Consider the following 144,179-nt stretch of genomic DNA (forward strand, 5'->3'; position numbering starts at 1 on the left):
GCCACGCTCGCTTTCTGTACCAGCAATTTAGAAAGGGCCGCTCCTGATTACAGTCTTCTGAACACCTCCAGCCAAGCACGTATAGAATCCTGAACAACCATCTCCTGAATATAGACCTGCCGAGCAACCCTTTGGTGCTAAACAAGAAGGAGAAGACTATAGTAAACCTCAGGGTTAATGTATTACAAATGAACTGTTTAGCAATGATACGTAAACCAATATAAATGACACTAAAGCTAATAAAGAGGGACTTAAAGGTCTCCAGTAATGAGGTTACCCAGTATTATATTAGCTATTCTATCTTCCTTGAACCAGTATCTATAACCATGTTGGGCATGCTAGCAATTGTTGATGATCTTCTAAGGTAGAAAAAGATTTGCAATAGTATCAATAACATCTATTTATCTTATCTAAGAATCAGCCATCATATCTCCAGGTATCGGTTGAAGTTTCCACATTTATCACTGATAAGCTGTTGGTGTGATTGAATTATATGGGATTAATCCTGACAGGCAATTACTCTTCTTTAATTCTCATATCTCAGCTTCTAAAGACTTAACTTTTTTCTTACTGTATTATCACTGTGCAAGCTTCACAATATTGAAAACATATTCTGAGAAATTACTAAGGATCAACACATAGATAATCTGCTTATACTGTGGCTCTTATTGATAAAACAGCTTAAATGAACCCAATTTGGATGTGTGTTTGTAAACAAATTGTACACAGATACAATGTGGTAAATTAGCCCAAGATAAAAAATGAAATTCTGTGAATAGAGAAATACATGTAGCTTGTGTTGTTTTGTCAAAATGCACTGCACATTTCTTGTTGAAAGGAGCATTTACTGATTCTGAAATGTGCACAGTAGGCGTTAGTGTGCGTAGATAAAGTTTATGGTGTCGTCTTTTTACGTAAACGTTAATTCGTTGGTTGTTTGGCACATTATGTATTTTTTTTTTTTACAAGATATGGAATAAAAGTTGTTAACAAAATAAAACTTGAAATCTACAGTTCAACCGGTCTTACAGTAGTGGTCCATCTTTTGTTTGCACTTTGGGTGACTTCTGGCTCTTTACAGTAATGTTACTCACCCAAAGTGCTGCTGAAACACAGTCCATTGTACAGAACTAATATAAAAAAAAAAAGAGTGAAACTTCCATGACAATAGATACTGTTGCCAGGGCATACCGATACAAAAGCATACAAACATATTCATTCTCAAGAGCATGTCCTGAAATGCTTCATTGTTACAGAATTAAAGCACTTAATGTGCATTAGAGTCCTGGAAAGTGAAATTCCAGGATTATGCCTGATATCCAAAGACTATCTGTATACAATACAAATGCATTAGAAATAGAGAGTATAAAATATAGTTCATATGGTACACCTCGATTCTGTAAAAAAGTTACCACTGAATATTTGCTATGTATGTCCTTTATATCCTTAATTTATTTACCTCTTTATTAGTTTCATCTTTGCCAGACAACAACAATAAATGCTTGTTTTTCTACATTTTAGTCAATTTGTTGACAATCTTAAACAAAACAAGTGAGGCTTATATCTGTTAGGAAAAAAAACTAAATTACCTAAGTGTGAGGACATTCGTATATCCTCCTGTTTCAATTAAAGAGCTTGCTAAGGAAAATAAGATCCATTGTATTGTATACAGGGGGATCTTGGAAAGCACTCATAATCGCAGAATTCAACACAGACACCTTTCTTTTTACAGAGACTTGTGTGTATTAAGATGGGTAGGTACACTGCAAGCTATAGGGTGTGCATGAAAATTGATCCTGCACCCCATATCATATCGAATTTTATTGAGATCAAATTCAGGATGTCATGGGGTATAGAGATAAGTGCATGTTTTCACAGCAAAATCAAGAATTATCTATAAAATATTATAAGAAGATATTGAGTATATGATGTTTAGTGAACCGAATAGGAAAATGTGATCCTTAATCTCTTATGAGGGTATTTCCTACAGAAAATAAAATTTTATAAGTTCATGCAGACATGTAATCTCTGCTGGCTTTTTACCAGTATACGCCACTAAGAGGCTTTGTTATATTTCATATCTCTTGACCCTTTTTACCTGCAAGAAAGTATCTTGTGCTAATAAAGTATGCACTGATCACCTTCGTTCATATCTGTAAATGCTTTCACAATTAATCTTTTTTACACAGGTCAAATGATACAGGAATTTTACATTTGAAGTAGATGGAGAACAGAACCCACCAAAAACGACATCTCCCAGAATACCAGGTCTTCAGTTACTAGGCAACAGTACACTGTGAAAAATTCTCCCTCCCTATATATATATATATATATATATATATATATATATATATATATATATATATATATATATATATATAGTTGTTAGGAACTTGTTACCTTTACAGCCAGTCAGAGTAAGAATAAATAAAATTTGAAAGCTACTTGGAGTCATTGTCAGTGCTGACGACATTTGGTTGAACCATGAACACTCGCTTGAGAAACAAACGAAACTGGACCCATGACTTGTACCAACTGCAGTAAGAAAGGTGCCTATAATAGTAAACTAAACAGCTGTGAGATTGTAAGCTATTCCATGGTGTTGTACATTTTAACAAGTTGACTGAGATGATAAAGAATCTTGTGTAGAACACACACACACACACACACACACACACACACACACACACACACACACACACACACACACACACACATTTGTAAGAAACCCAAGAGCTATATGTGGTGTTTGTATTAATGCTTATGAATGTATGCGCTGAAAAGGGATTATTAATAAAACCTCTGATGAACCAGGAAGAGTTTGGTGTGTAGATTGAGTATAATTTAGAACTCGTGGGTTCTGTTCATATTTGTGTACAACTGTACTTCACATATTCCATTCAAAATGATATGCTTTCATTAAGCTGGTAGAAAGGTAAATGTTTATGAATTTATGTAGTTTCTTTTCAAACTTTCTCCTTTAGGAAACATACGACAGCATGTTACTGTGTGACGGTTTAACGGTTTATGAAGAGCACATTTTCTCTATTGCTTGCAAATAAGTAAATTCGTTAAAAAAAGTTGTGTATTATGAAAAAAATATGACTTACAAATGCTATTTGAAAAGTAATAAAAAACAGATGAATGTGTTGTGTTGTCTTGGAAAACTGCATTGCTGGAATGTGCCTGCAGAGTTTGAAAACTATTTGTTTAATGTCTCACAGGTTTCTAGTGAGCATTGATAATACTGAATTACTGGAGATGAAACAGGACTTGTAGTCATGATATTTAAAAATTTGCATTACATTAAGTTTCATATGGAAGAGCTAATGTCAGTTAATGTGATTAACAAATAAAACTAGTTTTTAATAAGCTAATAAATAAATTTATTTTCAATAAAGAAATAAATAAATCAAACACTGTTAATTTTTTAATGTTCATCCATACATACATAGCTAATGTTTATATATATATATATATATATATATATATATATATATATATATATATATATATATATATATACTGTACAGTATTAATAGTGTTCATTGTTAAAAGGGTTCTAGATTATAAATCACTTTACCCTTAAAGTAAGTTACAAAGACGGTTTTCCTTCTACACTTTTCTTATCATTAGGGTCATTAACCTTTATGGGAATGGTTTATTTAATGAGGCAGGAGACCAGTGATCCCTGGAGACTAGAGGGGTTTAATATCATTACAAAAAACAACAAAGGAGTCTATTGTATGCCCAGCATTGCAATACATTATCATGAACATAGCGGATTAATTTGAAAACCCTAAAGCGATGGGGGTGAACATGGACAAAAACAGTATAATTCAGACTTTACTTCAGGAAGAATTTAGCAAGTGCTTTAGCTATATGATATAATGGGATCCATTCAATTGACTGTGCCATGATTCACAGGATTGAATGATTCTAAATATATTCTTATGTGGTTTAAATTTTGCAGGTCAATTTTAATCAGTAAAAAATCTGTTGCATTTTCCAAAATTATTATGGCAGATATCCTTTGGAAGTTCTTTTGATTTACCGTCAGCTGTGAATAGCAGGCCATACATATATAGGCCATACAGTATACTATCAAAGCAGCTTCAATCAAACTACCAAGAACCTACAAGTCTGGTGATAGGCAATCTAAAGCATTGAGAGTCCACATTCAGATTTTCTTGAAAATTAAAAAAAAAAAAAATCAACAACATTTGACCTTCACCAAAACGCAAAATACTGGCTTCACAAGCTTTAAAAGGTAGAAAGGAAGGAGGGGAGGGGTTCATGAGACTATTAGGCAAAGGTTAGTGGGATTCATGAATAACTATTAATGATTCTTCCGTTGCTGTAGAGAGAATAGCTCTGGGGGAAATCAACTAGCTTTATAAAAATGGCTTTTAAACATTTGTGAGTACTTCACCTAACAAGTTACTGTAACTGTTGTATACTTCTGTTTTAATATGTGCTGAATTGACAGTGTTGACCTTCAAGATATACCAAATCAATATCTAGAGCAAAATATGTAGTCACTTTTTTACATATGAGTTCAAATAAAACAATTATCTGAATTAAAATGCCAGCACCTGAGAATACAACCATGGGATTCTGACAATAAATGTTTTTATTTATATGGTAATTATTTACATCTACATATTCTGACAAACTTGTAGCATGTTTTAAATGAACCCCCTTAAAAATGGATTGCAATGCAGAGACAGGGGGGAAAAAAAGCTATATTGACTTGATTAAAGCTAAAAGATCAGCACCATATGGAGTATTCAGCTCAACACAGCTTTGTGATAACTTTGCGTCTGAAACATATTAATAGGTTCCAAAGAGAAAATTACTTCCAGATGATACTGTTTATTTCTAGTCCAATGTGATAGGAACCAGCTAAGACATGATGACATTTTCTCTAAAAAATACAGACTCAACTGGGTACAGAAATTTAGGATTACAACATTAAAATAACCAGTCCCAGTTTAAATCTTATTAACAAATTCAATAGCTAAATGTTATTTGCTCATGAATACTGTTTTTCTTTGAAATGAGTAATAATTTAAAAATATATATATAGTAAGGTATTATTTTGCAATGGCAGCTTCAGCCAATAGACACTGGAGTTTTTCAAAACTAACACTATTTACCGTATGTATGCAGCACACAGAAAAATGACATCTCAATTTTCTTATACAAGACTTTGCTGACAAAGCTGCGTAAAATGAGGCCAGGATATTTGGGATTAGGGGACAATGTGTGTGTGATATAAAAATAACGATGCTATTTTTGCAACTGTTGTCGAGATAAAGGAAAGAGGAAACAATTCTGTTTGAAGGGATTATAATGAAGAAGTACTTAAAATTTTTAAAGTTGATGCACAGTTTACACCTGTTTGAGAATAAAAACAACGTTGTTCACATCATGCCATTTTAATTAATACCCAAGAATTTCACAAAAGCAGGGATTGGTCTAACCTTAAAAAGACATGCAGACATGCATATTCCTTTTTACCAAACATCCTGTATGAATGTGGGCTCTTAATAACCTTTTCATTGTTAAGAAATTGAAACTTTCTAAAAATGATAAATTGTTTTAATGTATCGTGTTACATTTCCTGTTGCATTGCCTGTTGCAGTACAACAAAATTATATTCTTAAAAATATAGAAAATTTGAAGGAATACATTTCCTGAAAACACATGTCAGATTAACTTCCTTAGCAAAATACCAAGATCCATTTGCATTGCTTAAACCCATGCTACTTTTTATCAATATGGCCCTGGGAAACTTTAGTAACCCTGCCCTTTGTGTTGTAGCTCTTAAACATATATGCCAGACAAAATCTTTCTGGTATGTAAGTTCAGAGGTTGTTCCTGTCCATGCTTAAAGGTCCTGTTAGGAAAATACTATTGCGAAAACTGATACCCTGGTGTCTTAGAATACAATGTACTTTATTCTTTCCAGTTTGCTCACAGGCCGAGATCACACATGTAGGTTCATTCAGTGGCCTTGCAAGCACATTTCACTTTGAAAATGGAGCCCTTTAGCTACCTTTGGTATCATGTGCTCATATTTAAGAACACTGTTGAAGGCAAAGAAAATTCACTTCTTTCCGAGGTGGAACTAGCCAGAGGGCCGTTTCTCGATAATGATAGTTCTTGGTGTTTGAAGATGATTCTTATGATTCACTTCAGCTGCTTTCGATTGATCTTCTCATGCATTTCCCAAATGGTGGTCTGATTTGCACATGTGACTAAGGCAGTTTTTAAACACATATAATTGGTCTAAACGATTGTTTGAACAGTCCAAAGCACCTTTGACCATTGTTCCATAGTCCAATTTCTGTGCTCGTGTGCATATTTTAGCCTTTTAGTCTTGTTCCCCTTTCTTAACAGAGGTATTCTTACTGCAACACAACCTTTAAGTCCTGATTTCAAGAGTGACCTTTGTACTGTTGATTTTGATGGACAATGACACTTGTGCCTTCGGTCAGTTCTGTTGTCAATTCAAAGTATGTCTTCTTTCTATTCCTTAAGGATATTAACTATTGCTCATCCTTGTTAGACAGCTTTTTGGGTCTTCCAGTCTTGGGTTTGTCAATTACAGATGATGTTTCTCTGTACTTATTGATTATGCTTCAGATACCACACCTTGAAAATAGAGTGATGCAAGCTATTTCACTCAATGTTTTTCCTTCTTTATGTAAGTCAAGGTTGTTATAATAGTAGAAAACACTAGTGGAAGATTTGAGTAAATTGTTGATGCTCATAATGCATCAGAGTAAAAAAATGCAACATGTCTAAGACTTTTACACAGCAGTGTATATATTAAGAATAAAAGTTATAAAATATTATATTTTTAAAGGGTAAATACCTCCATGAACATTTCACGATTACCTCAGACCACTCGTGAACTCAAGTAGATGTTCAAGAGCTACTGGATTTACAATGATGTTCGGGAAGGCTGCAGTTTCAAAACGTTCATCTTACGACATTGGCTTGGTTCAAGGAGCTTTTCGGGAAACGGCCCCCCCTGGCTAGCAGGATGGTCAAGATTGTGGGCTAAACTTTGTCCAAAAAAAAAAAAGATTAACCAAGTGGTTCCACCAACCATGGAAAAGTTTAGCAAAGCTATGTTAACTTCTGTAGATTTCATTCTTCGCAGCTGGCTTCTCACCTCAAAGGGAAGTGGGTAGCCAGTTCCCTCAAACGAAAAAAGTGACCTGGCACAACTTAAGTAGGACTTTGGGGGTGGTCTGTGGCAAATGGCTTTGCTTTAAATAGCACATGATTGTACAGTTAGATTGGCAGTGTAGTGTGTGCTTGCATGCAATTATAATGGGGGAAAGCAGGAGAAAATATATATCATGAAAAGCAAACACATCGTTTGTTGACAGGCACTGAGACAGGAGAGTTACTGTGTCCCCATTGTTGTGGCAATGAATATGTTGAAAGATTTAAAAAAAAAAAAAAAAAAATTAAAACAAAACTGTTCTGGTTACATTGGATTTTCAAATTTCATCAGTAAGAGTATTATGGAATTAATTATGGAACAGAATTCAAATGTAAAATGCAGACTTGCTACCCAAGGTTATGAGTGACAGAAATATTATTATAATATTGCTTCATTAAAAACATAATAATGTATGCTTTATTAAATAATAATATAGCCTAAAAGCAGTTGGTTTGGTTATTGTCTTTGCAGCATATCATTTTTTTTTTTCAATAAGTGACATATTCAGTGATCTTCTGTACAAATTAAGTCATGATTAAAACACAAGCAGACATGATGATTTGGGATTGACGTGGAATACAAATGCCCTCTTTCCTCTGGGGATGTGGGATAAAACATTCACTTGAGAGGAAACCTCTGAAGGTCCCAGCCATGTGTCTTCATGATCTAGCGGTTTTAAAGATAAAATGGGGTTGTACTGTATATGAAGACTGTGATCAAAATCTTAATTTCAATTCTGCATAGAAAAAAAAGAAAAACTTTTAATTATTTCTTTTAAACTGAGGTATTGCCTGCAAGTTCTAAAAACACAAGGCAACATCACAAGTCAGTGTTATTTGAATGTGTAAGTAGTGCATGCTTAATTAGAAAACCTTAAATGTGTTTTAAATGTGCACTCAATTTACTTAAACAGACCATAACCTTCTTTCCCCATGTCTATTATATGAAATCTGGCATGTAATGAATCAATTTGTTTGGTACTCTGTGGGAATGTTTATCCGATACTAAGCATTTTGCATTGAGATTGCATTCTCTATATTTGTTATTTCCATGTCTCCTGTACTGTGAAAGGTATGTGGTGAAATAAGTTTTTTTTTCGTTGTTGTTTAACTTGTTTGTTTTCATTAGACCATTTCTTCACAACTGCTAACAGTTTTGCTGCACAGCTGCAGTTCATGAATGGATGCAAATTCCATACTGCTTCTTCTTCCTGTTGTATTATCCCAGGCAACTTTGCAATGTTTTTAATGTTTATTTGCACAGTACACTGTTATCAACCTACTGCGTTTCATTGCTTGTGTCCAAAATACTTAGTCAGATGTTATTTCAATTTATTTATGTTCCCTCTTTCTTAACTTTGGTGATATCAGACACTATGAGAAGGCAAAACCCCATGAGTAAGACTTTGTACCATGTATAAATACTGTAGATTTAAACTGTATATGTAAATGCATCTTTATACTTGGTACTGCCGCCATTTTACATGTTGTATATAAATGAGCTCCTGCTGTAATTGAGGTGTCACGTTCATACACAAAGGTACCTATTCATCAAAGTGCTGTACTCTGTCGTGTATAAAATGTACCATTTTGGGAATGGAAAATAAAAGTGGCATTGTTACAAAACTAACGAGGAAACTTTAAAGTTTGTTTCCTTCTAGATTTGTAACATTACGTTCACAAAAATGGTGCAAATTGCCACCTGGAATAAGAAGCTTTCAGATATGAAGTAAATGTAAGCTTTGCCACAGCAGTTCAATTGTGCAGACCAAAGTACTGTAGATAACAGATTATATTTCAGTTTTTCAAATTGTGTAGTGACATGCTGAAGCATGATTTCAGGTAACCCTCTTAACTTGCATGTTTAAGCTTAGTCAACATGATTGTATATTAATCTTCTAGGTACATACACAAATAAAGACTTTAATCCCATCTTGTGGGTTTCCTATATTGTAATGTGTTACAATATTTCATTCACAATATTGTGACTGTTTAAATCACAAATAAAAAGTAAAATTATCATTTAACAATCAACATGGTTACTACTATAGTAGGTAATAGGATAGACCTATTACTTATATTAACATTTTAAAAAGCTAAAATGTTTTTTTGTGTTTTTTTGTGTTGTTCTTGTAAACTATTGGATTAGCCTCTTGAATGTTATCAATATTCAAAAAAGATAACATTAAATGTTGACTATGAGGGAACATCATTGGCCTTCTTGGTCTCACAAGTCCCTGACACTTGAAGCGCAATAAAAGGAGTATCAAGACTAGTCTGTTGCAATCATTGAAATCAATATTCTCAGTATGCTGTGTGCTTTAGCTGGTGACAACCTCTGGGTCATTGTGTATGCACATGTTGTCACTTCTTCCTAGAGAACATTACTAAATTGATATAATTCTTAAAGGGCTTAAGCTTTTAGGCCTTATATGCCTTGCTTAAAGTGTACGTTTGAGAGGAGTATTTAATTTTTAATCAATAGAATTCCTTCGCTAGTAACTCTTCCTATGCAGATTATAATCTTTTTGCTTAGACTACCAAGAAACCCAATAAAGGATTGCATCTCTACATTCAATCAGATGGAGCTTGATGTATCCACTAACACATTATGCACATAACGTCTCAGTTTTGTTCTTTCTTACTACCTATGCCAAACAGATGTGCTTGAAATATTATATGATTTTATATCTGCTTGATTAACAACTTCCAATGTTGTCAGCTAACCAAATTAGATTGCATAAGCACTCATATTCTGCACACATGTATTTTCATTTTAAAACATGATAACTGGTACTACATTAGGTTATAGAAAGTTCTTAGCTTCCATGCCTTCCATTTCCTCTCAGCAGTGTATTCTGGGTCAAAACATTTTTCTGGCTGAAAGCATGTCAATCAATAGGGGAAGTAGCTGGTTGGTTAATGACAGGATAGCTGTTGAAGAGGAGGGGACATTTTCAAGGAAGTGCAACACAAACTGAAAGTATGGTTTGCAAACAGATATTTCTCTAACATATTGTAGTACCAGTTACCATGTATTAAAATAACAATACATGTTTGCACTGCATATTTGAGACCTGCAGTATATTACGAATACAACTGAACAGATATGATTTATGAGATTATTTTGTTAGCTAGAAACACTGTTTCAATGAGCAATGCTTGTATTGGTATTATTTTTAAACCCAGTTTCTCAAGAGACAGAATTTGAAAAGTTCATGTCATTGCGTGTTAATGTCGATGATCTAGATCAAGCCTGAGCAAAATATTTTGACAAATGGGTCACACTTCAAGATGCTGCATAATTATTCTGAAGATTGTATGATGGGGAAAAAGAATCATCTTTTCGTTTAAAAATGTAATTGTGTTGACATATGCAGTGTACAGGGGATAGCCAAAAGCTGTGAAGGGTTTTTCATTTTTTGTCATAGTTGCACATTGTTTGGCTTATACACAACTACAGATAAATAGACTTAGACAACTCACTGGTCTCAAGGATAAAACAAAGACAAGCTTTATGTGTTTCAAATAATGCATTGTTGTAGTGTGTTTGTCCTTTTAAGGCAATGATTCACTGCTTCGCTGCTTTTTCCCCCCCATACAAACCCAAGAAAAACAAGTAATTGGGTAGTTTACCTCATTGGTTTTGTTCTGACGAGCGGTTCATGCAGCTGCAGGCTCTTATAGTCCCTGGGAGGAACATGTTGCTTAGAAAAGCAGGAACCATACCTGAGGTGAGACACAGTGTGAAGTTTGTAACCAGTCCTGACGGACTAGCACTGGCACCAACTTAAATGTACATTCATTCTGGGAATAGACAAAGACACAGTGAAGCTGTCTTCAAATGCCAGTCACTGTATTAAAGTTTCTGCATGTGCATATGATTTACGGCATCACAAGATAAACCTGTATATTTCTGTATTATATCTAAGAAAATAATATATAGAACTGCATTTAGATGCAGTAACTAAAGTCAGTTCGTTGTATTGATTTTATTTACAATTATCAGACTAGAATAGCCCTTATGAGATTCACATTTTCAGAGGGTTTACTAGGGCACCAGCAGTAACATGCATACTTTGCATCAACATATTATACATTCAACAGAACATTCAGTACAGTACATGATATGCTTTCAAAATGAATACATATTTAAAAGTCCCTGCTGATCTTTCAGGAATAGGAAAGTAGAATTCAAACCTTTTAAAGCATTCCAATTTTTGTTAGTAAATGCTGAAAAAAAAGTTTGACCTTGCAATTTGTCTTATAAAAATAAAAACACAGCGCTAGAATGCTGGTTCAAAGAAAAGCCTTGATGATTTGTCTCTGTGGACTTTAAAATAGCTTCCTGGACTGGACTGTATTACAATGTTCAAAGAGTGGGTGTGCTTGGTCATTTGTGGTATCTTTCTGTTATGCTGAGGTTGTAATTGGGCGTTCTAGTTCTTATAAGAAGCTCTTTTTGTACATTAGCTGGAAGGTACTCTCTGGACTGTCAGCACTGTCCTTACAGTGCTGCTTGTCACCTCCTTTCATTTGCTAGGTCTGTTCTCAATTCACTCTTACCTATCATCTAGCACATCTCCCATCAACCTTAACATTTATCATTGCTTTGTCCATCATGACAAGTTGAAAAACCCTTTAGGGACTATCCTAAAAAAAACCTATCCAAATACAAGGATCCCTGCCTGTCCAGATCTTTTCAATGCATGTGATTTATTGTTTTCCTGCTCTATTGTTTTCATATTTTTTATTTGGTATTAAAATATAACACAATGAACATTATTTTAACCTGAGACGAATGAGATATCGAGCAGGTAAATCAGGCATGGTTATTCACATTTACAGGGTGCAAATAATCGAGAATACAATATCTGACTTCATTACAAAATTAACAATCAGATCTATTTTAATTATATACCTATAACCTGAAAAATACCTTTATACCTGTAAAATTGGAAATCCGTGTTGCATCATTCACTTATTTTTAGGGGTAATCCCAGGATAACCATGGAAAGTTGGGTGATGCAATCTAGTGATTCACCAGACCAGTGCTGAAAAATCCCCCTGTCGAGTATAGGTTGATCAAATTGACCTTAAGTAGCAGGGTTCCGAAAAATATAACATTATATATCCCCACATGTTACTACAACTGTTTATAAAACGCACCGGTAATTTTGATTGTTAACATCCTGACAACATTTTACACTTATAACTTTAAAGTCTGTTTCAAAACTGTTTTTAAAATGGCTGCTTTGGTGCACTGGGGTTTGAGATCTGTCCTCTAAGTCACGCCAGGAAGAACGATAAAAAAAAAAAAAATTAAAAAGTGCTCTGGCTTTTCAGTTCTGTACCACATCATGGATAGTTATTGCTGTGTTACCTAATTGATAATGAGGGCAATAATCCTTATACTATCTTTAAGTGATTTTAATAAACTGGTCAATAAATCAGCCTTTGGAATCACCAGTGGGTCTAAGGAGTTAAATGTGTTTTGAATCCTTTACCTCTAGAATTGTTTCTTTGTCTATAATTCCAGTGTATCCTAGGACTCATCTGTTTCAGAGTCTGCATAGTGGAACTAATGCATGCCATCGTTAATCTGAACAAAATGTGGTTTGGTTGCTGCCAAAGTTTCATAGATTGATTCAATTGTGTCATTGATTGCTTAAACCATTTCATTTTTTACAGGATAACAGCATTTTAAAGACATACAAAATTTATATATATATATATATATCTATATATAATATATATATATATATATATATATATATATATTATATATATATATTTTTTAATATAAAGTAATAAACTTTATTTGAATTTAAGAAGTGTCTGAAAATAAGACTTTAGGGTAGGTGCACTAAGATGAGGCAGTCACTGTGCAAACATACCACAATTTCCATTTTCAGCACTGGTCTGGTAAATCACTGGATTGCATCACCCAACTATATATATAACTAAAGGCAGTTTAATCCCATCAGATTCTGTACTGGGGCCACCACCTTCACTCCTAAAAAGCTTTTAATAATCATAAAGAAGCCCCTCGCTAAACCAAACATGTTTGTCCGACTTAAGGAGATGTCCAGTTTAAAAACAACAGGATAAAATCGCACACACATACATCTATAGTGCTCAATGCATTTTAAATGTAAATCATTGCACTGAAATAACACTAATGTGTTATTATTATGTAAAACTTTGAATCTGTACAGTAAGCCTATACTGTACAGTAGTAAAATCAAAGGAATACCTAGCACACTTTCTTTTTACTTTAGCCTACTGGTAACACAAAATAAACAATGCTGCTGCCCTGTACACATGTACAATGTGAATAAAAGATTATTTTAAATTGAAACTAAATGATTTTGGCGTTTTGTTTAATTTGGCCTACTTAGCAGCTCAGACAATTGACACAAAATACATCATGATCCTATACAGATGCTCAGAATGAGTTGGAGGGGTTAGTTGCACATGTGTGCAGTCTATTGCTCCCAACACATTGGGGAAACTAGAAATGCCATAGAATTTTGTTTTCAAGGCTTGTAAGTACATCCTGCCTTTCGTTAAAATGAGTTACTTGGGTGTTATCCTCAAAAATGCATTGAGCACAAGTGGCAGTGCAGGAGAAAAAGTGGACTATGAAATGCCAGCAACAATTGTGACTGTTTAAAAGATGCTTTCAAAAGCTCTTAACAAATTGATGCAATTGTAAGTGTCGCAATTATCAGAAGCTTTAGTACCTCTCATTATAATATTTGAGAACCCTCATTTGCACTCCACCCCCTTTTTGCGAATTTATGCAGGAATGCCCATAATTACATATTCATCTAAGCTTGAACCGCAAACAAAAACTGCTGGCGCAAAGCATTTACTAAAAAGTCACGAATAGTATTGAGCTTGTTTAGTACATTTCACCCAAGGCATCCGACTCATTTGCAACTATTGCAACAGGCGCAACACTTTAGTACATCTACCCCTAAATGTTTTTAAAAGCTGTACAATACCTTTTGGACTGCATTTAAGACCTCTGGACTAAATTTAAGACATTCTGAATTAAGCCTATAATTAGAATCTACAATGCTCTATGCTGATACACATTTACTGTACTTCAACTTTTCTGGGTCATTCATGTCTCAAAGGATTACATGAGTTATAGACTCTGATACAGTATATAGCACTTGTTTAAGGTAAACAAAATACATGTTTATATGTTGAAATGAATTTATACAGTGTTCATAAGTATTGACAACTATTAATGTCAATATTACTCCCCTGAATGGCATGTAATAACTGTAGATTTTGGCTAAAAGGTTTATTACTGGGGCTGAGGGATAGAAACTCACAGTTCTTTGTCCAGAGCCCAGACAAATAAGTTATTAAACCAACTAAGCATTATTAGACTATTGAAAAGAAGGCAGTTTAAATTAATTAAGAGCTAAGAGTGTCAGAAGATATCACCAAGAAGCAGGTCTGTGATAGCAAGCTGTCTTGAGGTCATGGAAAATGTCAATAAAGATACGGTTACTGGTGCCTGTGATTAGGATTATATTAAATGTATTGTTAAATTGTATTTTTAACTGATGGTAAAGTGATTGGTTGAGTACCTGAAACCACATTGGAAGGACATTCTCATTCCTTTTTACTGTTCTCTTCTGGTCCACTTTGTGCGTGCAAAAACTAAAATGCTAAGATGCTTTTATTTTTGTTTCAGGTTATATAAGATATCCCAGAATCATTTTATGCAATTGTCCTTTCGATTTATAATAATCAAAGGTATTTTAAAGAAGTAGTTCATTGTATTATTGTTATTAATTTTTATTTCTGTATGCCTGGCATTCAGTCAAGTTGCTGAGTCCTTAGGCCATTATGTATTAATTAGTATAGTGTCAATGGTTTCTGCTGTCATACTAATACAGGTTTGTTATATCACATGGCTTTATCCCTGTGGAATTTTATTTGTATAAGAGCTGCATCAAGTATTTCAATCCTGGCCTCTCAATCTGTTCATTACCATTGCATTATTTCAATAATATTAAAAGCACATTTAAGAATACTCACATGAACTACTTTATTTCATTGAACTTTTTGTAGCGCTCGTCTACTGACTGTGGTGTGGCTGAGTACACATTAAAACCCAATGAGGTGCTTATTTGAAACATAAATAAACACCTATTGACAAAATCTGATTGACATCTACAACAGAAAAGTAGAGGGGAAAGGGCAACCTTGGTCACTCAGCTGCTGTGGAGAAAAAAAACAAAGTTATCGAGTTTAAGGAAGCTATCCATAAGGAGTTGTTTTCCCTGTATAATTTCTGCATCCTACTATTGTTCATGTTACCCTGTGGCCATAGTCCTTCAATGTGACTATATCACACTGATTTGACTGAACTGGATGACACTGTAACTACAATGTATTTATTTTTTACACAACCAACTGCATTTGTTAACCTCTTCTTGATGAGTTGTGAAGTCCTGTTGACTCTTTTAAAAAATATACTGCTCCTTGTCTGATCCTCCCCTGCTCAGTTACAGAGAAGGGGTATACTGGTAGCTCAAGCATTTGCCCAGGCATGCCTGCCACCACTCCTAAGATCCAGCACTTATTTCTTTCAGAGCCACGATGCTGATTAGGAAACTGAACAACGTTTAAAAATGGCAAATGTCCTAGAAGACAATGATCAGCCTCATATACAGCAATATATACACGGTCATTATTTCTAGTTAATTAGCTTATGCTGTCAGTAAAACCTTGAGCAAAGTAACAATTCTTTAGACTAAAGTATATTGTTTAACATACCATCAAGATTCCATGTAGTTTTTGGAATTATACCACTTGAAAATAACTAATAATGAATTGTATCTACAAGGTTAGCCTCACTGTGTGAATATATTGTTTAGGTCTATATAACATCTGTAATGAAAACAATGTTTGCAGATATCAGGTGACCTCGAAGTTTAAACAGACAGTTGCGTACATTTATCTCACTCATTTTCATTTACAGTTGTTGTCACATGCTTATGGCCTTGTTCCCTAGAGAATGTGGAATTGTGAAACAGTTCCAAGATTCCAGTCTTTGATTCTAGCAAAAGTTTATGTAAAATGTAGAGGGAAAAAAAGTCTATGAAAACCTATCTTCAACTACTTCAAAAACCCACTTGTTTTTTTCTTGAGAAATATGTTTGCAAGGACACTTTGCTTCATAAAAAAAAAAGCATCCTGTTGCTACATGTACAATTCTAAGTCATTTCAAGGGGGCTAATAATGAATACTCTACTTATACTTAAACATTGAAATTCTAAACTTTTGTTTTATCTTTCATTGTCCCACTAGTACTGCAATTGTTGGCCTTGCCATGGGTATGACAAAAACAATGGAAATGTTATACAACAGTGGTACCATTCTAAGAGCTCTTAACATTGTTTCCAAGACACTTTGTATTGTATATGCTTGTGTTGTTGTTGTTGTTGCTTGGAACAAGAAGAGTTACATCTGTATTTGAAGCAATAAATAAATAAACAAACATTCAGGGTTTTGATAACTGAATTCAGCTTTACCGTAGTCACACTTCAAAATTGCTATCGCCTTTTTTTATTTGTCCTACCTTCCGAAGCAAGGCCAAATGATAATATTTTTTTTTTTTTGGTTTGATTTACATTCTAGTTAAACTTTACCCACTGCTAACAACATGTTTATTAACCTCAAAAAATATTTAATCCAACTGTATTTTAAGAGAAATGCCACAAAAAAAAAAAAAACAACTTTAGGGGCTGTATGAAAACTGACTAAGTTAGCGTTGTAGAGAACTGAAGGCTGGCAAAAAAGACTTATGTAAAGTGAGCATCAAAAGAAACTTATCACTATTATAACATTTATTTAAAAAAAAAATAAGGTATCTAAATGATGGACATTGATGAAATGTTTTGGTTTCTTTTCAATCACTCGATGATCCATCCTTGACCATGACACTCTTGAGTGATTATGACTGAAGCATATGCACTTAATCACCTAACTAGTATGACAGTTGATTGGACACTGGATATGGAGTGATTTCAGCTGTTGAATTGCAAGCTTGAATAAAACCAATAAAGAAGATCACATAAAAAAATAAATAAATATGCCACGTCTGTCAAGAGAGCAGCACTAGGGCAGTGTACTATGACTCATAGTCTTGGGTGCTCACAGCCAGCAATTTCAAACCTGGCGAGACGCCACGAACTGGGAGATCAAAAGTCACAAAATCTGCCCAAGATCATCAGATCATTTTGCAGCATCTTCATGATGTTAATCAGTGCAATAAAAAGTCACTGCACCTGCTCTAAAACAGAGTTTGTCATTTTTCAATCACATCTAGTGAATTTTATCCCTATATTAATAATAAGTTTCTTTTGATGCTCAAATATAAGTGATATGTCCTACTGGTAATTAGGAGAGCAGACACTGTTGGCAAGATCAGTTACATGACAATATGTACATGGTTTATTTTTTTTGTTTTGTTTTTTTACAGCATTTATTTTTACCAGCATCAAAAAAGTACAGGGTCACATTCCTCAGGATAAAACAGTTACCACATGACATTGTCAAGACCCTAGAATCTCATGGTGGTGGCACTGTGTCCAATACCTAAAAACAGAATAGCAGTGTTTATTCATATCAAACAAGAAGATTCAATACCTCTTAATAACATTCAATTAGACATAAACGAACATGTTACTTGACACAAGATTTCTCTCAGAAGTATAGTATTTAGTAGAATCTAATTATAGCTTGATCTTGTTAAACCAGTCAGAGATAGATGAACAGTTTCTTTCAATCCCTTACTATGTATGGAAAAAAAGTAATGATAACAAGTTCAATCATGCACAGTCACACGTTTAATATGATACATTGTTAGATGTAAAAGCTATGTGGTGTACTGCATTTATATGAGAGACCCATAAAACTCATGTGTCAAGAAATGTCACTAGGCATGTATAAACCTCAAATGGACATCAGACCGTTTACAAAAAAAAAAGTTATTCAAGAGCTATAGGCATTTATATCCATATAATTTTGTACAGTAGCACTATAATTCATTTTAAGTATCAATAACAAAATATACATGGATATTACATGGAGAAATAAAGCAGTTCCAGTTATTGGTAGGCAGAATTTATGTTCTAATGTCACTGTTCTCTGGGCTAAACAATAAAACATTTGCTACAGTAAAGTATTTAGTTTTTTATAGAAAGCATTTAAGAGTGCACATTGTAGGCTTGGCATCTGTAAGATCGCTAATGCCCCCCACCCCCCCAAAAAAACAGGCTGGCCAGTTTCAGCAAAGGAAGATCTTGTTGCATGTATGATAGGAGCTAATGGAGTGGAAGGCCCTCTGGGAAAACACGCCTGGTCTTTGGTTATACCTAGATGCCTTCAGCAACAGTCCAGTAGGTATTGCATAAATGTCTGGATTAGCCCTTATCAGGTAATCTTCATTTTCCTGCCTCATGTCAACTCAGTCTTTTCTACGTTATGCAACACATAGGTGACTTTTGTCTACAGCAGCACATCTTCCATCTGACAAGAAAAAAAATAAATAAATCTTTTAGAAACAATTGCAGCTCCAAAAATGTTTCTCTTTTTAGAGGAGTTTAACTTGTTTAAAGGTGTAAGGTGTACCGGTTGTTATATTTCCTTGCTTACTTGGATTTAAAGTAAGTACACCTTTCTGTTAAATTTATGAATATGCTGCAATCTCTAATTTCAGTCTAAAAAAAAAAAAAAAAAGCTTTCAAATATACAGTATTCTCTGCAAGTATTGGAATTGAAAAGTTGTTCTTCTTCAGAAGTTCCTAAAGAAACGAACGAGTCCTAGTAGAATATTAACTACTTCGGTAGTTCTTCAAGTCTCATGAATGGCAAACAAAACAATTAATAATGTAGGTGTCTTGCATTGGATCATGGGTGCTCATTCTTATAGGCTTTCCTAGAACCCAGATGGTACTCTCAATGAACAGGTTGTGCATCAAAGTGGACTTTTTGCCCCATGTTTATTTCACAGGCAGAAAAAATAAGCCAATCAAATGCAACCATGAGTTTTGGCAAACAGCCAATCTAAAGCGTTTGTGCACTGAGGTAACTTCAAGTGTACTTCTGTTCCTCTGTTCAGCTGGCTTAGCAGGACATTAATTTAGAGACTTTGGTGCAGTCCTCCTGCTATATCTAGAATGTGACCAAAAAAAGTTAAAGCTAATTTAACAACTAAAATACAATACTGAATAAAATGTGGTAATGAGTTGTTTTCAGAAAGTTCTGCCACCAATGCATTTAAATAAAATCCCAGTTCACAACAGTGCCATTGTCCATATTTTGAGTTTGAGTCATACTCAGCATTCATCCAAGCTAACAAGACTTCAGGGTGAAGATCAGTTTAGATTTGAATCTCAAACCCCACTTCATAGCCGGTTATAATTGTGCATATGCAAACTATTCCATCCCCCTAGCCAGTGATGCGCACTAGGTCTTATTTTGAAGAGTTAACATGTGGATTGAATTGTTGAGGCATAACATCACATGGAATTTGATTTCACTGGGAACAGATAATATATCAAGTATGTTTTCCTTCTGTAACAGAATTTAAAGTCTGCACAAAGATGGATTCTGTTCACAAAGGACAGTTAAGCTTTGAATATGCGTACCATTCTTGCTCTTCACCAAACGCAACTGGTGTGCCCTTTGAAATGGCCTTTAATCATTTACAATTCAAATGCTTTTATGACTGTAATACTGCCTGGGGAGAAGGAAAATGGTTAAAATCCCTATATTAAATGGAGGTGCATTTTTCAATTAAATCGCCTTGTGTTATAAAGGATTCCCAGTGAGCTGCAGCAACACAAAGATGGGAGAATATTTAAAATGCAAGATACATTGCTTTAAAAGGCGTGTAAAAAAAAAAAAAAAAAAAAAAAAAAAAAAAAAAGTAGTACAATTCCCAGATTTCTTGTAGGCAACTCACTACAAAATATTTCATAAAGGTTGTCAAAGCAAATTTGTCTCATGTGAAGAAGAATTCACTCCCCAGTTCTCATTTGTTTTTTTTTTGTTTGTTTTATAAAGTAACGTTTTTTTGTATTGTTCCCATGGGAACTGAACCCAACCTTGCTTGTTATTTTTACAGTTTAATAGCACTATGCAAACCCAGCTAATCTAGTGCTTATTATAATTAGTTTACAGTCAAAGCATTTAACTTTGTAGTGAGGAATTTAAGCACTTGTTCAGCAATATTAAATGTGCTGTAGTGAGCCACTGAGTCTTGGTAACACAACTAGTATTTTGACCTTATGAAACATTAACTGTGGTCAAACAAACAGACAACCAATATAAAAAAATATAGTCCATTAATCAAAACAGCTTACTATGAGTAGAAAGCCTAATGTATAGGTCTACCATCTCAGACACAAGGAATGGTTGTTCGTTCTAGGTTGGCCGTTTTATACAGAAACCCTGAATGTTCCCCAAGTTTGTTTTAGTGAACCATTCATTTTGCAGAACAGTTAGCATGCCCAGTAGAGACAGAAATTACTATAAATTTAAATGTGTTTTGAGGTCCTCTACCGTAACCCATTGCACACAACAGCCATGAGATCACTTGGAGTCTTGACTGGATCTGAACCATTCGCTAAACAAATACCTAATTTCCTAATGCCATTACATTTTGTAAATTGCAACCCTTTTTAAGAATGTTTCAATTGCTTGTTTAGGACAGCAATCACACCCTCTGTTTTAATCAGTTGAGAAACCCTTTTGTGAAAGGTTGCCAGATTGTGAAATTAATTCCAATTCACGGTGTATCTGGGGATTAACATTCATGTATTTTAAGGATTAGGGAAAAACTTGAGATTGTCCCAGAAGGGATGTGCAAATCTAATATGTTGTATGAATTTCTTTTTTTCAGACTACATTGTCATGTATGGTTAACTTTTATGTCAATCCGTAGCCCTTTTTTCAGTCCACCGGTAGATGGTTATATTAAACCACTTGACCAACATTGAATTTAGAAAATTATTTTTGAATTAAAGATAAATGCAGAATGTGTAATAATAAAATATACAGTAGTACCAGCAATAATAAGAAACATTCAAATAACAAAAAAATCCTTTTTAGATGTACAACAGCCCATGTTGGGACTGGATGATTCTCTATGACAAATCAGTAAGAAGTTTAAAAAAGCAAAAACATGACTGGATCTTTCTGCACATGTTCCTTGAATAAGGTAATATCAATAATGAAGCATATGACTGAATTGAATGCACCGTGTTACACATAATATGATAATTTTATTAATGGCAATATTGTTTGTGGCCAGTTGCCCATCTTTTGTAAGCTAAGTCAAATAATATGTGATATGTATTCAGCCTTTTCAGAATATTTTGAAGCCCGCAATTGAAAATTTAAATACAATATCAAACTTAACTAATTTTTGTAAACTTTTGTAAAGTGGCATATGACTGACAGTGCGAACCTAACAACACATACAATGGAGTAATTAATGGAGTAATTATCAAACAAGCAAGCAAAAAAACAAAACACTTTAAATGACATTCCCGGCTTAAATCCATGCATGAACTGCAATGTACCAGGACACCACTCAAGGGACCTTTGTAGTTGTTGTTGGCTTTCGTTATATAAATGCAAATGAAGCCAAGGCCATGGATGACTGCAGGAACCAGAACACAGCACATTGGGAAAGATGGAATTTAGCGTACTTTATCTTATTGAAGCCTGTTTATTTCAGAATTCTGTTGTAAACTGAATTAGCTTTATTATATATTTGTCAATGAGAAACATGCATGTATTATTTTTTTTTTTTTTTGCAGACTATTCAAATCCATTAGCTTTTGTTTGAATTCCAAAAATATATTTGATTCAATTTGAGAAATATAGGTTGGTAAGGCCCACATGATAAGCAAACATGTGTTTTCAACATCATTATTAGAAGACAATGGTCTTCTAAAGTAATTACCTATAACAACTACAATGAACAGCATAAGGCATATGGAAACAGCAATTTCCATATCGGCAGATGTCTGGGATTTGCTTATAGACATGCAAATGTATTAATTGTGTATATGTTATTAAAGTGCATCTAATTGATGTTTGACAAACACCTATGAACGTGTGTAAAATGTGCAGTGTAAAACCTCTCAATGATAATGACCTTGACATTTCTAAATAATTCCTGTTGATAGATTACATGCTAGCGATATTAGTCCAGAGATGATAGACAAAGAGAAGGAGATGTGATACCTTTTATTGGACTAAATACCTGTCCTACTTTCATCTGCAGAAGAGGCCTTTGATGTCTTGAAAGCTTGTGATTCATTTTTTGTTTAGTTAGTCCAATAAAAGGTATCACATCTCTTTGTAAATAATAGATGAAATTTTACCATAGTTTAGTCGGGTGTTGTGGATACTTGTGTTTGATATACAACAAATATACTTTCTAATCAAGAAAATAAAAACAAACATATTTATAACACATACATATGATGTACAAAGACGTATTCCATATTGTATCTTGATTGACTATACATCGCTTAAATGTTTTATAATGCTGATTTTTTTTTTTTTTTTTTTTTAATTAAATTTCAAAACATGGTTTAAAAGACATACTGCACAAACTCGAAAACACGCCCTTCTCTTGTGGTAATTACGGTAGAGAATTCCTCCAGCGCTTTTTTCGAGGAAGTCTCGGGCAATTAGTTCAGTCCGTAAAGAGCTGCAGTCAGTCACTCGGTCTGGGAACTTCCAATGACAAGCGAGAAGAAGCAACTGTTCCTTGCGTGATCCCTAGGAATTACTGCTTAATTTAGGAGTTGCTTAAACATGGGATTTGAGCTGGATCGTTTTAATGGGGATGTGGACCCTGATTTCAAATGCAACTTGTGCAATCAAGTTTTGGAGGATCCACTTGCAACTCCGTGTGGTCACGTCTTCTGCGCTGGCTGTGTTTTACCATGGGTTGTCCAGCAAAGCAGCTGCCCCGTAAAGTGCCAAATGATTTCTACGAAGGAACTGAACCACGTTCTCCCTCTGAAAAACCTGATTCTGAAGCTGGACATCAAGTGTGACAACCACGCCAGGGGCTGCGAGAAAGTGGTGAAGTTGCAGCATTTAGCAGAGCACACAGAGATGTGTGACTATTCGCCAGCCAAATGCAGGAATAAGGGATGCAACGAAGTCCTCAATTTAAAAGACATGGATGCCCATATGAGAGAAACGTGTGATTATAGACCTGTTGGGATTTGTGAGAAAGGATGTGGTTTGGTCTTAATCTACAAAGAGCAGACATTAGATAATCACTGTTGTTTTAAAGCTTTGAAGGCTCATAATAGCGCTTTGCAGGGTAAAGTGGTAGGTTTGGATAAGGAGTTTAAGAAACAGTGTCTGAAATCCAGTAAACGGGAGAAATCTCTTCTCGCTCAGCTCTCATCTGTTCAAAATGAGCTCCAAGTGACAGCTCTGAAATACCAAAAGAAATTCACAGAGTACAGCGCAAGGATCGACTCTCTGACTAAAAGCCTGGCTCCTCCATGCAAGGTAACCAAGCCAGTTTGTAACAGCAGAGCTGTGCAGCATTTTGTCACAGTGGAATTTAGATAGTTTGTCTGCAATAATACTAGCATTATAAAGTCGCATACTTGTGTTTTTAGAGAGCACACGTTCTATTAGTATTTTGTACCAGTTTTTCTCACTTTGACTAAAGCATCGCATAGACACAGCCTCTGCGGTTTATTGTATTAAACGTTATTAGTTAGCTTAAGTCAGTGGAAACTGGAACCTCTGAAAGGCGTTTTCAGAAAAAAAAAAAAGATGACCAAAGAGATCCGAGTTTAACAAGAGACAATTTCTTGCGCCAGACTGAAATGCTCCTCTGGTTAAAGACGGGCTCATTTAAATGTTACTTAATTTAACGTCATTTTCACCTTTTTATTATTTGGAAAGGACTGTTAGTAACTAAGTGAGCGGTCAGAGGTTTTGTACTTTCTCCCCTCTTGCCTGGAGACATGTCTGTCAGCTGCGGTTTTTGCCAGCTGGCACTTTCTGGGGGAGGGGCAAATATTAATTGCTGTCTGCGTTCAGGGTTTATTTTATAGAGCAACTTGGCCAACGTCACTTACCAAAATTAGTCATTTTTCTCCACTTTTTTCGACTCTAGTTCTTTGGCTTGCAAATCAACCTTTTTTTTTTAATTAAAGTGATTGCGTCGTTTCAGGGACATTACGAAACACTAAATAATTTTAATCAGATGTGGTCAAGTCTGCTTTAAAAATGATCAACTTCCACGGTACACCACTGTATGCTAACAGCTCAATACAGTTTTTCCGAATGGTTTTTGAATCAAGGAAGGTTTCTGATTATAGTTGTTTACTGGAGGTTATTATCTCTTATAATGTTTTCTTGTATTTTATCAAAGGTACAGTAATGCCATAAAGTACAGAACAGTGGAGTTAATTGGTACAAATAGTATTTAGACTGGATTTTAAATACAGTGTATATAACTGCGTTGTGGCTGTAACTTGCAAGCACTAGTATAACATTCTAAACCAGTCCATCGCTTTAATTTGTTGTTTTACTGTGTTTTTTTTATAATAGCATAATGTATTTTACAGACATGCCTATGTTGAGCCAAACGATTACAATTACATTTTAAATGAACGTGTTTGCTCTCCTTTTATGGAAGATAACCACCCAATCACCCCAACATTATTCCAGACACACCCACTGCATTGTGGTGGCATTGTAAAAGTGTGGGTGTGTGTGTGTGTCTATATATATATATATATATATATATATATATATATATATATATATATATATATATATATTTCAGGCAGGTGGTTGGTGTATGTTGCCCGTGTATGGACAGGAAGGATAACAAGGAACAGTCAGGCAATGAAAGATTAGAGTAAACACCTTGGAAAATCTTGGCTGACAATGAAAGATACTATCTGAGTGTTTCAAAATCCTTTTACAGTGGACTTGAGGTAAGGGTAATGTTTTCTTCTGGTAACTGTCAGTGTACATGACTAGGAAAAAAAAAAAAAAAAACATTATTTAAATATGGCAAAAGATTAAAACTGAAGAAAAATCATTCATGAGATTCAGGGTTAGCTCATGTTGCCATCTCAATCAGAGAATCACATAAACTCTCCATCTGTAGTCTGATTCTGGGGCTGTGATATCAATCAGTAAGTGTTTATTTTTAACCAAAAAAGTAGCAAATGCATTCATTGCGACATTGCTTTTGAGAATACCCTATATATAAAAAAAATGTTTCATGTTGCCATCAGAAATTTAAATATTTAAAATTAAATGAACTAAATACTTAAAAAATGGTTGGTTGCACTGATGATGTAATAGCAAAGGGGAGGCGGGGTTAAACTTGTCAGGGTCATTGATGATGAGGGGAGGGGGTCCAAAACTGGGCAAAACCTGAGAATGTAGGCTTATACTTGAATGCCTCATATTGTTACTGCGAATTGCCACAGATCTTTTATTTAACGTCATGTAGTAAAATAAGCTACAAAATTATCACAAAAGTCTACTGGAAGCCATAACAGTAGTACAGTATTTCATGTCAGAATGTCGCATTTTTCATTTTTTTTGTCAGTTTTTTCTTAAGTGTATGGAAAACTACAAAGCGGTATGAATTCAATATCTTAACGTAACATTATTCATCAGGTTTCATTGGACTTTATGAAGCAAAATGAGATAATTCTATAGGGTGATGCAAAACTTTGGGCCATAGCTGTATAATGGAGGTCTTTACCTCAGGTTTCAAACCTGTTGGTGATGCAATACAATCTTATTCTCTGAATTGCGTTTCTAGTGCAAGGAGTTGAAAGCCAAGGAAGGATTGTTCAGATTATCCATGAAAGTGAACTAAAAAAAAAAAAAAAACACACATTATGTGGATGATGTGATTATTTTACTGTATGAACATTATCACTTGGCTTTAGCGTCAATGAAAAGAAAGAGTGTAATAAATTGTAAGAGGCGTCAGTTAGAGGCTGTGATTATTCTGTAACAGAGCATCAATTTGTGTTAATATTTGTGCTGAGTGAGTCGCATACAAATTGAGTTACAAGTGTTTAGGAATGTTTCCAGATTTATTGTGACTGTAGCCATCTTTAGAAATATAATTTCTTCCAGCCAAAGCATGGTCTTTTGATGGACAACTTTCCTCTTTTTAAAAATGTCACTTTAAGGTAAATGAAGATAGGAAGATACTGCCAGGGCCCTCTACTAGCTGCAACTACTCCTGCAGTTTCTCACTGACATTAATCATTATCAATTTCAGAATCCTTTTCATTTGAACAGCTATGCTTCTCACATGTTTGGGATAAAGACTCACAGGTGTTCTCTTAGCCATTCTTTACCATATACATAGTTTTATGTTTTTTCAAGTAGAGATAGTCATCATTTTCTTTTCAGACTGGAACACAAAGAATGTTTGCCTTGATCGGCGTTCCACTGTAAAGGTTTCTCACCTGGTATCATAGTACATATTAACCAGTCTTCTTCTGATGACCTGGAATACAGGACATTCTTGAGAACAGTTTCTAAGCCTGAAGGCTCAAGTTGAAAGACAGGGTGATTTATTAAATGTTGAATCTGACACATTGGGCTGTTGAGTGGTGCAGCAAGAACAGTATACTCAGTTTAAACTTAATTGTGCCGGTGCCAATCTTTCCACGCACACTGCTGTGTTTCAGATTCCTCAAAATAGTAGTTTAAATGAGATCCATGTGTTACCTTTACAGTGTTGTGTTGCTTGATTTTAATAGTTATAACAGCAGAATATACATTATCATTTGGTTTATAGGGTGTTTTTGCCCTTTGAGCTTAGAGAACTAAGTTTGGACTTCTAAGTATTGAGGACACTGAAATACCTGGATTATCAACACGACCATTAGTCGAGACTGCAGGCATGCACCAGAACATGAATGCCACCAATGCCTGCTTTATATTTAGTTACTGTATCCCATGATTTGTAAAATTACAGCTGCAGTTATGTTCCTCTCAAAAATCTCGGCTCAGCACTTGTCATCCCTTCGTTGAGTGAAGTTTATGGCTGTTACATAAATATAGAATCTATGAAGTCAGTAATAGCAAGGGATACAGTATTTAACCTTGATGCAGCTGGTCATTTAGCAACTCTTTCACCAGGAAAATGTCTACTCTAGCTGCTGGTGCTTCCTGTAGATTAACATCACTTGATGTGTACTGTTTAAATTGAATCTGTTAACCTCCCCCTTTTCTTTGCTTGAAGCTCAAAGCAGTTAACTTGGTCACTGGAGATCGAATATTTCATGCACTGCCTAACAAGTTTAACGGTGTAGAGTTAAGACATAAAGCACCTGTTCTTTTTCTATCCATAGGGTGAAGAGACTAAAACCCTCAAAGCTGCCCTTCATCGTGATTCTGGATCTCTGGGATTTAATATTGTTGGTGGCAGACCGGTATGTTAGTTATAACCAAGTGTTACACTTGTACTGAAATTGTCATATCTATGTTTTTTGGAAAAAAACAAACAAAAAAAAACAGTATTATACCGCTGTTTATGAAAGGGACTGCTGGAGCAGACCCTTTCAATCACATTTTTCATGATTAAAAACCATTTTTACAGTTGACTGAATTGTTTTAAAACATGCTTTGATTGTAAATACAGACAGAATAAATACAGATGTTTTAGTTTTGATTTCATTTTTTAACACAACAAGTTACGCAAATTGTGTGAAGGCCAACTATTTGAATGGAACTTCATGTTGAAAACAAGTGTCATAAACTTGGCTCTATGCAAAACTTATCTAAAACAGTTCAGTTCTGAAAGAAAACCAAGCTGTGTCTTGTGTATTATATAAGTGAGACTATGTTAATATAGAGCTCTAGGGATATAAATACATTTGGGCTTATTTGAGAACATTTTATATTACTTTGCTATACAGTAACACAGTAGTAGGGAACCATATTTAAGAAACCATGCTATTTTTGTTCCATCGTATAAATGAAGTGCAAGTACTATATATGTTTTGCTGAGACATGCTTAGCAATGATAGATATGTAAGTAAATGCAGGAGTCCGTAAAGTAATAAAACTAGGCCATAGCTGCTATTGTATCAGGAACTTTTCTCTTTGCTTATAAATGACAGGCACAGTACAATAGCTATAATCAGTTATTAGTTTATAGAAGAATGAAGCCCAGGCAGTACAGTCTTTGCATTCTACTCGTCAGCACTGGATGCAGTGGGGCATATCCGTGTATTTAAGAGATGATGTTGTGACATTCCTAACTCACTGAAGGCTAAGTGTATTCATTGTAAACATCATGTTGAAAAAAAGAAAAAGAAGATGCAGACTTGTAAAGCATTATAGTTTCCGCTGTAGTCCATTCTAAGGTCCATGTTGAGTGTTTTTGCGGAATACAAAGCTTGTTAGCCTCCAGCAGGGTAGTGGGTGGTTATTCAACTGCTTTTCAATTTGACGAGAACGTCTTGTAGTTCGACTGAAAGACATATATCAAGTGTTCCTCTCACAGCTCAGATAATGTCCCCTCCAGTGGTTGTGTGTAACACATGCTGCTGCTAATTATTGTCTTCTGGTGCCATTCTTTAAGATGGGGATTCTTTAAGATTTTATGGAGGTTCTTTTTATACAGATTGTTATGATTTATCAAGGCGTCAATATTATATTTGCTTCCAGTGGATCTTCATGTCCAGCTTGAACTGATGTCTTAAACATCCTTTCACCATTCACTAATATGACACTATGAATGGTATTTCCTTGCAATATGGTCCCTACAAATGCCTACTGTTTGATAGTGTGTTTTTGTTGATGTCTTCCAATTAAGCTAAGCAGCTTTGCCTTGTAAAATGAAGCAGCCTGCAAGTCCTTGGACTCTAGTATATAACAGGAAACCAACAGCCAGACGCTTTCTTTAATTATTTTATTTTTCCAGTGTAAGTTCCCATAAGGTCAGAAGTAAACATTAAACATTTCCTAAGGAGGTGTGTTTGAACTACTGTTCATAGGTATCATTTTTGTACTCTTTTTTTTTTCTTTTCCTGCACTTTTAAAGGACAACCAAGATGGTTCTTTGAATGAAGGAATCTTTATATCCAAAATAGTGGAGAATGGGCCAGCTGACAAGGAAGGAGGACTGCAAATCCATGACAGGATTATGGAGGTATGTTAGGAGGTCCTTTGTGAACTCTTTCAATTACGGCTTTCTGTCTGGATATTTGTAAAGTAAAGTGACCTGGGGGGAGGCATGGCAGTGTGTGTTCTCCAGCCTATATATCAATCAATGTAGGCCTTCCTCGGCAACAGCAGAAGGCTTAGACCGACCTTCTTAGCTTTGGACATAGTAATTACTAAATATAGACTTCAAATTGTGTTCATTATCTACATGTTTTAGCTTTTTAAGACAGTGGGCTTCACTTGTCAGTCTTCTTATGACACCCACAACGCAATCACCATTGTAACAAGATAGCCCTTGCTGAAGAGCGCTTTTCTTTTCTTTCTTGTATTGTATATAACCTGACCGGATTACATTGAGAATAGTGTACCATTTTATTGTAAGCCACTTTTACAGAAATATTCCTCTCGTTTAACATTTTCATTTTTTTCTCTATGGATTATACCCTTCTAATTGTGTGTTCATGTGAAAAAGGTCATTTTTATCTTTTTGGAAATTTGATGAAAGCGATAGTAGTTAAGCTGCTTAAGCCTTTGCCCATTGTAATGCTTTTAATTGCCAATGGATGAATTCCCTGAGTAATCTCTGAAAGAATTTAGTGTCACAGAAACAGCTATAGACTGAACTGTTCTGGCCTAGTTCCCGTAACAAAAACTGGTGCATTTGAGTGTCAATAATTTAAACGGTAGCTATATTTAGGAGAGGTAATAGGAGGCTTTAATCCTGTTGTGCAATTGGATTGAATATAAGCCTCATAATAATACAGAACCACAAAACAGGCAGAAATTATCTTATATTTGGAAAATAAGTGTTTGATAGGTTGGAATCAGATTTTTTTTCTGGCACTTTTATGGGTACACATTATGTACAGTGAGGTTTACCCAATTAATCTAAACCATGACAGATTTAAATGCTGCCATCTTTTAAATTAGACTAACATGCACTGTTGGATGTTTGATTTTCAAAACCTTGAAGGTTTTATATGTTATTCAAATTGAGATGGTATTAATATCCACCGTTAGTTAGATCAATTGAATAGACCCCAATTCAACCATTAACAATAACAATGCCATTTATAATTGGTGTGACCTAAAGTTTAACTATAATGGTTATTCTAAAGTTTAACGGTAACACACTACACTTGTTGTCATTAATTGGGTAAATAAACCAAGCTTTCTCCTCTTGCCAGCTGAATAGACACCTTGGCTAGTGGTCTATTTAGTGGTACAAGAGGTTCTAAAGGAGGAGCATAGGGAATCATTTTTTTTAGTTGGTTTTTTTTTTTCTTTTTAAATAAAATTTAACTTAGGAAAGAAGCATGGATTTTGAAAAGCTCAGTTCAGGATATTGTACTTCATTGTACCAACAAAGCTGTCCCTATTTCTCACCCTTTTGAAAAGCACAAGGTTGCATTTTAAAATATTTGCTGGCTACTGTTTCTCCTTTGTGTAGTGTTACATTTGCACATTGGTTTGTGACTTGGTTTTTGAGCTAACTTTTGAATGGCAACCTGGTAAAAAAAATAAAATAAAAAATCAGTCATGATTTCAAAGAAAGCTGAAGAGTGTTTGTTGTTATTTTAGTTTATCATATGTTTACTGAAAAATACATTTTCTCTTTATTGATTTTTGCTTGAAATTTGTCCCACTTAAGCTGGTAAAAATACTGATTTATGCCAGGAAAACCCACAAATTTACGTTAAGCACATACATCTATGTATAGACATAGTGTGGCCTTTATTTGTCAGCAGAGATTAAAACATCTCTTTGGCAGTATTTGTAATAATAACGATTTTTTATATTTGCATTCAATATATGTGGGCAGTTAAACAACTTTCAAATCATGTGTTGTCTGTTAATAGACATTCACAAGTGTGTGTGACCTACCACCGTAAACACATCATGGTCTAAAGAGGCTACTTAAGAGTTATATCTGGTCAAAGCCTTTCATTTTTATTGGTTTTTTGCTTACATTACCGGTACCTTGTTTTTGGGCACACAGATGCAGTGTAGTTTCCTGTGCTAGTCTCAGTTGATTAGAAGCAGTCATATAATTTATAGAGGATTAAATAAATGATCTGGTGTCTGTGTGGACAATCAGCAATAGAGCATACCATCAGAACAATGTTGCAGTGTGTTAACTGAACCCCTTCTGATGAATATATTTTTAGAGCTGTGTTAATGATGGATAGTCAGCCTTCAAGGGCAACCAAAATTGACTAATGCTAATATGAAGTTATTTTAGAGTATTGTAATCAAAGGGGTAAATCGCTGATTACGACACAGAACAAAATGTTACAAAACAAGTACAGTTTGACACATTACAAAGGAGTACAGTGTGTTTGAACCTATTAATAACTTCCTGTATTATTTTTTTATTTATATAATAACATTTTTATTTCCTTAAAGAGTTACAGACTTTTCACCGGAGCAAATGCTAGTGAATTTAGCCCAGTGTTTTTTTGTTTTTTCTTTTAGAAATTTTATATTATAAAGGTTTTATTGTTCAGCACCTTCAAAAGTAGAATATTATTTGGCAGTGTGCCCAAACACCAGGGCTGGTCAGATCCTTGTGATTATTAGCATGTGATAATGAATAAACCTGAAGAGGCCTGGTTTCTTTTAGCCTTAAACAGTCACGAAATTACAGAATAAGCATCTATCATGATCACAGCTTGTAAACTGCTCTCATACTTTTTGGTTACTCTTATGAACTAAATTACATATTTGAGGAATTTGAAGGTGTATGCGTCATTTTTATTATTTATTGATAAAGATAATGAAAATCATGTGCAATTAAAAATGCGTGCGTGCGTGCGTGTATGTGTGTGTATATATATATATATATATATATATATATATATATATATATATATATATATATATATATATATATATACGTACGCACGCACGCACACACACACACACACACACACGCAGTAGACTCCCGTTGATCCGTGCAGATTGGGACCGTCTTGAGCCTGAATTAGTGAAAAACACAGATTAGACTAAATTGAGTTTACTGTTTGGGCAATCCTTACTCTTTTTTGAAAAATTGAAAAATACGATAATACAAATAAAATACTATGTATCAACTGTCAAAATATATACTGAACATAATCAGCCTTGTTAAGAGGCAGAGAGCTGGTCATTGATCTTGCTCTGAGTCTTTAATTGTCATAACTGCTCTTCAGATTCAGACTGCCAGGCTAAGAGAGTCTTAAGTCTGCTTTCTGCTCGCTTGTCACTGGTTTCAGTAAATGTAATACACTACTGTCCATTGGCTTGCATTATACTGTACTCAACTGAATTGATTTAAATTAAACGTGACTGTCCGCTTCCACACAGATCTGCTGATTTCTGCATTAATAAAGTGTGCAAAAACTCGCTTCCGCATGATTTCTACACTAATATATTTTGATAATGTACCGTGTTAAACTGCATGGATTATTATATTGAAACAGGGATTAACGGGAGTCTACTGTATATCTTTTTTTTTTTAAAGTACGTGATACAGTTTGCACTTTGCTACTGAATGTTTTAGTATTCATTTATTTCTGATTGATTGGGATTGAACAGAATTTCACGGTAAATTAATCTTTATAGGTAATGTGCTACTTAATTAATCTAATGTCCAACAAAAACTAACAACCTTAATAGCTTGTTGTTCTAAGCAGACGTTTTAAAATAAATATAGCCACAAAAAAATAAAAAAAATAAATAAATAAATAAATAAATAAATAAATAAAATAAAAATGGTGTTCCAGTGATTTCATGCTGAATTTGTAAATATACACTTGACTTTATGTGAACTGAAATGTCCTGTGAACATATTGTTGAAGTTTACAACTGAAATGTGTATTAAAAATGATGCTTTTTGATGATTATTAATATTCTTATATTATTATTATTATTATTATTATTATTGTTATTTATTATTATTATTATTATTATATAAAACATTTTTTTTCCAAAGCACAAAATCTTGCCCCAACAATACTGGCAATCAAGACAAGAAATAGCGTTTAGATGTTGACATACACCAGCAGAAGACTGATCAGGGCAGCTTACAGAAATAAGGGTTTAAACAACGCCTCATCAACTTTACCTGGTAACATAGATTTGGATGGATGTCAACCATTTGCACGCTGTGTTTGACTTATTTTCATCAATATAATGAGTTTCGTCATTATTGCCCTTGTCAGGTAGTTACTTACACAATGTGTAGCATGATAAAACATTATAACATTGTGTTCTTGGGAACAACATCTATACATCAAGGGAAAGAATCCAGACATAAGAGGTAACAGTTCATTCTGTTGAGAAGGGCTAATGGCTTCATATATTGCTAGTTTCCCCTGTACTAATATGTCTGATGAATAACATTCTTCTTTATTATCTATTATCTTTTAAGCCTTTAATGTCAGTGTTTAGCAATTGCTCTGCAGCTCAAACATCTCCTTGTTGCCATTGTGCTGTTCCAGATGGGGTGAATGCAATCAGACAGTTTAGTGCAAACAGTGACGTTAAGTGGATGAGAAGTTTGAATATACTCTGTCACCTTGTAAATCCCATAAACACAGTAATGACTAGTAAGATTGTCAAAAAAACGTGGCAGTAAAACCACAGAAAACAACTTAACTCCTTACAAAATCTTCAAGATAGTACCCACACTTTTTTATTCTTAGTCATATCTGAATTTACTGCTCCTACTTGAATCAACAGATTTTTTAACTAAGATGGCCCTTTTAAATTGGGGATTTGAGAGGAACCCAACATAGAAACGTACAAGTCTTGACATTTAAACAGCTTTATGATTTGAACTCCCCTTGCTACAAACTGGAAGTCAGGAGGCACTAGCATAAAGTGTAAAGCTTTAAAGTGTGAGGCCATTTTAAAGACTACAGTTTCACTTAAACTGATCTTATAACACAGGTGGAAATCCTGAAATAGATGGTTAACAGTCACATCCAGAAAGAGTGGACAAGGCTATTTTTGATATTAAGTGATATCTGTCATTCATTGCAGTTTCTAGTTTTCATTTCTAGTTTTATGTAAATAAACTATCGCGCATAGTAGTACGTATGGTTATCCAAGTTAATGATTCAGTTCTGTAGTGGAACACTGTAGCAGTGCATTATGGTCAAATAATACAAAACATGCTGTCAGCTGCTTGCTAACAAAACTATCTGGAGCCAATAAAGAAATTAGGAAAACCTTTACTCAGTGGTCTGGGTAATAAATATTTGGCATAAAAAATGTTTGGTTACCTGTCAAGCATCACTTTTAACGTTTCCTATTTTCCTGAGATATTTTAGTGACAATTCACCAGCAAGTTGTGATGCTAAATAGCAGACAAAAGACTTGAATGGGTGTTGATAAAAACATGAAGGGCTTTGTGTATGCATGTAGATGATCTTTAATTCCTTTTGAAGTTTGCATATTAGCATTCCACTGTCAGGGGTGGAGGACAGTTGTTTGGACAGTTTGTAAGGAAAACAAGGGGAAAACTACGCTGGTGTTTCAGTTTATAGATGGGTATATTTTGTCGTCACAGAAAGATCGACCAGCAATTCTTTAGGCTCAAGCTAGTTCTATTGTGTAAATTCAGTCCCTGATGTAACTCATGTGATTGTCTTAAAAGACATAAACCTGTAAAAATTTTCTTTCAGAAAATCTTAACCTACTCTTTAGATTTTAAAGAAATAAATTTGAATTTAGTACAGGTTGCTGTGTCATTGTGCAGGCTGTAAATAAAACAAGGCTATTCTTCACTGGAAATCTGGAGAAAAAAAACAATCTATTTGTGAACAAAAATAATGTATACCACTTGCTCCCTGTCAGACACTGATATCCAAGTAAAAACAAAAGCAATTAATGCAAATCTCCATTCTTGCACAGTTTGGGTTAGTAGATAGCTGGATCAGTATTTTAGTTAAGGAATTATACTTGAAAATAAAGCTACTTGTAAAAGAAAAATATATAATTTAACTGCCCATTATCATGTGCCAAATAAAGGGGTGTGCATATACAGCAAGTAACTTGTGAGATACATGTGTTGCTGCAAAACCAAATTATAAATAAAGTGGATTTACATTATTTGTTTTCTTTGAGTCCTGCTTATAACTAAAAGACTGTTACTGACACAATAATTTGGAAGAACTGAAACACCAATTAGTGTACCAGATATCCGAAGTTGTTTGGCATTTCGCAGATGAAACTGGCAATTATGAAGCATTTTATTCGATTTTAGCAGACTTAACATTCATCCTGAATGCCTGGCCCTTATTGGCGACCTGGTTAATGACAAAGTGTCTGATTTACATGCTTTCGTGTTGTCATAACAAAGTACTACCACTGTGGTGGTCCGCCCTCGTGGGTTCTGTCTCAGCTAATGCAATGCTAATTAAATCAGATTTACGTTCTAGGAAGCAATTCGTTTCTGGACGACCGTCAGCTCCTAAAAACAGAATATGCTGCTTTGTGATTTTAATGTAAACAACACTGACTCCAGCGGACAGCCAGGTCTTTGTTCGCAATTCACCACATGTGAAAAGTAAGGGCGTTTAACCTATGGTATCAACATTTTAAAGTCAGCATCTGTGTAGGTTTGAAGTATTTGAATGTTGCAGCCTGTATGCCCAACACAGTTCATTTGGTATGCTTACCTCGAGCAGAATTATCTTTGTTTGTCAAAAGAGCCCTAATTATGTCACCCCCTAATGAGCTGAAGCAAAGGCAGACACCAGGAACCGGTGTTGGGACAAATGCAGTGACTACAAACTTTATTATCCTGTTGGCTGCACAGATTATGCTGCCTTCTGATGTAAGGATAAAAACAATCTTCTTGTCACTATGTCATGCCAAAGAAACACACCTCAATAGGAAGTCCTGAATGTCAATGCTTAATTATGCAGTATAACTGAATAGTTTAGTTTATTCACTTTGTGTCTGCAGGGCCATCACAGGTACATCTCAATAGTGCCAGCACTAATAAGAACTTAAATGGTAATTGAGTGACTTACAGACCTCAGTTGTTTCAAACAGCCTTGTGCTTTCCCTTTGTCTGTCTGTGTTAAGGTTTGTAATGAATTATGACTATCAATTTGTGTGCATGTGCTAATGCTAGTTAATCATGGTACTGCGTAAACATTCACACTGAAGCAGATTTAAAATTAAAAAAAAAAAAAATAATTCTGTTGTACGTGGGATTACAGATACTGGGGTAATGCCCTTTCATTTTTAAAGGCCATTGTAACTGTTTCAATAAAAAAAAAAAAAAAAAAATCTAATTCTTTAGAATAAGAAGTTCTGGCAAAACATATTTTGCTGGTTGAAATTCTGAAGTTATACCTCTCTGCTACCCTATCTCTCTGGTGTAATAGTAAAACATTTGATATCTGAAAAAAATAAACATTCTGTTCCAGTCAAATATGTTGTTTGTTGGAATTATTCACAGTACAGTATTTTTAAAACCAAACTAAACATTTTTTTTTTTTTTAACCTTTTTGACACTTGCTTTGGTGAGCTTTTTACTCTGGCTGCTTGAAACTAAAGGGTGGTATATAGATGCAGAGTATACGTTATGGTAATTTGTGAAGAAACAGACATGAAGTACAGTATCCAGGAAAGGCAACAGTCTGATGTCATATTTTAGGATGTAAAATGTTTAGATTATAAAAAGAGCTGGTCATTTGGTGAAAATCTTTGCTGTTTCACATGTTGCCTTTTGGGGATAGGAAATGGAAAGTATTAGAAAGTAGGACCTGTCAACATATATCCAGATAAATGGGGTATTAGATTAAACTCAACATCATGCTGTCTGTGCGGCTCAACCTTAACCCAAAGCAGTCATCTCTTACTGGAGGGGCACGGTAGTTCACTTCCTATGCTGATTCTGTTAATGGCTTCAAGTGAACCAGGAACTGTACTGAATTGTAGAGTGTTATTATAAGGCTCCACCAACGTTCTCATCTCAGTCTCAATCTTACAGTGATGTCAGCTGACAACCTTCTGATCTCAGTTTGCATTCATTTGGCACCAGCCTCTTGACTGCTGGAAATCACAAAGAACTCACTAAGCGCAAAGTTTGTACATAAATAAAGTTTTATTATGATTACTATTTTCAAGCCAACATGCACAAGTGTAATGCTACAGTGGCTAATTTTAAATCTTTAATAGCACAGCTTGGACATGAGATTGTATCACCCAAAACACCCAATATTCTTCCATGTTGTCGAGTGGGGTACTATCAAAATGTACCCTTGTTTATATGAAGATATCGTTTGGTACCTCGGCATGTAACAAATATACTATGGTTTCAAGTCTTGTTTCATGTGGTGAGTCAATTAGGACATCTCTTTGTTCCAACATTGGTCAGACCTACATACAACAGTGGAGATGCCATAGCGAGAGAGAGACTGTGCACACAAGATCAGATTGTTTTATTTGTTTGAATACTTTTAGATGATTTATCAATGATTTATGGGCGTCATCCTGGCTGGTGAATACATCATGTAGACCCAAGGTACTGTCTGGCATCTTGTGTATGATGCCGCATTCTGCCTTAATCTTCCTCCCTTTTCGTACCATATCGACCGCTGCATGTGTTTGAATGCTCATGAGACAGTCAAACAATTCGCCCTGAGCCACAATAGCTTGAGCGGCAGTATTTTAATAGTACCCCGGTTGGCAGAGACCCAGTCTGCTGCTGCCAAACTAATATATATATTGTCCAAGCAATTTTCAGCTACAACTACAGCTTTTACAATCATGGTGTACAAACAGCTACTTGTCTGCAGTGGTGTGTGTGTGTGTGTGTGTGTGTGTGTGTGTGTGTGTGTGTGTGTGTGTGTGTGTGTGTGTGTGTGTGTGTGTGTGTGTGTGTGTGTGTGTGTGTGTGTGTGTGTGTGTGTGTGTGTGTGTGTGTGTGTGTGTGTGTGTGTACTTCATCACTTATACCACATTGATAGCAATAAGGCTAGCTGCTGATCAAGATCTGCATTAACAATCACAGATCAGTATTGTACAGCATGATTCTGGCAGCATGCAGAACAGGTCGCTATTAGTGTGTGTGGTGATGTTCCTTGACAAGATCTAAAATCAAGAAACAAGAATATATGCATTTCTGTTAACAGTACATTTTCGGATCAATGGGATGTGCCTACATGGTCAGAAGTAACTAGTTAGTAAGAATTGGGTTCATTTTTAAACTCATCCATCATTATTTATAATACTGTAAAGCCATAAATATTTGCAAGCCTTTTATAATGCGCTTTTCGTGCATGAAAAAAAACAAAACAAACTAAAAAAAACAGTAATTTTTGACACGAATACAGTGTATCAAAGTCAACAACCAAAAATATATTATTACTTTAAAAAAGAGGCGTTCAACAATCAATGCTGGTGCTATCTAAGTGTCAAAGTACTGTGTAACTACACTACAAAATGAGTTGAAAGCTGTTCATTTTTCATCATTAGAATCCTAATAAGATGTGTCTGCTTCATTATTTAAGAACATTTAACTATCCTTTCACTCACAAATAAAGTAGAAGCAATGTCTGGTGCAGTGTTTTATGATGCAAATGTGTGCAAATAGAAAACATTGTCCCTATAGCAGGGTTCATTGTCAACCTTGCTCCATTTTGCTATCTCTGATCGCTTAGCAAAATGTATTCAAATTCAAGACTAACTGTCATGTTTTACCTTTTACTGGATCCTTTCTGAAAAAGGAAAACAAAAGTGAGACCAGCTGTGGCTAACAAGCAAATTACATTTCTATCTGTCTCTCTATATTTGTTTATTAATTTGCAGATGTTTGGTCAATAAATATTCAGGATTATCATGAAGTGAAATATGCTTCCAATGGCAAAGATGCAGAGTATTATATTTATACAGGAAATCATGCCTTCATCTTATTTGTTTAATTAAGCCACGCTGTCAATGAAGCGATAAACCCCGCTGGAATTACTTGGCCTGTTGTCAAAAGCGAATGCAGAGAGCATCTTGCAGAGTTGTAAATGAAGGTCTTGGGAAAGGTCTTGACTGCTTTTTTTCCACCAGACCAAAAAATCAAACAGGGTCTTTTATATTCACATGGAATTGGTTGAGTTTGAACCTCAACCCTTCAGTATTGTCAATGAATCCATGAGGCCAGGGTGTTCAAGTTTAGACTAACAATCATATTAATGCTTTATTAATGATTATTAAAAAATGTGTCTTTTATATTTCTTTTTTTTTCCCATGTCCTGTAAATGAAGTATATTACGAACAGAGTAAAGGGAGGAAGTAAGAACAAGAGGTCTGTACAAGTTAGACACCACCTGCTGTGAAGGGGCAGTGTGTTAAGGTCAAAGTCACAATGTCAGGAAAGATGCTTTAACCCAAAGACAACTGTTTGGAAACTGCACAAGGGTGTTTGTTAATTACATGTGACACGACAGCATTTGAGATTTAAAATGAACTGCATCTGCAGCGTGTAATAGCATGTGTTAACATACAGGTGTCTTAATGTTTTGTTTTGTTTTTTACTGGCAACAGCAATCTGTTGTTTGTGTGGTAGCTTGGTGATAGATCCTAGCAGGTGATTGCAAAATCCCTTGTCAAATCAAAACAAGAATCGTTTTAATTGTGTTTGCATGGACTTGTCTGGTACTCGGTACATAATCTGCTTCAAAATGGATTTGTGATTTTTCTACAACCAACCCTCCCTAACCATTGTTAAACAATACCAGCATGATAGAAAAGTCAACCTAGATCTCTTACATTTGTTTAACTGTTTTGTTATGCCAATGGTAGCCTCCCTAGTACCATTACGCATTCATTAACTATCCTGAAGGTCTGATGAAGTCAGACATTAAGATTAAAATTAATAATATGGTTGTAAATGTATTATTTCCAAATAGTTGAAAGGCTTGGAGGTCTATGAGTAGGCTGTGAAACTGGGTGTGGAAATTAATTTGCACAAGTTCTTGAGTATACTAATCCCTCTGAATGGTTGAGCTAATTAAGACTAATGATAATTAATCTATGCTTGACATTTGTTTCAAGCAGGTAGTTCAAGTACCTCCATTTGTTATGGACACCTGCTTGGCTGAGCTATTAAAGGCTTCATCTTGGGAACAACTTTTGGGAATGATGTACATGTAACTATCAGTCAACTGCAAAAAATAGTAATGTTTGTACTGTGCTAGGCAGTACTGTAAATTGTCTTAAGTTTAGCATTTTTGTTCAGAAACAGGGGAATCTTAACCTGCCTTTTTGCTAAATATATGATCTATAAAGGAGTTTAGGACTGTACAGACTTTCTACCTGATGAAATAATAATAATAATAATAATAATAATAATAATAATAATAATAATAATAATAATAATAATAATAATAATAATAATAATAATAATAATAATAATATTTATTTTTATATAGCGCTTTTCATAGAGGACCACCATCACAAAGCGCTTTACCATGCCTACCAGTGGCATAACAAATCCAGTGATTTTTTTTTTTTTTGTAAAGGCAGCAAAATATGTGCCTTTTGATCTTTGTAATTGTATTTATTTAAATGGTTCATATCACACTGTTTTTTTTCTTGTTACTCAAGCCCCTCACCCACTGTGGCTGTATTTGAAAAGTAATTTCTCTGTGGTTGAACTAAACGTTACGCATGAGGAGCAAGGTCGACATTGGAAGAAACAGGAAAGGGCAAGGAGTGTGGAAAGTTTAGGGTGTGATCTAGCAGGCACTAATAGGCAAGCAGTTGGGAAGTGTGTGAGCTTTTCATGTAGATTCCACAGTCATAGTTATGGGTGTGTGCATAGTGCTCTATATTATGCTCTATATCAGTGGTTCTTAAATGGGCGGGGGCGGTGGCCCTTAAGGGTGGGGCGCAGACTATATCCTGGGTGGGGGGAGTTAGAAGGTTCACAAATTTTTTTTTAAATTGTTATTACAATGCACATCTTAACCTATACCGTATAATGAGACATTTTGGCGGATAATTTATTTTAACTACTGACATTTTTTATTGGATCTGCAATAATACTTCCACCAATCAGATACAGTGCTCATAGCAAATCCAACAAATTTAATACCAGCCAAAATGTCCAGTTATACAGTATATATTAACAAAGCAAATCTTACTGCTGACACCTCCATTCATGTTAAAGTATCACAGACAAGAGATATGGGGCGAGGTCCAAAACATTTTATAACCACTGCTTTATAGCTGTATTTTTTTTATTGTATTTCAATGTCTTGCTTAATAGTTTGTCTAGATGCCCGGTGGATGAAAGTCAAGGAGAGGCATGTGCAGTATGAGCTGATGAAACGAATCATCAAGTAGGAAAGTCAGGGTCTGAGATGAAACAGAACAGCCCAAAGTAGGTCATTTATCATGTGGTGAACAAGTGTCAGGCGCAAGAGAGGGGGTGTTTGGGGCTTTAGGTGTGGACTTCACATTTTGCCTGGTTTTGTTGACAAGGTAAGTGATCTGCTGCAAGGTCACTTTCACTCCAACATGTTTTATGTTGGATAACTCCCTATCACATTGTATGCCAGGATCCCAACTTTGGTCTGTCTGAACTCGTACTCAGCATGTGAAATAGATATCAGCTTTATCTCACCCTACATTGGTCCTGACTGCCTGTATATTTACAATGAAAAACTGAAACATTAATAAGACAAGAAATGAAACAAGAAATAAGCATTTTCCAAAGATGGGGAAAATGATAAGATTAAATTATTTCCGTTTATCCACTAATAAACAACTCAAAGTGAGACACAGCATCTCAATTAGACAACAATAATTCACAGCAGTGGTAGATTTACTTGATGGTACAAATGCTGGCAGGCCTTGATGTGTCATTATTATTAATCTTGTGCTCAGAGAGAGAGAGAGAGAGAGAGAGAGAAAGAGAGAGGCATGAACTGAGTCTCCTGTTAAATATCTCCCGCCAGGTGACCTACAGTATTATATCAGTCCACTAGCTGTTGTTTGAATGTGCTGACAATTTAGGGTGAGCTTTCAGACACCCATATTTTGTATGTGATGTTATTTAAATATACAATCTCGTCTCAGTAAAGTTTTGTAATGTATATTTTAAAATTAGCTTCTTTCAAATTCAACCTTGAGATATTAACACGAATTCATACTAATTACCTCAGTTATTTCAGTTAGGGTATGTTAGGGTAAGTCTCGTGCACTGACCAAGTTGTTCAACATCTGACTACTAAATTTGATCGTGTTCTGCCAAGAAATCGGATGCTTCAATTTTTTTTTTTCTACCTTGCAATTGTCCCATGGCGCTTCTTGGCTCAGTTCAGTAGTTTTTATCTGATGTTTTAAGTTCATGTTAGGACAATACGTCGCGCACATATCTGGCTGAAAACAATGGCTGAAAAAGATGTGACTTTTAATATTAAATACGTGAATCATTTCATCAGATGTTTCCTCAGTATTGGGAATTGCAATGTACCTTCCATAAGCCAAATATATGGAGCTATTACAAACTTCTCTTACAAAATGAGGACATCTTTCAAAAGTACTAAATCTAATCAAAATGGTTTGTAGAAATTACTGCCTGCCTATACAATAGATTAATGTGTCTCTTCAGCAAACTGTTAAAGTTGTTCAAATAGAAAAATATGCTCTTGTTTCTTGTTAAAATAAAAAAGACAGTTCCTGGAAATAAATTTTACTTCCTTTTGTCTTCCTTTTGTTAAAACTGATGTTTCCAAACCAGCTAATTACTTTAAAGCATCGCTCATCATACTTGAAATCTAACCTGGCTGAGAAGAAAGTGTTTTTTTTTTTTTTTTTTTTTTTTTTTTTTTTATGCGAGTTTGGAATTGATACACTTTAGATATCTATCCTGAGAACTCTATGGACCAATCGTAACAATAGGGTTAAACTTTGAACTGCAACCTTACCGAAGCACAATAAACTTGAATGTCTGTGTGTAGTGTTGAAGCAAAAAATTGATAGTAATGTTTTTCTTTTCATTAGGGGAGGAAGGTTTTACCTTTAGGGCTTTTGCTGCTACATGCAGCTGTTTGTTTACACACGAGATTGTGCAAGTCAGATAGGATCCTGTATTTCAATTTAGTTGGCTGAATGTGTAGATGTTGATTTTGTCATCAATAGCTGCAGTGCTTGCCTCAATTCAGCTGTTTATTGACTTTATTCTGGTTTTGTGTGGTAGCGCAAACTATAAAATGAAGCTGCCATCCATTTTTATATTTTGATACAACAGGGTGCAGTGTGTTTCATTTGGTAGACATTGGCAGACTGGTCTTGATCCATCACTGTGCTTGTCTTTAGACATGGCTTGCCAGACAATGAGAACTGGTTGTTTAACTTGGATTTAGCTCTGATGACGAATTCGCAAACGCCATGTTTATATCTCTGCACTTCCAGGAATCCTCTCCAGCCTCTTCACAATGTTCTAAGGGAAAAGAATAAACGCTGTATCTTGTGTTCTGTTGCTTTGACAGACCTGTACTCTGCAAACAAAGGAGTCATTTTTTTCCAGGTAAAATGAGCAACTCAGAAACCATCTGTCTGATGATATTAAAAATATACTGCCACAGTACTGTTTACCACTGTTGTGTAGTTGAAGTGATTTTAATCACTACTGAATTTTTTTTTTTTTTAAAGAAAACATGACAAAGCCTCCAGATGCCTTGTTAGATAGCTTAATCCCTCAAGCTTCAACTGTGTTTGACAAAGCTGGAACTAAATATAAGCAATCAAATCACATCAGCCAGTTACAGTGGGTTTGGTTAGGAAGGAAAGAAGCCAACTAGTGCTCCACCATGTAAACTTTTTTTTTTAAATATGACCTATGCCTGACACTGCGTGTAAAACATTTACAGTAACACTTGAACAAACGTTAAATATGACAAAAACATATCTCCAGTTGTAAAATATAGACCCTGGTAGCTTTGGTTTTTGAACAACATGTCCTAAAGATAGACTAATCAACTAATTTTGTTTATATTTAAACATGCCCTGGCAAAATGTTAAAAGAAGAAAAAAGGAGGATGTAGAGAAAAGAGATGACAGCTGTTTATAAGGTAATGAATAGACTTCTCGGTTGTTGCTATCAGAAATATGGAGGTCTATTTCTAAATGCTATACACTACCCTACTAAATCATATTGTAATATGTTATAACAATTGTAATTGTTTTTTTTTAGGCTTGCTAAAAAAGTTTGTTAAGGGTATGTTGAAAAAGAGACTTTCTGAATACCCTAGGAATGCTATTGTGAGTTTAAATGTAAAAATGATTAAATATTCACCCCTATTAACAATGTTCTAATTCATAGATTATTTATGTTTATTTATTTATTTTGAACATGGGTTAAATACAATTATATATTCACTAGACTTATTAACAAGCCAAGGAACGCTTTAATCACAAATCTATGTAATTTATCAAAACAAACTAAGCCCACTATCTCATTCATTAGTCTTAACTGAAAAGGTCAGCTCCTGTATTGCTTTTATTAGAAAGTGATGTAATCTTTAATATGTTCTGTTTTGCAAAATAATCTGTTTATGCTCAGTCTGGCAGTGGAACTGGAAAAACCCATCCGTGACACTCCACCCACCCGCACAGCCCTATTAGAATGTTCGGCTAAGCAGAATTATCTCATATAGCGACCCCGAGTACATCAGCCAGCTTCAACTAAGCACTTTTAACCATTGTAGCCATTCTTGCTATATGTACTTAGTTATGTTAAAGAAACATAAATTCTGTTTACATTATCTTTAACATGTTAATGGGTCATGGTGTTAAAACACATACAACTCAGTTCATAACTGCCTTTTCCTTTTTTTTTTATTAACTTCACATGTATTTCAGTGATAGCTGTCAGTTGTCTCCGGCTAAGAGAACACGCTTCGGGAAGCAAGCAAAGTGTTCTGTTAGCCAAAGTGTTCTTTAAGACGGAGTTGACCAACAAACACAATATGAATCAATAAATAAATAAATATGTATTATTTGTCATAACGCACATGCATCAACATGTGAAATGAATAGAATAGGCAAGAGAAATGCAATAGGCAAGCGTATGTTAATAAACTATTAATAAAGTAACATACAAACTAACGTTAATAAACTAAATTAACACAGCAACCCTACAACCGTTAAAAAGTGCAGCAGCAGCTCTAGATTAATTATGAATACCCGTACAGGAGCAATATTCAAGACATACACAAAATTATTTAACAGAATGGTGAGGCATCTCACCAGAACGGAAAACACAAAATTGCTCGGCACCCTTGTGTCTGATTCAGTTTTTTTTCAGGAGCTTGAACAATTTCCAGCTTTTTGTAGCAAGGAGAAACAGTAGCACACTTCTCAGTTTGTTTACATGTCATTTTCTAGTGATGAGGTGCACTCATGGAAATCAGACCAAAACGAGGTAATGATAAGACGGTGGTACTGGAAAGATTTAATAAACCAATCAGTGTGCCTCAGTACACTCTCGCAATGACAAGTCACGTTTAAAAAGATTGAATAAACCATTTGAATTTAAGTTTGATGATGATGAGTTATCAGGTTAGAAAATGTACTGTATCAGTTGTGAACGAATCTCTAGTGGTGCCAAAATAGTGTTCTTTTAAGCAAAGTGCCTGTTTCACCACATGGATGTTCTCTCAGGAGGTGTTCCTATAGGCGGAGACTACTGTACAAACATTTTATTTAAGAAATGTTTGTATAGTAGCCCAGAGTTTTTAGTCATGAACTCAGAGCCAGTTGTTTCTGATAGCAAGAGGAGGGAACCATTACTGTTTTGGATTTATATGAAACAGTAGCTCTAGGAGAGCAGACTTTAGACTCCAAATAATAAACACTGTCAGCTGTAGAAAATTGTTTTAGTTTTCATATTAGTTTTTTTTTTTTTTTTTCCTGCTATCTTGATGACATTACTTGTATCAGTTTCTGATTCCATCTAAGCTTGGTTGGGTCTTGATTAATGTGGTAGGCCTACTTCTTTGATGAGATTGAACTGTGGTTTTGCTACATATTATTGCTAACAAATTTCTTGCATGCAATACATGCCACATCAATACTAAACCCAATTAGTTGTTTTTGAGCTTTATATTGCTAAACATTAGAAAGATATGTATGAATTAATGAAACTGTTAAATGAGTCACATCTATCCATTTAAATTGGAACATTGTCTGTTGGTCAAATGATATTCGCAAATGAGTATTTTGATCATTATATGTGTCAATTTGAGAAATACTACATTAAATTTAGTATAGTAAAATGCTGAAATCAGAAAGAGTAAACCAATTTATTAGTAATCTATTACAACTGTAAACAGAGTCTGTAAGTGATAAAAAGCAACCCTGCTGTGAGTGACTCCATTGCCTGCTTCCTTTACTGTAGCTGTTTCTCCTGTTCCTGTTCTTGTGAAAATCTGCTCGAGTTTTCTTTCATGCCTGAGTAAAGCCCATGTCATAAAACAAAGTAGGCAAACTGATGATTTGCTAACTCAGTTAGTCCCTTACTTTTCTGCAGCTTTTTATGTTTCTTCGAAGTTCCCCCATTTCTTTAACAATTGATCCAAATGACTTAAATCTAATTGATTAACAAAGTGGTCTTAAATGCAAAAAGCATCTGCAACTAACAAATACGAAAGCACTAGAATACGGGTCCCTGTGTTTTGACCTCAACCTGAACAATGTCCACTTTAAAAGTGTAATGCTAATTTGACCCTGGTGGAAAAGGTTTAGCTGTTGCTTCAAAAATGTTCTTTCATGGTTATGGAATCCTAGCTTTTCTTTAATAAACAAGGCTGCAAAAACTATTTACAAGTCCTGACAAAGCTAAATTAATAGGAATTTAATCAACACTTTTTTGGTTACATAACACAGCACTGTGAGTGATGCATGGTTAGTTGTATTCAGGATACCAACTGGTTACTTAAGAAGGTTGAGGGTAGTGCAACTGTGTGTTCCACTACACTTAAAAGGAATACTGAATTTGAGAATAATACAGTCAGGCTATGTGTATAACATAACAAAAGACACATTTTGCTTTGCATTCATTTTATGTTTGGATAACCCAGAAGCACAAGCCTAATGGAAAAACCTTCAGTTTGTAAAATTGAGTTTTGTCTGCAGCTGCTTTACAGATATTGTCAGCTGCATACTAAAAGCTGTCTTTTAAGTCACTCATGTATTAACTGTGATCTGTTGAGTGGACTTATGAAGATATATTTTGACTTTTTAGTAGGTAAGTCCTTTGAGGTTGGAGGCTATGATAAAATAAACTACAACTTAGAAGTTTTGAAACTGACCCTGCATGCAAGGAAATGGCTTCTCAATATACATATCTAAGATGATATTGTTTTTACTATTTTTATGCTTAGTTTTAATTTAACTAAGTGCTGCAGCTTCTTTGGGATGTGATGTCAACCATTTACCTAATGTCAACCTGGATAATTACGTTCAAGGAGAAACCGATAACCTTTACATACCTCTAGGACTGAGTAAATTTAATTTTTAAATGCCCAGAATAAAATGTTGCCTCTCTTGTAGCACAGTAGAGTGAGGGGGGGACCCTGGTTAGTGTATGTTGTTTCCTGTCATTGCAATATATACCAGATTTTTTTTATATTGTAATTATTCTTCCGAGACAGGTGCCAAAAGAATTTCAACGTCTTACATCTTGCAGGCACTGATTCAGGCTGATTTACATGACCAAGCTTGAGCCTGTTTGGTTTTTAGCTTGGTACTAAGTTTGAAGTTTGTGTGCACCTCATGAAAAGAGACTTTGTTTAAAAATGAGAAAGAGAGGCTCCTTGGAAATATCACACGTACAGTCATAACTGGCTGAACGGTATTCATTGTTACTTGCTGTAAAAAAAAATAAAATAAAAAATACGGACTAAGAGAACAGGCATTTCTAAAACTGAGAACCTTATTTTGACCAGGTAGCTGATATCCAAATAATACAGTTTTTGCTGAAGTGTCTCTACAGCCCTCCGTTAAAGATGTGGCCTTCACCTTGTGTGGCAGATAATTGATCACTGATCCAGACATCTGGCACATCTTAGAATATGTCTTCTGAGACTAAATCTTATCTACTCTCAGAAGACAGAAAACAACCACTGACCTTTTTTTCTTCCTCAATACTGTGATAAATGTATAGGTTGTAAAGATGGTATGGAAGGATCTAGCCCTTTGTCTGTTAGCAATGCTGAGGCTCTCTACACTTCACTGTTAGTGTGCCTAAGCATTGTTCTGGGGGACAGTTCCTTGCTGTGCTTATTTAAGCATATCTTGCATAGTTCTGACCCCACTCTTATTTAAACCAACATTTTCCTTTGAGCAGAATGTGTGGTCAGTTGAGATAACTGTGACAGGCAGCCCAATTTAGAATTGAGACCCGAGACCCAAAAAATGCAGTTTACAGTAACTCAAAATTAGCTGAAGGAAATATTTCCAGAATCGAGTGACGACAAGCAGGCCTATTGTTTTTTATTTGGGCTGGTATATTCTGTTTTGAAATATAACAACATTGATATATGTAGTAGCCAGTTTACTGTGTGTGTGTTTTTTTTTTTTTTTTATCATTGTTATTGTACATTCAAAATCCTGTTTTTATTTAGGTACAGTTCTTTTAAAAAGGTTAGCTCCTGCAGTGTATCCATTTGCAATGGGCAAATTTCTGTCTTTTTAATGGCTTACTTTTTGTAGGAGGCACAGGGCTAAAAAAAAAAATAATAAAAAAAAAAGCTTTATTTAGCATGCATTATGACATCAACGACTGAACAGGTTCTCAACAAGATCTGTTGTTGAACGCTTTTCCTGGTTCTTGTGCTTCAAGCGTGCATTCTATTAGATTTACAAGACTGCGTTTTAATAATTGTAGTTAGGGATTTTTTCCATTTGACATGGTTGGTTTGTAATTGCAATACTTTACCTAAAGTGCAAAGACAATACCTAGGGTAAAAATATCCATAATAATTTGCACAGTTGAACTGAAATTACATGGGTTTTTTTTTGCTGTTGGTTTTGTTTCTTCAGTTGAAATTGAAACATCAACAGCAAACAAAGAGCAGGACTTTTATTAAGTAATCAGATGTACAGGAGGGGTAACCAGGAACAGTTATTTTTTTTAGATACCTTCCAAAATTGTCAAGGAACCTTGATTATCAGTAGACAACCTTAATGTTCTCAGACAGTGGCACAGTATGAAGTAAACTCTCTTTTGGATAAAGTTTAGTGCTTTTGAGAGGTGTTTTTTTTCAGCAGTGACAGAATGAAGCCTTATTTTGCCTAATTCATAAAGAAAGATCATTGCCTTTCTCTGGGCTTATGTACACGCGTCTTAGAGAAAGGCCTGTTGTGTGCTATTGCATTGGCAGCTGCAATACAGAGATAACCATGCTACAGTACCTTGCCAGCGCACCTCTAAGATGAGTCATTGATTCACTGGCGAGTCTTGAATAATTCAGTCTTCATGCTTATTCTGTTTAGAACCTTTTGTTGATTGGAGACTGTCAATGCGCTGAATCAAGTGGCGTTTTTTTGATGAGACTTCTATAAACCAGAGACATTACTATCTATTGAGTCAACCAAGTTAAACTCCCTGCTGTCTGACTTTTATAAGATCCTAAAATATAAGAGGTGAAAGTTAACATCTACTTTGGATTAACTTTTTGACATAATTATATTGTTATTTTGTGCTTAGTAAAAATGCTAAAAAACATAATTTTTGTTTTGCATTATCAAGAGAAATTGGAATAATCTTATCAAAACATGATGCATTATGGTATGGTTAAAAGTAACTGTAAAATACTGTGAGCACTTTTGTTTTATTGCTTTAAAAATAGAAATAATAGATCTTAAGGTATCTGCAGATGTGAATATTCCCTGAAGACTACACTTGAAAGTATCCTGCATGTAATCAATATCTTGCTATCCTGTCACCTGTGCAAAATATGATGCATTTTAAAAGACAAACATGCATTAACAAATAGCCATTGTTTTATTACACAGTACCAACACAAAATGAAAACTGAGTGTTTTATAGTTTGAGCAACCAAAAAAATATTCAAACTTTCGGGCTTGATATTACAGTTTTAACAATCTTAGTAGAAATTATGACTCATGTTACACATACATTAATACAAACAATGTCGTATTATATTGTAACAATGTATTTAGATAAAATCATATATAACGTAATGTCTGCTTTATACAAAAGAACCAATTCTGTCCTTCCACTAAAATATGTGGACATTGATATGATCCTCACAACCCTGCTCAGTCTCTGGCTTCTTGCCTGAATAGAATAGAACTGTGTTGGTCAGTTGAGTAACATACAGTCCTTGGTTTTAAGGATTTCCTTGAGCAGAGCCAGCTGGCATCTAAGGGTAAAAATACCTTTTCACTTGCCAACAGCAGTTCTGGTTTCTAAATCAACTAGTAAGAGCTACATAAATGATTTAGAGTTCTACGGTAAGCTTGTTAGTTTTCCTGTGGTAATCCTAAATCTTATTAGGCATCCCAGTCATCAAGTGATAAAGTTGTCATTTCTTTTCCAAGAACTCAGCCCACAGCAGTTTTCTGTGATTTTGAGATTGTTATTATATTGCAGCAAAGTCAGGAATTCAGTCTACCATCTTGCTACATGTTGACTTGTATATTATTGTAAATAATACTTTTTCACGGGTCTTCAATTTACTTTCTCCTTTTTAAAATAAGTTACCATCAAGCCTTCATAATTTGACCCTTTTGATGCTGAAATGGATACCCTTGGGTGTACTCTGTCTGTCTACATGCTGTTTTTGTTACTGTAATTCTGCTTCAATGCATAAAAACATCCACAATTACTGTTACCCTGAAGAGAAGTCTGCTTCAAAAGATCAGGAGGGTACCGGATCTCAAGGACTGTGTGCACCCCTGATAAATACGATCTATTCTTCAAGCAGATTATACATGAACTGTATGGCAGCAATATGTGTGTGTGTGTGTGTGTGTGTGTGTGTCTATATATATATATATATATATATATATATATATATATATATATATATATATATATATATACAGTGCTCCTTCGCTATAACGCGGGTCTTGGGGACACACAATATTATAACCGAAGAGCGTTATAAACGGGGGAGGCGATGGGGGGGGCACTTCAGGACTCATAACAACACACATCTGACTAAAATAAAAAATAAAATAACTTCTTCTCTATAATGCACATATAATGAAGCAAACATGTTACTTTCCATGAATTAACCATGCATAAAGCACCATGTAATCAACACTATATTTTTTACCAAAAAAAAGGTAGTATTCCAACTCATGGGTCATTTTAATTAGCAGTTTTTAAACTACAAATGGCTTGGCTAAACGGCAGTCGGGAGTTCAGTTTGAAACAACAGACAAGCAAACCAAATGCGAGAAGGAGAGTGGGTTGGGAGAAGGGAAGAGGGAATGGACTCGCCCCAGGTTCGCCTACCATATATTATGTTTATATTGTAGACTAAGATATATATTCGTACATGTAATTGTGAGTCATGATTAGTATGATATTAACTGTCAGCGATTTTCCCTGCTTGCTTTATCATGATTTTTCTATGCTTTCCTACACTTCGTTTTGCTTATATCATAGTTTTATAAAAGGTCGTATTAATTTTCTCTTTGAAGTCTTTTGTTATATACTGGTATATATTTTTGTTATAATGTCATTCATTCACATTCCTTCATGCCAAAAAGCAGGTGAAAGATTCTAAACTATCTGATTCCACCCTGAGGTGCTTGCCAATTCTAAAACAATAGTACTGGGTACTGTACTGTTGTTACTGTTTGGAGTTGTATTTCCTGGTTATTTTTTGATGGGTGGGTAACATGTGGATTTGACACAAGAACTATTAAACACTATCAAATGGGCAGACAGCCATGATATACAAAACCACAGCTGGTGAAGGAAAGGGAGATATGACCCATATCAATCAGAGAACATTGTCTGTGGGAAAGTGGGCTGCTGAGGAGAGGGAATGCAGAACACCCAGAGCCTCGAAAGCAGGAGGTAAGGATTAAAAAGAATCAAGAAGCGAAATTAAAAAGTTTTTATACACTATATATAGTATTTAATAATGATAGTTTGCACTGTACATGCACTGCATTGCTAAGCATGGTAATTAGCCTGGTTTAATGTATTAAGTATGTTTTGCAATAGTATATAAAATTACTGCAAGCCAATACAAGGAAATTAAAATATTCTAGAATGATTTATTCAGGTTTTCTTCTGAGATTAGTTTACCCTTTTAAGGACTCTGCTTTTAAATTTGTGAAAATACAGTACATATGTATAGATGATTGAAATTAATTGCTGGAAATAGACTACATTGTGTGTTTGGGAAAGTACAATTCAGATACAGAAAATGGCTTATGTGTGGCTTTTTATATCACATAACTTTAATACACTATAAAAACAGTTGTTTTTATATGGTTCATTTTGTGCAATGGATTTTGCCTGTGTAAAATAAGCCATGCAGTATTCCTAGGCCAGTTGGCTGTCATGAAATTCAATGTTCATTCCAGTGATTTACTCCAAATGTCCTAAGTCAGGAACACTTTTATGGTTGGATAGTTTTATCAGAATATTATCTCTTTTATTAAAAATACTATTATTTAGATTTTTACTTTATTTAATGCAAATTGTGTGTGGAATTCCATCCATGTTTATTATATAATTGATCTACGCTCCCAGCGCTGTTGAAGCAGATTTGATTCATATTGTCACAGAGGTCAAGGTTTCGAAAATGCCAAGAATCTTTGTCAAAGAAGGGGATCTGATGGGCCAGTATTTATAAACCTACTGGATTGCCAAATTTAAAATTATAAACAAGAATGAATGGAACAGGAGTGATCTTTTTGAGTGTTTGCTTTTCCATAGGTATACAATAGAGCAGCTTACAGACGAAAGAACATTTCAGTTTAGAGCTGTCCTAAATGTAGGCAGCTGTCAAAAGGCCTGTAGCAATTTCAGTGTGGATCTACAAGTCAGTGAAGGAGAAAGAAAGGCTTCAGTTAACAATGTTTAAACTATGAAAAGCAGAATTCGAAAAACAAAAAAGTTATGCTTTCTCCATGTATGCAACACAGCGTAGGATTTGTTTTCCAAATCATCGGCAGAAAATGAACATTTCTCTTTAACTGTCAATACACCCCTGTACGTGACTTCAAGTTCACGTCACTTTTGTTAGCAGGCTTACCTTGGAGCTTATTATACTTGTACAGAAAATTGAGTCTTTAGTGCACAAAAAGTGGCCAGCACTTGCATGCTATGCTGTTATAAGCAATTTTCTGATGGGATTAATTTACTGTATCTGAGATTTGTAGATGTTTTAATTACTAGATATTGGCTGATGGCTATTTATCACAGAACACTTTTTTTTTTTGCATTTGTTTGGTGTTTAAATCCCATAGTAGAATAGTCTGATTTTATTATCAGCTGAGTTAGACACTAATCAAGCATGGCTAAAAATACGTTAAAGTAAATTCTAAGATGGCTCAAACGTATATGTAAAAAGCATGATTCCCTCGCTTGCATTAAGTATTTTAATGGTTAATCATGCTGTGTGCAGACTCTTGGGGGTCCAAATTATACAAACTCCTTAAACACAACAGTGATATATGACCTACGTTATTTCGTGTTTCATGGCGATCAGTCATAGACATTTAGTTCTATAAACTGAACACAGAACTCATGTTTTGTAATTTTCAGTTTAAATCCAATTCCTAATTACATTCCAATTCAAGATTCAGGCTGGTCTTTATTTAGCAACATTTGTGTTTCTTGTACATGCACTTAACTATTAACTATCCTGTAGCTATAACATAGGCTTAGCTGGAGTAAGCTGGCCTACTGAACTTATGTTGGCCAGGACAAGGTTTTAGAGGTTTAGATTTGGGGATCTAGGTTAAATGTGTTAAGGATGCCCAGGTGCACATGCTGTAATGTCATCTTACACCTTATTGAACTCTCCCGTATATAAATATGAATCATTCAACAAGTAAATAAAGCCAGCACATTTTGCACTAATTACAACCTTATTTGTACAGTCAAGACCAGCACGACTTTATAGTAAGTGTTTGGAAAGTTTGAGCACTCATAATGTTACATTACTGTGCAAACACCATCCATCAGTCTAGTTTTAGGATTGACCGATTGCTGTATATGAACTGCCTGTGCTGTATGACATTGTTATTGGAAGACTGAAAACAGAATGCAGTTTGTTTAGCCCTCTTCACTGAGCTGCAGGGTGCTCTGTCCTCCCTTCTCAGTGGAGCACTGTTTCCTGCCATGCCTCGTCGTTGAAATCAGATCCCCACTCTGCTCAGGACCTTGTTTTTCTTGGCACTGGGACAGCCCAGATGCTGTGAAATAAGTCTGGGCACTTTTTACTTGTTTTTGGATATTTCTCTCCTTTTCATAACAGCCTATGAATAAAAGTTAAGATGCTATCACTTTGATGCATTCTTTTAAAATGCTGAAATATGAATCTTTAAAGAGCTGTTTTGACCATTAAGGATATGTTAAATGTTTAGAATAGGCCACACTGCAAGCACTCAGTGTTGTAGAAAAGCACAAGGAATCCATGGTTCGCAGACCATTTTTTGGCAGTAATTTGATATCTGCCAGTTTACCCAGCACATGTTTTAATGACGTTTAAACATTTCCAGATGCAAACAAAAAAAAAAAAAAAAAAAAAAAAAAAATGTGCAGGCAAAATGGTAAGCCAGAACCTTTCTGTTGACTTTATTCCCTCTGAAGCCCTGTTGATAAAATATTTTAAACATGTGCTTTAAAATAGCTTATGACATGTTCCCTTCAGCTAGCATGTAATCGACCTAACAGGCTCAAGGTTTATTTAGGTTACTTCAAATGCTGAAATGAAAACAATTGGAAATCTATAAAATAAGTAGGAAAACAAAAACAAAAACATTCAGTTGAGATTGGTTGGCTACAGAGCATATGTTTCCTTTCAGTAATTATATTGCTATTATTTTGAACACTAATTGTTTTGTTTTGTGTCAACAACAAAAATGTGTTTTATGATTCTTCTCGGAACCCTGACCAGACCTTTCTAGCAGCTTGAATTTGTGCAAAACCCATTTTAGTTGATTTGCTCAAATAGCCTTTTTGTTTTTCTATTCCTTAAACAGTCACTGCTAAAGCCTATAAAAATGCACACTATATGCATACTGTATCTGAACTAGAGTTAACTTGTGGCTGTTTTAGCAGCAACTATTTTAACAGGGTCTTATAAAGAAATGTTTAGTTGAAGCATGAGCCCCCCCCACCCCTTCCCGTGTTGCGCCTGACATAACCACCAAGGTTAAACAATACCACATGTTAGCAGTTTGGCAATTGATGCGACACATGGTCCCAGATAGCAAAATAGTTTAATAACATAACTTACGTAGCACATCACACACAATGCCTCCTCAGTGCAGATATGTGGGGTTCCTGCCTATCTTGCTTTCCAATCCAATTTTTCCCTTTTCTCTTTTGTTACAGTACACAGCGAAGTTCAAATGAAATCCATAGGAATATCAGTCTTTTTAATTAACTGAATTGAAAATCACACAGCTTTTGGCCTTAGCTCAGTGGCTGTGTAATGTTTTCCATTCTTTTCAATGCATGGATAATATAAAAAAGTGGCAGCAACAAAGTGTACTGCTGATACAGGCAAAGTCGTATCAGGCAAGTTTTAAATTACCGTTACTCATAAACTAATCTTAAAATTAAACGTACTGATAAATAAATCTGCTTAGTAAAATTCCATACACAAATCCCACTGCTTTTGTGTACAGTCAATGTTTAACAATGCAAGGGCCTTTTAAAACTAAAATATGTTATACTTTTGATGGTTCCTTGTGTTATTTTATTGATTTAAGAACAGTAGGTGTTAAATAATAAAGGTAATGAATGATGTGTTCTGGTAAAGGCAATTGCTTGTTCTAGTTTCACTATAGTGTATGATTCAGAGCAATGCAGTGGTGAATCAGTGAAGATGGATTACCATTTACATAACTTCAGTCAGCCGCAATGTTGCTCGGAGCGTGGCCAGTGCATGCTTGTGTAGAAGGGTAAAATGAAAAGTCTCTGCTTTGCATTGAGATTCAATTAAAAACGTCTTTGTGGCCACTGGAAAACAGCTGTATGGACTCCAGAGAGTCTGTATGGCTATATTGAAATGGGAAAGCAGAATGCCAAGAGTGCTGTTTTTATGCCATTCTGCTTCATATTCAAAAAAACTGAAAGGTAAGAACAGGGAGAACTGGCGTTTGGAGGTTGCTGATTTTTGTTTTAGAATTGATAGAATTTGCATTTAACTGGGTATGTATTCTTGATGTTTTACTGACCTAAAGTCTTATTGATAAGCATGACTTGATTGTTAAACCTGGGAAGTTAATGAGCATCTTGTGTGCATTTTGAAGCCTGTGATTTTAAATTGTTGCTCTGTAGTCTGTAAGTAAATGATTTTGTTTTAACAGGGACTGTGCAGGATACCACTTTTATAGCATATACTGATATAAAGTGTGTAGAATAAGGGCAGAACAATCCCTGTAATGCCTTTATCTTCCAGGGTTTCCTCAAGCAAATGGGAAGGATTATAATGTATTCATTTAGTGTAGGTGGACTGGCCAGTTTTGATATGATGGTTACCTAAATATGAAATTCCAAGCCCAATTTACTCTGAAATTAAACCCATGGATAGACCACAGATACCAGAAACCTGGTATCTTTCCCAAAGCTGCTGTTTTGTGGCTAAGAGGCTTCAAAATAATCAAATTCATATCTACCACTTTCACATCCTAACAGTACTCATGTAATTTTGGTGGCTCCAAGGATATTTTAGATTTACTGTGCATTACAACATTCAATTTAAACACATCCTTGCTCTTTATACTTGACATTCCTAATCAAGTTTCCATATGTAGAGAGCACTCATCATAATTTTGTTCTTTGCTTTTGACTTGTCAACTTGCATCCCGTGGTGTCTGGTGACATTCAGACCAGGCCATTATTTGTCTATCTGAAGCTAGCAGCCTTGAGTGCAAATCCAAGCCCCAGCTGTTAGACTGGAATGCATTGAGCTGTATGTCAGGTCCTGTACCAAAATGTGTTGACCTGATTCCTGAGTTAAACTCTATTGTTATCTTGCTAAGGGGAAAATTACAGACTTCTTTAAAGAGTGTTTAACAAATTAAATAATGTTCCAATAAGCTCACAAGTCTTGTGCATTTGTGTAGATCTCATAGGTGCAGTTTTTAAAGACGCTTTAGCAAGCCTATTTAATTTTTACCATATAGGGTAAAGTACATTCTCAGTTTGCATGTGGAGTGTTACTGTTTTACTTCCTACTGAAGGTCATTTCAGCACAGCCGTATCTCTGGAGTCAAAGCATGTCACCGGCTGCAAAGCTTTGGGAAGCAGCTGATTGGTTAATCACAGGACACACACTGAGTGGAATAGGAAGAACAATTTCACTGTCCAGGTGAAGTAACCTAAAGTTCAAGACTGCCTGAAAGTATTTTTTTCATTGAAACTACATGTTTGGTATAACGTGTTTCTTTATAAATTGCCCAAGCAGCCAATGGAGGTGTATGACAGGTAAAATTATTGAGATTATTTAATTAGCTATAAACCCCTTTAAGAGTCACATTTCGGATTGTTCTGAGCATCTTAAAGTACCCATTTTACTGTGGTTTACTAATGTTTCTGTTACATTCATAATTAAAGTTCTGTTCTTTACAGTTAATCATGTGTGTTTAATTATATCCACACTTAATTCACTGTCTGTGCTCTAATAACTTGTTAAATATTGTTCCACTGCAGTTCCTACTGTTTGAATGTTCTTAATCTGTTATGTGTAAAGTCAGTAGCTCAGTGACAGTGAAATTCTACCTGAAGTTATTTTTACAGCTTAGTAAAAGGAGTTACAATGCACAGTCAGACAGTAAGACTAGTTTATTTGACCCCCTCCTGAAGTTTTAGTTATAACACTTTGAGATAATTACTGTTTACAGTATTTGAATTTATTCTGTTGAAGAAGAAATCAGTGCATTGATGCAGCCTTCAAGGTCTGCCGGGAATTAGTTGTTGTAAAATGTGCTTAGTAACGTGTAAAATTGGGACTGAAAGACCGCTGTGTGCCTTGGCCTCGTGTCCCAGCGCTTCATTCCTGTTTAATTTAATTTTGTCAGTTAATTAATCCCTCTTTGATGTGACTCAGAGGGATTAGGAATAAATTTGTTAAATCTGAGACCTTCGGTCAGGATGAGGATCCATTAAAGTGCCAATTATATGAAAGTTTCAACTTTGAGGAGTAAATGAATAAAATGTGATAGCACAGGCAATAATGTTTTCTCTTAATAAGAATGAAGCATCTTCCCCTACACAGGAAAGGAAAAGAAAAGAACACTGAACCTCTATCCTTGCTCAGTGTTCACTACTTGTCTGATTTTTAGCTGAAAATAATACTGTTCTCATCCAAACTAAATGTTTTATTATCCCTAGTTATGTCAAATATGGAATGTCAGTATAGAATCTTCCGAACTGCTCACTCAATTGAAATGAAACTTCCAAATGCAATTTCTAGGTGCAGTTACAACATTCTACTGTACTAGTACATTCACAGAAGTTTAAACATGTACGGATTTTATTTATGTTCCATGGCAGCTGTACATAAAAATACACATATATATTGACATTGTACTTAAAAGTTTTAGACATAATTACTACCGATATACTTAACATGCATTTGCCACAGGCTAGTTAGCTTTATAGGTAACATTACATAGAGCTGTATTTTGGTATACATAGGCTGCCCTAGGTTTTTAGTGGAAATTTAATTATTTAAATGCTGCTGACATGCCTAAGAAGATGCTATTTAAAGAATTAAATCCAAGTCGTTGCATGCTTTCTTGTGTTATGACCGTGAATACATTTTCAAAGTGACGTTATAAGATATATTAAACAGGACATCTCCTTGGAGATGCAGTGGATTAATTAAACATTATAAAACCTCTGGAGTGATAGGTTTCAATAGGCTCAAGCCATAGGTAAAATAAGTCTTTTGTTAAGTCAGCCAGATGAAAAGAAGAAAACTACCATGAAAGTGGCATTGGCCATCTCACTGAAGAGAGGCCCATAATGTTAACTGAATTAAACCTTTTTTTCTGTAACCTCCCACGACACTTAAATCGTTTTTTTTCTTTCTTTTTTTTGCAGGTAAGAATGTAGTCCTTTGTCAAATCCCATAATGTGTAACGTAAGTACCATAGTATATTTCTGTTCAGGTCCTACAGCTTCTTAAAATGATTGATCCCTGTTAGACAAACCATGTTGTAACCCACAACCCTGATGCCCATTGTAGAAGAGTGTAAAGTGGTAAACACCAGTTCATATTCCATGTGCTCGTTCATATTAGAAGAATAGTATATATAATTCATTGTGTCAGTCAAACAGTAATGTTGATCACCGGCGAAGCTTGATCTGCGGCTTATTCTTTCCAGGGAACAAAAGAAGCATTGGCTGTGAGCAATTTTCTACTTGTGGTATAGGCGTAGCTATAATAGAGATTTAACCTATATTGACTTAATGCTTTGCATAATCCTTGCTAAATAGTAACCTCCAAAGTGTCTGAAATTACTACAACAGTAATATCAGCCGAGTAAATACACTTGTGAGGATTTTAATCCTTTGGGTCGAGTTAAAGGCTTTCAAATCTGCTATAGACAGAACTTCAAAAGAAGAAACAAATATATATATATATATATATATATATATATATATATATATATATATATATATATATATATATATATATATCAGGTAGTATAAACCTTGTCAGTGTTAAGGGTGAAAGCAGTAGCTCCTATGTTCAAAGGATAAGTTGGCCAATGGGTCAGAGGGAGGCGCTGAACTGACTACTCAAGAAAGCATGCCTTCCCAATCCAAGCTTCAGCTAAGCGTGAAGGAGCCAAATTGGCAGCTGACATTAGCAGCACTCCCACACCACATGCCTCTTTGGTTTAGAAGCAGTTCCACAAGATAGCTAAAAAAATTTAAAAAAAACACAGGGGAAAGAAAACATGACCTTGACTTGAAAAAGAAAAAAAGTGATTGTCAATAGCAAATATATATGTTAGTAATTTTAGGGAGGCAAGCATTTAATTTGGAAGGTATGCTTCCAAATTAAATATATGATATATATTTAAATGATAATATATGATATGCTTTGATAAAACAGTAATCCCTTTCTAACCAGTATAATTATGCCTAGCCTAACCTGCTTCTAAGCAATTGCCTTGTTTTACCAAAGACCCAAGTAGAAATTAAGTAATTAAATAAGTAACAGCTGATTCAGTGCAGTTAAAGGAAACAAAGTAAAAAAAATAACAACTGGTTTGGGTTGCTTATTGCAATCCATCAAACAGTTGGAAGCCTTAAATATATGGTAACATTTAGAAGCAACAACTTCAAGTTTTCCTCCAGTAAGACCCTAATACCCTAATCCAAAACCACAAACGAAACTTTTTTTTTGCTAAACTATGGCAATGCTTTTTTTTATTGGTGGTAATTTGAACCCTTTTTTCTATTTAATATGACATTTTCAATTTGAATGTCGCCTTGAAGCCGTGATCCACATGCCGACCAGTAGGATCAAAAGCACTCTGAGCGTTCCCGCTGTCAAGCCATCCTTTCATCTGGTGAATGGAGGCAATGGCTGCTACCAAGCTTTTGAAACCGGGAGGCAAAGGCTCAGTCTGGGAAGTCTCAGCTCCTAACTAGGTGTGGTGGCTGGAGCGGGAGGAGGAGATTTTCCACACTAACCAGAGGGGACCACAAAGCCCCATGCAGCACTCCCTGTGGGTCCCCAGCCAAGATCAGCAACTTGATACGAGCAGGGTCGAACTCCACTCACACTCCACTGACCCCCACCCCCCCTTGTATTTAATCAGCAATAGTCAACTATATCTGTTTACACTCGTCAGTTACTTTGTGGCACAAGTTGTTTTTATTACAGAACATGTGTATCAATGGTGATGTTTAGTAAATGTGTCCCATTATTTCAATTTCATTTCCTAACTACTTTACACTGGTAACTACACGTTGTACTAGGACTGTGACTCCTGAATACACAGCCATTACAAAGGACTATATCTGAATTTGGTAATAGAGAATCTCTCAACCATATCTTGCATACCACAATGTAAAGTAGCTTGCCAATGTCTTATTTGCCTTTGCATGTGCAGCTTTTGTTTTGTTTGTCTGGTTTAGAAGTGACACACTGAACATGACAAACGTATATAAATATGAAACATAGTTTTACAAATTCTGCTTTCCTGCATCTCATAATGACTTATGCCCAGAGGCACGGCATGCTTGGTTTGTGAATTGCATGTGTTTTATCTAAAGTCATTAGCAAAGGAGTTTAATAGTTAATGCCCAAAATTGCCTAACATCCTTTGGAGGAAGCAGTATTCTCACTGATCTTGTAACTTTTCCCAAACTAGCTCTGCAACATCTGCATATTAGTGTCTGCAGCCTCCTTAACCCTTTGCAGTCCATTTATTCAGTGCTTATCAGGCACGTCATTTCCAATTTATTTTCACACGGGCTGCTTATTTTACCCGTGCTGTTTAATTTATTTTTAGAGTAAAGCAGGTTTAAAAGGCACTGAATCGCAAAAGCACACTCAGTACTGCATCTCCAGCGAAGCCCCACCCCTTGTTCATTGTATTTTTCACATACCTCTTTATAGACATGCATACTGATAAATCTTCTCCTGATCACTCGTTTTATCACCAAAGTCTTCAATAATGCGATCCAAGTCATTATTTTATTACTATAGCATCTCAAAAAACTTTGCAAATGTCCGTGATATTCTTTGAGCTCTGGATGCAGAAGCAGCTATCTCCTTTGTGTATGTCTGTGTTATCTATGTAGTGCATGGGGCTATATGATACAACCCTATTTTTTCGGCTTCATTCTGCTCCTATCAGTCTCACTCAGCCATTGAAAGGTTTTTTCAGCTTTTTACGGAGAAAAAACAACTGGAGACTTGTGCTTTACATCTTTTTGATAATGTCGGACAGGGTCCAACATAGGACCGGAAGGGGTTAAGGCCTTGGACCACTTCATCTCAGAGAAGCGTTTGCCAGTGGGAAAGAAAGACTGTTGCTCAATATTTTAATTGTTCATACCAAGTAGGCAAGCGCTTGTTATTTATGTTGAGGTTTTCGGCACACTGAGAATCTTTATATATAAACATTAAACAGTTGCTCCTATAAAAAATAAATAGGGGCAGGGTTGAACTTTTGGCTGCATGTATTGCACATGTGTCTCTCTCTTGTTAGTTCTTCAATAATAAACTTGCCAATTACATTATTTTTAATTGCCTCATGCACAGTTTTTTGTTGTATTGATCTTGCATCCTCTGTTTTGACATGTTGTATCAGAGTTGTAATTTAAATGTAACTTAATCTAAGGAACAAAAAAGGCTACTTGGATATCGGATACCGCTATAGGTTACCTAGTGAATACATCGTTTCAAATAGAGAGCTGAATTGTGTTAAATATCCATTAGGTGGCTTTGGTATATATCCCTTTCAGTCTTAATGCTTGCAGCGGAAGTCCATGAGTGACGTGACCAAAACTGTGGACCCAAGGGCTGATGGGGATGTACAAGTGGCCTGGGAGTAGCTTTGTGGTATTGCAGTTGTAAGTTGTTTTTTAATTATCCAAGCGTAATTCATTTCAGTGGCTCTAATCGTAGGCTTGCAGCGTGCTCAGCATCAAAAAAAACATTCAAACTGTAACCCATATCCAAATGTCTACACCAGACCAGGGGGCGGACATTGGGATGACAGATTTTGTGATCGCACGCAAGCCAAAAAGTACAAGGAAATAGTCAGATTGCTTTGTCAGCAGACTGAAGATTTCCTTTGTCGAGATTAAAGTTTTTTGGCAGCAAAATGTGAATGTGGGTAGTCCATGAACAGACGTACAGGAGAGACTAATAGAAAGCGCTAAGTAAAAAACCAAACAAATTAATGCTACATTTCATTCTTAACACTGTTAGTGCTGGCTGCTGTTTTTCTTAATTTTTTTCCTTTACCTTGACCGATGCTTGTAATGGAAGGCATGAAGTGCAACTGGCAAATCTTTAGTGCAAATAAATATACTGGAAATGTCAAATCCCAGGAGTCTGACTGACTCAGAGCCCAGCAAGTTTCGTTTAAAGCTTTTGAAATAAAAAAATAAAAAAATGTCCGCTCCTTAATAAACACAGTCATTGTTACAGAAGAAAGGGCATTTCTACAGAGTCAGTGATCAGCCCTAGATTATTGTAGTACTTCTTACTGCACAGTAAAGTAAGACCAGCAAAAGAAAACAATTCTTAAGCACAGCAGTTGCTTTTTGTCCCAGCCAGACAAAGTTGTGAACTCTGAGACCCCTTCCAGTGTGTTTTAGTGATGTCAAGGCTAAGAAATGCAGCCTGCTTGTTATAGCAATCTTGAATGTGTCTGTCAGTTCTAGTTCTTTCTTTTTCCAGGAGGTGCTTTCAATGGTTATTGACAGGATTTATTTTGTAATTTGTAATATTATTCAGACTTTGTGTTACCTTTTTTTGTATTAGTTTGTATTTTTTTTTTTCTTGGGTAAGTAAATGTTTTATCTTTTAAACTCAGCAAAGTCTTGACTTTTTCAAATAAGAATCCTGTGGCTATCTTTAAATATAGCACCACCACGCCTGCTCAAAGTGGATGGAAATGTCCATATTTTAAGTCCTGTTCATTGCAACGCAGAGCTTCCTTTTAAATATATATTTTTAAACTTACACTATTCTGCAACTCATTTATTCAGGATTTTGGCTGTATATACTGTTTTTTGACAGTTGCGACCTTATAAAAGTACTGGCGTATTTCCAAAAGAGTAAGTTCAATTAGATTAACAGCACTTCTAAATCTGCACTCCCCACCTCTGACTGTCAGTAGGACCATAACTTTCCCTTTATAAATTGAATTTAATTAAATCACAGTGAGCGGATCAGCTCATCCAAAACTCCCCTTATCTGACCAATTCTGACTATCTGGCTTCTGGCTCCTTTGGGTTTTGTCCTTGAAAATCACTTTTATTGGAATTGACTGATCCTACATCAAAGAGAGACGATGAAGATCAAGTATTCTTTAATTTATTAGGGAGCGATTGTTTCTAATCTGCAGGGGAACACCTGACATGGTTTGCACATAGAGTAAGTGGTCTGTAATAAGTGCCCTAAAAGAGGCTTAATCCTGCTTCCAGGGGTCACTGACTCCTCTGTCTGCTACCTGATCTGCTTAGAACTAACTAATTTGTTAATCAGAGCTTGGCTTCAATCTCGCTGTGATAGCCTAAGGACTGTTGCACACATGGGGCACAAATAGGTCAAATTAGTCTGGAGAATATAACCGCTTCATGAGGGAAATTAAACATACAGTTATGTTGCTTGTTCAACAGTCTGTGTATTAATATAGAAGCCAATTATTGGTTTTGCTTTCAGTACAAGCTCTAGACCAAGTTCCATCATGTTTTTTCCAGAATTATGAAACATTCAGTAGTGTTACATTTAAAAATAAGAAAAGAAACTTCAATTCCATTTTGAAGACATTAAAAAAAAAAAAAAAAAAAAAACGATTGTCACTGAATTTATTTTTCAGATACAACCATGTATAAGCTGATTTAATTGAAATTCAACAATATTTTGTTCGGCAAGCCTTAAATAAAATGTGTGAATAACCTCAGAGAACAAATACAATAATACAACACCAAAGAGCAGCAGAGAAGGTCTCTTTTTTTGTTTCCTGATTTGACAGTATCTATATTTAAGTGCAATAATAATTAATAACAAACTTCAATCTGATTTATTGATACTGTACTAAAACACATGGAGCTGTCAGTATTTACATTAACTCTATACTAATTGGTAGTATGTAGCTATAATGCCTGACACAAATGAGTGTGTTAAACTCCAGTAAAGCTGAAAAAATAACAGTAAAAGGTTGTGAGAAAAATCAAATGAAGCACAGTGATGACAACAATATGTGTGCAGGTCAGCTTCATCTAATGAAATAACTGAAGGATCACTGTTAAGAACATTGTATGAATTTTTTTGAAAATATATTGCATCATTATATGGTACCTTACTAAAATTGTGCAGGCACTCATCTGGTACTCTGAGTAAATAAACCTCCTGGAGACTGAAAATCCTACACTCCACTCCTTCAGAAGAAACACCGTTCAAGGCACAAGTCTTACTACACTTTTATTATACAGCTGTAGTAGTTCTAATCATAAACATCAGATAAGGGTTCTGTTTAACAGGTTGTAATTGTGGGTTAACGAATACCCCTATTCATACACACGAGCATCAGCTTGCTAACAGAACACATTTAATGTTGTGTTAAACTCTTGACTTCATGGTCTGAGGATAGCTGTGAACTAGACCTGTTTATGCTTTTAATCACAACTGATTTAAACATTAAGTGCGATTTATGAAGCTAACACATAGTATTTGTCATGATTTTATTTTAAAATAAATTAATTTGTGTGTGTGTGTGTGTGTGTGTGTGTGTGTGTGTGTGTGTGTGTGTGTGTGTGTGTGTGTGTGTGTTTGTGTGTGTATGTGTGAGTGTGAGTGTGTATACATACATATGAAAGGTGAAATAGATAGTGCGGTTAATATACCAGTATTATCTACTCCTAAGATTGGGGCTGGATGACAACAAACACTTGGCCTGAACAAAATTTTCCAAGTATGACTAGAATTGCTTCTGTATTTTATAAAACAAATAAACCAAAAAAAAAAAAAAAAAGCAGAGACCACCTACAGATATGCAGTCATTTCCCCACTCCTTTGTAAGTATGAACATCAACATCTCCTTCATGGGTGTTTAGTGCAAGAGAGCTCACTGAAATCAATTTAAATGACCTGTGGATAGTGATATTTTATATAAGTAACAGTGCATACTGTCATTTGAAGTTCAGGAACAAGAAACTGGGTTATCTGTATGCAAGGAAAATATGGGTAATTCACTATCTATCATCTGCTGTTTTTCTCTACAAAAGAAAGTGCTTTGAGATTTGGCATGGACGAAGGAATTATGTAAATATATGTATAGAAATAAATATTCAAAAACAAACCCAACTTTGTACCAGTGGCTGTGTTATGTGTTTTTTTGTGTAATTTGTGTTGAGCATATCACTTGAAAGTATAGTTGTGTTACTGTGACTGAAAGAAGGTTGAGAGCAACCTGATGCAGTGAGTTGTGTAAAGTTTGAAGATGGACTTTTTGACGAGGGTCATATTCATAAAGCATTGGCATGCTAGTCTATTACATTTTTTGCACCAAACCTCTAGTGTGTCCCTTTGGGATAGTTCCCTGGTTAAAATCATGTAGTGTTATGATTTCAAACTATAGTTTACCACTTATCGAGCATATGCTCTTTTAATTCGAAACTGAGCTTAAGAGCTACAAAAAGAAAACTGAAGTGTTTGAACTGAATGTAAACTGTTCCCATGTGTAGCTAACTGAAGTCATGAAGGCACTTATTGAAGATATGAAAAATTTTCTGTGGACTTTGATGAAAAACAACGGCTCAGATTTGAAACTTCTATTCCTTTTACTGCTTTGTTTTGATGTCTTTGTTCTTAATTCCAAGCATCTGAATATGATTTGTCTAAGGCCTACAGTACTTAGAATAACACAGCTTTAAAGGGGTCTCCATGTCCCACATGAAATGAGCTTTCTGCTGTTCTCTGCTCGATCATGGATCCCCAGTTTATTCATTCCTGGGGATTTTCTTCAGATAAAGAGCACAGTCAATGTATAAGACATTTTCTAATGACTAATTATTCCGCTGACAAAGCTTTTGTGCTTCTTCTAATATTGTCTGCTTACGGTTAGGCATCTGTGATTGACCATTGGGGTAATACCCTGTTCCCCAATGTGAGATTAAAGCTGTATATATTTAAAGCTTGTTAAATCAAATGTAGACTGAAATCACTAATTAGGCCCAAGCTAAAACTGACCCCTTTCGAAACTCCTGACAACTCAAAGTGGTCAAACGAACACCTGCAAGAAAAGAGCTTTCTTGAGTGAATTATTGTAGGCAGAGGAAAATCAGACCCACATTTTAGTTGACAGCTGATGTGCTGCAGAAGTGAAGCATAGCCAGAGTACTTCCTAATAGAGATACCATATGCTGTCTTCTAATTTTGTAGCTGGCATGTATTTAAAGAGCATATATTAATATTAACTAAGTTAATTTTGGCTGTATGTAGCTAGATTTACTGAACTGTACTTTGTTTATAGACAGGAGAGCTGGATGTTGTACTACACACAACAAGGCAAATATTTATGAACAGTTCAGTTCTGCTCCCAAATGTAAATTAGAGGATCGTTGGTGTTAGCCATAGACCCAGGTGTTTCCTGTCTAAAGTGTAAGAATATTTGAGTGAGTTTATGATAGGCTTACTGAACAATCTTAAAACCATAAAGACATTATGAAGTGTTTGCATGTCATCTGAATCAGATCTTTTTCCTTGGTTTTCAACCAATATATTTATATACCATGGTTACATCTGTTTGAATAATCTACTGACTTTATTTAAGCTGTGAACAGAGGCTGGTAGTTTGTGTTAGTAATGCACATTTGGCAATGGAGTTATATTTTTTATTATTCTGTACACTGTAGTACAGTTCTGCCAAACTGCCAGTATCTGTAAAAAGATGTTGTCGATACTATTGTACAGTATAATGTATTTAAATTAAACTGCAAATACAAAATGTAAACAATAAGGAGAAAGAATCTCAGCTGCCATGAACATCATAAAATAATGTTATATAAATTGGTGTCTTACAATCTTAGAGATGTACAATTGCATTTTGATTTATGTTTGTAACATGTAATACGCTAAAAAAATGTGTGCTACTATAAAAAAAAGTTTTTTGTACCACATACAAAATTAAACTTAAATTTAAAAAAAAATTCTAAAAAACAGAAAACTGTGTAACCCTGTGGCTTTAAAAGTAGTGTAGTTAAATCTCAGTAATACTGTCTACAATACGCATTTGTTTGAAGGCCTGTGCAACTGTAGTGGATTTTTTGTGCCATGAAGCCTCCTAGTGGACAGTTATTTGCTAGCAACTGTTGTCCCTGGGACTGCAATAAATACACTTTATATGTCCTTTGCATGATTTTGATGCATAGATTACCTGTAATCTGTAAATGGGCTGTTTTGACAGTGATGACCCTTTTTATCTACCCTTCAGTAACTTTGTCTTTAATCTCAAGCGCACCTTCCAGTAAAAATAAATTCAGTGGACAACCTAGTCGTTATACTTAACACAATATAGAGTGCATTTTCATTCATTTATTTACAGTGTGTTGCACACTACTTTTTATCTGCAGGGCCTGTGTGACTCAGGTGGTGCTCCACAACTGCAGCGTGCCACTTGTTTTGAATTGATGTTTTCTAAACCTATCCGGTTCTCCTGATAACTGTCTGGTGCCTGTCTGGTTATAAAGAGTAATTACTCCAGCAGCATGCTGCTGAACTCTGCGATGCTGTAAGAATGTGAAAGGTCACACTGCAATCAGAAAATTGCAGGCTGTCAAGATCCTGCAGTGAAAAACAGAAAGTGTTTGGACTTGAAGCGCTTCAGGAACGCAGACAAGACGGTGATTTCTCAGTTAAGCAACCTCTCATCAGTGTTCCAAGTCACTGGTAAAAAGAAGCCTTTAATCCATTATGTCAGCATGTGGATATTCCTTTCTTAATGATAGATAGTGGTATTAAGACTCACTTTTTGGTATGCCTTTGTACAAAATAATAAAGGACAAGAAAACCTCAGTGTTAATGAAAAAAAGTCCAATCAGCAGACAGCAGACCCGTGTACCAGTACACCTGTACTTAGGGCAAGGGCAATCTGATTAGAACAGTGATTGAAATTCCACCTTGCAACAAAGTGGAATTTCACTTAAGCTATCGTTTCCATGGAAACGCAATCCCACGGAAGGATGGAAGATTTAATTTCCTTAGGATTGCTCTACTTGTTTGCACAGGTGGCCTGCCACCTGTTCACTAAAAAGTTCCTCTTTCATGAGAGTGGTGGCTTCAGTAAGTGTTCTATGTGCTTTTCAGTGAATCCTCCAGTGCTAAATTGCTGTTATTTTGATGTTTTTCAACCTGTTTGAAGTCCATTAAAGTAACCTTTTTCTACCTTGGAGAACATTACATTTTAACTTTGTGAATGGAAATTAGAGGAGAATTGCAGGCCCTGTATACATCATTGACTTAGATGGACAAGCCTAAAAAAAAACAAGTTTCTATCTATTTATGTGTGGATTTCATTTTCTACACTATCTGCTGCTCACAGATATCTAGAAGTTAATTGAAGGCTACCAGTGCCCTCTATCTCTAGGACTTAAACCATCATTTGCTGGAGTGTGTAAGGGGGAGGGAGAGATACACTGTGTCAGAAATCTTAGAGGTTAGAATCTTCCATTTTTTTAGAGAATGATATTTGATGTTTCATAATGGGTGACCATTCCAAGGATTTACTTTACCAAGGGTAGTCATTTTAGGAAATAAACAATCAAACAAACAATTGTATGTTTTTTTTTTTTGTTTTGTTTTTTTTGTAAAGTTGAGTTGCATTCAATAATATGATTAACTCAAAAGTTAATAAATCCTGCTGATTGAGTATTTTAGTGATGTCTTTAAAGACTAACTAAAGGTATTTTGAAATGAAAAAGACCTTATTATATATATCCGTTTGTGGTCAAGTCTGAGCTGGAAGATCAGTGTTCCTAAGAAAACTACAGTATATTTAACATTTTAGAGCAAATCGTTTTAAGATTTATTTCAAGTGTTCCATACAGTAAGTTTAATTACTTTAATTACTGAGCAGAGGTCTGTTTGTAATCATATTTTCCTACAGGCTTAAATATCCAAATGGTGAGTCACATCACTGGTGCCAGATTGATCTTTAGCTCCTGCTCCAGCTGTTTTTTTGCTGGGGTTTGAAGGGGACGTTCTTGTCAGATTTATGACTGTAAGAGAATGTTGCAGTCAAATAACAGGCCATTGCAATGTTCTGAAGGCTGCAGCTCCAAGATTAAGGCACTCGTTGAAACTAATTTTCAGTTTGGTACAAAACTTAGCAGGTCGAATGTTTCCATTGTATGCTCTTGTATTTCACTTTTATAGTTTTGTTTGCAGGAAGGTTAAGCAAGCAAGCGACCCCACCTCACAAGAGCAGTGTTATTGTAATGAGTCATGTTAGAGTTACAGCACAGTGTGGGGCCTCACACCTCTGCATTTGACAGTTAAACTGTACAGCATAAACAATCCATGCTTTTTCTTGTTAGTCATTTGCTCCGATAGCGTCTGTTACTATCTACAGACATACGTTTAGATTGGACCTCTACTTCAGAGATGGTACTGTCAGGATTTAGTATTTGTAGGCTTTAACGGAATACGTTATATATTTTTATTTGTTTACAAGATTCTCCTACAGTGCCAATAATGTGGTACTGCATTCTCATCTGTCATTTTTACTATTGTATTAACAGTTGATAACGGCATACCAAATAAACATTTTCCTTTACTCAGAAGCCACTAGGTGGCAGTATGGCATTGCTATAAGCCAAATGTGGTGTTACATAAAAAAAATCTGTAAAAACAACTGTTTATTTCACTTTGATGTTTGTTATTGACACTCTTTGTCGTCGTTAAAGCATAATGAGGTAATCTTCTTACAGAAAATTACCTTAAAGCACGTGTTTCAGTCCAATCTAAAAGAACAGTTCCACACAGACTGAAGAGACCGCAGTAATCTTCAGAAATCTTCAGCAAACCATAGCTTTCCTCAAGGCTGTGCAAGGTTTCCAGTTTTTGATTTTTATTGACTTCCACATAGCCTGTACCTACTGTCTGTCTTCATTTAATTGTCCTAAAAAGGATGGCATCTTTACCCCTGACTGTGAGGTTTGCAACACATAAGTAAATGGGAAATCAAGCAGTGGTTTCAAGGATTCTCTCCCAGATGCCAGCAACAGAAAAGCTATAACTGTTTCTAGTGGAGTGAAGCAATGTATTTGTTAGAAATCGGTTCTGTTCATTAACATCCTGTCCGCTAGAATACTAAGTGGATGTTGACAAAGCATATAATGGGATGTGACTAATAATGTTGTTTAAGCTACCAGACTTGACCGGAACTCATGCTTTTTTTTTTTTTTTTTTTTTTTTTTTTACCAATGCCTACATCATTCTTCAATTTCCCACAAGTGCTCCTGGATCCATTTCAAAGCAGTATGTTTATCTTGAGTCTCAAACCTTCTGCTCTGGGGCCATATACAGCTCCTATTTTATGTGTCTTCATTCTTTCATTTCCCCTGAGACCTGATACAGGGCATGTCCTGTTTTTGATCATCCGAGCAAGCAGTGGTCTAGTGTGAGAACTGGACGTTGGACCAAAAAGTATGCGTTACTTGGCTAGGTACTGTGGAGAGGGTGTACTTCAAAGACTGCCTTTTGAGTTAGATGTCTCAAGATTTACATGCACTTTTACCAAATAAAGATTCAAACTACAAATACACTGAAGTTTCTCTTATTAGTGGTAGATAGGTCTCAATACAATCTTTTGCAGAGTAAAAAGTGGTTCGCAAACAGTGTGTTTTCCTTTTGTTTTCTCATTCGGAGTAAGCTGCCTCTTATATTTTTTGGAGTTGGCCTTGTTTGGCAATTACGGCTCTGTCAGTCATTGTAGCCCAGATTGTAACTGATAATCTTATTAAAGAGTGGGTTTAGCCAGAACAACTTTGGTAATTTACCTGAGTTGCAGACTTATTCGGCATTAAAGTGAAGCTTGACAGTGTAGAATAATCTCACTGGGCATCATTACTTGCAGGATTTTGACAACAATATTATTCATTCAATTAGAAGGTTTCCATGAAGCTCCCTGTTGCTTTCCCAGCAGTCCGACAGAGTGCAGATCTTTTTAAAAAGCATAATCCTGTTTCCGTTGGGTTGACTAATTGCACTTGTTGGAATTCCTACTTTACATAATCTGCTATTTTGTTTATTCAGTTTTCTTTGCAACATATGGCGGAATAGTGAGTTGTCAGTATATTACTGTGTTTAATTAGCTCCATATCCCCAGCCTGCTTGTTGTTATATTTTTAATGTTTGCATGAAATAGTCTGTCTTGTATATAGACAGAAGCAATACACCACTGCATTATAGTCTTTGAACAAAGGAAGACAATGAAGAAAAAACACGGAGGATTGTAATAAATTATAAAATATACACCCCATCTGACAATATAAATGTCAAAAGAAACAGCAGTGGAAATTGGAATCATAAAATAGCAGTTTGTTTTACGCCCCGTGCCATCTGAATTTCCATGTATACATATGTAATAGAAGGGACAACAATATGCTTGTGTTACTATTGTGGTTGGTGGAGACTAAATCAGTATCCCTGAATCAGGAATACATAAATCGTGTTCATGGTACTTCCCAAGAGTGCATTTGCCCACATTTCACCCGCATGTTTGATTAAGTGGCTTACCATACAAATTTGTGGTTTAGGAGTGTGGAGTTGGTTTAGAGACAAGGCACTTTGTGGTTCTTATGCATGGCAGTAGACAGTAGGTCTTGTTCGCAGTCAAGTTCATTTTTTCTTAAAGTCTGTCTGGTGATAATGGCACAGTTCAGGAATTCAGAGAAACAGATGCCTTTGGGTCATCATCCTTTTATTTGAAGGTCCTCCCTTACAAACCACAGTGGAGTAGAAAGAAAATTTCACCAGTCAGCTGAGAAAGAAAAAAATGAATGTATGAAAAAAAAAATATATTGTTTAAATTGTGTAATGACATTAATGATATAATCAATTGTGCAATGTGGAAGGGGTGTGGGTAATTCACTGACAAGGAGACAGACAGGTGTATTTGGGAAACACCACACAGGTGCCCAGTTTTATTTTAGGCCGGCTCTTTTTCTTTCCTTGTATTTTTTCTCTCCGGCAGAGGGCACTGTTGACCGTGGGCTGCCTATCAACGATGATAGACAGCACCACGGAAATACCACAGCTGGTACATGACCTGCAAATGCACTCGCAGGTGCTCAAAGAAATAATAATGAAAACAGAAGGCGAAAAGAACAAGGGAAAATAAAACAGTAATAAAACTACAAATAAAAGGTGCTGCACTCGGCAGCGTTATCCCGGTCGCCGCTACCCGCACGACTCTCACCGTCCTACTCTCTCGGCTATCTCGCCTGCTCTTTCACAATACGCCGGGGTCTGCCCAAGGGTTCCCCGCTCTCTCTCTCTGTCTCGCTGATTCCCGGTCCTGAATCAAAGTGTCCGCACCCTTAGCGCGTCTAAGTGGGCAGACCTGAGGAAACAACAGAGCGTTATTTTATAGGACCGACAATCACCCAAGACCCGCCTCTCGGCCATTCAGAGAGGGGGAAAGTCCACACTCACACTTTCCCACCTCCCCGTGTCACTGCCATGACTCACAGGCGGTTGTTGCGCGACTGCCGCCCTCTTCCTGCAGCCCGTGAACACGCCAGCAGAGTCAGCACAGATCTCTCCCTGTTACATGCAATGACATGACTTCTATAGTTATGAGTGCACCCATTCGAAATATAAATAAAGTATATACAGGATAGTCCATGAACATTCATGGAGTGCTGTAGTTCTTCTGTGAATATGGCTGGCATGCTTGTTCTACTTCAGAGAAGCAGATAAATGGCCATAATCAATGTTGGTTAGTTACTGCATGAGTAAAATGAAGCTAAGTGAATCAGCTAAATAACCTTAAATATAGCTCTGCATCTCCTTAGCAGTGTAGTGCAGTTTAAAGCAGATTCACCCTGTTGTTCTGCCATTGGATTTATATGAATAACTATTTTTGCCATTTTAGAATCTACTGTACCTTGCATTCATTCGCATACAATGACAGAATGACTGGACAACGCACCATTTATCAATGCTAAGTTTGTGTTTATTTTAGGTTTAAACATACTTTCTTTTACATTGTAATTTGTGTACATGACACTCATGTTTACTTCATTGTTTAAATAAACACAGTTATCCTCGTTTGAACATTCACAGAGCATAATCTGCTTATTCAGAGTTTAAACAAGGGATATGTAGAATAGATTAATAGCAGGAGTTTCTACTCCATGCTGCCTTTTATATTTTGTGGTTTAAAGTAAATGCACCTAATTGAGTGATAATTACATTCAAAGTTTAAATAACTAGAATAGCACGAGTTCCAGTATTGCATCTTTTGTGGCTACAAGGATAGTTTTTGAAAGGCTGTGCTAGGGCCTTAAAATATATCTTTAAAAAAAAAAAAAAAAACAGGCTTTTGAGTATCAAGCACAAAACACTCTGTGAGATGAAGCACCATAGTAATGGACAATAACAAATGGAGTTTCCATGACAATAGAGGCCACTGCAGATACCTGTTTCATTGCTACTCTTACCTTATTAGAGAGATATTGACTATGTCCAGCTTTTGCCTGATATTCTATGAAACAGGTAATTGGCTCCTGAAACAGCTCTGTTATTTCAACATGTCCAGTTGTATACACTACATTTGAGAAAACTAGCTCAGCATCATCATGCAATGATGCAAAAATTTTTTTTTTTTTTTTAGTTAATATTATTCACTATGGGGGATTTATATCCCCAATGTGCTAATCTATGGAACATTTGTGGGTAAAGTTCAGAAATACCCATCTTTTCTTCTATGAGCATCAGCTGCACACAAAATATTATTATTATTATAATGAGCTGCACTGCCTTTTCCCCCGATGTGGAAGAGTTCATTTATATTGCTTTTGCCTTGATCTGTGGATCCGTGTCAGTCTAGAGAATACATAGAATGCATTTTTCAGATTTTCATCAAAAAGTTGAATTTTCAGCATTAAAAAGAAATCACTAGTAAAGGAAGAACTCTAGTTTTTTTTTTTTTGTTTTGTTTTGTTTTTGTGAAAGGAAATAAACTGCCAATATTACCAAACTAGTAACTCAGAAGGTTTATTTAAGAAGTTGTCTGTTAATTGTTTTAGGACATTATACTTTAAAACCTTCATAAATGTCCTCAATATTGATACAGTAATACACAAATGCACATACCTGTATGTAATCATCCTGGCTGGGATTACATGGTAATTATGGCACTGCCATAGCTTATGTTCAGTGACAGGAGTATTGTCTGCAAAGTGTCAGGTTATGCTCGAGTGGATTTATACATGAGTGGTTTCTACTGCTTTAATTGGGGGTCCCCCTCCATCTCACTAAGAGCTGTCAAGGAGGTGAGACCCTGACAGGGCAAGGCAGCAACCTTTGCCTTCCCCCCAAAAGAACATGCAGCTGCAGGGGTGGTGAAGGTGCAAATGGTGCAAACAAAAAAATGGGGAATAAATAGTAAGATGATTGAAGATTGCATGGGGAAGAAACCCTTGTTCATGCCCCTCGAACCACAGTATAATTAAAATTTAAAGAAGTACCAAATAACAAAAACCATGATAAAGACCATTGCAGTTATTTTGCAGCTAAAACTGCAAAATTTGGCAAAAACATCCATCCTTATCGCCATTTTTGTTTTCGTTAGTTTGTACTTCTAAAGCAGTCTTTCACTTTTTGTTGCATCAGAAATGTTTTAAGAGATGCTAAATCAACCAGGTCTCTCTGAATCAGCTTTCAATTGAAGATGTAAAAGATGGAGAGCTTCCCAAAGGTAATGCGGGAAGTACCCTGATCTAACTGTGACAGCAAGATGCTGAAGGAGAGGTCATGTTTTGCACAGGACAGGGTGACTGGTTACAAAGCAACACAAGCAAAGAAAAAAGACAACAACTGAAGGCATTTTTATATGGTTGGGAAGATTAATTTGTGACATCCCTGTGAGACTGGATGATATGCCTACTTCTTTCACAATAGTGGGATTGATCCTGCAAAAAGCTGTAGAATGTTACAGTTTTATAAGGCAATTGAGTTTCTTCTAAACACTTTAGTCAGGATTTGTTATAACAAAAATGCAAAATGGCAAATGGATGTTTAAACAGTATTCAACGTGTGTTTTTAATAATAACAGCAAAGCAATCCTGTGATATAAGAACATGTACCAAAGTAATTTTTTAAGAAACATAATTGTATGAAGCTTCCCACTAGTTTATTTCAAAATATAGTATAGTCATTACTACATTTCTAGATTTATAAATGGACCCTTAAGTGTGGCACACAATGAAGTAAAGTAAATGAACAAGTAAATGCAGAACTTCTGCCCACCCCTTCCTGGATCAACAAAATAAAGCGAGTCATTTACATTTGATTTGCAGAGCTTTGAAAGAAAACCCCTCTGTTTTGTGTGTTATTTACAAATGAAAAGAAACCCAGACACCTGAAAAGATGAGGACTTCAATTTGTAACAAGTCTTTTAGTGTTCTGTATTTGGGTTTTGAAATGTCATTTTCTGCAAATGCTGTAAACAACAGTGGCAATTATATTGTTTGTCTGCCCGGGGAGATTAGTAAATCTGGTTCACTGTAGCATTAATCTGATTTTAGCAATGAATAGGAAGTTTTCAGAAAATACTCACTGAATATAAGCATCAAATTGGGTTTCAATTGGTTCTGGTGAGCACCTGTTTTTTCTGCATGTACCTCATTAAAGTTTGGTGTCTTCTGAAGCATGAAAGCAGCAATGTGGACTTATAGTAATGAGCAGCAATCATTTAATCTGCTCATAATTATAGCAAATCCAGGTACAATCCCAGATGGCGCCCTAATGAGTCCCTGCAGTCCTGCAGGACTCAAGTGGTCTATGAATTGGTGACGGTCCTATGTAAAGTACCAATGGCAGGTACCAAACCGCTGTCAAACTCACAATAGCCTTTTCTATTTGTTGGAACATGTTAACAAATATGATATTATGGACTCTTGTTTTGTGTCTTACACTTCGGATTTATTTTAATGCAGTATGCGTTTAACTTTGAAAGTAATGAAGTCATCATTCAAAGGACCAACATTACAATCCTACTATGCATACAGTACCACAATACTGCTGCATCCACATTATTCCCCAACTGGTTTTATCAAAATATCTCTGTAAGTTTTATCAAATAAGAGCAAATGGTTTCCAAGATATAGCCTTTAGTAGTCCAGGTGTACAATTAGGAGACATTGTTATGCACTATTGACATGGACAAAAGCACTCGCATTAGAGTCTTGGATTAAGATAAAAGAAAGCCTATCTTTAGTTGGTTCATGAATGGTTCAATGCACGGCTATATACATATTATTAGTGGCAGGGTATTCTTTTTTTGAAGCCTGTTAAAGCTTTTTCAATAAACTGTGAATGGGATAAGCTAAGCAGAGCCTTCTGTAATGTCTACATGTTGATCCAGTAAATACCCCTGTAAGATTACTGTAAGAATATGCAATCTTCATTTGCTTTACATTTCAATTGTCCACATTTCAGTCAATGACTTGTTAATAACTGAATACACTGTATACTGTACACCTCAAAGATGTCCTTCACAAGCTTTAATTAATTTGAAAGCACTGGGAGTTATGGTTGCCACATAATGGATTTCCAGATATATCATTAAATCAGTGGAAATAGATTTATTTCCCTTCTCTGTAGAATAATGCATACTGTTCACATTGTTATTTAAATGTTATTATAATTAGCATGTGGGAACAGAAAATTAAAAAAAAAAACATGAGTGAATGCACCCTATGGATAGGCTGCCATGATTTTCCATCTCAATGTCAAAAGTGCAGTTTTTAAAAAAAAAAAAAGCCTTGTAATGATAGTTAAAAGGGCAACGTGTCAAAATCTGGACCTTTGACCTTTCATACAACTGTAAAGCCATGCTAAGATTGGTGAAGTCCGGGTGAATTGTTAGATTATCTATGGCAGAGTTCAGATGCATTTCTTTCTGGCTTTGCAAATATATGTACTTTCCCTTATAAAAGTTTTCCACAGTAAATACGTAGCATAATATTATAAATCAAAGTGAAAACATTGTAAAGCATAGGCAAGCATTGTAAAGAGAGAGGTATGGTAAAGAATATTAATAAACATGCTGAGTATAGCCATTAGAAAAGCAAGGGAATACTGCAAAATTATTTTGCAAATTTCCTGTGATAGACTTTTATCAGGGCTGAGGTGACGCACTCTTTATGGGACGCGTGAACCATTCCTGGTCCCAGGGACTTTTTTAAAATGAAGATTGGCTTTGTGTCACATTGTGAGTAACAACTACAAACTGATGATTCACTGTTCTTCATCCCTTGGAGACTGACCGCAGGGAATTCCAGAATCAACTGTACAGGAGCAAGAACAGAGATAAAAGTACGGTAGCTTTTCAACTTTGTTTTTTTGTGCTTTTACAAAGGACTTTGGCGTTGCACATGTACAAAGTAATTGGAAATCTGTGACAACAAAAAAAACTTGAACCTTTAAGAAGGGCACAACATATTTGAACAAGAGCTTCTCAAAATCCCATGCCGTATTGTCAATATAATAGCAGAGTGTACACAGCATCTGGTAAAGTGGATTGTTTTTATACAATACATTCCACTGTTAATTGCCTCAATTAAAGCTTTACCTGGCTCTTCTAGTTTCACTAGAAGAAGATGTAACAAACACAATATAGTTTTCTTTTTTATCATTCATCTTATACATAATGTATGAAGCATCAGAGGCTTTTTTTTTTTTATCTAGGCTGCTTTCAATTGGAAATTTAAAAAAAAAAAGAAAAAAAAAGTTCTGAATTGTATAGCAAGTATTACAAACAAAATTAGATACTACTCCCTTGCCCTGTCAGTAGGGTATCAGACCACCCCTGAACAGCATGGATTCATGCTCAAATTAGGAACGACTCATATAATGAGACTTTGTGAAGATTTGTGCAATCCTGGGTACCGAAGCACTCGCCAGCTGAGTGTCGTCCGTCACCTTTCTATCAAAGATGTGAGATCTGCTGTCTTGCAACAGGGAGATGCAGCTTTTAAATACTGCCCAAACAAAAGTGTATGCTCCAGATAGAATGAGTCTGCCCAATGGCAAAACCTTACTAAACACTTCTGTGTCGATAGTGTGTAAGTAGGCTGACTGTAATATTTCTTTCCCACTCCCATGTAATCAATTTAGACCATTAGAAAAGCTTCTTGGCTGTGCTTTTGGTGTGAAATGCAGACATTTAGTGGTTTGGTCTTTAATTTGCTAATTGCTGTTTTTTTTTTAAACATATTTTATCAAATGCCTTGTAGGGAAATTGTTGCTGTCAAAGTAGGGTCTTTTACATTAATGTAAATTTGCAAGGAGGCAAAATAAAAAAGCATTACAACAACACATTAAGATCTGAGCAGATAAACAAAAATTGTAGGCTAATGCTTTAAAGCACCTTTCAGTAAAGGTAACTCCTCTGTAAGCATTGTTTGAAGAGGAAGCAGCAGTTTATTGAGCAATATTGTGACAATATGTAACCATATTTTTTTACAAGACTCTTCTAACCGTAAAACAGAAAATTAAACAATTAAGGCTAAATGTCTGTGCGGTCCAATCAAAATAATGTATTGTGCTGCAGTTTCAAATGAACACTTCAGATTAGATAAATAGATGTTTACATAATACTACCTATCAGTCTGCCTTCTACACTAAATCAATGCTGTTAAATGTAACTGACTTTTTTTTTTCAATGCAGCCCAACTATTTAATGAGAAAAGAACAGCATTTTCCATTTGAACAAACCATTATCCCTCTACCTTGTTTGAAAGGATTAAAACATTGTTCTTTCATCACCAGTTTGTGATTATGTCATTTACCCTTCTACCCAGGGGCAGATAATTTGCGATGCGTTCCTCTGAGTGAATTGTATTGCTTTAATATTGGCTGTTTTCAACACATGTATAGCATTTGCTAGACATTCATAGACCACTGAATGAAAATAATACTCATCTTTGACTGCTATTGCTCCTTAAGTGATGTTATCATGTTTTAGTACAATTAAACATTATAACATAGTACAACTGCAGGTAGTACAACTGCAGGTAGCACATTCAAAGATTCAAAATAAAATTGTCATTGTTTTACTGTATTAGGGACATCATGAGATAATGGGTTATTTTTTTTCCAAATTGCTAATTTTGTCCAAAAAAAAAAAGGTATGCTGTGATACCATGTTTTGGAATTACTACTGTTACACACTCTTAAATTGTATTTATTTATATATTTCATTATTTATGAGCAGATCCTTATAACTTAGTAAGGGATCTCCTCCTATAAGCTGATCAGTTAATACTACTGACATCAGCATAAGACACATACTCTTCACTAGTGAGCTTGCTTTTTAGTTGAATAGAAAGATGTTCATTTTTGAACAGTGAGGTTAGTGGTTTGCATCCCATCCTTGTCTCTTCATTCAATGCAATAGGCTGATGCCAAACCACTGCAACCTATAACATAAAGTGACTGGATTATGTCTTGATGAACCCTTGCTGTTTGTATATAATGTTCAAGCGCATGTCAAAAAGGGTTTTCTCAATGGATGTGAAACTAGAAACCATTCCATAATTCATAGAATCCACCATAGGGCATCACCAAAAGCGTGAAGTAATATATATTATATAGCTACACCAGCCTGGCCATATAAGGCTGATTATCCCTTAAGATTTTTAAATTAAGACTTACATAGTTTCTCAATATGCTCTTGTATGGTATCTGTAACTGTACATCTGTATCTCCTGTAGAGAACAATGTTTCATGCAATCGTGATATAAATGGATAAGGGTAGGTCAGAGAAGTAGCAGGTGTGTTGATAAAGCTAGCACTGTCAGACTGCTTCGGGAATGTAATCATTTTCAGTGCGTATCTTGTCTGAAGTGTGCAGTTTCATTTTAAGACACACATACACTTTCATCGGCAGGTGAGCCTTAAAATGGGCCAAGGTATCGTTCGTCTTGCTGAACCACATAACTTCAATCTCACCTTTTGGCCTTCTCTCAATATTCTTTAGCTTCCCTTGAATTCTGCTTCTGTAGCTAACCACGTTTTGTTTACTGGTGAGACTGCAGCAGAGAGAGAGGACATAGGTTAGACACAGGTCCTATCTTTGTGCTGAGAACTGCTCAGAGTTTTTTGGGTTTTTTTTTTTATTATTATTTTTATTAAAACAGTAAGACTTTTTAATTACACTATAATAACATGTAGTTGCTATTGTAATTACAGTGTTATTTAAAAACAAAGTTGTAAGCAGTCTAAGTTGTTTTTTAATAGAAAATTTGCAATTGGAGTTATTTCCTTTCAGAAAGAAAATGTGTTAATTTGAAGTAAAAAGCTTTCAGTTTGTAATTATGAATAAAAGAAAAAAGTTTAATCTATCTGCCTTGTTAGGTGTACTTCAATGTTTTGCTTTGTGTTTAAAATTATAGGTCAGCTTTGTCGAAACAGCAATATGTATGTATATATATATATATATATATATATATATATATATATATATATATATATATATTTATATATATATAAGCTTAACATGCAGCCTACAGCACTCAGTATTCCCAGGTGGTCTCCCATCCAAGTACTAACCAAGCCCAACATTGCTTTGCTTAAGCATTGCACGGTAAGTTCGATTTGAAGAGCTTTTTGCCATCAGAGACATTGCCCAGGGGTCACTACAAGGAAGTAGCTCTTCTTGACCCCCGTTATACCAATTACAAACCAAAAAAAGTGCTGAAAAACATTAAAATAATAATAAATGTGACCTGCATTTAAATACAATTTCTGTTTTAGTAATCTATAAATGTTATGTATTGTTGGCACTAGCACTACTAACCTGACCACAGTATCATTCCAATACCTTTCTTAGAGCTTGTTTGAATACCATTTCATTGTTTGGCTTAAATGGACAACACTGCTGGCATTATCCATGGGAACATTCATTTGTAAGTTTCCAGTGCTCATGCAACCGACCTTGCCTCGTTATTCTTCCCTGCATTCTTCAGTGTGCAATTTGAAACCTCACGCACACATGATTTATTTTACTAACTTTCCTCTTCACACATAACTCTGCTGCCCCTTCTATTCTCATGTCCCCTTCTGTACTCAGGTGCACCTCGGGGCTGGCAGTGTAAAGATGAGATGTCGGTCTGTCGGTTCCAGGGTGCATTTCAGTGTCCTCTTCGTTACACCTGAAGGTTCATCTGTTTTTTTCTCATCTGGCAGGAGGTGTTTTCTTTTTTTGTAAATTAGGATGGATGGATAGGACCCCATGCTGATCCCTCTTTTGTTTAATGACCTCCTGCCCCCCAGTCTGGCAAGAGCATTGTGTCACCATAATAACAGTATTTGCTGCACACTTACTATAAATGAAATTTGAATTGGAAGAAAATTATAGAGCCAGGCGTTTTTAAAAGCAGATGTCCATATTCCTGACTCGATTTCTAAAAGAAAAGAAAAAAAAAAGAAGATTGAGCAAAACTGGAGAGCTGTATTATCTTCAAACAAATTTACCACATTGTGTAGCAGGAAACAGCTCTTCCAGACTTGCAGTTTGAAGTTATTGCTACACTTTCAAGAGCGTTGATATACAGTACCTCTTAATACATTTGCAGTATACATATATGTAAGATAGAGATTTACTTTACCTCTGCATAGTAAATGTGTGTGTGTGTGTGTGTGTGTGTGTGTGTATTATGCTATGCTCCCAATTGTCAATTACCAGAGGCACACCAATTGCTATACATAAACACACACACACACACACACACACACACACACACACACACATATATATATATATATATATATATATATATATATATATATATATATATATATATATATATATATATATATATCCCTTATTTTCTATTAATAATATGCTTGTATTGTATTTATAGTTCAATTTTTCATAACAAACAGGGATGCTAGAAATCAAATGTGTAGGCAAGCTGCGTGTATGTGTGTGTCATTGAGTGGCACGATGGCAAAGCAAGTTTTGAATAGTTTAAAAGAAAATTTAAGGTTCAATAAAACCAATTGTTACACATTTATTTTTTCATCCCTACTAAACGGATTAGCTACTTTTGCCTAAAAGCATTCCCATTTAAATTTGAGAGCTCTTGAGACAAACTGGAATGGAGCGCTTGATGAATGTTTCTTTGATGTGCTGTAATTGGGTTATTGAATTTACTTATCTCTTAAATTAGATTTTCATTGTCTTAGCTATATGTGTTTAAGGCCAGGAGGAGGTCATTTGTAGCTTCCAACTAAGGGCACATTTAGGTTAAAGTGCTTCTGAATAGCCAGGACTGCGACAAGTCAATGAAAAGACAACATGCAGAGAAGTGCTACACTGGAGCTCAGTGTTGACTGGTCAGTGGTATAGTCCCAACGGCCTACTTCAAACAGTCTGAAGCCTCTCTATCAAGTAAATGTCCAGACTTAGCCTTAGGCCATCTAACCAGTGACAAATTACTCCTGTATCCAAGACCTCTATTAATTCAAAGACATCTACAGATATACTACACACTAGTATAGGACAAATAATTCTGTAACCATTAAATACATAGAAGGCAATGTATATATAAGACAAGACCAGTCTTTATCCTCCCTAACTTCATAGTATAGAGTTCAAGGGAGACGGACATAGAATGTTTAAATAGAATGTCCCCACAAAGGCCCCTAGCTTTTCATGTTTTACAGTTAAGGGTTTAATGGCTGGACTCAGGTGTTGATGACTTTACAATTCATTTTAAGACCAGCAGCACAATCTAGTAGTTTTCAGATAAACCTGCCGTGTGCTCCAAAGATGCACAAAAGCCCGCCATTAATAATCATTGCAACATTGATGATTACATAGCCCAGGGATGCATTGTGATAAATGATTATTGCAGGCGAGCTTGGGTAGCGTTGGTACATCTAGCTATATGTTTAGATGACAGAGAGTTAAAATATAAAAACTGAAGATGACCGTTCTAGCCTTTTAGATAGTACTATTTAATTCAATGCATGGTTTAAGTAAGCCATGTTACTGGAAGATAAAATCATACATTTATAATTTAAAGAGTTTTTCCTTTCATTTCGGAAATCTGATGTCAAGATTCTTTTTAAAGAATTATTTTAAATTGTGCTAAATGGGATAGGCTCATAATATGTGTTTCCTTTTTATGGTGTTTCCAAGAAGGGCACGCTTTCCTAACACGCTTTTTCAAAACAATAGCAAATCATATCATACAATACTTTAGTTCAATGCTCATCACAAAACAGCACATAATTAAAGTGTAAGCAATAAAAAAGAATGGATAGGCAATAAACGCTGCATTTCAGAACTCTTCAGTGTATTTGGTTTTATCTACGAGAAGATCAACCGGTCTTGAATTTAATAGGGATTTCAGGCAGCTTACTGTTAATTCACTATATTAAATGTAAAACAAAATGCCAAAGTTTAATGCCTAGTGGGTGGTTTTTAATGGCGTGTCCTGATAATGCTCTACTGAGCATCTGTCTCATTAAAATCTATTAATCTGACTGCTTGATTTGTTTAACCTTGTCCAAAATTGACAAGGTTAAATTTTAAAAAGGAGGATTTAACTTTCAGTGCAACATTTCATTGGAAGTATGTATTTGTATATTGTAAAGCAATTTGGTACAATAGTTTTTTTTTTTTTTTTTTCCTCAGATGAGAGGTAAGATGATTTTTTCCAAACACATTAATTGTATTGTTCCATTGAGAGATTTCTAACTGACATAGTTTAAATTTTGCCAAAAGCCTGTACATTATTAGAATGTGGCAAAACAAACTTGTGCTTAACAGATAAATCTCAATATTTTCAAATCAACCTACTCCTCAAGAGTACAGTTGAGCAGGAACTTTCTCAAATTCTGTATTGGTTCTTAAAAGCCTGCTGTCTACACCTTGTTTTGCTCCTTAAGGATTAAACCAAGTATCATTGGTAGTTGACAGCCCACTACATAAGGCATGTTCCTATGGGACTTTGCACACAGCAGTTTACTTTCCAGTGGGTGTAATGTGTAGCTGTTTTCAAGTCTGATGGAGTATGACAGCACACTCATTTGATTTGAATCACCCTTTGTTACTTGAAAGTAGTCACATAATGACTGTTAGCAACAAATGACTGTTAATTTTTATTAATTTATTATTTTTTTCCCTGTTTTTAGACGTATCTCTCATTTATAAAATAATCAGGTCTCAGGGTATTATTCTGTGTGTGTTAGTGAAAGGTTAAAATACAACACAGTATATATACCAGCATATGACATGTGAACAGTTTAATAACTGCTGCGCTGACAAGTATGACATTTTAGATAATTAACGGTGCATACTTTTCATTCTCTGTAGTTATTTACCTTATTTGTTTATTGTACCAGAGGTCAGATGATGATTTTACTGTGCTAATTATGCCGGCCATTGCAAAACTCAAAATCCAGTTTGGCTGTGGGTCTGTCTTTTATAGCTTTGAAGACAATGAGCTTGCTCAACCTTTAGAATTTGAACTCTATGACAGGTCACAGATACTGTGTATATTATACCCATAAATCGGCAAAGGATTTTTTCTTTCTTTCTTTTTTTAAAAGCATTGACATTTAGAATCAGAAACAAATAAACAGTTCCCCTCCCAGTAATTACGTGCAGCCTTCAAGTCTAGAAGTAATAGCGATTGTTAAATAACTGTAATCCAAGTCTGGCTCATTTCTCATATTGTGCTGCCATATCATGGAAAGCAGAACGTTTCTCGTCTGACTGTGGATGCAACCACAGATTTCCTGTATCCTGACATACCAAACTATAACATATTTATGTTCACTCCTCTCTTTGGCTTTAGAAGGTAAAATGAATGAGCTGTTTTTAAACCTGTGTAACCCAAACCGTTTTCTGAGAAAGCCAACACTCCTTCTGCTATCCATAGTGACTACACAGAACAAGGTTCAATGATAGTGCTGGTGTGTATTTTACACGTTTCCCTTTGTTTCCCTTGGATATTGGATTTAGCTTCAGGTGATGTGATCCATGGTCTGTTTTTCAGTTTACAGATGTGGAGCGGTTATGGATCACTTGCAGTATAGTGTGGTCATGCTCGCACACACAGTGACATGGAAATTATTGAGAGAATTTGGGTTTTGTGTTATTTTACTCATTAATATTCTCAAAGGTCTGGTGTTTGAAGTGTCAAGTGCAGTCTTCATAGTGAGTGCAATCTGTTACTGCTCTAATCAGTAATATAGAGAAAAGAAATGCATGTAATAATGTGTGAATAATCCTAGTATCCTCGAGTCCCATAACTGAGCATGTTTGGGATTGGAAACCACAAAATTCATCTACAAGTATAGATCTGTCTGCTGCTCAACAGTTCGTTAAGCAACTGCGCTGGCTCTACAAATTGTTATCATTACGTTTTGTAATGATAAAATATGTTATTGAAATATTTTGTCCAATTATCGTTAAATATGATTATTTAATGCAACTGGCAAGTGTTCATATTGCAAAATTGGGAGCCAGTCCAGATAACTGCCCGCCTTTGACAGCTGTCGGATAAATTATGCAAAAGAACAAGTCGTGGACAAACCTGTGAGGGAGGGTGACATTCTGTTATAGAGCTCATTATGCTGTTCTCTTTGGAGTGGAAATGTAGAGGCACTAATCGTGTAACTCCATTATAAAAACTATATTAAAAAAAAAAAAATAGCAGACCGGGTCACATTACAAGAGGCTTGCCATGTCACTTCTCCAGCTCTAATACTCTCATATCCTCTATAGATTTGCATATAATAAGCAGACTCCACATTCAAGAGCCAATGTCAACTCAGAAGATTGCAATCGCGAAAAGAGTCTTAAGAATTAGTGAATCCCAGGTCAGACCACAATCTCTGACACGTAGTTACAGCCTTTTTTGTTGTTGTTGTTGTTTTTTGTTTTACTAATTTATCATATTTCTGTTTAGATACATATTTCTGAAACTTTTTAAAGAAATCATTATAATTGCCTCATTTAAGAAACTCTTAGGTGAAGGTTTCACAAGATTTCTATTAAAGGAATATTCTCACAGGTTATGATCTGTCTTTATATAACCTTTCACAGAGTCTCGTCTCTGTAGTTAATGAGGGAATTCTCTAATCATAGTCTTGGAATTGTAGAAATGAAATCGTGTAGGTCTCATCAGATGTAGGTCTTGTTTCAGATGTTATTGTTGGGTTGTCAGCTTGTCACCTTCCTTGGCCCTATTGTTGGCATTTAGTCTCTGCTGGATTAATAAATGTGCTCTTTGATCTGGATCGTAAACTCCCAATAGACATTATGCTAAAAAAATATTCAATAACTTTTGGCCAGCCAGACTGCCAAATCATAAAAATAATAGGCTGAAATGTCATCTTCTCATGGAAAATGCTAAGGTCAATGTGTATTAACTCTTTTAGCTTTGTGTTTTTTCCATCCAAAAAGCAAAACACACAAAAAAAGAACAAATTAATGACGCTGAAAAAATGAAAACAAAAAAAAAAAGATGTATTTTGCGACGTGGCTTTTTGTGCTAAAGCGCAATTGCAATTGAAGAGATTTGTCGTGATGCATAATGAAGTCTGTTGTTCATTAATCATTTGTTATTAATGTAATTTGTTGTTTGTTCAATTCATAATTTGGTGCTTTGCTTATGTTTTTTTTGATATGCATTTATGTTGGATTGAGGAGGAGGGGGGGCATAGTGATAAAAAATATACTAAATAACTTTTTCAATATATTCATGCCAGAAATCACTGCAGAATCAATATGCATCCTTAGAGACTTCACTCCAACAGTGGATTAGAGAATCTGGGGTGGGCCAGCCTTCATTTCCTGATGAATGTCAGTTTTGGCGAGGACCCTCTGTTATTTCATTGCTTGTTAAAAAAAAATGGACAACTGTTTAACTATAACCACTGGGACTGGAATCATGGTTCTAAATGGCCAGACATGAATATTAATAAGACATTGAACCGTGGAGTTCCTTGTGGAGTTTGACAGTTTAAAGGATCAGTAAGTTAATTAGAAGATGGCATGGCACATCAGCTCCCATGGCACCATGTACCTTCTGTGTCCCCTTTTTATTTTCATTTTGACAAGCAAGATTACATCATTACCTTTAGTTTCACTTGTTAGTCACACCATGGCAGGAGAATATGTGAAGTTCTAATTAACTGTTGCTGATATTTTATCATTTCTCCAGAGTTTTAGATCAAAGTGCTATTTGAAGGCTGTTTACAAATAACATTTAAAAAAAAAAAAAAAAACAGTATGCAGCAGTGACATTTTGCTGGATTTTTTTTGTTTTTGTTTTTAATTGTAATGAGGTCTTGTACTAAGTATTTTAGCAATCTTATAGGCCTATACAAAGCAATCAAGTTTAGGTACTAACAAGCAGTAGTACTGTTAGTACCAGTATTATACATTTTGATTCAGCAGCTACTGTTGAAACTTAAAATACTAAGATACTGTAATGTAAAGGAACTCTTATCTAAATAAGTTTCACATCAGTTTACAGTAGATAGACCTATGAGAAATCTAACATAGAGGCATAATATGCATGCCTAATATGAGAACAGATGTATTCATATTCATGTATCCTTTACAAAATACACAGCAGTGCCTCTGGTGTGTAAAACATGTTTTAAATTGAACTCAATAAATGGGCTTGCTTTTTTGTTAGTACCAGGGTCAAAATAATAAGAATGGGAAGTTGTGATAAGAATTTTACTGCATTGTTTTCTTCTCAAATATGTATATCCCTCCTGCAATTCCACACATATCAAGATCTATTCTCACAGCCTCCTTTTTAAATCACTTCAATTTACTATGGCCTGTCCCTAGGCTATGGTTACAAGGCTCGGTATTAATCTCAGTGTGATGTGTGTTTATGGAAAGTGTACTGAGAAGAACACCAGCTAACGCTACCGTCAAAGGAGGAAAATGAGCCATTCGACAAGAAAAATATAATAATAACAACATTCACAATGCAGTGTTTCCTACCCACAAGCATCACCTATGGCTACCCTAACTCTACAGAGATTCACAATATTTGTTTAGAATGCTGTAATAAGATTGCCTCTTTAGTTTGGAAAGGCATTGCCCAGGTGACAACAGCCAGGTGCCAAATTAAATAAATTATTCTTAATAGAAACTCTCTCTACTTTATCAAAATCACGACGTCTGAAATATTAGTGGGGTGTGTGCTCATATAATATTTTGGAGAGAGCTAAATGTTTCATTTGATATGAGCTCATTGTAGTAACAGTGGGCCTTTGGGACAAAGCACCGAGCTCTTATACTGTGAATAATTGTGTTTATTTAAAAGAAAATGAAATATGACTCAGCCTACTATTAATTATAGAGTGCTCATTTGTTGGGGTACAGTACAAAAGTAAACTGAGACTTCACCTACACTGCAAAATAAGCATACTGTAGAACAAAGCATGTACAAGATAACAAACAGTCTGTACTGTTTAATGTGTGATTACAATCTATTTAAATTTAACACATGATCTTTCCAAAATAAATTCATGCAGTAGTTTGTTTTAAGAAACAAAGCATGTTGCAAGTCTGCTTGATTTTTTTAACACTGTTAGGACACAGCTGTGACAGCTAATCTGCAGAGCTGTCTGGTTTTATTTTGAATTAATGATAATATATTGATAAAAGGAAATGTTGTCTGTGACAGTTTTATCGAACTTACTCCTTAATCGTATCTAGTTGTTGATTATTAAAAGGGAAGTCTTTTTTTTTTCAAATAAAAATACCCTGTATTTCTTTTTCTTCCTGTGGAAATTCCTCTTTTCAAGGTTTCCAACGATTTAGCTGAAATGTGTGGACAGAACCCTAAATAAAATGTTATTTATTTATTTATTACCCTGATTAGCCCTAATCTTATACCCCTGTCACACACAAATCCTGTTACTGAATCGTCTCAGAGATGTTTCAATGTGTTTTTAAATACCCATCACACAGCACGAAATTGCGCAATCTACGGTGGTATAATAGCGCCATTACCCTTTCACACAGCCAAAGGGATCATGTGAGTACAACTTCCAAACCTGTCAGTTAAAACATCATTTTCATGGCAACGGAATCCAAATAAAAAAATTAAAAAATCACAAAACCAAAAAAAAATAGTTACATTTGGCTGCATTTTGTTTGCTTTTAATTTTCAGTTATATTATGCAATGTAACAACCTGTTACAAATTGTAGTAGCTTCAGGCACAATGTCGGTCATGTATTTTATTGCAAAGAAGGTGATACAATATATTTAAAAGAAAAAAAGTCCAGGTCTTCAGACAAAAGCAGAGAACGAAAGTACGGTGGATGCTGGTATTTGCTCTGTTAAGGAAGCTTGTGTGAACGCTCCACTATAGTGCTTCAGTGCCAGTGTAGCCTTTCACACAGGAGTTGAGACGCTTGAGTGCCGTCTCTGAACCACCTCGCGATATGACGGCTGTGTGACGGTATAGACAATTCACACAGACCAAAATGCTGCAGCAGTGCCAGTTCTGAGCTATCAATACTAGTCTGTGTGAAAGGGGTAATAGATTACTTTACCCAAGGCAACATGAGGTACTCAAAAGTTTAATTGGGGTCTGTGAAACCAGCCATACCTGTTTTAAGTTATGAATAAATAAATACATAAATAATAACCTTGAATCTCAAAGGCAAATGTCTAAACCATACCAAGGCACCTTCAATGAGGAGACCAATGGGAGATAGTCAGTGGACAGTTTGATAAAGCCTGAACTTGTGAGAGCCTGTTTGCTGTGAAACCAATCCATGATAACAAGAGAAAGGATGCAAAACAGACTGGAAACTTATTTATGTTGGCAGCAGAGCAAGATCTAACCAGTCAGTTAAGATTGCGGGCTGAGAGAGATCAGTCTCCCCAATGAGCACTAAGGGAGTTACCTTGGACTGCAGGGGGAAAAGAATGTAGGCAAAGCTGAGAAGGGACAATTATTTATACTATCAGGGAGATATTGGAGGTTGGGGAATTAATTTATAAACAGCAATTATTGAAAAATGAGATACATATAGGCAGAGTTAGAAACTAACCTTCACCCATTCGCCCGAGGTGAATTAAAACTGATGAGGACTAGCTGATGTCTGTGTCTCAGTAATCCTGGGGTCTTAAGAAAATAATATGCATTGCAAGTTTTGTGTCTGGTATGACAAAAGACAGAGTGGCACATTTGTGACTGGGTCGTCCACCTTTTAAGATAGTCGATTTTAAACGCATGAAAAATCAAGTAATCATTATAACTGTTAAACTGATGAAGGCAAAGACTGCCAAATAAGGCACATCAAAAGCATAACAATTACTATACCCCATAAATACCTCTGTGATTTTAAAGCTAAAAGTGTTTTTAGACCAGCTCACACCCTTGCAAAGCATGTATTCTAATTCTGAATTGATGAGAAACCTGTATGATTCAAAAGAATTAAATGTGGGGAAAACCTATAGACACAGGAGTGTATCAACGCTATTGTGAGGACCCATCGCCCAGCCCAGTTAACCAGAATGGCAACTGCTAAATATGATAGGCCGAAGACAAGTGGCTTTAACCGCCCGGGGCGTGTGGATATTAGAGTATATCCCACACCCTGAAGTGCCTTATTGCGCTTATAAAATGGATCAATAAAAAAAAAATGTAAAAACATGTTTTAATTAACAAAAAAAATAAATTTTTATTAAATATCCTTCCACCTCTGCCTGAACTTAGAAAAAACTGTCCCTTAAAACATAAAAAAAAAGGATTTAATTAAAAAATAATTCCAGATTCTGAATTGAACATTGCCATTGAAAGTGCAGTTTTGATTCGTTACACTTCTTGTAATTTTTGGTTTATTCATTACATTTTAAAGTAAAATATTACTGCCCATTTTCATCATGACACAGCACAAATGACTTTAAATCTCGCAGCACAAATAAGACTAACTTTATTTTAAATCACACAGACCCTTCCTCACAAGACCTGCAATAGTATCAGATGAGAGTGCGTTTTTTTTTTTTTTTTAAGAATCCTTTGTTATCCAGGGTAGTAACAGGACGTATTCATAACAGATTTGTGCCACAGCTTCACTGTGGCGAGAAAGTCATTATTTGCATGGAATACCCGGTTACTTATCAAACTGACTTTGCAATTTTACAGCTTGGTAACGTGGAGAACTGCTGGACCAGTGTTAAGAAACAATTTTAAACAATGCAGGGCACAGCAGAAGACATGATACCCTTGTACCTGGACACATTTAAAAGGTATGGCAGGAACTGTTGAGATGAATTTATAAATGTTCAACATCAGATCACACAGCTGCGAAGGGGTGGGTCCGGTGGCAGCAGGCAGGCAGACTGAAGGATGGACAGTGGGAGCAACTGCAACAAATACATATTTTAACCCCAAAGTCTCTTTTAAGAGGAACCTAAATATTTTGTGAAAAATTTTGCGGTCATGTTTCTTGCGATAAATTCCAATACGTCTGCTGTTTTTGTTTTTAAATTCTAGTATATGGATATCTGCCAGTGATTTGCCCGTTTTTGAAAAAAGTGCCAACCCATGGTGATATGCTGTAATATCAACACCCCCATGTGACCTGTTTTGGCCAATCAGGATAGTGTATTTAAAATATCCATTTTATAAGTGTCCGTTATCTCTGACAGTTCTACAGATAGTTCCATTACTGAGGCAGTGAAGTATGCTGAGGTATACGTGACGTATGCTGTCAGTGGTGTTGTACAGACCTTATTGGGGTTTTTTGATATATACAATTTAAATCTAAATTTATAAGTGTTTATTTTTTAGGAAAATAATATGTAAGCCTAATAATTTAGAAACCCCAACAACTTGTTTTGATTCTGACTCAGGTACTTCACATAAGGACTAGTAAGTTTACATAAGGACTATCAAGTTTTAAAAGGTACTGATCTTTAGGACTAGTACCACACTTTTGTTAGTTTCTAACCCTGCATATAGGCCATCTTTAATCTTTGTGTAACAACTTGTTGAAGATTGGATTGTAGACTGCAGATAGATGCGTTTATATGGTTTAAAGTGAGACTTTATAGGCATTCATATGATTATGTTTTGCACACCTACTATAAAAAAAGCATTTACTCCGTACAGTGTAGGCCTATGTGTCTCTGGAAATGGGTTTAACCAAACTCATTGGTTAATTAAAACACAGCATGGATTTTAAATATCCCGTATATTATTTTCGATGTGTGTAAGCCACAATTGGTTTTCTTTTTTGTTTTTATTTTGTTATACTGAAAAAAGTCTGCCAGGCAAGGATATGCCATTTTTGGTGCAACAATGGGAAACAAAATGATAAGTAAGTGTCTGGGAATTTCTCCTGGGGCAAGCTGGCTATAATACAGGCCAGGACATTTTTTTCTCACAGCAAACAAATTTGAATTCATTCATCAAAAAAGACTATTGTTAGGTCTGAAAAAGTTTATAAAGAAAGACACGCCCCCTCTCTATTTTTAAATGTCTAGCATCCACCAAGAATGTAATTACAATATCAGGTGACATCAACCACAGAGTGTAAGCTGGTAATTGCGTGAATTCAACATTTTCTTAACTTGGACAGAGCCGCAGTGTTCCTGGGATGGTGCCTTCCTAATGTAATAAGCATGGCTGGAAATGTATTCAAATTCCAACTTGCTTGTGTTTGTTAATTGGCATTTGTGTTGGTTGGCTGATTGGCACCAAGTCCCTTCGTCAGAACTGAAGTTTAGTCTGCTGGAAGACAGCGTAACTTTTGTCAGCTTGAGTGCCGCAGAGGGCATTCTCTGACCTATCAGCAGAGCGCAGTGTGAAGATAAAAAATTGTGTATCACGTTTGAATGTGGTACTCTTGTCCGACGTAAGGCTCGGAAGTGACCAGTGTAGTTTCACCCGTCCTCTTGATTTGGCTTGGCTCTGGCCCAAACAATTAGGAGAAATTAAGGGAAGGAATCAGATTATTGAGGTCCCTTGAGTGTGCACTAATGAGCAAGAGTAACATTAGGTGAACCTAGTTCGGTAAATAAGTGGAGGATATCAGGAGGTTGGGTAAACAAAACAGGGGTATTGATAGCATTTGGTATATAACTATATATATATATCTATATATTGTCCCCATATATTTATATATTATATATATATATATATATATATATATATATATATATATATATTATGTTTCATTCTGAGAGAGAGAGAACGAGAGAGAGACTACTGAATGATTGTTCGTGCTGTACGGTTTTTATTCACCGGAAGGGGAATGAAAACCATTTACCAGAAACGATCATTCAGTATTCTGTTTACACCACAAGTATATATTTAAATTAAATATCAATACAGTGTGTACATTTTTATATTAAATCAGTTAATTCAGGGATTATTTTACCTGGCAGATCTGTACTTTCATTGTCAACAGATTATGCTTCGACGCGGATTAATTTTGAACCTTGTTTATGGCCTCTTTGCAAACGTCTAGAGAGAACCTTGAGCGCAGCCTGTCAATTTAGATCCTCTCTGTTGTTTGCTACCTTCACTAGTTTTATTGAAGGTGCTACAGGATGCTCAGATATATCAGACGCAGTCAGATTGGTAACTGACATTTCTTGATTAAACTCTGTTGTTTCCGTTGCTGGTATTAATGAAAGGGCTACAGACTGTTTGGATAAATCAGACCCATGTAGGTGGCAGTATTGTTTGAATAGAAAACTGTTTAGTAGTGCACAATATAACTATAGCTGCTTTTAAAAGTCACCATTGTAATTTAATATAAAACATACATATTCAGATATAATCTATGAAACGTACAACACCCTGTTGCTTATATGACACGTCTTCAGTATATTAGACACATTATCAGATTAACTACTACGTAAACCTTAATTTCAAAATACCTTTATTTTGCTCATTAAATGTGTTAGTGAACCCCACACTTAACATCTTAGTGCCTTTAGTGAAATAGGGGTGCTCGCTCATTCTGATCATTAAAATCATATCAAGGTTGCCACAGAAGTGGAAATTGCGTGACCTCCTCAGATAAAGTCATGTTTATTTGTAACAGCTACAAAATGCTTTAGTGTCTCTCATTTTGTCTCCTCACAATAGAAGTAATGATTGTTAATTATTAAAACTTTGTCTGTCATAGTCAGCAATTATGGCCCCCTGTAATGTGTTTGTCATGAATAGTCAATGAGGGGCAATTAATATGCATGAGCAGCCATATATAGGCTGTGCACTGGTCCACACTTCAACAGCTTGTCTGCAGCAGCAAGGAGAGGGTAACGCACAGTGAGTGAGAGAGAGACAGAGGGAGAGCACTGCCGCTGTAGCCACACGATTCTAGGACTGTAACATCAACGTAAATCATCTCACATGAGCTAATTTACTTAGAGTACGTGAAGGAGCAGCCACATGTGAGCCAGCTAAGCTGACTGCATTGTTTTGTATCAAACTGTCTTGCTGGATGAAGAGGTTTTATTTGATAGTTCTTAATCATGGGATGCAGTCTGTGTACTCTGCAGAAGCAGGAGGAGCAATACAAACTACTCTATGAAGTTTGCCAGGTAAATACAGTGCTGCTGTTTTTGCATTATTTGACAGTTAAGTGTTTTCTGTATATTTGGCCATTCTGAGAAAGTAGTGTGTGTGTGTGTGTGTGTGTGTGTGTGTGTGTGTGTGTGTGTGTGTGTGTGTGTGTGTGTGTGTGTGTGTGTGTGTGTGTGTGTGTGTGTGTGTGTGCGTGTGTGTGTGTGCGCGAGTGTGTGTGTGTGTGTGTGTGTGTGTGTGTGTGTGTGTGTGTGTGAGTGTGTGTGTGTGTGTGTGTGTGTGTGTGTGTGTGTGTGTGTGTGTGTGTGTGTGTGTGTGTGTGTGTGTGTGTGAACATGTTTGCCTGCCTGCTTACTGGATATGGTTGATCTTTGGAAGTGTAGACACCATACACAGTTTTATGTTTTATACAGGTCTTCCAGTGTAACATTACACTTCTGTAATAGAAAGTAAAAAAGTAGTAGAAAGTAAAAGTGGGTTGCAAACACATGGTACACCAAAATCTTTCTCTTACAACCACCTAAGAAGTCGTAAGAAGGGTCAGAGCTTGGTCATGCACTCTGTGAGCAAGTTGAAAGGGACATGAGTGATGATTGATGCCTGGTAGTTTTTGTCTGTGTCTGCAGATAGCTATGTGCTGGTTCTTTCTATAGAACTCAATGCTGACTTTGGGTCCTATGCCCCCAGCCTCTGTCTGAGGAGCAAGGTTTATCTTTAACCCTTAATGGCTGATGGAGCATTTTCCTCCCACTCCCATTTTTTATTTCTCCTTTTCAAAACATCCAACATCCATTTACTAAAGCTGGTGACATTTTATTTTAACTTTTTAACTGTTAATTGAGTCGATCAAACATTTCATGCAGTGCAGATGGAATACAAAGCATGCTGGTTAACCCTAATGAAATGACTCACCCAAAAAGTGCTACAGAGGTATGCAGATATGATATTGAGCACTTAGTTGCCAGCAAACAAAGTAGGCTGCTGTATACAGGCTGCTGTATACAACGTCATTTGGGAGAAAGTTACCTATTAAAAATACCTTTTTACCTGCTGTCATATCAGTTAAGAAATTAAAATGTACTTACTCAGCAACAGTAAACTACCAGCTCTTGTATTTTTTTCACTTACTATCTGCAGCTTCGGCAGCTTGAGTCACTCTTTATAGTGGAGATTATTGTATAATTATTATTTAAAAAAAAAGAATGTAACATATGGAATTTGCGCATGATTGATTAAATTATGTGTTCAATATGTTACTAAACCACTTGGATTGAATATGTGATTAATACAGTACGTATTTTTTTTTTTTTTTTTTTGCCTTTCTACCACTAGGGGGAGCATTAGCTCAAACCCCTTGTTGAAAAAGCATTTTTGGAATTTTTTTTTTAAGGTCTGTGTTAGATGCTGGCAGACAGTGCCAGAGCACTATTTGATTCCATATTAAATGTAATGCAGCACAAATTGCCATTGATTCAATAGTAAAACCACAAGGGGGATAAATTATTACAATCTTTGAAAATGTGAAAGGGCAGCAGTAAATGCAAATATCAGTTTTATTAATGGCTGATTTATTTATATATATATATATATATATATATATATATATATATATATATATATATATATGTATATATAGAAAGAAAGTTTAAATCAATCCTCGTTTGTAAAAGGATAGCTATCGAAAGAGTAATTAAAGGAAATGTCCAGCAGTCGTCTACTTCGGCTTCAAAATATTGATGTATTTTACACGGAACATTAACTGGTGCATGCTAAAAAGATGAAAAAGAAAATGTGAAATAAAAAATCATGTTGCCAGGATCATTAACTAAATATAGCTATGGTTTGTGGGACCTAATAAGAGGACAGTTTGTAAAAGCCTATCTTTATTTGAAATTGATTCTGCCACATTATATAGAGTCAAGAACAGTCTCTATTATATCTGTGAACTCTTGTTCTTTGATCACTCAGTGTTTATGGTAGTAGTTAGCTAAAAAGTTTGCAGTTTGGGTTTTACAATGATAAGTGGGTTTGCCTGCTCATAAATTCAACAGATGCCATAGATCAAGAAGTCATCAAAGGACAGCATAGTTTTCCATGTCGTATTAATCTTATTTCTGTTGTCAAACGAGATGGAACAAACGACAGACTTTTTACAAACCTTTGTTTGTCTCAAAACACTTGTACCCGACAGCGACCTGTCAGTCGTCTTTGATTGGCAAGCACTGGGCTGATGGTTGAGGCACCATGCTGACTGTATTATGCTATGCTTCCAATTGCCAATTACCAGAGGAAGATCAATTGGTATATATATATATATATATATATATATATATATATATATATATACATGATGCATTTTATCAGCAGCATTTTAATATAGAATACCGTCTGGATGTCATTTTTAATACAGGGTCAGTCTGGATGTGGTAAGTAAGGCATTATCTTTAACCACTGCATCTTTATTTACTGTATACTAATAATAAATGCTAATCATAAAACATATATATTTTAAGCCTTTGGAAGCAACAGGGTACTCGTAACCCTCCCTTACTCTGATCTATTTAACCCTCGACCTAAAGTTTACAGTATGCAATTGATTCTGTTAACCCGAGGTGACGCTACCTCCTCTTGGAGTCTGGGTATTTCCAGTTAAGAAAGTTCCTGCTGAAACACTGTGCTTCATGTCTAATGAACTGTTAAAATACACATTTGAGGTGTGAAAGCGATCCCAGGGCACAGCTTTCAAATTCTTCTTTATATACAGTAGCACCTGGATATTGTGGTGTTTTCATTTTCTTTTTCTTTTTTTTTTTTTTTTTTTTTTTTTTTTTGGAGGTGAAAGCTTTGATTTGGCTGGGAAATGAATGCTTCAATAAATTGCAATTTTGTAGGTCCAGTGCGCCTGGCTTCTTAAGCCCTCATGACGAGCAGCACAAAAAGGATCAGATATATATGGGGGTCTCAGGCTTTATTCCTGCCTCATCCACAGATAATTCAAAGAGATCCTCTTCATTAAGGACTCTGGCATGCTGCCTGCAATTTCCTTGCAGCTCTTTGTTTAATGATGCAGAAGAGTGGTTTTCTCTCATGTTGCACACATACCTTATTGCACTTTAATCATACAGTAAAAATACACTTACATACCGAGCACTTGAATCATATACTTTCACCAGTCATGTCATTCGTTTGCTTTAACAAAACAAAACAAAAAATATGTGTGTGTATATTATATATATATATATATATATATATATATATATATATATATATATATATATATATATATATATTTCTAGGTAAACAATGTTTGTTATGGAGGTATTCCGTTCATGAATAGGTAGTTGATTTTCATCTGTCTATTAACCGATGTAAAGAAATAAGCCAGACATTTTCATTTGTCATATTCAATGCTTAGACAATATTAACTATTTTCCTACTAAGCCTTCTGTTTAGCTGACAGTGAGCCAATATTTGCCACGTTCAATGATATTTTTCAATTCATCTTTTTTGTAATACCACTAAACATGTTTCATTGAAAGGGTTATTCTACACAAGCTATCACCTTATTATAACCTATAAATGGATAATACCTTCCTAACAATTAGTTATTTGCATTGTTATTACATATTGTCCAACTTACATATCCATTTGTGTCTACTGTATAGAACCTGCCATGCAGTCGTGACGCAAGCTGCTTTTGTATTGCACAGTATCAGTACTCATGTTATGGTGACCAAAGGGTTTTCCCTGGAACATTAATTTTACAGATCCATTATAACATTTCTAGTTTATGGCAATATGAAGATATGGTCCATATCTTGATCCCACAATCAAAGTTGCATTGGTTGTCCAAATCTATTAAAACACCTGTATCTATTTTTTTTTTATAGTTATGGATCTATGATGATAATCTATAAGTTAATCAATAATTTGTATTTATGATCAGATGCCCAGAAAAACAGGCACATGTATAATACCAGTATTGTTCATCATGTAGTCATCTTACCTAAACTAGGATTCAAGTTGAAAAGTAACATTGCCATTAAGGTTTTACATCCTGATTGTCTCATTGTAGTCATGGCATAATAGCATTAACTGCATGCCTTTGAGAAGGATTAAAGCGTAGCTTTGGAAAAAAATAAAAGTTTAAAGTAACATCAAGGCTGATTCTGCAAAAACAGGATTTTTCTTTAGAAGAAGAATTAAAAGATACAAGAAAGCTCTAAGCACTACCACTCAAGTGACCTCAGTAACTGTAATGAACTCAACACACTTGCATCAAAGCAGGAAGGTATGTGCTTCAACACAATGCTGGTTCTAATAGATTTGCAGTCATTTGAATTAGAGGCAGTCCAGCGAAAACTCTGTTTGACAGTCTGGAGATCCATAATCTTCAAAAAACTGCCCTTTAATGACCGTGGTGCCTGTCTGTGACTCTGATTTCCCTCTTCCTTAATTAGAACTTTACCACAAACTGGTAATTGAAATGTTTCTCCTGACTAGCCTTTAATAACGCATCACTTTTGCTTGTGTTTATTTTATTTGATTGTTTAAGGCTGAATGGGTTGAATTCTAAGCATTTTAGTGACCATGTCTTACAGATGCTGTGTGTGTCATAAGTTACTGAAAAAAAGCATTTGAGTTGTGTGTCATACACAAAACAAAATTGGCCTGATGAACAAAACATTTGATTCAAGTTAATTGTTTTATCATAAGTTCAAGTGATTCCCCAGTACACAGTATCCATCTGAGCCTATTCTGAAAACCAGTGTGGTGCTTTTCCAAATGTTCTGTCTGAATCACAGCAGGGTAATATTTGGAAGGCTAGCCAGCCAACAACAAATAATAGGTATTTGTGAATTATTTATATCATGGTTCCGACTGTTGCTGGATTATTTTATTTATTTTTTTAAGACTTTTACATTGTGTTATGTCATAAGAAATATATATTGTTTTGTCTTACAAAGAATGGAGATGAGTCTGCTCTTTATTTAATTTAAGCCATATGGCAACAAATGACAGTGTTTTCTAAACAGATAGTTCAGTAAGGTGATCTATCAGCTACATTTCTTTCAATTGTAAAAACAGTATTAGGAGAAGGGTGATGGTGTCTTACAGCTGAAATATGTTTGCCACAAAATATAGCAATTTATAATAATAATAATAATAATAATAATAATAATAATAATAATAATAATAATAATAATAATGTACTCGGTATAAGAGCAGATAATATTGCAGATTGTATACACTGCATGTATGTGCCCAGTGCAAAAGAAGCACTTCCTAAGCAGATTGTACATAGTGCTTTCTTCTGCAAATAGGTAATGAAGCTTGACAGTTGTAGGGTTAAAAGAAAGAACATTTTGCTGGTGAAGCCTAAATAATGCAGTGTAGTTAATTTAATAACAGGCAGGTTTATGGTTGTACATTTCCACATCTGTCTAATGCTGTGAAGCAGGTGGCAGGGAGCCACAGGGGAGAAGACATTGGAGACTGCTTCTCACTGCCGTACTGTCACATACGACTAAGGCAAAGAAGACAAGAGGGGGAACCTTGAAGGCAGTCACAGAGTCAAAGGAACGAAGCCCCCTCTGCTCTGCATTCATAATTCAGGAGAGGGTCACTGGTTTAGATTGAAAACCTACATAGGTTACTGATATTCAAAGCAGCAAGTATGTTAATATTACAGAAGCACCTGAAGGCTTGTAAGGTAGCGCATCTTTTGAAAATGTGTGCAGTCAGCGGCTGAATGCTGTGGGTTGTATCCAGTGGCAGTTGCCCATCTCCCTGGTAGCCAAGTATAGATTTGCTGCCTATGCCAGTTGGTATTGGAACATGTCCAGAGATTCTCACTTTACACTGGAAATGACTACAGAAGCATCTCTTAGGTATAATCAGGAGAGTAGGCACATTTTGATAATGGAGTCAAGTATAAATTTGTTTTTTGTTTACCCTTGCTTATTTAAAAGACGTGTAGGAAGCTGCATGACACACACACAAGACTGCCTATTGGAACTTCCTATAAGTAGCTTCATGTGAATTTTATAGAATTCTCTTTTCTCTAATGTCGATAAAGTAATATTACACAGCGTCAGAACCACAGTGTAATTTGTTTGTATTGCTGTGCTTCTGTCATTCTGAAAAGATGCACACTGAAATGTGTCGGTTTAAAAATTTGCAAGTCAAACTGGCTTTTTTAAAAGTGACACTGCAAATTTGCCAAAGTGCAATTTAAACATGTGTTCAATGCCTAAGAAGGATGCCTTCTAATGTGCAGTAACACCACACCCTGAATAAAACAGTGAAACACCACCCAGGTTTAAGGATTAATTAAAAATAACCTAGTAGCCGTTTTAATTTGTAAGATAGTCCCATTATACCTCATTACTAGGTTGCAGGTCTTCTTGCCTCTAATCATTTGAGCCTCTTACAGCTTTAGAGACAGTATTATTAAGTGTAAATACAGTTGCAAATGTGTATCTAAACTGACATCTGGACATGACCTGTGACTGAAACACACGTGTTCACTTTTTATACCAAGGGAGAGTGGTTTAATTGCGATATCCATAACTTTTGGGTGAGTAATGCTTGCTCCTTTCCCAGTGCCGTTTCTGAACTGGAATAAAACACTTAATTGGAAGTCTCTGTTAATGCATGGCCATCAGTGAAACAACAAGACACAATACATTGGGACTAAACTGGACTAGTTGAAAAGACTGAACAGCTGCTGTGCAAAAAAAAAAGAACTACCATCATCTTTTTTCAGTGGCTGGAGTAAATTGTATAAGGATTTTCTGTCAAGTCTTAAATCATAGCTTAACAAAATGAGACTCTTTTTTCTACATCATGTGGTATTCATAGCAATGATTGCTATACTATTACTAATGAAGGATGACAGCCCATTATTGTCAAGCTGCTCTGTAAGGGTTCAGCCTCCTCAGGTTGACTTGATACAGTTTTATCATCATCTGTTTCATAGATTTTGCTCTACAGCTTTTTACACATACATTGTTAATGCCTTTTTTTTGACTGATGGTAAAACTACACTTACACTTTTCTCATACATTTTAGACTTATCCTTCATAAAAGCTTTTTAATATTATTATTATTATTATTATTATTATTATTATTATTATTATTATTATTATTATTGGGTAAGGTTTAGAGTCATACCAAATAATAAGGACTTAAAAATAACTGATTTGTGACGCTATTGTATATTGTATATCCCCCTGGATTTAAAATACCATTCCAACTTTTAAGTAAGATTAAGAAAGAGAATACATAATGGCTTCTTTTTTATTTCTCCATGCTAATTAACCACTTTTTCTTAGGCTGTTTATCCTCCCGTCTTCAGTAATGCAGCATGCTAAAGTATATAAAGGCTTCTGTGTTGTAATATAGCAAACAACATTTCTTGTAACTTGGTAACTGTTTCCATGAATTACTGAAAAGAATACATCTTGAACTCTCTTTCCGACACTTCATTTAAGGCATAAGCTTAAGCCTCTCCATCTATGAAATCTTTAATGTTGTAAAGCTTTCTTTATTTCTTAAAAGGCATAATTCTTAGGATTTTCTTAAGTAGTGTGTCAGACCATAGAGAGTGCTTGAGACATCTGTGGGGAGTTTGAATGAGCATTTATAGGCAGCGCTTCCCAAGGATTTTCATGGCTTTCCAGAAATGAAAGACTATGTGTTTGTGTGAGATGTACAAGTGCTAGCTGTAGGTATGTCTTTAGAGCAGTGGTCTCCAACCCTGGTCCTGGAGCTACATGGTCTTCTGATTTTCATTTCAACTGAGCTCTCAGTTACTTAATTGAACCAGTTATTAGCTTAATTAGTCAAGAGTAACATGTGTTCCAGACCGCTGATGATGTAAAGACACCTGCAGGATTGGGGCTCTCCGAGACCAGGGTTGGAGACCCCTGCTTTAAAGTAATGACTACAAGTTCATAAAACTTCAAAATGAACCTACAATATAACATCTGAATAGCTTTTCAATTATAAGTTATAGAGTTCATTTTAAAAAAATGGCAGCAAAAACAGACGTTCCAGTGGACAAAAGTATCAGAGATGTCTTACACACAATTATGTGAAAGCAGAACAAAGGTGAATGCCACTGTAAAAAAGATGACTGAGCCTCTTTGGCATTTGGTCTGCATAAAAAAAAAATGTAATGCTAACACATGTTGCCCTGTGTTCAGAATGTAATTATGTCCCATATAAATTAATGGAATTAGCAGCAAGGTATAAGTACAGCAGTGTTTGATAATTAAAATTATCTCCAGAACAATACTTCTACTAAAAAAATATCTCTGATCTCCTTGACTGGGGCACAGATTTTAAGTAAGGAACACAGTATGCAACATCACCTCCAGCTGAGAATAACAGGCTGTCTCTCTTGTGAAATAACAAGGGGGACTACAGCAGGAAAAAAAGTACATTTTTGACCAGGATGATACAAGCCTGATATCTTTAATGAAAAAGAGAAGTCCCCTGGTACTTCAACCCCACCCCCCCAAAAAAAAAAAAATAATTGAAATTTGAAATCAGCCTCAGCGAAGCAAGGCCTTGTTCCAGACCTCATTACCATTCTTTTAAGAAAAAGAATACACAAAAAGAGCCAGTCAGAGTAAAATGTCAGCAGTTTAATATAGCAGTGTTCATTCAGAGGTGTCAGTTCCCCTCTGCAAACTGTCAGTCATAGCTTTACATGGCACCGTGCCCTTCCTAACAAAGGACACACTGTTGAGTTTATATGAAAAGGATTCAGGTGTTTAATAAACTGAAGGGGGAGTTATAAAGGAATATATATATATTATATTATATATATCTATATATATCTATATATACTTTATCAACCAAGAGGCAGAAAAACAAAAAGTATACCATAAAATGTCCGTGGTTACTTATATATATATATATATATATATATATATATATATATATATAGATATAGATAGATAGATAGATAGATAGATAGATAGATAGATAGATAGATAGATAGATATAACAAAAATGACAATGCTATTTTGTTTTTGTTTTTTCCCCTAAAGTAACCTGATTCAGCCTTATTTACAAAAGGCTTTGGCATACATGTCATACAACAAGAAAAAGTGTGTTATAAATGTGTGGTTACTCTCATGCTATCTGAAATCCTGAACATAAAAAGGAATGGAAAGTATTAACAGGATCCCCAGACACCCTAGGAGTTCACTGTACCATGCAAGCTTCTTAAGGATTATCATTATTGCAACTTGGATTACACACTCTCAGGGTTTGCTGAATTTGTAAAAACTTCTGACACATGCATGACGTATTGAGAAATACATACAAGTTCCGTTATTGTGAGGTCTGGTAATAAAGGGATCAATTGGTAGCGTACTGATCAAGCATCTATTGAAAGGTAAGAGAAATCGATAAGGTCTGTTCCAGTAAAATACCATACAAGTAAATGGGTAAGCCTATCCCAGTAACCCAATTATGTATCATATTGTTTGTATGAGATTACATTTATACCTCTAGCTCTTTTTTTATTACTGGATAACAGCACAAGCCATTCTCTACGAAGGTATCTAGCAAGTGAGGTCTGAGCTGTAAGTGGTGTTGGTCTGCCCCTAACTAAGTGCTAATCGTGTTTCCTTCATGTTCAGTCAAGTGAAAGGCACTGGCTGCATTGGGAGTGGCAGTGCTTTGTTTAGGGTGTACTGCCTTTGTGAAACAGTGGGAAGCCTAGAGAATGATTACTGTCTGTAGTTGTAAAGCCCAGGACAGTAAACATTAGAAAGATCTCGCCACACATGACATTTATCTCACACAGCTGATCTATAGTGTTGTAAATTGCTCTCCTGAGCTGAGGAACGAAGACAGGCTTGGAGGAACATTGTCCTAGAGTGAATACACAATGTTGTGTTTTGTGACAGGAACTAGAGGCTTTATCCTCCATTTCTAACCAATAACTTAAAGTGCATATATCTGTTAAAATTTCTGAAATTTACAAAGATTTCATGTGTATTCGTTGGAAGACCAGATATCCCGATGGATGCCTCATGTTTACCTTCTTCAATAAGAAATGCATGAGCCAATCAGAATGCTCTGTTACACTGTGTAACCAGTGAGTGATAGTCAGTAAAGGATAGTCAGTAAATCCAAACAAAAAACACTGTCAGAAAGTTTATTGAGAAAAATATTGAGGCTGTTCTGAATGCAAATCTAATAGCTGCATATGAATTTTAAGTGTAAGAGCTTGTCTATTTCTTCAATTTAAATGTTTCAGGAGTAAAACTTGCTTCCATTTTAGATTATACAATTATCCTTCAGGCTTGGATTAGCAATAATCCATTTTAGTTATTAACAACCTCAAAAGCTCTTTAAAGTTTAAGAGTACCATTTTCCATTTATTTGACTTTCTGTTAATATTGATATCAACACAAGATGAAGCCTATTGGACATTCTGTATAAAGCCACTGAAATAGTGTATTAAATCCTGGGTTATATGCATACATTAAAAGCTGTGAATATGAATTATGTATGTACCCAGTTAAGCAGGGTCTTTTCAGGTGAACTGGTTCAGAAAAATTGTTTGACACAGCTGAACTCTTAGTGTGGGCTAGTCTAATAATTACCTCTTGACAAATCCCTATAGGCAGCTAAATATATTTTAGCAAAACTGCTTCAGCCATTGACTACATTTCTTTACACCTGTGAAGGCTGAAAAGGTAAACAAGAAAGTTCAATATTTTCTGTTATAACCCTTCCTTTGGGAAGAAAAAAAAAACATTAGTACATATGTGCATATCAATCCCTTTTCATGCTGGACATTTATGATGAACCATTTTTTACTGTTTAAATAAAAGCATTACAAAAAAGGTCATTACCTTATAAACACATGCATTTCCAGAAAAAAAAATGTATCAGTATAACATTATCACTATTTGGAAAACATGATCCACTTTGCAATGTCAGTTTTTTCAATGTTTTTTTTTTTTTTTTTTTTTGTTACTTTTGTTTTCAGTGTTTATAATTACGTTGAATTGTTAAATTAACATTTGATATTTGTTTTTAATCCTGCTGTGCTTCAGTATTTTAAACTATTAGAGAACAAACTGCCAGCCAATTCAAATATTTCTGTATGTAAGCATTTAAACATGATAGGTCATTGTTTTAATGATCGACAAGGAGGTGCATCAATTCTCTGTGATGTAAAGGATCTGTTAGAAAGTCTTCTTGGATCAATATCAATTGTGTTATAATCATAAACTACAGCATCCCTTTCATCTTCCATTAAAATGAAAGAGTTGTAAAAACACCAAGGAGTAGTTTAAATGGGTCAAGTGGCGCATCCGGGTTTAATTAGCTACTTAATAGCAACATACTGTAGCCTTTTTCACAAATTAATCTTCATAGGTTAAAATATTATGTTCAGTAAATTTCCAAGGGGAGGCCATATTTTTCACTGTGGAGAAATTACTTTATTAAATGAGGGCACCTCATTTCAGTTTGTGTAACAATCTTGATTAATCAAAGCTGGGCTCATGCTAATTAAAATCTAATTTTGCTCAGCAGTTTGACCTTATAAACTAGTAAGAATTATTAACATGTTGTCATAGATCATCCTTTGACTTTAGTGTTCATTGTATCTGGAAATACAGTTTTCTATTTGTATTTTGATCAATAAAAAGGAATGTTCTACTGCATCAACATTGGTGCATCATGGTTATTGTGTATGCATTATGTCTGAGCAGCATGTAATTTAGATTTAAAAAAAAAAAAAAAAAAAAAAAAAACCTTAACTAGAATATTGAGTGGGAGAATTGATTTTGCTAATTTCAAAGCAACCTTTGATCACAAGGAAAATGTTGAATAGCCAAAGATGCATTTAATTAAGTCAGCTCTTGTACTGTAATGTTTGCATTGAGCATATTTATTCAATGTTACAATAAGCAGACCTGTAGTTTGTAAAGAAAAAGTAATATTTGTTCTGTACGTTTGTTTTCACACTTATTATACTTTGAAAGGTCAGTAAAATTTGCCATTGAAGTTGCAAGAAGGAATGTGGTTAGGGTATTATTTCAACCATTGTAAGTTAGTTTGTGTATTACAATCATTACAAGCTTGTTTTGTATACACTTCCACTGTTTCTGGTAACTGGCAAAGTGTATATAAAAGACAGCTTTTGCATCATTGAAGTTAGTCTGTATTGTTCTTTGACCATGGGAAATGTGCTTGTTAGTTTTGCAGTTTACCGTACTTTTGCCATTCTTATACAACTGTATTGCATTTACAGTCCTTATTTTTCATTAACTTATGTTTTAAAAGCTTCCCCCATATGTACATATGATGAACCATATGTTCCAGTGGTTTACCATGATTTAATACAATTTGCTGTGTTTTACCATGGTGTGCAGCAATATTTAAAAAGGAGCTACCCAACAAGATAGAAGTTTGCTCATTTCTGTACACAGATGTTCTATGTACATATTTCTAGAGGATATTGAAGGAAAATATCTAATGATCATATTAACATAATCAAACTACTAAACTGTCTAGTCTTGACACTTTAATTTCCTGAGGGAGAGGCTTTATAAAAGAGCTCTTTTAAAATGTACTGTTTTTGAAGTTTAAAGATCATTTGTTTGAGCAGATAAAAGCTCACAGTGAGCAGCTGTGGTTGTGTGATGTTGATGTATATCTGCCTTCACATTGGGGTCTCCAGCGAGTGGTCTTAGCGTTAACATATCCTGATGTAATTAGTAGAGCTTCTCTCAAGAAAACAAACCATCAGAAATGCTGATGGCTGCTATCCATCTGTATTGTCTATATCTCCTGGTGAGAATATTTATTGAGAAATACCCTTCAAGGCCATAAGTACAAATATTTCCACCACTAAAAGTAAACAGTGTTCCAATAGATAAGCTAAAGCAGGTGTGCCCAGCATGAACATTAATGTACAGTGAAGTTGTGTCTGTGCTTATTGTCTGTATGTCTGAAGTAATAGCAATTAAATTAAATTCAGCATTTATCAAACTTTTTTTTTTTGTTTGTTTGTTTTAAGAGAAAACTTATTCAAATAGCAAATTAAACTTAAAAGAACTAACCTTGGTGAATCATTCAGTTCACAGACTTCCATTCTAATACACTTCTTGCTCTGGTGTGCTAAACTCTGTAATCTGAAAAGCTATTGACAAGTCAATATTTAAAAAAAAATCTGATTAACCTGAGCTTAAATGTATTGTAACGTATATAGCATACAATTATTGCAATGTATGTTGTTTATGGAAATTTGTTTCTACATTTTATTAATTTAAAACAAAACTTTGCAATTAATTGCATTTTTTATCTTCACTTTTAACTGTCATGGTTAAAGTCTAGCAATGTGTAGTAAATCATAGCTAAGCATTGTAGAAATTTGTCAATGCTTTGTAAAGTTATGCAAGAAGTACTGTAAACTAAACATTTACAGAAGCATAAGGCTATCCTTATTTTCTCCCAGGTAGGGACTGTACTTGCTCTAAAAGGTTAACACAATTTTTATTTTGCTGTGTTTAACAGGTCAATGGTAAAGATTTGTCCAAGGCGACTCATGAACAGGCAGTCGAAGCTTTCAGAACAGCCAAGGATCCAATCGTGGTTCAAGTTCTACGAAGAGCTCCTAGAGCCAAAATGCTCAACCCTGCCCATGAGTCTCAGCTGCTGGACACAGGCACACAGACTGACATAACCTTCGAACACATCATGGCTCTTGCAAAGCGCGCCACTCCCACCCCACCCGCGGCAGTACTTGAGCAATGCCTGTTGCCAGAAGAGTAAGTTGAAACCTTGAAACTTTTTTATTTACTTGTTATGCTCAGTGCTTTCTAAACACTTACTTTTCTTAATGTTAAGCATATTATTAGAATAAATTGTTATAACACACACTTGAGACATAAGCGCGCCTGTTCAAAACAAAAATCTTATATACACTTAACATATACATAGAATGCTTTACACTATTTCAAAAAGGCCACCACATTATTTCAAGCTTTAATTTCACTTGAAGTAGGGGTTTGCTGTACACTTGCATACTCAAACATACAGTTAAATTAAATATTCACTTACACAGTATACACCACTGTCCATATGGATAACCAGACCTAGGGCAGGCATGTATAAATATTGGCCGGGCTAATTAATATTAGTTTCAGCCCTTCTGCTAAATTGGAAGTGTGATCAACAAGAGTCAATGAGAAGTAACCATTACAATCTTCCTAAATCCATGTAATATTTTGATAAAGATAAAATAGTGAAATGTTATTATATTTATATAGTGATATATATATATATATCTAATAATATATATATATATATATATATATATATATATATATATATTATCTATTATCAAAATATTACATGGATGTGTTAGATCATAATGGTTCTAGATAATAAAGCTCTATAGGTCTGAATGGCATACATTCACAGTTATTTTCCTATAAAGAAATCTCTTTATGTTGTATAATTCTGCCATTAATACCCTATTTCACAGTGGATTGTCATTACATTAATGGAGCCAAGGCCTTGACGACCTTGATAAAACATAAAAACTAAATTGGTGGAAGATTTAATGATAATATGAGGTACAGAATGAGCACAGAACTTCATTTCTATCAAATCTGTCTAATTATTCAATTGACCTTGAACAGTATAACTTTGAGGGTCTTATGTTAAGCAGAATTATTAACACATACATTTTAACTGCTTTATAATATGTATATTGTTTTATATTAATTATTTTAGACATTCACCTGGACATGAATATTATGACCCAAATGACTTCTTGGATGGCATGCACCAGGACATGGAGAGAGAAGAGTTGGAATATGAGGTACGAGTACGAATAACAGCATATTATGATGGTGTAATCACTTTTACAAAAAGCTAGAAGAATTTCTAAAGCGAATTAGCTAGCACTGAACAAATGGAAGAACATACCCAGTCTTGTAATTAGCATTCCATACAGCAGCATCTCAATTCATGCAACAAATATGATCCCCATAGCTTTGTAGCAATTTTACTTATGAACACAGCTAATTTGTCTTTGCATTCACATTTAAATATATGCCAGACAAGAGTTGAGATGCATGTTTAATATATATCATTAACAGATGCCAAGCGGCAACATCATTAGTTACTTGTGACAACCGTTAATACACCTCTGATTGAGTTAACTAAAAATAAAAAAAAGCTATAGTCTTCACATGAAAAACTGAGGCAATATATTGTCCATGAACATTTTTATTTGTATACGTTTAAAGAGAAGAGAAGAAAGGTCATTGGCCTTCCACTGTGTGGCCCAAATCTTAGCATCAATAACTTTGACTTTGATAGACTATGTCGTGCCAAAAGGTGAACGGCCGCTTGACATAGGCAGCTGAGCATTAGAAAAAGTCCCAGTGGCCTGATGGCATGTCTTGAAACCACTAAAACCTTGTTTAGTTCTTAAAGACAAAGATCAATGGATGGGTCAAAGCAATAACAAAGCGCTCCCTGTCGACCTCTCCTTGTGCTTTTTGTTGTTATTGATAAATGTTCTCTAACAGACCACAGGGGCCCAATATCCATTTACTGTAATGGAAATGTCAAGGCAGTGAAAGAAAAATATCAAGTCATTCTTCAAGGCTTCAGTGTAGAGGATATTGTCTGAATCAAAAGTTTCTGCATTTGTAGTGCAGTGCCACAGTGCCAGATGGTACTGATTTGCAATATTTGGTCTGCATCCTTGTTTTTGCCATTTGGGGTCACACAGCACTATTATAATTTTCGGGTTGGTAGGGGTGCTCTGACAAACTTGCAGAATGCTTTATATATATATATATATTATTACATTAGTGCTTTGTTGTCATTTTTCAGTCAGCCGCTTCAATTATTACAGATATTTAAGAAAAAATATCTTATTTGGGACCTAAGATTCGTTTTTTGTTTTTTTTTTAAATGTTAATATAGGAAAACAAATCTGTAAGTTCTGACTTTAGGCTTCAACCTGGTCACAAGTAACTAAATAGTTCCATCAATTAAGTCTAACAGGGATGATGACAGATTTACTGTGGGTATAGTATGTATTCGTGCTTGTATAACCTTTCAAGTACCATGTTATTATGTTGTAATACAACTACAGTGTCAAAGTATCTCGTCTGGTTTGCTTGTATGTTCTTTATTACAGTGATTTACCTTTTAGCACACTCTGAAAGTTAATTTTCAAGGTTGTAAGAACTATACAGCAAGTCATAAATATATCACCAATCGCAGTGTTTTACTGCCAGGGTCTGAAGTTTTTCACATCTGACATGACGTGCCTTATGATTAGAAATGTATAGACTGACATGGGAGTGCTTCATTTCTGTTGCTGTAATATGTAGTTGTCCATGGACAGTATTGCTGGAAAAAGTGTTCCCAACCTCCTGAAATCCAATTACAAATCTTTCTTTTAGAACTATATTCATTTTCCCCCCAGAGTTTTTATATTTAATAGTTCTGTCATTTGCATGTAGTTTTGATGGAGTCAGAATCTATCTTTATATAACTTTGCTGAAAAGCATTTAATGACTTGCTGTCAAAACAGTACCTCAGCCACTATTAAGCACGTATTGATTCTGCTGGCTCTTTTACTGAATGTTTTGAAAAAGGGAATACAATGGCAAAACATGCAATATTATAAAACAAGTCTATTAAAATGAAGGCTGTTCATGTTGCACCAAACCCAGTGTTTCCCTCCAGTGTCCTTATGCTTGCATTTTTATTTTCTCCGCTTTAAAATGTACCTTCTGTTTTAATATCTGAAATATTCTGATATTTTTTTTTTTTTTTAAACTTGGCATAAATATGTACTTACATGAGTGCTGCTCATTTTAGCAATGAGCACTTCACTGTCGCTTTTATTGATTGAGTAGGTAAAATGTCAGTAGCATTCACTACAATGTTATTTAACAAAGTACACATGTTGACAAGTCAATAAAAAGAGGCTGTTGACCTGTCAGTTCTTGGCAGCTCTCATTTATCAATAAATAATCCATCTTCAATTTGCTTAATAGCTTCAGAGCATTCAAGGTTTTTATACTCCAGTCTTTGAATGACAGCATACTTAAAAACATATTCAATACAGTGTACTTGTGATGACTGTTATGTGATCAGTATTTTCAGTAGTTTACAAATTCTAGGTTAGACATAGTTAGTAATTATAAAACATATTTTTCACTCAAGCCTTCCCTTCTTGACAGTTATCATAAGCAAAATACCAAAGTGGGTTCTCTTCCACAAATGAAACTGAAGGAAAATTTTAATTGAATAAGTTCAGATATTAATATCGTTTACATAAATAAAAAAAAAAAAAAAAAAAAAAAACATATGGATTACGGTAAAAATTGACCTTTAATGTTACTTTGAACCATTTTTGGTACACAGCTAAAAATGAAACTAGTTTAACTTGACCCTTTTTTTTTTTTTTTTTTAGGAAGTGGACTTGTACAGACTTAACAGCCAAGACAAGCTTGGGCTCACACTATGCTATAGAACTGATGATGAAGATGACACAGGGATCTATGTGAGCGAGGTAGGTGCACCGTGAATTTATTTTTGAACGGGCGTTATAAATCTGTTTTATCGGCTGTATCTACTGAAATGAAAGAGCCACGCATCAATAGTGTTCAGAGCTTGTGGGAGCAGGTTTTATATCAAAGATATTACCCCAAATCCCTTTTTTTTTTTTTTGTTACTGGCTGTAAGAAGGAAATTGGAGGTGACATGTGTACACTTCCCATTTATCATACTATAGTCTCTATAGCAACAGCCAATGTAAATGTGTATTTTTTTTCAGCATTCCCTTCATGCGATTGCTTTTAGGTAATATTATTCAGTGCTGTGATAGAAATGCCTTTAAAGATTTTGACTTTTGTTAAGAACTTTTGGTTATATAATATGAGAACTATATATATAATATATATATATATATATATATATATATATATATATATATATATATATATATATATATATATATTTAATAAATGGGGTATGTGAACCCCTCCGTAAGGGAATGTAGAGGCTTCCCTTAAATTATATTTTACCTTACATATTAAAATTATCTTCTGTGTTATGATAGATTGATCAAAAATCTAACAGGCTGCGAACGAGATTTCGAATCGGCTTTAGGCTCTTCCTCTACGAATTATCCAGAAAATACTTCAAATGTAGTTTAAACAGGAGTTCGTTCATTCAAATAACCAAAACATATTGGTTGTGTATTTTGAGAACTTGTCTTTACAATGTAATGATTTATTCATATTTATGTATTTATTTATTTTAATTAAGATTAATGGAATAGAGATTCAGAACAGGGAGGAAGCGGTGTCACTTCTGACCAGCGAAGACAACAAGAATGTGTCTCTCCTTGTAGCCAGGCCTGAGATTCAGGTGAGTGTTCATTCAGTTAGCCATTTAACGGGAATCATTAATAATGTAAGAAGTAACAAACATGTCAACTGGGTTAGGTGAAGTTCAGTATTAACACCTTCTTCTGATCGAGGGGCTTGAAGGATTAGTGGAAGCTTAGGAGACGAACACAAAAACAAGCCATTACTGTTACCCTTCTGTACAGAAAACTCACACGGAAGTGGGCTGTGTTACTTAATTTTTTTTTGACAAGCTTTTTGGTACAATCCATATTACCATAAGCTGTCAAATAACTTATTTTTGTTGTTCGCTGTTTCTAGCTGGACGAAGGATGGATGGATGACGACAGGAATGACTTTCTTGATGATTTGCACATAGATATGCTGGAGGAGCAACACCATCAGGCTATGCAATTTACTGCCAGCATGCTTCAGCAGGTAAGGTTATTTTACAGTACAACACATTGTCAAAAATGTCATATCGTATACCTACCGTTTCAGAATTTTGAAGATTTCCCAAAAAACATGTTTTTCAGGTCCAGTAATCATTTCATATTTGATTATTTAGATTCTGACTTGATTCTCTGAAAGATAGTTCAATTATTAATAACATTTTCTTTTGGAGTTTGTAATGTCATTTTTTGTAGTTTATGTTATGTCCTAAACACTACACCACATCTGACTTTAATCATTACAGTCAACTGGGTTGTTAAGTTGAACATTCCTCTCAGTTTAATCAACAGTCATTATAAATTGTATGGTTTAATTTATATTTTGAACATAAGTAAAACATTTAAAGTAAAAAGACAATATGCAGTAATACAAATATAATAAAAAAAAAAATATGCATAGATATGGTCTATCAAATTCACTGGTTCAAAAATGAACCGCTTTTCATTTTGTTTGACAATTCTTCACTATTTTGTATCTCCAGAAGAAGCACGATGAGGATGGAGGAACTACAGACACGGCTACAATTTTATCCAACCAGCACGAGAAAGACAGCGGATTGGGGCGTACTGACGAGAGCACCCGCAACGATGAGAGCTCAGAGCAGGAGAACATGGGAGACGACCACACCACTTCATCCAACACTTTAGGCAGTCGCAAAAAACTGACTTACAGCCATGACACTCTGGGAAGTGGGGATATGCAGTTCAGCAATGAGTCCTTCATATCTGCCGATTACACAGATGCAGACTTTCTGGGGATTCCTGCAGACGAATGCGAAAGATTTCGAGAGCTTCTTGAGCTGAAGTGCCAAGTGAAGAGTGCAAACCAGTACAGCCTTTATTATCACACCAGTGCAATGGACATGAATAAAAGCGACCAGGAAAGTGTAGATAAGGAGTTGGAGATGCTGAATGAAGAGCTGAGAAACATTGAGCTGGAATGCCTGAACATTGTACGAGCCCACAAGATGCAGCAGCTGAAAGAGCAGTACCGAGAGTCCTGGATGCTTCACAACAGCGGCTTCCACAACTACAACACCAGCATTGACGCTCGCAGACACGAGCTGTCTGACATCACAGAGCTGCCGGAGAAATCAGATAAGGACAGCTCAAGTGCTTACAATACTGGGGAGAGCTGCAGGAGCACTCCTCTTACACTGGAGATGTCCCCTGACAACTCTCTCCGCAGAACTGCTGATGATATCAACAGCCAGGGCAGTGAAGGTGTGGTGGCCAATAGCACAGGGCCCAGTGGAGCAGCGCCAAAGGCTTCTCTGTCCCAAGCTGGAGGCCAAGAGTTGAGCTCTGTTAAATCCCGCCCCTCTTCCTCTAAGGATTCCAGCAAGCAGTCAGAGGGAAAGGACAGGAACACTACAGATGCCAGCAAGACTTCAAAAGCTGGTAACTTATCCTACCAGCACTCTCCTTACAAGCATGCTCACATCCCAGCTCATGCCCAGCACTATCAGAGTTACATGCAGTTGATCCAGCAGAAGTCAGCAGTAGAATATGCCCAGAGCCAGATGAGTCTGGTCAGCATGTGCAGAGACCCCAGTTCTCCAAGCCAATTGGAACCTAAGATGGAGTGGAAGGTAAAGATCAGGAGCGATGGGACGCGGTACATCACTAAGAGGCCGGTGAGGGACAAGCTACTCAAGGAGCGTGCGATAAGGATCAGAGAGGAGCGTAGCGGCATGACGACGGACGATGACGCAGTCAGCGAGATGAAAATGGGCCGCTACTGGAGCAAGGAGGAGCGCAAACAGCATATAGTACGAGCGAAGGAGCAGAGGCAGAGACGAGAGTTCATGAAGCAGAGCAGACAGGATTGTCTGAAGGAGCAGGGCAGTGGAGAGGAGAAAAAGGAGGTGAATATTATTGAACTGAGCCACAAAAAGATGAACAAGAAGAGGAACAAGAAAGTTTTCGACAATTGGATGACGATCCAAGAACTGTTAACTCACGGCACTAAATCCCCAGATGGAACGAGAGTATACAATTCCCTTTTATCTGTAACCACTGTGTAAGTGGGCTGTCTGAATAATGTAAATATGACTCTGCCAGTTGGAGTAGAAATTCCTGCCTCGTTAAATGTGGCAACCCTTTTTTTTTTGTGTAAATACAAAATGGTCTTCAGATGTTGATAGAGCTACAATGCCAACATGTAAAAGGTTGGATATCAGAAATGTTTTAAAACAGATAATGAATTGTAGTATTGCTTTGAAGGCAAAATAAGTACAGATTTTTTTCACATGCTTTCAATAATCTATACCTTTGTACCTTTGAATAATACGTAAAACTGTTACACGTCTGGAAACTTTATACACCAATAGCCATAGCATCGTTATTTTTTAGTTTTTAGTTTTACTACGAACTTTAAAGTCCTCTTGCAATTGTAGAAACAGAAAGCTTGCCTAGGTCATAAAAATAACTGCCAACATGTATGTATTTGTAAGAAGACATGTATTTTCTACCAGTATTTTACTGTATGTGTACGTTTACGTATTTTTAAATCAATATTTAGCCTCAAGGTTATTTGCAGTATCCTTTTTATATTGGACATTTGTAAATTTTATTACATTTTTCCAAAGGATCATTGATATTCCGGTTTGTATTGATATTCCGGTTTCTTTTTTAGTCTGTATTAAAAAGTGCTATCAAATGGATTCTGCAAAAACGTAAAACACTTGCTAAAATTGGCTTGCTCTAAAGCAGGGTATTGCTACCTGCAAACATCTGCAGCGTGTTAAATACATTTTGCATGTATAGTTAATTAATTTGTTTATATAAAACACTTGGAATTATTAAAGCCTAATGTAGTTACTGTGCGCTTTGTAGGATTAGATTGGATGTACTGAACTAAATATTGCATTTTAATGAATCTTTAGTTAGCAGCACATTGTGATGTCTTGTAAAATGAGAGAAATAATAAATTATTGTTTTATATTTGATGAGCTTTCAAAATGGTGGTTGCTGTATGTTTCATTCTTGCATCTGTTGTTTCAAGGGTCACAATGAAACTGAAGCCATTCCTTTGGTCAGGTCTAGTTCACACTCTATATAAAACTCCAAGTAATCAACTTCCCCGGTTTGTGAAGGCATTGAAGTCAATGGGATTGTGAAGTTGGGGATAGCGGTCAGCCACTGGTGCTTCCTTGAAGAACGCCAAATGTTATGGCTTTCTAACATAAAATGTACCTGTCATTTGCGTTTTTTAATGCTCCCCTCATTTCACACATTGGCAGCCTTTATTTGTGATTTAATAAAATGCAATTTTCTTTTTAGCTAGAGGCCCAATGGTATAGACGAAATTTAAGTGACCACTTTAGACTAACATTTTGCCATTATTTTTTTGATTTGTAAAGATTCAGTAGAAATTCAGGGGAATAAAAAACTATTGAGGGCCATGTCTTGGCAATTGTATGAGTTTGATGGAGTTATTTCTGATACTGGAGATGTAGCTCCTGGAGATCATGGGAATCACTGACTTATAGTTTGTTTCAAATTAATACTCCATACTGTTATATGTTAGCTATTTGACAGGAACTCATTCACCACAGACACACACAGAATGCTACCCAAAAAAAGTATTAACCTCTTTGAATATTGCCCTTCATTTTTAATACAAGCAGCACCGCCAGAGACAATGAACTATAAATGTTGGCATTACATTAATTTGTCTGCACATAAATCAAGGTATTTTCTTTTATCAATTAGGTTAATTACATTAGACTGTCAGTCAGTGTAAACCTTTTTTTTTTTTTTGAATCAACTTTAAAAATATTGACTACACCTTTTAATTTAATTTAATTTAATTTATTTGAATGCAGACAGAGGCCATATATTCTGTAAATTAAGGTCTTCAGTTATGCATGATAAATTGCCACAGTCCAGGTATGTGTAGCTGTCAAGTGCTTCCCCATATTCTCATTTGCTAGCCTATTGGTACTCGTCTGGCACAGACTTTATTTACTCGAACACGAGATATGACATTTTCAACAGTAAATAAGTCAATACCGCCCCAAAGCAGAAGAATCAATTTAATATACATATCATTCCTGACAGGAGTATTTGTTGGGGGAATGAACAATAAACAGTTCTGAACTTAATTTACAGTACAAATAAACTTGCACAATCCTAGAAACATTGCCTCAATATGTTATAAAAAATTCTTACACGTAACTCAGTATTACAGTTTAAACTCCCATGCTAGTCCTGATATAACTTTTAGTCCCATCAGCTGCTTCATTACTAATGTTTATCTTTAGATGCAGATGTTATTTTGCTTTACATGTAAATGTGGGGTGCTGGTTGATCAGAAACATTAATTTACATTAATGTATCATGTATTAAGTTCAAAGGCGGAAGATAGCATCTTGTATAAGAGAATACTTATATAACGGATTTAATTGATTACTTCTGGTAAGTGATGTGCTCATTCTTGCCCATTGTCCCAAGAATGCATTTGAGAGAATAGAGATATACTATTTGATATTTCCTTCCTGGAGCATTTACTAGTTTTGTTTTGGCGTTCCGACAGAACCCCCATTTCTCTTGATGTAGATATTAAAACCATTCTAAGGACCTGGGGCCCGGTTCTATATTACGAGGTCACCTGCAATCTCAATCAGTTATCACCTGTTTCTATATTCGATTTGATTTGTAAGTGGTGGGAGTCGTGTTTCAAATACGACAGATAGACTAGCCATGTCTGAAAATACATGAACCACACACCACAAGGAATGTATTTTGAATGGTCTTGGAAATCACATTTGCATAATCATTAGTCATATGACTATAGGTTTTAAGTGACCTAACACCCCCTTTTCTAATTTATGCTGTTTATATCCCATGTAGTGTACATGTTTGGAACTGCACCATAAACACAGCATTGTGTTACTAATAAAGAGTTACTTAAGTCTAATTTAATATCGAATATCTAACTTTGTTAGAACACATGTGACACATTTAAAAAAACAAATATAATCAGTCTAATTGTCAAGGGGAATTGTGGGTTGTGTTAGGAGACAATCTGGACAGGAAAATCAGTAAAGGCATCTGACGAAACAGCAACAAAAAGAAAGCATTATACAAGCAGAGCTAGCTTGCAGATGGGCCTACTGCGAGGAGAAGTACAAATAAATAAGGACATGTTATTGTTTTAAATTAACAGCCGTGTAATGTTTTCCTCAAAAGGGAAATCAAAAGGGCTGAAAATTGCAAATAGAATAAATGCGGCTCACGGGCCATAACATGGGATCAAACAGGCAGAAACCCCCTCACCCTGCACACTCTCAACAGAAGAGAGGATCATTTCTTGATCGATTTTCAATTTTATTTATTTATATACCACCTTTCATGCCACAGTATCTCAAAGCGCTTTACACGTGGTTAAAGAGAAAGAAGTATACAGTATCAAGAAATAGTCATTAAAAAAACATTTAAAAAAAACGTCTACATAAGTCTAATAATAACAATATGTAATTGTAATAATAATATAATATATATATATATATATATATATATATATATATATATATAGTATATATAATATAATATATATATACTGTGCACACATCTTCAGATGCCCCCTGTCGCTGTACAGCCTGTCTTAAATACACAGCATACATTAGAGCAGCCATGTTTCTCAAAGTTCAATAAGGGAAATGACTGTGGTCCTCCTGTCGTATTTATATGCCAAGTAAATTGGTGTCCATGTAATACGACCAAGTAGTGTGAGCAACGTTGTATTGAAACGTTACCTCTATTGTATATTGTGCTCCCAACGTCATATTAGCCTGATACCACATCGTACTGGTGTATAGAAACGAGCCTCACACACTGGAAACATGGAGGTAAAGGGCTGTTAGGGATTATTAGAAGCACAGTATAAAGTGTACTATTTCACAGCATAAGTTACTGCCTTACTGATTCTTTACTAATAGATATTGCCTTGGGTTTAGTATTACCTTTGCTTATGAAGTGGGAGTGAGCAAAGCAGGGTAAAACATTGGTTTGATGAACCAGATAAGCTGTTTTTTTAATTGTCATTGAGTGCATTTCGTAGAGAAATGTGGTTGCTGTAACAAAAGCCGACAGACAACAGCTAAATCATTTGAAAAACATAAAAGAAAGCTTTCTAATCAGAAAATAGATGCAATTTTCAGTAGTCCCTGTCTACATATAGTAGAAATGTGACTTAAGAAGGTTTAAAGGATTGCATTATAATTTAATATTGCATGCATGACTAATCATGGTCTTCCCCTTAAACATGTTATTGGTTAACAACAGTTCTTATTTAAAGTGACTCTCACCCGCTATTGCAACCCTACTGGAATGCCTGCTTTATATCTAACTGGGATCAGCAGGCAAACAAACATCATCTGGAAATCTAGTCATCATGGCATATGGAAAATTAGATCAAGATATGTGATATCTTTATAACAAAAGCTAGACCTAAGGACAGCACAGAATTACAGAATACGAAAGAGCTTTTGCAGAACGTGGGTTTAAGTAAAAAAAAAAAAAAGATAGAGTATATAGTTTATAAGGGGAACAGAGGGAGTATACAGTGGGAGGTAAGCCAACAATAGCTTCCCTATTAGTTATGCATATGGCGTGCCCTAAATATTTGTAATCCAAGTACATTGTCACCTGCTTCTTATCAATATTCACCAGAATAGATCATTCACAGTCAAGAAGAATTTTCACGGGTTAGAATACATAGAAAGCATCATTCAATAAAATCCATAAACCACTCAATGTCACTTCAATGTGTTATTGATCTATTACCCCTAATAAAATAAATAATAAGTGTCTAAGTCAAGTAGGAGCTAAGTCAAGTAGATACATGTTTTGTCTAGTGCCTTTCATTACGCTGATGAAGATCCTAGTCAAAACATTTGTCTACTTGACTTAGTTTCTTTTCCTAAGGTTTCACTTACGAATCTCAACAGTATGTAGAAAGAGTGTTCACACAATATCATGTATATAAGGCTCAAGGCCAAGGTAGCAGTTCGAAATGCTGTACTATACGTGTAGTTTCTGCACCATATGCTGTCTATTGATTTCAAACAATAAATATTCCACTTAAGTGTATGTACGGGGATAACCTTTCCCTACTATAGCTACCTATCAGTATATTATGGGTCCCTCATGGCTGTAAATAAACAAGTGTGTAGTGAGCGGGGGCAGATATCTGCCCTTTACCTCTTGGTCTTGACATTGAATCCCTCTGACTCAGGCTGGAACCCCTCTTAGAAAATTGCAAGCGTAAGTAAAGACAAAGGGCCACAGGATAAATAACTGAGCATTGCAGATATAACAAAGTGCAGCGGAATTGTACAATATGTTTTAGGCTTATTAAATCTCAGGACTAATAGTTATTTTATTTAGTATAAGAATATTGGATTTCAAAACTCCTGATTTGCTTAAAGCATGGGGAAGCTGTAAGCAGCAGCAAGATATAACACATATCTGCTGCGCAACTTGCTGCTCAGACAAAAGCAAAGTGTTCAGACATGTTTTATGTTTTATATGTGTCCCATAATCAACTAACAAAGAGCTACACCCCTTGAACCAGCATAGACATGTATTGCCTTGTTATCATGTAAATCAATATAACAGCCAACCTGAACAACTTATCCCTTCTAATGCAGTATGTAATTGTGAGTATCAATGACAAGGTGGTACAACCATCTGTTCAACACAGCCTGGATGGGATCCCAGGAACCTCATTTGCATGTTTGGAAAAACACCCTCAAGAGATTATTAATCAGGCAAATCTTGAAACAACTGCAAAAAAACTGCCAATAAGCATATTAACACAGTCAAATACATGATGTGTGGCAATACTATACATCGTCAAAATTGATGAGAGATAACAGTTATCTTAATAGATGTATTATTTTTGTTTAAAATCACTGCATATCCTTTTCGGTTTCTGTCATCACATCCTGGTGACTTTTTAAAACGCATAATTATAAAGCACTCATGGGGCTGGTACCTGTGTGATACCATTTACCTGTTCCTGTCCAACAGTCTTTCCCTAGTGAATGTAAGAAATTCCATTCTAATGCTACTGGCAAATAAACTTAAAGACAACTCACTGACCCCAAGTTCAGAAAGCAGAGATGCAATAGACATTGGCTCATGAGTTTGATTGCTTAGACTACTAAATCAGCTATGTTCAATTCCAGACACAACAAACATGCATCAGATTATGAACTTGCTGATATTGTGTAATTGATTGAAGAATCTCATGTGATTGTTTGTAATGTGCAAAATACCAATTATCAAATCACTACAGAAATGCAATGCATTCATGGTAACTTCATAATATACAAATATAAAATGTAGTCAGTACCAGTACATCCATTACCTTATCAACAAGGTGCTATGTATCTGATTATAACATGCGCACCTAAGAAGCCTTGTGTTATAGCTCTTGTTATGTAGTTATCTCATGTAGTTGTTTTATTTAGCTATAAACTATATATTATCACTTCACTATAACTTGTATCTGCACAGCCTGTACATAATACACATAAATTATCCTAATGTTTAAAAGGGTGTATGATATGATATGCAATATGAACACAACTCTCATACTCCAGTCAAATAATGTAGGACACTGCAAGTGCTAAAACAAAGCAAGAATTACACTTTATTTTTAATACTCTTGAGAAGCTCTATTAGGATATTGAGAAACAAATGCATACATTCGTTTTGCTGACATGAAAAGTTAAGTACCTTGGGAAAATATATCCATCTAATTCGATTAGTGGCAATATGAAAACACAATAAATTGCTTATAATCATTTAGAATGCACCTTAGCTATGATAAAGCAACCTTTTACTGGTTTTAGTGAAGGCTCCTCAGTATCTTCAATGGTTGAAAAGAAATATCAGACTTCCAGTGTATAATCCTCCACCTATCACAGCGATTACATACCAAACCAGCACTGACAGGACAAAGCAGCAATAGATTATACTCAGATAGCATTGGTAAGCTTTTGATTTTTTCCTTCCAATGGTAATCCCTACCCCCAGTGTTTCAACAATAAAGTCAACCCACTATGAAAACAGATTTAAAATCTTAATCAGAAAGCAAGGAGAAGCTGTGCATTTTAAAATGCTCTTCAAAGACGGTCGTGCTATACTGCCTGCAAAAATGTTCTTTACGCTTTTCTTTTCCTTAATCTGAGCCACAGTCAGTACTAATACATTTAGGTTTGCTGAAAGCTATGTATCGTGTGCCTCTTCCATGATTAACATGTGCTTGTACAAATAATGCAGAAGTAAACTCCTTCTTTGCCAATTGCTTCTCTTGCTGTTGACAGAGTAATTGAACCAGATTCATCAAATGATCATTAATCTTTCTGCTACAGTTGTGACCACTATATTGATCTGTGGTCCAGACTGTCACTGCACCAAGCCAATAGTATAATAAAATAGATGATTAGTTAAACAGAGTCCCAGTTGATCTTTTTTCTCCACTCAGTAAAAACAGGACTTTACTACAGTAAGACTTAGGGGTAGGTGTACTAAGATGGGCCAGCAGTGCAAACATAACACAATTTGCATTGCCAGCAGCTTTAGTACATCTCATTATGATATTTGCGAACCCTCAACTACACACCATTTTTGCAAATTTATGCAGGTACGCCCATAATTACACATTCATCTAAACTTGAAGTGCAAGGAAAAAGTCCCTAAAAAGTCACAAATAGCATTGCGCTTGTTTAGTAGATTTCACCCAAGGCATCCGACTCATTTACTATTGCAACAGGCGCAACACTTTAGTACATCTACCCCTAAATGTTTTTTTTTTTTTTTTTTTTTTTTTTTTTTTTTTACATGTAGTTGATTATAGTGTTTTGGTGAATGAGCATCTCTTTTCATCAACAGTTGGCACTGATTGTTCCTTAAAGCAGACATATGCAGAGCTCTTAAACCTGATAAAATCCATCAACAGTTGGTGAACAATCTCATACAAACTCTAGAAACAGATTTTACTGTCATAGCCTAAGACAGCTTTAGGAACACAGGATACAAAGATTGAATTCTTAGTTAAAGCTGTTATAGATGCACACAGAATACTATCTTTACAAACACAATTAAATACTTGTAACAAAACATTCGACATTTGTAGCTCTCCATGTGCACATGTATTATCTTGGGGCATGCACCGCAGGTATTTATCTAGGTCTACTATATATATATATATATATATATATATATATATATATATATATATATATATATATATATATATATATATATATATATATATAAAGACTAGAAATCCATTGTCTTAGAAAACAGCAATGTCCCTTGAATTACCATAGCAATTTAAATATGCTTCGTTTTCAATTAAATTGCATTGTGTTTTATCAGTATCAATTATGTAAATGCTTAAATACCATTTCAGTATCTGCCTTTTGGGATATATTTGTGGGACATGAGAAGTGTAATAGAATTGCAATCTAGTCTAAGCTCTAGAGTAAGATTAATATAACTATTAATGAAGCCGAACCTTTTTCTATACAACATACACTTCAGAATCCATTTCACTCATCATTGACTTTATTAGTTGACATTGCTTTCCCTGTTAATACAAAACACTGGTTGCAGGCCATTGTTACCACTATTGAGAAGCAGAGAACAAATTGCTCTCAACTTTTTACAATGAGCTACCATTAGTGGTGCAATCCGCATCCTAATTTCTTATTCAATTATCATATAGGCATTTCTCAGCGATAATCGATGCATTGGCGTTTTATTTTTCAATTTAAAAAGCAAACATTGTTTTTACTTTTTTTGACTAAAAACACTGTTGTGCATAATAGTTCAACAAAAAGGCACACATTACATTCAAATGGGAACACTTCCAATTATAAAAAAAGAAATACAAAAGGACTTGTGTTTGGAACAACTGAAACGAATATGCGTGCATCCGGAACAGATCATAGGGTTGCCAACTGGTCAGTTTTCGACCGGACATCCAGTTTTAAGAGAATTTGTACAGTGTCCCGTCAGAACTACTGACCAGACAGCAAAAGTCTGGTTGTTGCGGATCTTGCTTACTGACTGTTCATTGCCATTTGGATATTTCCATTCTCAGTGAGCCAGTCCTGTTTCAACACTGCACTGTGCAAACATTTTTTTTTTTTTTATTATCGGTCCGTTAAGTTGGAGAACTACTCTGAAAGGTATTCTGCGTTATTTTACCATTCATTGCTTAGCGGGATACAATTGCAGGGCATCAATATAAATCACTCACAGCACTGTGGAACAATTACTTTAGTTTACCAGTATAACTAACAAAATCACATGATTGGGATGCAAACGTTATTTATCAAATATTAAAGTTACCAGTTTGGTATTTGCTTTTCAGAGTGAAATGAACCTGTCAGTATTCAATCTTTCTTTCACCAAATTACCTTAACAATGACAATAGAGACAGGCCAGACCAGTCACTGATGTCCAGATTCAATTGACCATAAAGGCAGAGGTGATCGTTTTGACCTCTGTTTTTTGTTTGTTTAGAAAGCTAACCCTTGACCCTGACTTTGGCATAACCCTGTTCTATTTATTCTTTATATGACAAACCCTAAAATTAATTAATTAAATCATTAAAAAGACAGGAGAACCACAGTACTTTGTCAGTAACAACTGTAAAAACATGTTGTGAAATAACATGTCAATCACGTCTTGTTTCAAAATGTTTTCAATATACCATAATTACCTTGTCAATTTCACTGAAAGTAACAAAACTGTGTTGGTATACAGAATATAAACTGAAAGTAACAAATATTTCACTGAAAATAACAAAACTGTGTTTGTATACAGAAAATATTGGATATATTATATATATTCTTATAATATATATCTCTATATTATATATATATATTCTCTCTCTGAGATGAGATGTAGAGCGATCTTAATCCTCTTTCAACACTCTCTCATTAACATTTTTAAAACCTATTGTAATTACGTGAGAAGACAGAAACCAGGGCATACCGTATGGGAATTAATTTCTTGCAGCACCATTTTAATACACTCAAGTGCATGCCAGGATTGAATGTGTGTAGTCATCGTTTGCATATAAAATTAGCCATAGGACCATATTATGTAGCAAAGCACTCAAACTGAAGGACTTGTGAATGGGCAGTTTATTTTTTAAAAACTTTCTGACGGTTCATTGGATAGAAAGAGGGTTACTTGTATGTATTATGTCAAAGTGAGTTCCAATATCACAGGAGAAGTGCATCTAGTCTTTTGTACCACCTGCATGCTAAACATGTTTTTACTTCTCAAAATATATATTTTTAGTAGTTCTTCTGCTACAAACAACAACAATACAACAACAAATGAAACCAATCAGTTTTGAAAGAGTACTCTTTAGGAAATGTAGGATTGCCATAAACTCATGAATCAAGCACGATACTATAATGAGTCCTGTTGACTGCAGACCTGTTAACATTTTAGCATTGTTTTATTTCAATGTCCACATTTATTTCAAACAATATTATTTACAATTACGGAGAATATAACCGTTACTCATTGATTGTTGTGTTTTATTTAGGCAATTTCAAATTCATAATAAAGTGAACTTTAAACAATATATTATAATATATATATATATATATATATATATATATATATATATATATATATATATATATATATATATATATATATATTATATTATTCATATTATATATATATATGTATACATATGTATTTACAATTGTCGCTAAGGTAAACGTACATTGACCTTTGTACACAAAAAAAAATCCCAACAAAGGAAGCACTAACTTTTTTTTCTGCTGCTAGTCAAAAGATTAATTCATGTCCTCAAAGAAAAGGTATATACTTTTTAATGACTTCGGTGTTGCTATTGCTTTAAAAAATAAAATACGGGTATTTCTATTTTAATGTAGATTATTTCAAGAGATGGCATTAAAATAAAAGCAGCCAGAAGACACATTCAAGCCATTCATCTCTGGCTGCTGGGATGTAATTGATTACCCCTCTGTAAGGATGGCTGAGCACAGACTGCTATGATTTATGTCTTGGGAGAACCGTGTGTACAAACTCTTTAATGGGAGATAACAATATGGCATGCAAAGCAAACAAAGAAACTCGCAATCCATTTTTTGAGGGGAGATTCTTTACTGATGGTTTTTTTTTGTTATTATAACATACTTGTCAGATGTTTATTTCCATGCTGCCATATTGTTTCCTTTAAGTGCTATTTGCACTGTTTCACTTTCAGGGTACAGTTCCAAAACATATGTTTAGCAGCTGGTAAGAGGCAGGTTGAAATTTACTCACCAAAGCCTTTGAAGTCCTTGACCTTGTTTACATATTCTTTAATTCAAATCTAGTTCAAATCCCATTCATCTGAGTCGCTCTTAAAGTTGTCTTGAACCATTCCGTTACTTAATAAGTATCTCTTCAGTAATCCAACGATAAGGTAAAACTACTTTAAAAAAATACCTTTCAGAAAACAAAGAACACATCATAAGATGAATCACGTTGTGTGTTACGTGATCGCCTTTACAGTATATGTGTCTACAAAAATTTTATAACTGCAACTGCAAGTAGGAAACCAAGGGCCACTTTATCACATATTTAGGTAAGTTACATAACATGTAACATGTGGTTGATAGTGACTGGCAGCTCTTAGAAGAAGACTATGCAAAACCAATGTCAGTTGTGAGAAACTGTACCCACTGGAATGCTGTGCGTGTAGTTACACAGAATAGATTTCTCCCAAGTTCTGAGTGGGTTGCCATCTAATAAAGTGGCCATCACATAAACATGTATATCGTAGCTTCCTAAAGTGACTTTCACCTCAGGAGTGTGAGGTCTGAAATTGATTGTGGCGGTATCAGTATTTCTAGAGATTCATTATGAGAGACTGAGTGTCATTGTGCCGTTCTTACTTTCCAGCCATAGCAACTCAGTACAATTATTAACACACCACCATTCTACATAAAGCTTATCAGACAGGTAACAGTAAAATTGTCAAAGTCTCAAAAATCTGTGAAACCCTTCAAGGCAAAAAGAAAAGAAGAACAACTATTCAATAAGGCAGAGGTGACAACAAATGATGGGACTATCACTATCCATTAGGTAAATAATCCAGCTGAATGTACATATAAAAGTCTTTACATCTATGACAGACCCTTGATGGCAGAATCAACACGGAAGCCAAAGAAAGAGGAATATAGCCATTTGAACTGCTGGCAAGATATATCACATTATACCAATTTGATTATACCATATGCACCTACTTAAAAAAAAAAAAAAAACTGTATTTGGCTACACCAAGGTTCTAAATCTGTGCAGCATGCATTGGATGATCATCTATGTCCCATCCTCAGGACCTATTGAAAGTGTTATTTGGTAGATGAACTGTAACATAGATAGCATCAGGTCAGGTCATTCCTATAATGAACATCCTCAAATGCCCACTTCCATAGCTTGAGGTCACTGCTGAAAGAAGTATTCTCCTGAGTAAGGGGAAAGTAGGGGACTTTTTAAGTCTTCATTCATGGTACACTTTAAATCAAGTATCTAGGAATTAAGCATACATTTTATGCAACATATTATACATTTTAGCGTAAGGTTGGAAAAAGGACTGTCGACACGGTGACAGTAGCATAGGCGGTTCAATTATGCCTTGAGAAAGTGCTGAATAGAACTGAATAGATGAATGGTAATTTAATAAAAACATGCTAAAGATACTGATGATGCATCCTAGGACAAGGTTCTATGGATTGATGAAATCCTCTTTACTCCTCAGGTGGCATGAGTTTGGATTGGAGACAAAGAGTGGAAGTCCCATGTTATTCTCGAGTCACGTGTCCAACTTTGACATAACAAAGAGGTGTCACAGAAGGTTGTGTTTACTGCACATTATACAGGAAACATGTTTCAAAATACTGTACATAAAAGGTTTCAACAATCCTAAAATGCATCTGTGTTTGTGAAGGTTTTTTTTTTTGTTTGTTTGTATTTTGTTTTGTTTTTAATCTTTCGTCTCTTCAGTCTCCAGGCTTCCAACTGCATTTAAAGGAGAGATTGAACAGATTAGGTCAGGAAAAGAGGGGGAAGTTTTCAAATACACATAACTGTCATTTCAAGATGAATGAAAATAATAATAAAAAAAAAAAGCCCAGAACTGTGTTTGGTTAGAACAAACACATTCTACTATAGTATGCTGCACTGTATACTCCTTCCAAGCCCAAGTGAAAAGCAGTGTTAAGAGACCATAGGCACTAAGTATACCTCCAATAACAATTGTGCAATAGATATTGTACTGTATAAAGACTACAGGAATGATCTGAGTATAGGTAATACCAGCATAATTAGAAACAAATTAATCAAGTTGTGGTACTAAATCATTGTAATAGAAATGCCAGATTAGTGTCACTTCCTGGGTGTTGATAGATGAGCTGTTTAATATTCCTTTAATGAGTTAAACTGACCAAGTCTAGTCCCTTGCTTGGTGTCTACAAAGTTCACTTTTTTTATGAGGGGCTCTACAATAAGGAAGAGTGACCTATTTCATAAAAATCTTTCTACAGCCCGTTCTAATGGATATTTAACAAGTACCCCTTACGTGAATATGAAATCTAATATATTTGTACACAAATAATATAGTATGGATTTGTGTGTTACATTTTTGTTCTTTTCTTTTTCTTTTACTATGACTTTTTTTACCCATATTTCTTCTAGTTAATTTAGTTTTTCAATACTTAATTTTTATTGTCTTATATTATATATCAGTATAGATTATATATATCGATATATATATATATATATATATATATTATATATATTATATATATATATATAATACATGATATTAAATATGTCATCCAATATATTGTATTACATTACACAAAAGTATAGTGTGGGGCAATAGATATAATACACCCCTAGTATATATATATATATTACACTATATTTTTCAATGCATCTGCTTTGTTTTACTGAATGTATATATAACTCCATATGTATAATACCATTTTAAATGAAGGTCCAGTTTGTGCTGCTATGCATTTATTTATGTATTATTGCCTATAACTTCACTAAAAATGAAGGACATTTTAACAGCAGATGGTCATATTGTAACTCATTAGCAGACCAGCACCATAATTACATTGAGCTTCTATGCATTTCCTGGCATGCTAATTGTTCAAGAATACAGACCGTTGTGAATAAACATTTTTAACACCAGTATATGTGATATATATATATATATATATATATATATATATATATATATATATATATATATATATATATATATATATATGCAGTGATTGTGATAAACAGTATGTTACAACTGGTACAGATTTTTTTTACAAATTAAATTTACTAGCCACCAGTGACCTGCTTTTCTGACTAAGTATAGATTGGGACTGACAACTAGAACTGTAACCTTAGCTAGCAGATTCATTATGAGCACACGTCTCAAAATGAAAGATGTAAAAAATAAAGAAATGTAATCCTATTTCCTATTATGAGTTGTACAGAGCCCTGTGGTTCACAGAATTCATTTACTTATGAAATTAAGGTCTGTCTTTCCACAGTTTATGAAAAGTTCACGGGGAAATTGAATGGATTTGTTCATCAAGTGGTAGTGACATGAAATTCTAGAATGAAACCTCATAAATTTGAATGCTGCACCAGACCTTATAAATCTTTAAATCATGCAATTGCATGTATAGCCTTGCACTTGCAAGAGATGTTGTTTTACAGTTGCAATTTTCTGATTAGTGAAAAAGCAAAAATGCCACATACAATCTTCATAATTCTGTCACTCTAAAATGAACATTTAGCTGAGCATTTCATACCTAGTCATGCCAAAATGAATTTGTCTAATGTATATAATGATGTATGATATATGTATTATCTCTGCTGTCTAATATTTAAATTAAAGTGCATGCTCTTGTCAATTTCGTTATGCTAATGTAAAAAGTGTAAACCCATTCTGCGCTCAAGAAAATTTTTTAAGCAGTTGTTGTTAATTCTCATCCTCATGTGTCACTTCCCCTTTTTTCAATTTGCAATGTAGTCTGGTGTTTTAGAGCAATCACTGTAGCAACAGAGTTAAAGTCTCAATGGCTGCCTGTTAATGCTGTCCTCTGTACACTGGACAAAAATTAAACAGATATTTAGTTCCTGGCTGGTTGATACAAAAACCTTGACTTCAGGGCTGGGGTATAAAATCACAACGTGCTTTTTTTTGTGTAGGCTAACCCAATGGTCCTCAATCTTTGAGCCCATGATGGCAGCTGGCATAATCTACAAAGCTGCAACACTGATGTACTGCTAGAGGAACTAGTTATTACAATGTACTACTCTGTGTTCTCTGCTTTTGTGTAATTTAATACATCTGTATATTAACGTTCTTTTATTTCACATTTTGGAATTTTTAGTTAGTTAAATGTCAAGAGAGACATTTAACTCAATGATATTCAGACTTGCTGTACATGAAATATACAAATGAGGACCACTGGCCAATCATGGTACATTTTTCAAAAATTAATGACAGATGAATCAATGGATACACTATACACACATACACATTTGCAGCATGTGCACGGTTGTAACAATGAGATAAACTACAAACAATCTGAGGCAATCAATGACTAATTAAATACTGCTTCTAATGTGCATATAAAATAGTTTCCCAATACAATTATGGAAAGGTATGTTTTATCCTTTAGGTATCTGGGAGTCAGACAAGTAAAATAAATGCATGGTAATGCAAAACAAATGTATTGTCATAGTTTTGTTATGATTGTAATTTATACATATTTGAAAAATAATAGTACATCTTGTCTTGAAATTGCTTGTGCATTCAGGGCTGCCGTGCAAGTTAAAGTTATAATAATGTGTTACTTTTATTATTATTATTATTATTATTATTATTATTATTATTAGAAGAAGTGTTCAATGCACAGGTTGATTTAGGATATTTAGTATATTTCCAGATCACTTATGGAACTGATATTAAGCAGTGTCGATGGTAAATCTGGAAGTTGAGTTTTACAAAAATGTAAATGTTCTTTATGTGTATTATGACTGGACTGTACTACCAAGTACTTTGGAAGGAATACTTTTGACCTTTATTAATATGCAAAAAAATAAATTAAAAAAAAATTGACATCCTAATATAACCCAACACATGTGGTTTAGATTATCTTTATACAGACTTTAATGCATTTCCTCATGCCTGAGATGCAGTAGGGCTCCAGGGAGAATGCAGTTCTGTCTCACAAACCTGAGAGCTGTATTAGTTTTTATACCAAACATTCTATAATATATTGTTATGATTGACGTACATGTGTATTATAAATGCCTACTTAACACATGTATACTATATTAGTGCTATTGGGAACCTTTTTAAACTACTTTATCATTCTTATTTAATCATTCTAATTCTGACAGTGGTTGATAGAATCACACATTAACTTCCCATCAACCACACTTACTGCATAGAGCACAGGCATAGATGATATTTGTATTAATTAATTTAACATATAGTTATCTTGCAATCTTGCAGTGACAGATTCAAAAACATTTTTTCCAACATCATCAATGTATTTTTTTTTAATATTTGGTTTATTAGATTTGCTAACTCCATTAATGGTTATGGAAATAAACTGCCTTATACATTTCTTATTTTCAGGGTCAAAGAACGTCACTAGCTGGAAAGTAAGTCAGTGATTAGGGGGAGTAGCTGCTTGTTTAATGACTGGAAAGACACCGCTGAAGGGGTGGCTACACTTTCACTCAGTGCAAGAGTATCTTAAAGTAAGACGTGCAAATGGAGCTTTCTTAATTCGTTTTTTTTAATTCAAAACTGCACATGTGAGAACTGTGTTGTGAATGGAAGTACACGGCACAAGCCAAAACACCTTCAAAGGTTATTAGGTCAGCTGAAATGTTTTAATTTGGTGTATGTGGTATGGACATGGTTTTGTTTTTACTCTCTGTACAACAAAGCTTGATAGGATCTACAATTTGAAATACCTGAAACAACCCTAGGCGGTCTCGAGGGCCATCAAACAATGCTGCCAAATTACAGACATATCAGGTTAAAATATGAGACAAATTAGACCACATTAAGGAAACACACCTGGCACAAGATCCACCAACTGGCAGGAAGGCAAACTCATCAAGCCCCTGTCCATATTGACTGCATCCTTCATTAACCAAAGCTGCTGGGCTTTGCTGATCTGCCACCAGTCAATTGACCTCTACTTCTGTGGATGCATTTGTTATATTAAACTGTAGTAAACCATTCAATGTTCTGAGCAATCATACTATTTGTAATGTTGTTGTCCAAAGATGTGGCAAATCTGTTAACTGTCTTACTGTTTTTTTTTTTTACTTCAAATTATCGATATGAATGAAAGAATGAGATTGACTGATGCTTTGAAAAGGAGGCTATACTTTATTCCTGTAAATACTCATGCAAACAAGCGATCTGGGAAGTACAGCATTAAGAGTTCTTATCCAGTCTCCGTCTAGCTCAATGGCTAAACTGCATTGATATGTTAAAGGGTGTATATCCTTTCTATCACTTGGTCTCAGGATTCATTTAAGATACATCAAGAGATATTAAATAGGTATGGAAATGAAAGATTATAAGAATGTATATGTACATTTTTTCTATACATAATCATTGCAAACATTACAATTATTATTTTTTTTTGCCTATACAATCTATATATGGGTATAACATATCATCACAATTCATAAACACTAGAGTCTAGAGTAATAAATAATACATTGGTAAATGTAATACTTCAATGGCTTGCATTGATGTTGCATGCACATATTAGAAAATGCTCTGCTGAAAAAAAAATTAATCTTTAAATCACTAATGTAAACCCTCTAAGATGTTCTGTAACCCATACTACACTCCTTCAAAAGATTCCTGTGTTGTGAGTATTTGCCCAGACTTTTAAATATAGTATTATATATTCAGCATTTGTTCCAGAAAAGTTTGAAAATTATAAATGTATCTAAATAGCTAAAAGAAAAATTACTCTTCATTAGCAATATTAGCCGCAGAGGGTGTATTGCCTAGATAAAAAAAAAAAAAAAAAAAAAAAGCAGCTATGGCTTAATCATAATCCTGAGAATCCTTCTCTTTCTGAGACTCTATTAAACTCACTATTTACCTGATTGCCAGATAGCAGAAGTGCAGTATATTAGGCAGTATGCAAAGGTAAAGAATGAGCCACCCCACTTTCTCCACCAGCAAATCAATAAAAAAGAAACTGATAAGATTTTCTAGTTGGGGAAAACCTATTTTTTTTATAAACAACTGCTTCTTTTCCCTGTAATTGTGTTCAGGCTTTGGAATAGCCTACATGGCTAATAGCGGATACAAATAATGTTGTTTTGCTTCCTCACAGTAAGAAATTATATTCCATATTCATAACTACTACATATTTCAGAATACAAGTTTCAAAACTACATTCATAGCAGCTAAAATCCTTCCGGAACGCAAGACCACAACGCGATTACAAACAGCAAGCATTTGCAATCATAACAGAATATCTGTGAAACCTGTTTTATTCACTGGCTATGGCTACAGCCATTTCCCATGATCTAGGTATAACAAGACACCACTTCTCATGCTTATAGATCAAGAACAAGCTAAAGAAGCGAGCAGGTGCAGCAAAGTACCTGCACAATGCTTCTCTGCGAGCCGAGCTGTTATATTTACAACTAACCATTCCAAACCCAGGCATTCATTACGTCACATCAACAGTAACATATTACCACTGAAGTAATGGTAATGTTTTATAAATCAGTAAGGAAGCTAGACTTCAGTATAGAACTGTTTAAAATACTGTGAAAAAGAGATGATGCGACCTGTGTATAACTTAACCCAATATCAATACTGAACGCTAACTGTTAATTCAGTGTCATTCAATAGTCTTAGCCAATGCTTGGTTTGGTAAAGGATTAATACAGCTCATCTCGCCCATAGCACATAATCAAGTATGGCACATAATATGTATTTTATTCATTAGTATTTAGTGCAGACCTTTATCCTGGAATCACAACTACTTTGATCAGACTTTCTTTCAGTTTGTTAACACAGAGAATTGAAGGTCATGCAGAAGTGATGCCGGTATCAAACATCTCTACAAAAATGAGGTTAAAAAGCTTCTGACCCCTTATGGAAACAAGATTTTTAATATTAGATATGTATTTAAAGAACTGCGAGAAATGTTCTAATTATGCAAGGTTTTAAATCATTAAATGCAACATTAGCATGGATACATTTTTAAGTGAAAAATGATTAATAAATTAAAGTACATATTTGGTGTAATTTTAATTTTCAAAAGTACTCCATTAGGAATCAATTGGGTTCTTCTTACAACTGTGCTGTAATCATAAGGCATGGCCAAAAATAAAATGAAATGATCCTAGTTTCTGTGATCACCACTGGTTTATATATTTCATTCACTTATTTTTCATATTTATTAAACCTAAATAAATAACTTAAAATAAGGTGAAAATAAGACTGCCATTAAAGTTAACATGAAAAGCATCCTGTTACCACCACAAAACTTCTGATGCAAGCTAGTAGTCTAGTTCCCACAATTGTGATACTTTTATTAACACTGTCCTCTTTATTAACCACACTCCGAAAAACAGTCTGGTCCTAAGCAAGTGATACCTCTTAATAAAGATGCATTTTGATTTTTAAATGTTTATTTATGTATTTCGTACTCAACAGAATATGTAACAAGAAACATATCATTAAAATCAAGTATTGTGATTTAAATGGTCCTTAATTGTATATAAGTGATAAAGTATTTATCCCCCTTATTGCAATCCTAAATCTCTACCCTTATTGAGAATGTCTACTCAATGACAATATTATCTTATACATTGAACAAGTGTTTTAAATGAAGCCTTTGGAGATACCATAATTCAGATTGTCAGATTTGAAATCCCCAATTAGGCTGATGTTCAGTAGAGAGTTTTGAATAATTTTGCTCATTATTCAAAAGCATTGAAGGGTATTCAGTCATAAAACATGATATCATAGCTCATTATAGCACTACTCTATGCTTAGGCTTTATCACTTTTTTTGTTTGTTTTTTTTTTAAATTCAATGGTCTACAAACATCTTTTAATGAAAAAAAAAATCTTTGGCATGGATTTACTTTTTGTTCTCAAAATTAAAACTGTATTTCTAAACGCACTGGTAGAAAGTTATTTCAACAAATGGTAAAGTATTGTTTGTATTCCTTTTATTTGTACTTGAGCAAAAACTTTGAAATTCTGTCCCTTTGTATATATGTGTGGGTGAGTCTGTGTTTAACATTAAAATCACAAAGCTTTGTAAATTAGCCCAACACTGAAAACGCATGAATGACAAGAACTCAGACACAGGTGCACCTTATATTCCCCACCAAGTATTCCTGTGGTGATAACCTTGGGTTATTAGTTGTGCTCTTCATTTTACAAAGCAGACACACATACTTTTAACGAAACGGTTAGTAGCCACGAGTGAAATGAATCAGGCCTCTGTTTTCCTGTACCAGTATCTGTTACTACGTTTTTTCTTGCAGTCTGAATGTTTTTTGTAGACGTGGTGCCCTTTCAGTAGTGACTTGTTCCAGCTTCACTGCCCCCTCTATGACTCAGCTAAACTATTTTTCTATTGCAGTGAGTCAACCAGCAGCTGGTAGACCTGTGTTCTTAGCTTATCTTTCCTCAACAGCTCGACGGGCAGATTTTTACATTATTATCCCCCCCCCCCCCCCCCCCCCCCCCCCCCCCATTCTATGTTTTGGCCTATGTGTCATAAAGGCGACGTGTATAATAATTTATAATATGTAATAGTTTTAATATAAAACCTTTGGACCCTCCCCCAAATTACGATATGGTGATCTTGTTCTCGGAACTGTTGATTATTGGTTACACCCATTAGTTACACTCAATGCATTGACCTAACTGGACCCTGAGTTGTATAATAAAGCTTGTTATCATCAAATAAGTTTGCAACTCCAATTTTAAAATGTTTGGCTGTAATTAGCTCTAAATACATGCTATACATGAAGAAACATTATCCTTCTCCAAACTTATTAACGCAGAATACTTTCAATTTGCATATGGGTATCATATGATAAACTGTAGATTTTATACATATTTTACAAATATTTTCGATTCTTGATTATGACGACCTGCAGGCAAAGTTACAAAAAAACAACATAATCTGCGAATGCCATATGGCACACTTATAAACTGAATAAGTTAATAACTTAATAATAACTTAAAATAAATAATTGACCTTGAAATATTAAGTTTCTTGTTTACAGAAGTTGATCTTTAAATGCAGCATTGTGCTCAGATACATCTGGATCATTGGTTTGATCATTGTCACTCTGCGTGGATAATGCAACAGCTGTCCCAAATCTGGGGTCATTTCCTAAGAAAGTGTACATACTAGCTGTTGTAAAATTATTCAGATGATTGATTCTAAAAGCAGTTCACAGTGTTGCAATCTAGCTGACTTTCAACTTCATGAACAAGCCTTCATTTTTCATAGAGGATTGAAAAGACTGACGACACATACCATCGACATTGCTGGCTGTCAGACGTCAATCAAATCTGCAAACAATGTATTCACCTGTAAACAGATTACTCATGTCTTCCAGACGTCTGTGTAATTATACCGAAGAATGGTTTCTGCAGATGGCAGTGCAATTATATTCATTCAAAATACTAATTTGTGTCCACAACCCCAATTTGATGACAAACGTAGATTTTTTTTAAATTGTTTTTTATCCAGAATGCACTGAAATGCCATTAACAAACAGGGCAAAATGGGCAAAGAATCTAAAATTCAAACACATTGATAAGCTCCATATTTATTAGCCTAATTAATTGCAGGAGGAGCTTAGAATGATCAAGAACAACTGACAACAATGTCATTCTTTCAATGAAACCTGTTTTTGAATGGTTGTTATTTTTTAATTTTACAATTTGCTTCACTTCATGTTCATGGATGCCATGTGAACAAAGTTATGCAGAGCTTCTCACCTACAGCTCACCTGTCAAACACAATCCCTCACTTCTTCAGCAGTCCCTGGGAGGAGGGCATTGGGTGGCACCCTACCCCTTATTCACAAAAGCTATTAGGTGTCTCAGGTTTATGCTTCATAAAGCAAGTCAATGTTACAGAATATCCCCAGCTATGGTATGAACAATATTGTTTACTGGTGGCATGTTTGAATATGAAAAAAATATGTCTTCATACAAAGAAATATTATACATCAACTGTCAGCATTTTGTGTATTCTATTCTGGAAGAACTAAGCAAAAAAGATTGAAGAGGTGTATTTGTTTTAGCCCAGGACACAGTAGATTGAAAAGCTGCAATGGCATTCTGCCAGGGAGCGATGAAATGTACACCCAAAATGACATTTTGCATAAATGATTTTTATTGTGATCAGATTTATCACATCTTTTCAAATGTCCTTATGATAATATAATAGAGCAATTTAAACAGAGATCACCAGAGATTTTTTTTTTTTTTTTAGCAGTGCTCAACCCCTAGGAATTAAACAACAAGACTGGTAGCCTGAAGACATCTGTGTCACAGGTTTGTCAGGCATTGATTGATGCTTTCACTATCTGCATGTGTTATTGTTGCTCTCTTACAGAAGTACAGGCAACAGGGACTTGCTGTTTAATAGTCCCATACTGTGATTGCCACTCTGCCCCAGGGCTAGGCTACAGTTACTTAAGTCACATCATAAGCACTTTATTCCTTAGAGACCTGCGAAGTGTTGCAGTTTACAGACTCAGCAGCATTGAAATACATGACTGCATGGAAGTGTATTTTACAATTACAATTTGGTTTTAGAGCAGCTAACTCTAAAAGCACCTGTCTCTTATTTTTTTAAACAATAAAATTTACTTTAAATGTATCAATCAATGGTTTGTTTATTTTTTAAGGAGTCATTGTTTGCTGTTCCAATAAAACAAATATTAATGTCACTTCATATATGTTCAAGCTTGAAATAACTTGCCATCTGCCCTACTGTCCCCAGTGAATATTGTCGTGTGTTGTAGGATGAACCTGTATCTCATTTTGGTTAAACAGGTTTCATTTTAGTGAAGAGAACAAAATTCAATCTTTCATTCACCGCATGTCCTTCTATTTTTATTGTAGGTATTAATGTTAGTAATCTTTTTTCGTGTGTATTCCGATAATTTTAGCACATTTTATTGATAACTTAATAACTGTGCAACACAACACAGAAATGTCTTACAAATATAATCAGAAAGGAAATAGTGTTTATATGTGTTAATCTGTTTTTGTCTAATCTCCAAATGTATTATAGAACACAAAATACATTTGTGCTGGAGGACACAAGTATTATCACAACATAAAAAATCAGGAGCTGTAACCTTAAGTGCATAATGTATACATAATCACTACTGCATGCTTTGTGAGATATTTTATTTATAAAAATCCATATGCTTAAGCTGCTGAAACAGCATTTGTTAATATGTATTTAACTCACAGTGCACATTAGTGGCAGCCGCACGCCTGTATAGCTATAGAGTCCGGTCCAACACATATTGTTTTGTCATTATATACGTCAAGCTGCACTTCTTCAAAAATATAACCAAATTATAAACAGCATTAATGTAATTTATAAAGGAAGGTTTTGCCAATATCCAATTATATTGTCAAGTAATGCAGGCCTGTGATTGATGTCTGTGAAAATTAGCCATATTAGGTTAAGAAGCTGAGCTGATAAGCATTCAGTCTTGATTTAACTAAAATAGTTTGCTGGGCTAGAATGCAAATAACCTGTGTATATGTTTTATTTAAGTATGAACATCTAAAGGATCATGTAAGCATCAACATGTATGATGTGTGTGTTTTCTCTTTCCTATAGATACAATTTAAGCCCACATTTGCAAGGCATGGTCAATGAATTAGTAGTTGTGCCGGCCTTTAATGTTCTACAAGTTTGCTTAATGGGTGCTCACCACAGCGTTTCAACAGCAATGCCCAGTCAATCATAAATGAGTCTGCCATTAAAATGTTTTTCTCTTTTCCTTATCTAATATTAAACTACCCGGGAGACAGAAGTGGATCTTGCGGAATTCTGTTGATATCTGTAGGCATTTTAATATGGACAGACTGACTGAAATTAGGTAGAACATTCGGTTTAAAGCATTACTCGACAGTTGCATCCACTGTCTACTCTGATGATGGCTGTAAATTGACAGTCAGAGTTAACCCAAGGAAAAATACACTTAGAAAAGACAGTCTGAGTTCACTTAGACTTAAATTAAAACTTATTTGAATACTTTGCTTCGGATTTTTAATTTAGGTTCCAACCACTTTTCTCCTTGGCTGAAGAAGCGAAGCAGAGTGAGGGTGTCAAGCTTGCATAAGAACCTCCTTCTGTTCTGTCAACACTAAGCAAATGAGACTGTTTGGCTGTGCTCACATACTGCAGCTGCAGGCTTATTTGAGCCAAGGAGAGAAGGATGTGTGAATTAATATTTACATATAACAATTCAATATTTGTGTTTTGGGGAATTCTTGCTTTAAAGCACGGAATTATTTTCATTTGCCTGCATACTATTTGCAAAAAGACTGCAATAAAAAGATGCTGTTAAAACAAAACAAAAAGGACACAAAAGAAATGCCTTGATGCACATAATGCCACCATGGTATAAATCACCATTACTACCTATGCAACCTTTGAACTTAGCAGGGGTTTGTTAAGTTCAAAGGTGACATTGTAGCCTTTATTGCTTTGCTGAGCTATAACTCAACATTGTGCATTTTGGGAAAACTCTACGCTTACTCTTGTGCACAAGAATTCCCATAGAACGGCATACCAATCAACGTTTGCAAATGCTCTTGGATGTATTCAGGAATTTGTCTGCTACCCTGAGTGAAATGCAGTGGATCTCTAATTTGTCTTTTATTCACCTTCTTATAGATTTATGGTGCTGTAGCTTGCTAAAAGTGAGGCTCTGCATTGCCATGGAACAGCAACAAAGGGTGCAAGCACGTGTGCAAAGAGAGTCTGAGATTCCTTCTATACCCTTTACTCTCCTCAAAGGCTCCATTCATTGGTGTTACTGTCTGTAAGTAATATACATTCTAAACCTCTGCTTTCATTTTCACGGTGTGTTTGTGCCAAGGACCAAAAAAGTAGACATAACTACTGTATGAAGCATTCATAATGCCTTTATAAAGACTACAGTACATAACAATGAAAAACTATGTGCATAATCTGTCATAATAAGTATTCAAAAGACACTGCCTTAATATTTAATAGTGTGTGACTCACAACCATTAAAGTTTTACTGTTAAGTATTAAGTTCTGTTTTATAATATCAATTTGACAACACATTACCAATTCTGTAAGTCAGTTTATCAAAAATTGTAATTTGATCATCATTTAATTTTAATGGAGCTGTTTAGACTCATTGGCCTGTTATTATCATTCCTTCACAATCAATACAGCTAGCTTGTTTTTTTTTTGTTTTTTTTTTTACAGATTGCTCAAAAAAACCCATAACATTTTGGTTGACTCTAAACAAAACACCCAACCATATACGACAGTTATAACTGTTTGGCAGCTATGCTATACCTAAACACAGCTTCAAAGAATAGTATTATGCAGTGTAACCAGCATTCAGTTACATAATTAGGTATTATTTCAGTAGTTTCCTTGTGTTATTTGTCTTAAAAAACAGCATACGATAAGATAGTTCACAGACATGAGATTCAAGCACTATTGCATTGGCAGCATCTTTGTATTATTATTATTATTTTTTAATTATAAAAGGGATGCTGTACTGAAGAAATCTTTCATTTAACTTGACTGCTATACAAGTGATGACTATCTGTCACACCAATGAGTAATTTTAATTGGATTTAGTTAAATTAGATATATTGTTGAATAGTGTTTAAATATGCAGGTTTGATTCTATTTAAGTGCAAGATTGCTGTGGTTACTGTATATTTTACTATAACAAAGTGTCCTGTATTCCAGAAAATCCACCTTTAAGATGCAGAACATAAAAATATTATAACCATTTCAGTGCAGTGGCAATGAGAAATGTAAGTAAACAAGTTGTGGGGGAAAATGTATTTGGGTATAATTTCATTAAATGGTATTATCTTGTGAAATAAATTGTCCATCACCGTTTGTTTTTTTTGTAAGAGAGTGTCTACACATTTTAAGATGGTGTGAGAGAGTATCGTCACTGGCCAGCTGTTGGGAGACTCAGAGACAATGCAGCTACAGGTTTAACCTCGCGAATGCACACTTTACTAATCATTCTATCTAACACACGTGCGCATCCTATTTATACACCTGTATCTGTAGACTTAATTAATTATTTAATCGTCTCTTCAAGCCACATTCCCACGTGTATTGAGAGGAAGCAATTTAACCCCCTCCCTGCCAACCCAGTATCCCACACACCAACATACTGCCACAGATGGGTTAGGATTTTATATGAAAACATATTAAAGGTAGATATAATCATTGTAATAAATTTAGAAAAGGTCACAACATCTCATGGTTTCTGACTATGGCAGCCAGTTAAATTGGGCAACAGAGAAAATCTATAAAACACACATTTTTAGCTACAGTGAAAAACAAATCTGCAATTGCAAATACACAAAGCAAAACTCTTGACCCCCCGGGTCATCTTAACGACACGTATGGGCTGTTTATTTGATCGGTTCTCTGGAATTCTCAGCACATCAACCTTCTACAAGAGTGCTTTTCAGCCAGTATCAATAAAAAAAACAACTTTGATTTTAAAGTGTTTTTGTTCAGTACTAATATACATGTGCATAAAGCCTGACAAAAGGCATTGAAACCACGCTGCTCTTCAGCATGGAAACCAATTCCAGTGATACATAATACTTTAAAACCAAAAGTACAGTTGCTTTAATATGTGCAGCTACCACTATCATACATGCGTCTGCTTATTGGTATTGTTAAGCCAAGGAAGGGTATTGAACTGAAATACTTCTATAA

The 144,179-nt window shown here is 35.2% G+C and overlaps 1 protein-coding gene across 1 annotated transcript; it reads left to right on the plus strand.

Moving 5' to 3' along the window:
* Nucleotides 1-23,008: 23,008 nt before the first annotated feature.
* LOC121329003 (E3 ubiquitin-protein ligase PDZRN3-B-like) lies at nucleotides 23,009-118,029 on the plus strand. The gene is made up of 10 exons (XM_041274165.1): nucleotides 23,009-23,826; nucleotides 27,672-27,752; nucleotides 29,369-29,476; nucleotides 109,756-110,009; nucleotides 110,980-111,067; nucleotides 113,690-113,799; nucleotides 114,338-114,425; nucleotides 114,547-114,648; nucleotides 114,948-115,064; nucleotides 115,561-118,029. Exons 1-10 carry the CDS (start codon nucleotides 23,113-23,115, stop codon nucleotides 117,103-117,105), a joined length of 3,207 nt encoding a protein of 1,068 aa, XP_041130099.1. The 5' UTR covers nucleotides 23,009-23,112; the 3' UTR covers nucleotides 117,106-118,029.
* Nucleotides 118,030-144,179: the final 26,150 nt, after the last annotated feature.

Source organism: Polyodon spathula, chromosome 16 (assembly GCF_017654505.1).
Source record: "Polyodon spathula isolate WHYD16114869_AA chromosome 16, ASM1765450v1, whole genome shotgun sequence".
Lineage (NCBI taxonomy): Eukaryota > Metazoa > Chordata > Actinopteri > Acipenseriformes > Polyodontidae > Polyodon > Polyodon spathula.

Bases quoted from the DNA above. Each gene is read 5' to 3' on its own strand.
- LOC121329003 (XM_041274165.1), top strand. From the start codon at position 23,113: ATGGGATTTGAGCTGGATCGTTTTAATGGGGATGTGGACCCTGATTTC. The intron at 114,649-114,947 runs GTGAGTGTTCAT...CGCTGTTTCTAG, and splicing joins TAGCCAGGCCTGAGATTCAG to CTGGACGAAGGATGGATGGA. The intron at 115,065-115,560 runs GTAAGGTTATTT...TTGTATCTCCAG, and splicing joins CTGCCAGCATGCTTCAGCAG to AAGAAGCACGATGAGGATGG.